At 37.9% G+C, this 142,938-nt stretch overlaps 1 protein-coding gene across 4 annotated transcripts; it reads left to right on the forward strand.

Annotated features, from left to right (window-relative positions):
- Positions 1–13,938: 13,938 nt before the first annotated feature.
- On the forward strand, positions 13,939–115,106 carry FAT1 (FAT atypical cadherin 1). Of its 4 annotated transcripts, XM_084204147.1 has the most exons (29): positions 13,939–14,447; positions 22,316–25,604; positions 50,339–50,653; positions 65,291–65,352; positions 68,134–68,463; positions 68,973–69,183; positions 73,419–73,558; positions 80,767–81,042; positions 81,246–81,456; positions 83,892–87,959; positions 88,549–88,745; positions 90,080–90,233; positions 91,670–91,903; positions 93,142–93,531; positions 94,739–94,953; positions 95,353–95,490; positions 95,784–95,927; positions 98,215–98,412; positions 102,473–103,274; positions 104,204–104,335; positions 104,443–104,606; positions 105,146–105,608; positions 106,126–106,279; positions 106,513–106,623; positions 106,834–107,465; positions 107,713–107,850; positions 109,921–109,980; positions 112,715–112,750; positions 113,640–115,106. In XM_084204147.1, exons 2-29 carry the CDS (start codon positions 22,337–22,339, stop codon positions 114,260–114,262), a joined length of 13,866 nt encoding a protein of 4,621 aa, XP_084060273.1. In that variant the 5' UTR covers positions 13,939–14,447; positions 22,316–22,336; the 3' UTR covers positions 114,263–115,106. The 4 variants fall into 4 exon arrangements, with proteins under 4 accessions (XP_084060273.1, XP_084060270.1, XP_084060272.1 ...); XM_084204144.1 differs by lacking the exon at positions 109,921–109,980; XM_084204145.1 differs by lacking the exons at positions 13,939–14,447; positions 109,921–109,980 and adding an exon at positions 16,200–16,283.
- Positions 115,107–142,938: the final 27,832 nt, after the last annotated feature.

Raw genomic sequence — 142,938 nt, forward strand, 5'->3', positions numbered from 1 at the left:
AGCTGCTTGTTCCTTCTGATGTATTATTTTTATAATATATTTTTAAATGTTCTGTCTTTTCTTTTTATGCCATCAAAGACTAATAGAATGGTATGTGACATGTGATCATAGATGTTCACACTGTTTCAATACAACACATGCAGAGGTTGAAGCTAAATAAGAAATTTTGTACTAATTTATTCCTTATGTAATTTACAGAAAATTCTGGTAAAGAAGGTCATTCAGAAGAACATAATTTTATTTCTATGAACTTAGCTTATAGGTTAGAATTTTCAAGGACATTTAAAGGACAAAAGTGCTCAGCATAAAAATTAAATAAACAACTGGATATTTATGAGATCAGGGTAGGGGTGTTGGGTTTTGTTTTTGGTGGGGAAAGGCTTGTTTTTGTTTTAGTTTGGGGATTTTTTTGGCCAGGGAATCCAAAACATCACAGCTTTATTACTTTCCCATCTTTTTAATATCAAAGAAGGGGCACATTAGTCCAAGTGGTTCTCATTATGTGTTTGGAATATGATTACAGAAAATCCCTTCCTGGCAATTCTTGCTTTGCAGGCCTTGGGGGATGTTTGGGAGGGCAGATGACCTTGGGACTATCTGATTTAAGAAGCATCTCCTTCTACCTTAGTGACCAACAGAATAATATGAGAATGACCTTAATGAATCCATCTGGCCCAGTAGTCTGTGGTCTAACTGTGAACAGTAGAGATGCCAAGGGAAGAACTGATTAGAATGAATTAAAAAAATTAATTAATAACAGGTAACAGCTGAACAGGTGGGCCCAGAGGGTTGTGAACAGCGGTTCAAAGTCCAGCTGGAGGCCAGTCAGGATATTCCTGAGAGGCTGACACTGGGGCCATTGCTCTTTAACATGTTCATTGATGACCTAGTCACTCCTCACAGGAGGAGAGGCTGAGCTGGGACTGCTCTGCCCAGAGAAGAGACAGCTCAGAGGGGGTTGTTATAAATGTGTGGAAATATCATATGAGAGGGAAAGATGATGAGGGAGCCGAGTGAAAGGACAAAAGGCAGTGGGCACAAAGGGAACACCTGAATTGCCCTCTGAAAACAAGAAATGCTTTTTTACTGTGAGAATTATCAAACACTGGGATAGATTGCCCAAAGAGCCCGTGGAACCTCCATTGTTGCAGATGTTCAAGACTCAGCTGCACACAGTGCTGGACAAGCTGTAGCTTGCCCTGCCTGGCCAGGAGGGTTAGACTAGATCCTTTCACATCCCCTTCCAACCACTCAGAGACTCTGTGTGATTCTGTGACAACAGAAATGTCTTAGGAAGAATATTGATACAAGGTAAGCACATAAAGATATTTCTCCTGACAGACTATCTTGGGAATTTCTTTAAGGCAAAAGTGATGTTCTGATATTTAATAGAACAGTCATAAATTTCATAGATTCCCAGAAAATTGTTCTCTCTCTTTCTTTCTTTCTTTCTTTCTTTCTTTCTTTCTTTCTTTCTTTCTTTCTTTCTTTCTTTCTTTCTTTCTTTCTTTCTTTCTTTCTTTCTTTCTTTCTTTCTTTCTTTCTTTCTTTCTTTCTTTCTTTTTCTTTCTTTCTTTCTTTCTTTTTCTTTCTTTTTCTTTCTTTCTTTCTTTCTTTCTTTCTTTCTTTCTTTCTTTCTTTCTTTCTTTCTTTCTTTCTTTTTCTTTCTTTCTTTCTTTCTTTTTCTTTCTTTCTTTCTTTCTTTCTTTCTTTCTTTCTTTCTTTCTTTCTTTCTTTCTTTCTTTCTTTCTTTCTTTCTTTCTTTCTTTCTTTCTTTCTTTCTTTCTTTCTTTCTTTCTTTCTTTCTTTCTTTCTTTCTTTCTTTCTTTCTTTCTTTCTTTCTTTCTTTCTTTCTTTCTTTCTTTCTTTCTTTCTTTCTTTCTTTCTTTCTTTCTTTCTTTCTTTCTTTCTTTCTTTCTTTCTTTCTTTCTTTCTTTCTTTCTTTCTTTCTTTCTTTCTTTCTTTCTTTCTTTCTTTCTTTCTTTCTTTCTTTCTTTCTTTCTTTCTTTCTTTCTCCATTCAAACAATGATTATTTAACAGTCTGAAAAGGCATTAATTTCAACCTGCCTGCAGACTTGTAAGAACCACTCATAAATTTCAGTCTAGTATTTTTAACATTATCCCTGCAATCTGTAAGTGTGTGTACAGTAGAAAACAATTTATATATGCGTATGGATGAGTTCAGAGGCAAATCACCATTTGAATTAACCTTTTGAACAAGGTAAATGCTTAACTTGCTACAGTACCTTTGGATAAGAATTCTTAATATCTTAGATAAGAGCATGCTAGAAAGCAGCACATAAGAAATCACACTGCTTGCTGACATAGCCTGTTTATTTACTACATATATTTGTGTCAAGAACACTTAATTTACTAGATCTGTTCAAGGTGTTTTATAGTAAAGCCAAGCTTTATCAACCTGCAAGACTGCAAGATTTTTTAAAGTTCTTAGTTTGAGAAAATTTTCATGGAATCTAAAATATTCCCTCGGGATTAATACAGAGCAAGTCTTGAGTAGCCACATCTTGAGGTGTAGGTGCTGAGAAGGCAAACAATGTTTGATTCTTGCTCTTCATTCTTTGCTTTTTTTTGAATTATGTCACCCTTTAAGACTCCAGCCCCCAAACCATAAACCATCAGCAATAAAGGATGTTATTACACTGCAATAGCACATTACCTTCCTAAATGATGGCTGTATGCTTTTCCAAAGCATGAGAGAAAACGTTTTTATTAGAAGTCATTCACCAACTTCACTCTTACATAAAAACATATAGAAACGTGCAGTGGCTCCAACGTTGTCTCCCATAAATGTTAATTATTGCTGTCCTGGCTTTCCTGAGTTATTTTTGGTGTCTCAATATTTCACAACTAATAATTTAGGATATGACCCTCAGGTGCCTGAATATCAATAGTATTCAGTGACATGTTGGCATTGAAGTAATTGTAATACAGGACCTGTGCATGCTAATAAAAGGTGTTCTTTGTGTTTCTCTCTCTCACAAAATGAGTATACTGAAACCTTCTAACCACAAAGTGTTATTACAAAATAAACACACTGAAATCCTGAAGTAAACAATGGTTACATGATATGTAAGATGGTAGTTACATAGACTCTTAGCACTGGATTTGGAGAGGGATCAATGATGTAGGACAGTCCCACGGTGAAAGGACTTATAATGGAAGGGTATCTTAGCTACATTTTTTACTTTTCTTCTGCAAAGGAAATGCAGAAGAAAAACTGCAAAGCTAAAGTGCCAATAGCATCAGACTCTATGCTACTGAAGAGCACTTATTTTATCTAATTATCCAATGAATTTAAAATTTACATCCTTAAATCTTGCTATTAATAGTCAGATAAAGAAAATATCCAAATTGTGAGTTCCCCTTGCCCACGTAACCTTCTATCCAACATGCTCCCTAAAAACATCCAGGAGCCATGTATCCTGCTCAGACAGTGATTTCATCTGGGTTCAGGGAACAATGAAGAAGTATATTTCATGGCCACAGATCTAGGAAAAACAATGTAATGAGAGAGAACTAAGTAAAGCAGTGGGAACTGTGCTTCTCAAGAAATTCAGGATCTTCTTGTTCAGATAGGTCACATCCAAAAAAAAATCTTGTGGAAGCAAACAGAATATATCCACCCAGATGTGATTAGAAGAGCCAAAAGGAAACTTCTTACACAGAGCAAACCATCCATTTCTTAATGGACACACCCAGGCCAATAGACACACCCAGGCTGACCATTTAATCCTTATCAATAACTACTTTTCCTATGAGGCCACTGAGCATTACAGTGAATCCTTGTCCTTGTTTCCTGCATGTTCCCTGGCATGAACAAAACCCATTTGTATTCTGGAAGTAGTTGCAAAGCTTTCCTCACTGGTGTTGTCCTCCTTTCAGTTCCACTCCTTTAAGTAATTTCTTCACCCTGATGACAGAAACATGGAGGAAACTCTTTTTAGCACTTTGGGATGAGGACCAACTGCAAATTCTATGTAATATATAGATGCTTTTACAAACACTCTCACACTGTCATCTGGAAGGCAATGCAGCACAACACAATGAAAAATATTTCAAAGGACTGATATCCCTGATATGCAGTTTCTGGGGTGGCGGGAAAATAATCAAAGCAAGCAAGGGTTTGGTTTTCTTAAAAAAAAAAAAGAATCCTGACACTTGAACTGCAAAGAGAAGCATACTTGTGTCTGCTATTGTGTCAGGATATACATTAATTAGTGAAAGGGTCATCACAGTATTAAGAAGACAAACAAAATATTTCTTTAATAACTGGATGAACTGCATACACAAATAAACTATGGAGGTCTCACTTAGACCAGACCATATCACATAGACCAGCTTAAAGAAATATTTCAAGATCTTAACCAAACATGAAAAGGAAGTTAAATAAAGCTCAGTCTTTGGCTAACTCTTTTTGTTTTTAATAATACATACTGGAAATCTTATAGATTTTGTCTTAACAAATAAATCATGGAAAGATTTTCCTTGGGCTTGTATGTGATATTTTTCCTGAATTTACTTTAATCAAGAAACATTATTGACTTTTCTATGGTTGTCATGGTTTGATCCTGGAGCAATGCCAGTGCCCCCAATGAAAAGACCTTCTCCCTGGTTTGACCACAGCCTCCCAAAAAAACCTACTGTCTCTCAAACCATGACAATGGTTTAAGAAAATAATAAACATTTTGGGCCCAATTCTGTAAATGGATTTTTCTCAGGGAGGGAACATTGTCCAGTAATATATACAGAATTTCTCCCTAAATTCAACCAGGTAACTTTAAGAAAGGATTATTGTGTGTAATGATCTGCAAACAGTCTGAAAAACTCAAGTTCTTGATGTCCAAAGCAGAGAGGCATGGCAGTACTGGCTTCACTCTATTGCTATTCCCCACTTATTTGCCTTTTTAGCAAAAATTTTAGTCTTTTGATAAAGTCTCTAGAAGTATCCCGTTTCATCTTCTGAAATGTTAAACATGTATAAGACCTTTTTTTGAATCCTAAACACACATCTACACAAAACTAGATTAATTCACAAACAAATTTCTTACAGCCAGTGATGAGCTACCAAAAGGCCAGTATATCCAGTCTCCACTGAAATGGGCCACATTCAAGCCAGTGACTTGGCTGTAAAAATTCCATTCTCACTCCCTGGAGTATCCTTCATCTCAGATGGCCTTTTTACTCTATAATTATTTTTTTCCACTAAACTCTAAACTACTGAATGATGATTGGGATGATACAGAAAATTTAACTTCTATATTTGATATTTCATCAAAATGCAGGAAAGCTCTTTCATGATCAGAGCTTTCAGTCTTCTGTGCAGTGATGTTTGCAATTAGAACACAATTGGAATAAATACAAAATAAGAAATACAGTCCACTGTGTGTGAAGATACTCTAGCAAAATATTTTAATCAAAACTGAAGAGAGAAGTCAGTGCTGCCAAATATTAAAAAGCACAAAATCTTCAGAACATATTTTGCAAATACAGTCAACATAATACAATCAAGTAGTGCTCTGTTATAGCCACTGAAATTTAATTATGTATAATCTTTTTTCAATGAGCCTGCCTGATTGAAAACATTTTCATCATACAGAAGGACAGCACCAAACAAAATTTTAATAAGTATTTTTATTTATGCAGTTAGATAGTTGTACAGCCCTTGTCACCACACAGACTAAGCAGTTTAACAATGTATTTTACTGTTCAAATCATGCAAGATGAGAAGACTTGAAGACAAGAAGGCAGCAATGCAGTTTCACATAATGTAGTTTCTGCCTGCTGCCTCTGGTAATGAAAGAAGATAGCCAGAATATTTCAAGTAGTTTGGTAAAAAACTTATCTCCTTCCAGCACAAACATAGTTACTTACTGAATAAACAAACTTTTTCCATTGCTGGGAAAGTAGCAAGTCTTTTTCCAGTCTGCATTTTACTTTCATTTTGTAAAGGACTATGAGAGCATTGTGGCAGTGATTTCTGACAAATAATCACTCAACTGCTTTTGATTTCCTGACATACTTTTACCCTGACATGAAAGTTAAGGTGATGATAAATTCTTGCATTTATTTTATATGGTTTTCTTTGAGTCACCAATTTAAAAATGCTACTATAAAAATGCTTCTAGCTACTATAAACATGCAATCCTTTGAACTGTTTCATTTGAACAGTGTCTTGATAATATAACACACAAAAATGGAAGTGATGGGCTTTACAGCTCAAAAGTGCTAAAAAAAATTCAGAATTCAGGGCATTTGCAGGAAGTTTCAAAACCAACACCTCCTGAAACAGAGAGGCCTCTTATTTATAATGAGGAAACACTTGATAAGATATTTTTCTGATCTCAGTTAGATTTTCAGAGAAAGTTCAAACGAAAGTGCAATGGAGTGCCCTATTCCTGAACACTTATGGTGGTAACAGTAATAGGAGAGAAAACTAAGCAGGAAGAAAAGTCAATAACTTGAGAGCAGAGAAGGAGTTATCATCAAAGCCAGCCTTCCATCGTGTACTCAGATTCCTATTACAGTTATAAAATGATAAGTACACAGAAAAATTGAGATGGATAGCATCAGCAGAAATATCCTTAAAACCTGTTAGAAAGGAAAGAGGGGTGGGGAAGAGAAGAGGGAAAATACAATGCCAAGCAATGAAAAACAGGTTTAGGTTTGGGTTTTCTTCAAAATCGTTTTATTTTATACAACATCTTGAAAATGCCAAATTTAAAGTAATCTTTTTCCTTATTACCCTGCTTTATTGGACTGATCTTGATTAACTGAAATATATTATTATTATTATTATTATTATTATTATTATTATTATTATTATTATTATTAATCAGCTCCTGTTGGATAAAATACATATGGAAGTACTCTTTCTTCCAGATTTTGGGCAGCACAGCAGTACTGTGATTTATTTTGAATATTGTGATAGGCCTGGTAGAGTATTTGACTCATCAGCCTTGAATAATATATCTAATATATCTGTGCTGCATCCACAGGTCTGAAAAATTCCATCTGTGCAAGATGCATGCAGATGAATGAATCACCACAGGAATTTATTACTGGTTACATCTGCTTTCAAGGTACAAATAGACCTAATTACATTGGCTAGTTGAAATATCTTCATGAAACCTGCAAAAATTCCCTGGTACAACGGCAAGTTCAAACATCTTAACTGAATGCCAGCTCTGTAGCTCACACAGCACCTTTTCTGAAAGTGGAAATATTTCCTCCTCTCTCTCTCAGGAAACTCATCTGTTGAATTCCACCCAGTCCACCTCACCCATCTACTTTCTTCTTTCTGCTCCCTATGTAAGACCCTCTTGGCAGATATATCTTTCTCTGTAGTTTGGACTAAAACAAGGACAATTTTTTCTAAACTTAAAAACACTGCTAAGTAGTTGTGTTTAGGTAGCATGTAAGTTTTATTGCACAGCTTCAGCTTCCAAGACACTAGCTTTATAAAGATTGTCAATATAAAATAATAGTACAGTAGAATTTTATTTTAAGGGCAATTCATGCCCGAAGGCATGCTCTATAACTCACTGTGGGTAAGCAATGATGTTGCAATTACAAACAGAAAAGGACACAATATATTTCTTGTGACTGACACACTTATATACACTTATGATGTGGAAATGGGATACATTGATATTGATTTTTAGTTAGATCCTATTTTGAAAGATGCATTTATTTAACAGACATTGCCCTTTATGTGATCCCATTTATATGAGGGAATTTTTCCATACATTCAAAGGGATAAAATATTGGGCTGCATGAACACTTCTATGGCATTCATTATTTGGCTAATTTAAATAGTAATAACCAATGTCATGTGCCATAAGAGTACTAAAGATAGTATAGAGTACTAGAAATAGCATAAACTAGAACTTAAATATGGCATAGCTTTATTATAGAAGATGATGTGTTATATTGATCTTAGACATTCTGTGAGGCTTTTAATGATTTAGCTATTTAAAATACAGAACTTAGGGAAAAAAAAGAGTAAAGAAGGCAGCAAATTATATTCTCTTTTTTCATTATGAAAGAGAGACAGAAAGTTAATGTGTGCTGAAAAATAAGAGAAAAAAACCCAAGTTATCAAGTCTTACTGAGTAATACAGAGCATATGAGACAATAGATAATTTTTATATGGAATATACATATTAATCCTTTTATTTAGAAATTTTGTTTTGGCAACACAATTCCTTTGCATATACCAGAAAAGAAATTACACTGCTCTATGACAAGAATTGTGATGGAAAGCCAAGTCAGGTATACTGGATAGACCAAGATCTTTTTTTTTACACAGAGCTGCCAAAAATGGATAGTAAATTACCCTCAAATACAGAAAAGTAGATTTTATTAGCTTTTAAAATAGAGTAGTTGACTTAATGGTGCCTAGGCAAGACAGAAAACAAATAAAAAGAGTTAATAAAAGATTCTTTCTCTGCCCATTGTGCTCTTGTCTCAAGGAGAGGTTCTTGTTTCACGCGCTGGATTTATTTCAGCTGGAGGAGCAATGTTTCCAGAAGTAGAGAACCGCCCCCTAGTACTCCTGAAGCCATTATTCTTTCCACGACTCACAATGGATAACTGTGTATCCTTTTGCTAAACCATCCTTACAGCAGAGACTCTCTTCTCCCCTCTATGACACTGTGCTTGAACTAGACAGCTAAAAGGAAAGGGGACTTGTCGTGCTGAGCACCTTCTTTTTATTCCTTAAATAGTCAGGCACTTCCAAGATCCAATAGCCTTTCATTGATATCAGATTATTTTCATTGATTTAAGTTGGATTTTGATTAATAACATAGAGAAGAACACCATATAAGCAAAGGAAGAATGGATTTTTCCACACATACACTCTTTCTGGACCAGACAACTCAGTCTAGAGTAGATAGGATATCATGTGGAATGGGAATGTCTAGTTGGGAGAGTCCTCTCTTACACTGGATGAACTAATACTCCCAAATAGATTGAACTTTAGAAGCTGGATACACATACACAAAGCTTAAGCAGAAATTAATCCTAATATTAGTAAAACAGGAGAAAAACTACTATAAAGACCTGGAACCTTAATCTTGATGAAATCTAAGGGCTCTTAGCTGCACATCCAGATTAATTATAGCAGAAGAATCACATATAATACTCTATTCTGTGGAAAAAACATTGACAGCAATGACAGAAAACAGCTACCTTTCTATCTAGCAGCTTTTCAAAATTCTGAAGTCATCTAGGTTTTTAACTATTTGGATTTGCAAATCCTAAACCAAACCTTAACCTACGATTAATTAAATTTGGACCAATAAGCTATCTAGTCTTAAAAAACCATGAAGTTTATGACATAGATGCTGGCACAATTAAAACCTCTTTGAGATGTACAGTAAACTGAAGTTGATTGGGTTCTGGATGTACATACTATATATGCACTATATATATAGTATAAAATACTATATATTTTAATGCTAAAGATTTATAAGCTGTAGGTCTACAGCTAGTCTATCAAAAAAGACTGATGACCAAAATAAGAGACATGATGACTTGGTCTCAGTCAAGACCTATGCCTTTCCTTTTTCTTAAAACCTGAAGGATTTTGAAGATATTCAGAGTATTACATGCCACCATTAATCATTCTGTGCTAAATTAAAGCCATCCTACCAACCAAAGAACTTTAGGTAAATCCATTGGTTATGCAGAGTCCAAAATAATTTCAGATGTTTATGAGCACCAGTCACTTTGTCCCTCTACTTTTCTCCGTAGTTCTTCATACCCTAATTTTGGATTTACGAGCAAATTTTTTAGGACCAAAATCTTTTAATTTTTTTCCTCTGTTGCATTGCTCCAGTTTTTCTTTACTACTGCATATGGGTGTATTTAACACATATCCACAAATAGTTGTAGCTTGTAGGTTTAATGATTGAGTAACCTCACTAAACTCCTCTTTAGGTTCACAGGGCACACAATAGATTGTCAAGTAGCTGAGATTGCTTAGCATTTCATTATACCAAGGCTGATATATGACTATTATTTTGACATTGCTGCCTTGGAAGTCTTGTGAAAGAATACCTAATCAAATAGTCAGTGATATTTTACGCAGTAATAATTCTCTAGGGTAAAAGAAAGTCAATAAAAATAATTAAAATATGAAAAGTTAAATATCCTTGCCCAAATTCTGTCAGATAAAGAGATGTATGCTAAGGTAATCCTAAAGATTTTCAGGAGTTTTGAAATAGTTTGGTTTATGTAAGGAAATGTCAGCACTCTCTCAAATGTGTTTTTCACAGAACTTGCCCCCTTTCCCCCCTGTAAATGGCAGATGGGGGGAAGGGGAGAGAAATGCACATTTGTAGTTCAACCCAAGTTTTCAAAGAGTAGACATGAACAGCCAGAGAGACAGAATTAGTTTTTATTGCCCAGGTCTGCATATACTAGACAGGAAACAAACTAGAGTGGTAAAGGAGGATATACCTTTGACTGCAGGCCAGGGAAAGGATAATGATGAAGTTTTGGGAAGTTGTTTTGTTTTGCTTTCCAAAGGTTACAACTAATTGAGGTCTGGGGAGTTCTTCCTGAGACCAGAAGAGGAAAAGGAGAACAACCAGACCAGAAGTGTTACCAAACAGCCTCCTCCTTGTATAAATGCAGCTCAGATAGAGTACAGGTTTTGTGCTGGCCTTTTGTACTGTACAGAATTCAGTTCTTACTGTAAAACCAATCAGGTCAGTTCATATTTAATTGACAGAGAACTCACTGGAAACTGTGTCTGACCTCTTTACTGAAAAGATGCTTTTGCCTTCTGTCACAGACAATCGATGTTTATGGCCCCTTTATTGCCCCTGAGTCACAGGCTGCTTTGTGTTCAAAAGTGCTTTTTTTATTTTTTTGAAGCTGCACTTTGTGTAGCAATTGCAAGTGGTTTACCCTCATAGAAACCAAGAGAGAGGTGTCTTCGCCTTGGCCGTCTCTGAGCCGGTGCAATTCAAAGTGCCAGTTTTGATCTTCAAAGTTCTATGCAGCTGAAGTCGCAACAACTTAAAATTGTCTTCTCTTTAACAAAATGGGAGCTGAGAAATCAGTCCAAAGTACTTCAGATATCATTCCCCAAGTGCATACCTTGGGCCGGGAGCAGGAAATTTCTCTGGAGGACACTTGAGTTCGGTATTTACTTCCGATCTCACCCAGTTAACCATCAGCTTCTCTGGTAAATTTGTAGCAAACAAGACTTGAAATCTGCTAGGTTTTGAGACATTTTAGTGAGAAGAGTGTTAGTGCCATAATGCCTAAGAAGATGGAAATGGTTATGATTATGTGGAAATACAATTTCTATTTCAGTGTTTGAAAAATTCCTAAGTTGAAGGATTCATATTTCTCTTGAAAGAAAACAGTTGAATTTAGATAACTCTTTTTTTTTTTATTTGACAGTTGAGCTCAAACTTGTTTAATCTTAGGCAATTTGATAAGAACAGACATATGTTAATACATGACAGGGAGAACCAACCATATTTTGCTACAATGGTTATAAGATTGGAAGATTTTCAGTGACATGGATGGTGCCCTACACACCTTAGTGTGATTTCAAGTATTATCTTTAGTACCTTTCCTATAGATTAGCAAAATATAAGAGAATATATGAATTTTCTTTGTGATAACATATCACAAAGATACCCTTTCACATTATAGTGAAAGTAAACTATAATTATAACAGGTTTATTGACACTATTTTTCACACTATTTCCAATAAAAAAATTAAAGGGCAGGGAAAACACAAAATGAAAATGGAATATTTAGTAAGCATCAAAATGCCTTTTTTGGTATTATTTAAGATGTTAGAAATCTGTTTTGGAAGGTAAACCTATTTATATTAAGCAGACTTATGAATACACTTGCCTGGACATCATGGCTCCATCACTTTATCTGAAGTGCTAAGCTCCATTACCCACTATTGGAAAAGGATGGCATATCCCTTTATTCTTCTTCTCAAGTTCTTACTGAGAGCATAGCATGTCTAGTAGGAGATCCAAATCAGAAGCCTCTAATTTTTTGTTGTCTTTACCAGATACTTTTCACGGATGCTCCTGTCCAACTTACAGGAGGTTGTTGCAATTCTACCACTTCTCCAGGCATTAATAATGAAAGTTTAGACAAAAATGTAAGCAATCTGTGGTCCTGACCTTTTGTTACTTAACTCAGCAATCAATCACAATATGGTAATGAACCTGAAAGGTAGGAAATTTCATACTCCAAAATTACAAAATATTTGCAACTGTAGGGAATAGAAGTGTGGTTTACATTTGTTTCTAGCCCTTAGCTATAATGGTCTAAAGTGTTTCCCTTTTTGTCCTTTTCTGGAATGCTATTTTCAATGCAGTTTATTTTATGCAACTCACTTTGAAGCAGTTTTCACAGAAGAAAAGGTCATTTGGCCCAGTGGCACTTGGATAAGGACTCAGTATAATTCCATTTAGGGTCTTTAGAAAGAAGATGAGATGCTAAATAAATCAGTCAGCTGTGTCTGTTGTGGAAATCTATATGGACAGAGAATTTTGATATTAAACTTTCCGGAGGTTTGGTCAAAGTGAACATTCCTAGACTGAAATGGCATGCATGCACTATTTGGAAATGTACTTAATATTTATATACTGCAGTTTGTATCTGCTCTTCCTATCCTAGAATCCTGCAAGATCATTTGGCTGATAGATTTTAGTGGTCTATCTTATAGGAAATAATGATCCAATGTCTTCAGAAGTCAATTTGACTTCTGGAAGAAAGCCATGACTTTAAGGTCCTTAGGGATAAATCTTTTGGAAAAAGAATATTTTACCTTGTGAGAATCTCAGAGTGCTTTACAAATTTGCTGTTACACTATGTCTCTCAGACAAATAAGTTTTAAAGCAATTTCTGTAGTTTTCCAAAAATTTCATAAACCACACCATTCAGGACCTTCTGAGGCTGCTCCTTCCAGCTGATCCCTGCCGCTAGGCAGTGCCGCATCTCCGGAACTTTGTCGAAGAAGAGTAATTGGTTGGGGCTGACATTGGATGAGGGAGAACCAGATTATAAATACAACTTGATTGCTTGTGGTGCATTATTTTAGAGACAGAGCTGCCATTCTGCACTTTTTTTGCTGTGGTTCGAGAAATACTCAAACCACAGCAAAGAGAAGAAAAGAGAAAGGAAAAATAAGAAAAGGGGGGGAAATAAAAAAGGGAGAGGAGAGGAGAGGAGAGGAGAGGAGAGGAGAGGAGAGGAGAGGAGAGGAGAGGAGAGGAGAGGAGAGGAGAGGAGAGGAGAGGAGAGGAGAGGAGAGGAGAGGAGAGGAGAGGAGAGGAGAGGAGAGGAGAGGAGAGGAGAGGAGAGGAGAGGAGAGGAGAGGAGAGGAGAGGAGAGGAGAGGAGAGGAGAGGAGAGGAGAGGAGAGGAGGAGAGAGGAGAGGAGGCTATTCTTAACGTGGCCGGGAGAGAATAGGAAATTCCCGTGCTCAGCCCGCTTGGGAGCCTCCCGGTTGAGCTCGCGGCTGTGCCCCGCCGAGAAGGAGCCGCCAGGGCTGCTGCGGGGCGCCCGCAGCGTGCGGCGGAGGCAGCGCCGTCCCGCCGAGTCGAGCGGCGTTGCGGCGGCGGAGCCAGCGGGGCCTCCAAGCGGCGGCGGCCACGGAGAGTTGCGGCGGCGGGAGGCCGGGGCGAGCCGGGCACTGCTCGACGCCTCACCTGCTGGAGGGAGAGAGCGAGGGAGGGAGGGAGGCAGGGCGGCCGCGGCCCCGGTGCGCGCCGGAGACCCCGCGCGGAGCCGTGCGGGCGCGCACAACTGCGCGCTGCTCCCTCTCGCCGCCGACTGCAGCGGCGAGGGCAGGGAGGGGGTGGTGCTGCCGTGAGCAGGGTCCGAGGGGGACGGACAGAGTGCGAAAGAAGACGGAGAGAGAGGGAGGGAAGGAGGGAGGGAGGGAGGCGGGGGAAGGAGAGAGGGAGGGAAGGAGTCGGCGATCCGGCGCAGCGTCTCCACTCACTCTCTCCGCTGCTGTAACTAAACTCTGCCCGTTCTTTGCCTGGACATGTCTTAAGAAAGTTGGATCTCTCCCTCCCTCTCGCCTTTATTTTCCTTCTTTTTCTTTTATTTTTTCTTTTTTTCTTTCTTCTTATTCTCCCACTCCCCGTGTATTTTTCCTTCCCCCCCTCGTTGAAGTTTCGAGCAGCGGATGGGTCGGAGCCGACATGCCGCGCTGTGGCGGCGGGGCCGGGCGCCGCGCTGGCTGCGCGCCGGGGCCGCGCTGAGCGCCAGGGCCACCGCGGGGTTCGCTCTCTAGAGGCGTGTGGGCACCGGAGCATTGCTCGTGCTTTCTCCAGAGGACAAAAAAGAAAGCGGGAGGTGGAAGCGTGCGGACATGAACTGAGCTGGAGCGGACTTTGTGAGAAGAGTGCCGAGTCCAGCTGGTCTGGTGAGTTCTTTGTTTAATGAGTTTATTATCAGCAGGGTGCTGAGAGGGATGATTCCCTTGAGAGTTCTAGTGCTCTAATTTGTTGCGTTACTGAAAACAGTAGGGTCTTCGATTCAACCCGTGGTTTTTAACTGTGTAGAGCGTGTATGTTTATGTATATATCAGTACGTGCATATATACCCGCACATCGACTGTATGCAAAGCTACCTGTACCTTGGAGCGGAGGGTACCCACGCTTTACCGCCTCCTTCACGGGGACAGCGAGGCTCAAGTTTCCCGACCCGGAGCCCCGCAGCCGGACCCCGGCTCGTCGCTACCGGTTGTGCTCCCTTCGGGGGAGCCGGGGCCGGAGCCGGGGCTGGCAGCAGTGCCCGCCGCCCGTGCGCTGTGGCGCGGCGCCCCCTGCCCGGCCGCCGCGGAACTGCGCCGCCGCCGCCGCGGGGCAGCCGGGGCCGGGGGCTGCAGGGCCGGCCGCGGGGAGGGGGCGCGGGCGCTACGGGGCGGAGCCGCCCGACTGCGGGTCGGTGACCCTGAGAGCCAGCGCTTTCTGACGGGGTTAGTTCCTTTTGACCTGCAGCCCTGGGCTGCGGTTGGGGCTCCCTCCGCCGCTGGCTGTATTTATTTATGTGGCTAATAAAAGACGTGGCGGGGCTAATGCGTGGTAAATGCGCCCCCGCTGGCGGCTCCTACCTGCAACCCGGCTTCGCCGTGAGTCCGCTGGGACATGATTCCCCAGACAAACATTTGATAGTTATTAAGTGTGATCACTTATTAATGAGCGGGGAATCCTTCACGGACTGTTTCGGAGTATTAATCTTTAACGGAGGGCTGACAGACTGCCAGATACTCTTTCAGCATGAATCCGGCCGCGCGCTTTTCCACCTGAGGGTACGGATTGGTAGCCCATACCCTCTCCGCAGGGTGGTCGCCGCTGCGCTCTCCCGGCGATATACCCGGCTTCACACTGCCTCTCGCTGCCGGTGCTTTTCCCGACGCCGGAGCAGGGCACCGTTCCTTATGGCGGTGCCGGGGTCCGCGGGAGACGCCAGTGGCTTTTGGCCTCTGCCGAGGACCTCCCTGCTCCGCCCGGCCGTTAAGCGGCGGCTCGCCCAGCGCAGCCCAGCCCAGCCGAGGCGGGGAGGCGTGAGCCCAAGCCGGCCGGCGCGGTCCGGGGGCGGCAGCCCGGCAGCCTGCGGGAAGGGCAGCGGTCGCCGCTGGGCGCTGCTGGGTACGAGCGGTGCGGGCGGGCACCACGGGACTTGTCTCGGCCACCCGCTAGTCCTCGGATAGCAGAGGACCGCGTGTTCCCGCGGACTCTGACGGTGTCCCTTGCCATCCCCGTAAGACACCCCCGGCAGCAGCTTTCCGAAGCTTCTGAGTAGCCTTTCTGGGGGAAAACTTCGCCATACTCGAAGTCGCCCCCGTCCCTGGACCGGCACTCTATTTCCTGACGCTCCCGTCGTGCAAGAGCGGGGCGAACGCGGAGGAGGTGAGGCGCTCCCCCAACCTCGGGCCACCGGGAGGAACAGCTCGTGGTTGTGGTTCGCCCTTCCCCCGCTGCTCTGTTCCGCGTTTCGTCCTTGCACGGCGGGGCCGGGCAGGGGTGCGAGGGCTGCCGCCGCTCCAGCCGAGCGCCGCAGAAACGAGTTCCGGAGGGGCGGCCGTCCAGCGCCGCGGAGGAATCCGGCGGCGGGGGGCGCCGCGGCCCGCAGGGGGCGGAGAGGCACCGGCGAGGCGCGCTGGTGGCCGGGGAAGAAAGGGGGAGCGGCGCGGCAGGCACCGTGCGGGGCTGGCCCCGGCCCGCGCCCTCTCCCGCAGGCAGCGAGCCGCAGAGAGGTGAGCGCTGGGCCAGCCGGAAAGTTGGGAGAAGTTTTGGCGGTGGGGGAGGGCGGGCGGACCCCTTGGGAAGTTGAGGCTCCGAGGCGAGGCCGGGACGGGGGCGAGGCTGCCCGGAGGCGCTGGGCGAGCGGCCGCCTCGTGTTGCGGGCCCGGTGGGACGGGCTGCGAGCGGCGCCGGCCCCTGCCCCGCTCCCCGCCGCGCATCGCGGGCCCCGGCGCCCCGTCCCCCCCGCGGCTGGCGGCGGCCGGCCGGGCTGTCCCGAGGCCCCTCTCTCCGGAGAGCCGGCAGGACTCTAGCGGGCAGGTTCCGCCTGAGCTGGGCAGAGGAAAAGAGCTGGCGGTGGTGCTTTTCCCTGAGGCAAGGTGTTTGAGTGCGTCTGATGGGCCATTGAAAACTTCATTCCCGGGTGAGCCGGCAGGGGCGGTTCGCGGCGGGTGAGAAGTACCTTAGGATGAATTTCTTCCTTTGTTCGCACTTCCACACCGCGTCCCTCGTTGCGTTCCTCGCCGGATTGCTCCGAAAGGTAAAGGGCAGTGCCTGCCAGGACCCGACGTTTGGCAGCGGCTCCCCGGAAGAGCCCGGCTGCACTCATCAGTCGACTTCTGATGCTTCTTTTATTCTTCTTTAGGGCAGTTGGAGCAGAACAAAGTTATGTTTGAAAGATGCACGTTTTAATCTCTCTCGTCAGTAAGTGACGCCGTGTTTTACTGCTGTTAGTGTTGAAAACTTTTCTTTTCGAAAAAGCATTAATAAGTTAAAGAAATGCTGCCTTCTAGCAGCAGGTTTTCCTGCGGTTTACATACTTGCATACAAGTTGTTCCTAGGAGTGGCATGGGAAATACTAGCTGTATTCTTTTACCACCTCTGCTGTCTTTCTGTAAAAGAAAAGAGCGTTGTATAATAGATGTGTATTTCCTATTTGCTTTTCTAACCGTCTGGAAGTAATTCTGCAGTATTTAGTGAGTAAATATCTTACTTGCATGCTGTAAACTATTTTAAAAGTTTTTGTTATTCCCTGTGAAATCCTAAAATCTCATTTAGGAGAATGAAAGGTGTGCCTTAGTAGTCATCCCAGAAGAAAGATGATCTGTTTTTTTTAATTAAGCATGCTAGAGAACTTTGTATGGCTAAGTTAACTCTGCTATCAGTTCAAATAAACAGGTGTAAAATGGCTTTAAACTTTCGAAGATTTCCTTCTTTTTTTTTTTTAAGTTTAAAACTGAATTCAAAATCAGTAGAACTATTTTTGTTACCACAAATTTTAGGGTGCCATGCTAAATTTCGATCAAACTGTTATTCACAGAGATTGGAGGTCTGCTTTTCCTTGAACAGCTGATGAGTTCATATTAGATACAGCAGTAAGTAACTGCCTTGAGATAAACATGAAATTCTCCATGTAAATATTTGTTTCATTCTGGTTTCAGAATCTTTGCCTGCTGCTGGAATATAGCTGCTGCATTTTCCTTTTAACAGTTAATATCTCGAAAGTATAAATCAAAGTATCTCATGAGATCAACTCATGATGTGGGGAATACAAACATAAAGCTTACTGGACTTTAGTCACAAGTTAAAACTGTTATGTTAATCTCTGTGACAATGTACATTTTCTGAATAACTCGCCAGCTTTACTAAAGTAACACTACCGTACATTCTCATCATGTGTTAATTTTCTGCATACCAAAACAGACAACTTCTCCCTCTGAAAAGCAAAAGACACTGTTAATTTGTTTGATTGGAAAGTCATGCATGTTGAAACAGCTAAACCTGGTATTTCTTTTTTCCCATCAGACTACATGAATAATTCCTTTTAAACAATTGAAAGGGTAGGTGTAACCACAATTAGTGCAGCTTGCAAAGTCGCAGGATCTCTCATAGACTGCTACACTAGAAATCCTGTCATGACTGTTTAGTTTCACAGTGCCTTTCTGTCAGACAGCATCAGTTGGGCGTGCTGATCAAAACTGACCTTTGTGGTAAATAAACATAGTTAATGTTTTGCTTGGTAGGTATGTTATTCTGGACTTAATTGGTAGAGCTGGCATGTAAAAAAAAGAAGAGCAATGAGACTAGAACTCACTTGGGTATATTGCCTGATTTAGGTAGTTTTTCTACCTAAAATACCAGGTTTAGCTGTTTTCTACCTGTGACTTCCATTGGCGGGGGAATAAATATCTCAGTGTATGCTCCCTATAGATACATTATGTATCTATGTATGGTAAGTTGGTTCAATGTATCTATGATAAGCAAGATAAGCTTAAGCTTGGTTTGGTCTTTTTTTTTTTTGCTTGCTTGGCATTCAAATTGCTCTTTGCTAAGTTTTGTATTTCATGCTTAAAACTTTCAAATCTCAAACTATAAACTTTGAAATCTAAATAGTGTAAACTTCCTGCTACAAGAAACAGTCTTTCTTGTGACTGCTATCTTATCCAGTCATCTTAATTTTTAAGTTATCAATTTGAGCTCTGCTCACTTCAAAATTATGCTTGGACCTTTAATGTGGAGATAGTTCATATTTCTAAGTTGCATCAATATTTTTTTCCTTGTACAAATTAATTTTTCAATGTGTTAATAGTTTTGATAATGTTCTAACTAATTAGCAAAACTGTCTTGGGTATCCCAGTGCTGAATTTGCATATAAATAAAAATGACCTGGATATGCATATAAATAAAAATTAACTGAATAATAATTTCCAGATAGGAAATCAAAGTTTGTTTTAAAGTAGCTTTTCAGAATAATACTGTGTGCACTTATGAGTTTTGGGGTATGGTGTTTTGTTAAGCAAACTGTTGCCTTGTGTATTGAACATGGATGCAGAAAATCCTAAACTGGTCGTATTCCAAAGATAATAAAAATTTAGGAGTTCAAAGTGTAGCCTTTGGCTAAAATGTTTCTGAAATTCAGTCATTTTGGCACGCTGTAATGAGCCATCTGAGTTTACATCTAACACATTATCACTTTATCTTAATGCTTTCATACTTTCTCTTAGTAGCTAATAGCTTTTATAACTGGAGCTACTTAATACTTTAGATATTTTCCAAGAATATACTATGTTGATCTTTGGATAATCTGAGTCAATGTTTTTTATTTTTTAGTAGCTGTGTGAATTGTGACAAGATGGAAATAGTGTTGTGTAAAAGAAATTGCTAACTTTTTATCTGACTGAGAACTTTTTATCTGACGAGGTTAACTGTTCACTTGAGAGATACTTTTACATTCTTGTTTGTAACTCAACAAGTCATAGGGGTTACTGCTGGGAAGTAGATTCTCTTACTGGTGGTTGTGTTATTGTTTGTAATGGGCTGCCTGTTGCTGGTTCTGAGCAGACTTGAAGTTGCCACAGAAGAGCAACAAAAAGTGCTCAGTGTATTATGGCACAGAAAAATATTTGCAGTAATAGTAAAACCTACATGTGTTCAACTTGGAATATTAATGAGAAGTTTGGATATCTTAATGTATCTTAGTGTGGTACATGTCCAGTCTAATGTGCCTGAGATGTGAGAAGCAAAGAATAAAAGGTACAAGCAGATACACTGTTCTACATTATAAATCCACCGCTTCAAATAGCCTGTTGCCAAACATAAGCATAGGCAGTGAGTTAGGTGCTACAGCATCAGAAGTAAAGCTGGGTTTTGGACTTCAGTATAAATTAAAAATAATAATGATATAAATCCTTTTGTAACTGAGGGAGAAAACAGGGAAGCATCTGATCAGATCAACATAAAATTTCATCATTGAATAATAGATCACTGGTGATAGATGGCTTCCAAAATTCCAGCAAGATGGAGGAAAAGCTGGGTTTGTTGATTGCTTAAAAATTTTTTTAAGCAATCTTCTTAACATTGCCTTTTAAGCCAGTCTAGTGGCATTTTAAAGATATCAGAGTTTTGGAATTAGTCATACCAATTATTGTTGCGAAGACTTGGTTGTGTGTAAGAGTTTGTTTTGTTTGGTTGGGGTTTGTTTGTTTGTTTGTTTGTTTTTTGGTTTTAAGCAAATATTTGTGAACTTGGCAGTATGCTGGGACATAAGGCCTTGGAGACCCAAGTGCCTCTGTATTCCCAGGACATATCATAGCCTGGGAAGGAAAGTAGACAGGGGAGGAATAATATTGTTAAGCCACTGAAATGGTGACTGTTCCAACCTCACTCATTTGCCCTCCCAACCTTTTCTTCATTCAGTGTTAAGACCTTGTGAGTTTTGTTTCCAGCTAGTGACTAACTTCAGAGACCTTTAATGCTTTTTATTATTTGGTTATTCACTTTTTGTTTGCTGTGTTTATAGTTTTAATTGCACAACTTAATGCCTAGATTTGGAAGACAGACACACTTTTTTTTTCTTCTTCTGAAAGGATATTCTTTTTCATTACTCCTCTACAATACTTTCTATGGTTTGTGTGAATCTGAGTCTTTAATTCCTGTGAAAGTCATTGAGTTAGGAATATCTGTGACTGAATTCCTTCCGAGGTTTTAAGGAGAACTGTTGACACAAGCAGATTAATTTGCTCTGATGTTTGCTAGTGGGCAGAGTCAGTCCATGGAATGTCAGCCAGTGTGATCTTTCGCATATCTACCTGAGCAGGTGGGAAGTAGGGAAGAGAAAAATTGCTGTAAGAGAAAACATGAGTGGAGAAAGGAGACAACGCGATATTATTTTAGAGGAGGTAAACAGAACTAGCGTGAAGATAGGTGCTTTGAAATTGACATCCAAAGAATAGGATGAGAGCAGACTAGGGCTAAAATGTGGGGAGAAAAAGGTCAGGAACAATAAAAGAACAACATAGTGAGTAATTAGTTTGATTTGTATAGTAGATTGGCCAGGGAAGAAAACTCAGAAGGAGAGGTAAGGGAAAAATTTTAAGATAATAGAGAAAGGAGAAATAAATGAATGTCTACTACTTAATCAAGAAAAAGTAATCAAGAAAATGTTGGATTGTTTTCTACTTGCTGGAAAGAAATGTTGCCCCCAGGATCTTGTTGAAAGCTTGGGCTTGTCAAAGGAGCCTTCTGAGGCTTTGATTTGTTGTACTGTGGGATTTGAAGGGGTAAAGACTGTTGCTGTAAACCCAGATGAAGAAGGTGGTCCCAGATGTCTTGTTCCTGAGCTTTCTGCCTTTCTTCCTACTGCAGTCTTGCCTAGATTTAGGTAGTAAAAATACTATACTAACTTCAAAAGGCAAATCCAGTGAAGGTGTGCCTTTATGAATGTCTTGCTGTTCCAGGCTCTTTCTCTGTCATTTCTAGAGTGTGTTGGAGAAACTCAACTGAAATGTTCCTCCAGTAATTTGGATAGATTCTTATAACTCTTGATACTCATTTGTTCAGATCTGTTCTGGGAGGGGAATAAAGGCATATTCTTTATGGGCTTTACACCTTAGTAGTGCTTGATTTTATTTTTATTTTTTATGATAAGCACTACTCTTATCATAAGTCAGAACTGGAGGGAATACAATACAGAATTATCCTCTGTTCTAATTATAATGTTTATAATTCTTGGAACAGGTGTACATTGGATACTGTAAAGAATTGATGGTAATATCAAGCCAACTCTTGAGGTTTACTTCCACATAATTGGACATCAGTCATTTTACAATCTAAATTAAATGAGGGAGGAGAATTTTCTACTAGACATAATTGTCATGTATGAAGTAGAGGACGGGTGTTAATGTTCATTACTCCAGATTAGTTCTGACCTAGTTTGTTTGCTCATAGCAGACAGCATTAATATTTTTCTTCTAGCATGTTGCTTCATGGGAATGTTCATTTGAACTTAGCTCTGTGTTCCTCTCGTGTTGCTTTAGTAATTCCTAGACTTTTGATGTAATGAGTTGTTGGCATTTTGTAGAAGTTTTTAATTTATCTGTGTTTCTGTTACTGCAAATAATTTTGACACTTTCTTCAAGAAAATGATATAGTCTAAATGTGTAACCTACAGGTTTTTTTCAAGTATGAATTCTGAACTAAGCATCAATGTTTATTTGATAAACATTTGAACGATCATAAGCCTTACTCCATCTCTTTCTTGTTTCAGGGTTTCTTTGTAATTGCTGCCATGGGAAGATACTTGACTATGCTGTTGCTGCTGATGCTGCTGGTGCAGCATTTTGGAAACTGTGAAGGAAATCAAAGGCCACATCATGCTCCATCAATGCAATTTACACAAATGCAGTATAATGCCACTGTGTACGAGAATTCTGCAGCCAAGACTTACGTTGGGCATCCAGTGAAAATGGGCATTTACATTACAAATCCACTGTGGGACATAAGATACAAAATTATTTCTGGTGACAGTGAGAGCTTGTTCAAAGCTGAAGAGTATGTTCTTGGAAACTTTTGCTTTTTGAGAATACGGACCAAGGGAGGAAACACAGCTATCCTTAACAGAGAGGTGAAGGACCATTATATGCTGACTGTTAAAGCAGTTGAAAAAAACACAAATGCTGAAACACGCACCAAGGTCAGGATACAGGTACTGGATACAAACGACTTGCGGCCTTTGTTTTCTCCAACATCTTACAGCGTTTCTTTACCTGAAAACACAGCAATAAGGACCAGCATTGCGAGAGTCAGCGCGACAGATGCAGATATAGGAACAAATGGAGAGTTCTACTATAGCTTTAAAGAAAGAACAGATGTGTTTGCTATACATCCAACTAGTGGAGTGATAGTTCTAACTGGTAGACTTGACTACTCGGACACTAAGCGTTATGAGATGGAAATTCTTGCAGTGGACCGTGGGCTGAAGCTGTATGGTAGCAGTGGCATAAGCAGTATGGCAAAACTGACAGTTCACATAGAGCAAGCAAATGAACATGCCCCTGTTATTACAGCTGTTCCATTGACTCCATCAGAATCAGACACAGATCCAACGTATGCAATTGTAACCGTAGAGGACAATGACCAGGGTTCGAATGGGGAAATAGCATCATTAAATATTGTTGCAGGAGATGCACTTCAACAGTTCAAAACAGTGAGGTCTGTTCCGGGTGGCAAAGAATACAGAATAAAAGCCATTGGTCCCATTGACTGGGAGAGTCACCCTTTTGGATACAACCTTACCCTTCAAGCTAAAGACAAAGGGAATCCCCCACAATTTTCTTCTGTAAAAGTTGTTCATGTGACATCACCACAATTTAGGTCTGGTCCTGTCAGATTTGAAAAAGAGATCTATAGAGCTGAAATAAGTGAATTTGCTCCTCCAAACACACCTGTGATAATGGTGAAAGCTGTGCCTAGTTACCCACATTTAAAGTACGTATTTAAAAACGCACCAGGAAAAGTAAAATTCAATTTAAACACTCACACTGGTCTTATTACCACATTAGAACCCATAAAAGCACAATATGCATCCCATTTTGAACTTGAAGTTGTGACAAGTGACAGAAGAGCTTCTGCAAAAGTATTAATTAAGGTACTAGGCATGAATAGCAATCCTCCTGAATTTACTCAGACATCCTATAAGGCCTCCTTCGATGAAAATGTGCCAATAGGTACAAGTGTCATGAGAGTGAGTGCAAAAGACCCCGATGAAGGGGAAAATGGTTATGTGACTTATAGCATTGCAAACCTAAATCCTTTGCCATTTGTGATTAACCATTTCAGTGGGATTATTAGTACCTCAGAAGACTTGGATTATGAATTGATGCCAAGGGTTTACAATTTAAGGATTCGAGCCTCTGATTGGGGTATGCCATATCGCCGAGAAGTTGAAGTTCCTGTTACTATTATTTTAAATAACTTGAATGACAATATACCTCTGTTTGAGAAAATAAATTGTGAGGGAATAATCCCCAGGGACCTTGGTGTTGGAGAACAAATAACAACTGTATCTGCTATTGATGCTGATGAGCTCCAGTTGGTGAGATACCAAATTGAATCTGGAAATGAACTGGATTTATTTAGCCTAAACCCAAATTCAGGAGTACTTTCTCTCAAACAGTCACTAATAGATGGCCTAGGTGCTAAAATGTCTTTTTACAGTTTGAAAATTACAGCTACAGATGGAGAGAACTTTGCAAAACCATTGTATATCAACATAACTGTAGCTAGTAGTCGCAAACCAGTCAACTTGCAGTGTGAAGAAACTGGTGTTGCCAAAATGCTTGCAGAGAAGCTCTTACAAGCAAATAAGTTGCACAATCGTGGAGAAGTTGAGGATGCTTTCTTTGATACACATTCTGTGAATCTGCATGCGCCTCAGTTTAGAAGTACTCTCCCCAGTAGCATTGAGATAAAAGAAGACCAACCTGTGGGCTCTAGCATAATATCTGTGAATGCTGCTGATCTTGATACTGGCTTCAATGGAAAGCTAGTGTATGTTATTTCTGGAGGTAATGAGGACAGTAGTTTCATTGTTGATATGGAAAGAGGAGTGCTGAAAATTCTATCTCCCCTTGACCGAGAACTAAAAGATAAATATACACTCAATATTACTGTCTATGATCTTGGAATACCACAGAAGTCTGCCTGGACCCTTTTAGATATTAAAATTTTGGATGCTAATGACAACCCACCGGAATTCCTCCAAGACAGCTATTTTGTTGAAGTAAGTGAAAACAAAGAGCCCAACAGTGAAATAATTCAAGTTGGAGCTACTGATAAAGATTTGGGGGCTAATGGAGAAGTGAAATACTCTCTTCTTACAGATACAGACAAGTTTACTATTAATTCTGTGACAGGAGTTGTGAAAGTTGTAGGGGTCCTGGATCGGGAGGAACAGCACATTTATTTATTGAAAATTGAGGCTAGGGACCAACCAACTGAAGAACCTCAACTATTTTCGACAGTTATTCTGAAAGTGGCTGTAGAAGATATAAATGACAATCCTCCCAAGTTTATTCCTTCAAATTATCATGTGAAAATTCGAGAAGATCTTCCTGAGGGAACTATTATTACGTGGCTAGAAGCCTACGATCCTGATTTAGGCCAGTCAAGTCAAGTACGGTACAGTCTTTTGGACAGTGGAGACGGCACCTTTGACGTTGATAAAATAAGCGGAGCAATTCGTATTGTACAAAGACTGGATTATGAAAAGAAACAACTTTATAACTTGACTGTGCGGGCCAAGGACAAAGGAAAACCCGTTTCATTGTCCTCTACGTGTTACGTTGAGGTTGAGATAGTTGATGTGAATGAAAACTTGCACCCCCCACGGTTCTCCATATTTGCAGATAAAGGCTTCGTAAAAGAAGACGCTCCTGTTGGCTCCTCAGTAATGACAGTATCTGCTTATGATGAAGATGCAGGACGAGATGGGGAGGTCAGATATTCCATCCGAGATGGATCGGGTTTAGGAGTTTTTCGAATAGATGAAGAAAAAGGTAAGGTGGCTTTCTGTTACTTTTATATACTAAACGAAATCAAATGCCAGGAAAGAGAGAAGAGAAGCAGCATTGTCACAGTTGACGTAGGTGTTTTGTTAGGACCAAAAGATGTCACCAACAATGTGTATAGTTGTGTCTGCTACTTAAGTGAAATTATTTTTATACATTTGATAAGTAATTACTCTCTAATGCTCCCACTTCTATCCAGCCTACCTAAAGCCATGCTTAAGTCTTAAAATTTATACCACCCAGAAAAAGTAAGAATACTCTTGACATAAAATGGAGGTCTGCCTTGTGTGAGTGCATACACTCTCTGTCTTTTGGACAGTGGGACTGTCATACTTTTCAGTCTTGAATAACATTATCTTTTGCTCCTTTTACTGGAGGTATGCATGGGCGTAACATTGCCATAGTGCTGGTTTAGTTAGTTACTTTCAGAGTTGACAAGTTTCAGTAAGCAGTGCCATCTTCATCAGAAGGCTTCTGCCAAAGAAAGCGTTGATGCAACCTTAGAAAAACCTCTTATGAATCAAGCAGACTGAACTGTTAACTTATTGCATAAATAATGCACACATTGATGAGCAGTGTGAGAATTTTTCCAGTGTCATGTGTTCAGAAGAAACATAATTTTATTTTCAGTAAAATTCTAGTGCTGACTTGTAACATTTTGGTTGGATGTCTATGCAGCTATCTATTCATTTATGTCTTTGATAAAGAGATAGCATTGATATTTTGCGGTTATCTAAGCATCTTGAAATAAATTGAGGAGGAATCTGGTGCAAGTTTTGTCTACAGGTTACATATAGGTAAATGATGATATATGTGATTGATGTCTTAAAGAAAAAAAAAGCTTGTAACTGAGACTAAAAGGTGGGAATTATGTCTGATTCATCCAGCAGTCATTCGGTGTGTTCTCTGTGCTTCCCATAAATGTGAATGTGGGTAATACAGAGTCATGAAGCCACTTTACTCTGTAGGGTTTGGGTGAACAAACTGTTCCTCACTATTTTTCTTCTCTAGAAAGTCTGTTATTAAATTATATGGTTTGTGGCTAAAGAACCAGCTCTACAGGTTGAAGTGTAACAATGCTTCCCTTAGCTTTGCTTTCAACAAAGCACATAATTAAGGTAGTGAAACAGACTTTGTAAAAGTGGAGACTTGAATACTTTCTTTCCAAGACCTTGTAGTTTCATTTTTGGCCATTTTGTATGTGTGCAGAATATTAAATTGTGTATCATTATGCATTTCTTTTTACACAAGTATATTAAAGTTCACGGTTTGTTATGGTATTTTAGAAGTGTCTCTAGTTGTCCTATAGAGTGAGTCTGAGTTTGGCAGTGTACATACGTGTAATAGGTATCAGTCAGTGAGAATGAACCTGTTTATGGGTATGTGGACAGGTGTGTGTGTTTTTGTGATGGTACTACCATGGCAGAATTAGTTGTCTGCATGTGTTGCCTCTCTACTTTTTTGGCACAAAGCTAGTTTACTTGGCTAACGAATTGGTGTGAGTTTAAGTAAGTTGCTTTTTATCAGCTGGGTTTACAAAGTTGGCAGAGCTTGGGGCAAAGCCAGCTTCTATTCAATAATATTGTCCAGAACAGTGGCTCTGTAATTTCAAGGCAGGGGAGAGGCATTGTCTGTATTCATATCTGATATCTAGTGTTTGCACTTCTTCGGGGATGAAAGTAGAGGGATTTGGTGGGAATGGGGTGGTGGTAGAGAGGGTTGCTAGTTTTTAATCTTATTGAACAAATTCCACTTTACAACACTGGTGTGGGGAAGAAAGTGTTTATTTCGGGTTGCTTGATGTGTTTTTTCCATCAAATGGTGAGCTAAAGGAAAGAACATTGAGTATGTACAAACTTGACAATGTAGTTTAAATTTTGGATTGACATTTTATTTTGGTGAAAAGCCATCAGAATTGTTCTTGAAGGCATTCTTTATACTGCAGTGTCTGAATATTTGTCATATTTTTCAAAATGGACTGGCCTTGATACAGGGAGCAGACTGATTATCAGCCAGCAAAGCACATTGAAGAATTTGTGAAAGAGAAATTTGTCAAGCAACTTGCTAACTTTCAGCTTGCTGAAAGGTTCTTCTGACTTTACCCATGAGCTACATGTCTCATCCTGCTGTCTTTGAAGAGCATCATACTACAATGTCAGTTCAAAGACAGATAAATCAGATTTAAGATCTTATTTCAAGTCAACATTAAACTATTCAGTGATTCAGAGGGGCTCTTTTATCCCTTGCTTATGAGAAATTAAGGACAACAATCATTTTTGCAGGTAAACTAGATGATGATAGAAGCATTGAATAGCTAGTTCCATGCACTGATTTTTGTTGACTTTTAGGTTGTCTTTCCCATGTTAAGTTTGTTTTAATTTTACAGTTCAAAAAGTAGGAAATAGTATTGGCATTTGATACTTGTACCTGTGATTCTGGTATTTTCACAATGGACTTTAATATATCTTTGCCATGACATCTTGAGTTCTGTTTTACAAAACTTACCTTTATTTTCAGTCAGCAGTTTTCATAGGTTCTATTTTCTGCAGTTGTATCCAAACCATTAGCAGTGAATGTCTTAACGGGGACCACTAAACACCAATATTTCCAAACTCAGGAGCTGCTTTGATTACTTAGTTCCCTGACTGCTCTGATGCTTTTCAAGTAGACACAGAAAAAAGATATGTTAGGGGTGAATTCGGTAATCAGTCATATTTTAGCTTTCTTAATATTCTTAAGCCTGAAAAGGCAATAGTGGTCAGAAAAGGAGGAGAACAAGATGATAAAAGTCTAGAAAATTGCAATAGTTTCTGAAGCACCTATATCACTGTCTACTTTTTGTAATGTAAAAAATAGGGCACACACAGTTAACAGGTTTTAAAGTATTCTTCCTGTCCTAAGCTAAAAGGAAGTATTTTTCACATGAAGTGTAATAATGTCATGAAACCCATTTCCTCAGGAAGTTATAGAGATTCAAAGTATGACTAAAGAAAATAAATGATACTAATGAGATTACTTTGAGGTTCAGCCTCATGCTATCTTCAGCTCATAAACTGTTAACTGGAAGCCAAGGGGGTAAGGGAGAGAGATCAGAGGTCATCGCTCAATGTATGATTCAGAAGTACAACAGTGCATTGTGCCTGATATTGTACAGAAATAAAATTTAAATGGCATGGTAAATGAAGACTTTGAGATATTATATGAGATGAAAAATGTTAAAATGAGATTTTTGTGCTGTGAACTTATGTAACAAAGCCATTTGTTTATCCTTTAGGTACGTGTTCAGGAGAACTTGTAATTTAAGATGGCTTTTTATTTGTGAGTGGAACTGAAGGCTGTAAATTGAGATGATCAATTGGCTATATAAATTGCCTGCTAAAGCAGCAGTAAAATATTTTCTCAGTTTTACAAGGAGTTGAGCACATCGGTGTGTATTAGTAAAAGAAGGCATTGTGTTGATGCAGATCTCAGTGTGCCACAAGAAAAACCCATGCACCATCAAAATCCCATTAGCACAGAACAGTAAAAGTGAGATAAATCATGTCAATACCATGCTGCTACTTCGATTGAGAAAAACTCTAAAGAATTACAGAAGCAATTGCTGTAGCAGAACTAAAGCAGGAGCTCTGTGGGACCAAGGCAATACTGAAACTTCCTTGTCCCAGTTTTTATCCCAGTGGGCAAGGAGGGAAAAAGAAGAATGTCTTCCTGTTTACTTTTTGGTTTTCAAATGCAAGAATGGAACCTTTCTGTTGGGTATTTGCACTCCTCTAAGTTTAACTGAAAGATGGAAGCTCTAGTTTGTAAAAGTGGTGTTGGGAAGAGCTCCTAGTACATCTTCCAGTTGTTTAGGCAGGTGAGCAGTGTCACTCACTGGTCTGGATGGGACATTGTCATGGGAGCACCAGCATGTGCTGAGCAAGTCTCCACACTGATTTTCAGCTGTAAAAATGAGACTGAGAAAATCCTGTAGCAGTTATCTGGCCTTCTCCAAAGAATTTCTCCAAGCATATTGCTCTTTTTCTTGAGATATCAGGACTTCTAGCTTATTACTGAGCACTGTTCTTATCATGTTTCAAGGTTGTTTTTTATGGTTTTGCTTTTCTTTCTAGTGCTCAAAATTTAGATAGCTAAGGGAGCCAGCAGACTCTGGATCTGTTGGTGCCATGGGTCATTTAGTCTAAGAAAGGTCTCATTGAAAATGTTCAGGGAAGATGGGAGCCCATCCTGGAAACTGATGTTCAGAAGTGAAGGAAGGTTTGAGTAATGAATTCCATGGTGTCTGTTATAACTAACCACTTAGTGGTTGCATTTACAATCCTTACACATGCAGATGCTGGATGTTACATATAGGCCCTGCACAGTAAGATTTCAAGCCACAGTGATTTTTATAAACTGATTATCAGAAACTTAGCAAGTAGTTCAACTTGCAAGGCTACCAGCAGGTGTTTTCTAAACTTCTGCAATTGAGGATATTTCACAGTACGTAACCTAGTTCCAGAATGGTGTGAAGGATGATGTGACAGTCTGAATCTCATACATGATAACCTTATTACTTGTGTTTACAGTGTGTTGTTACTTGTTACCAGGAATCTTAGTGCTCTTTCATCAACCTGATTTTGAGTTATTAGGCCATAAGTGTTACAGAATAACGGTAATTCTGCTTTAATGATATGGACAAAGTTTAAGGTGATTAAACTAATTTGCTGACTTAAAAAGATGCATGACTGTGGTTTTTTAAAACAAAGATCTGTCTAGCCTGAGATACTGTCTCCAGTAGCACAGTCAGGGCACAGAGATGATACTTTCCCAGTCTCTGGTTATTTTGTATTTGGGGAGTTTTCAAGTCCCCAAATTATTTGTAACATTTGCGTGCTTATCTTTCTTTGTGTAGTCTTCCCTTGGAACCATATAACTTTCAAGTGTAACCTTGCTGCTGTGATAAGGAAAAATTAATTGTTTTGGTAAAGAATATTAAAGGAACAAGTAGAAAAAAATTAGCAGCGACATATGGAAGAAAATTAATTTTATTGCGCTATCTCTGTATGCCTAAAATAGTGTCAATAAAGCTTAATGGCTATAGGACGCTATTTTTAATATTGCCAGAACTATTTCCAGCTGGGAAGGCATTCATTAAGAAGAATGAATAGTATTTTAACTGTGTAAAGCAAAGTACTGAATTATGTTCATAAAAGGAACAGAGCATGGCTAACATGTAATAAGTATGTTAACATTGCTTTGTAGTGTTCATGTAAATCCATTAACTTAAATACAGGATGTCAGTCACATTTGTACATAAGGGATGGCTTCAGGATCCATTTCTTCAGTGGTCTTTGGCATTTGAGCTTTTTGAAGACTGGCATTAGCAAAGTTTAAATGCTATGATCATCAGTGGAGCAGAACACATAAGCACCCAGTGGATAACTCTTAAACCAGCACCATTTTCTGGAACAGAAACCAACTGGCCTGCATCTACACCAACAACTCTTGTAGCTTTAGGAAGGGTGACTGTACCCAGATCATCTATTGGGAATCCTAATCCTGCAGTTCACCCCTAACTGTGCCTCCTGCTCTTTGTAAAATGGTAGATGGCACAAACCAAAAGCAATTTAACAGTACACAAGTTCAAATGCTTGGGAATGTTTTTTGTCTGCTTGTTGTAAAGATACGGTCATGAAATACTTGGACATAGGGGGAGACATTTTAAGTCAAAGCTGAGGTTAGTATGATTTGGTTTTAAGTTTATTGTAGTTAAGCAGCCTTACAAATACAGGACTTTCTTCACATTCACTTGTTTAATGCTATAGCTTGAAGTTGCTCCTTCTGTATACTTTGTTACCCTTATTGTATAAACCATGGATATAAACATCAGGATGTGCAAAAACTTAGTTTCAGTTTAAATTTTTAAAAAAGGGAAAAAAAAGACATCAAGAAGTTCTTAATAATTTCCATTCTTCTACTATACAAATTCTGTAATATATGTTGGCTTACTGTTTATTCTGAGTCTTTGAAGATCTGTCAGATTGTAGTCATTGAAAACTAGAAACAGAGAAATATGTTGAGGAAATCTTAACGTAAGAAAGCTATGAACGATTAAATTAAAAATTGTAATTGGTCAGATGATGCTGATACTAAGGAAAGAATATTCTAGGTGGGTTAATATGATTGACTAATTCTTGTAGTATCTTCACATCATAGACTAAGTTGTTTACAAACATTGTGATAATGGCATTTCTGCTTTGCTTCTGCCCACCGATGCAGTCTCATTGGCACATAGGTTTTGCGGTTAAAATTCCTTATGTGTGAGTATTTTGAGCAGCTAAAAGTGAGAACTAACTAAGAAGAAGACCCTCATAGAATGGGGTCTTCAGATAACATTTTATTCCTGCAAAGCACAGTAGCTCTTCCCAGTATGTTTGAAGAGAGAGAAGGATTAACAGGGTCTCTATTTCTGCAAAATACTGAGTGGCTGTAGCTTTTTACACAATAGAGTTTTACCATAGCTACCTCAGGTACAGTCATGAGTAAAGCTCAGAGCACAGACTAATCTTCCAGGTATCTAATTAGCTTTTTGGGCACATTTTTTTCATCCTACGCTGCATTCTGTACAACGGCAGTACATTTTACTGAAGTTAATGATTTGCCCATGTTGCTGTAGCAGTTAAATTTCTTCAGTAGTTGAGGCATACATGTCCTAGAGTAGGAATTTAGATTATTCTGATGCAGTTTGAAGAAAACCCACAAAACCAACCCAAACTAAAAAAAATCCCAAGAAACCAAACCCCAAACCTAAAACAACAACAAAAAATAACCTGAGCCACCCTCAGCATGCAAAACAGCCCAAACAAAAAAAAAAAACAAACTTCAGAATGATTACTAGTTTCTGCAAACTCCAAGCTAGAGTTAAATTCTTAAGCTTATAAATGTTAATTTGGGAGGTTAATCGTTTCAATGAGGGGCTGCATCAGCATTTCAGTTTGCAATTAAGACCTAATTCTAATGTATGCTGGAGATTTGAATGACATTCTAGTCAGCAGATGGGAGTTTTTTCTTAATCAAAGGACTTACACAGATTATTTTTGGATTCTGGAGTTGGCTGGTTAGTTGTTGCACTGACATCTGGAACAGAATTTCAGGTCAACACCTGGAATTTGAACACAAACTGTTAAACTTATTTCTTTGGAAAACAGTACAAGGGCAAGGATCTATTTGTTTGAATACTGTGCAATTAAAGCTCTTGAAAGAGTTTGAGAGATGTATTTTGGTGTCTGTCTCTGTAAAAGTGTATGTTGGGTTGGGGCTTTTTTGTGTTTTGAGAAGGTTTGGGAACATACCTGTTCAAGAAGTTTTAATTTATCTGTGATAAATAATAAAAAATACTGCTGTTCTGGAAGCATTAAGTAGTGTAGATCAGAGATGCAGAAATAATAATTTCTTTAGCCTTCCCTGTGAGGATAGTTTTGTAAAAATAACACTACTTAGAAAAAGGGGGCAGAGCAAGTAAGGATTACTTTGGTAGTTTACTGCTCTGGAAAGATATTTTAATGCTGATACGTGTTAAGGATTTTTTCTAGTGGTATATTTTGTTCTTTTTCTGGGCATTCCTTCCCTTTGGTGTTGCATTGAGAAAGATGAGCAGCATGAGAACATCTTCACTAACTCTAGACCAGGTCTGCACATTTCAGCTCTCCTGCTGATACTTTTGTGAATCCTTGGCAGAAGAGTCCTTATCAAGTTTCTCCAGAGTCACCAGAAAAAAAGGGTTTATTGTGACTATAAATAATGAGGCCACTTATGGTACCATGCCCACCCAAACACTATGACCTGTTTTTTAAAGCATTTATCCAATGTTTTTATGACCTCTGTTTCCTACCATAATTTTCAGTGGTAGTCAAGCATGCTATATATGGAGCAGAGCTTAAATTCTAGCTTAGTCTGCAAAATGGGAGAGACAGCCATATCTGTGTGGGACACTTAAATTGAGGAGGCATACTTGTGGTTGTTAATTACAGATACTAAAAACTTGGGTAGACATTTCTAAAATGGGGTATTATTTTCTGCTTTCTAATTAAGGATAACCCAGTAGGTTTGTGTTGTGCTTAGTATGATGTTGAAAAGAGAGTGAAGCTGATGCAGAAGATGGTCTGTTTCATTTTGGTTTTTTGGATTTTTCTTCAGTGGCATTAAGGCAAACTTGTGCCATCATGCAAGAAAAAATTAGTTATGTTAAAAAGAAAAGTAACTGTGCCTAAAGTGAGTAGTATTTTGAGTTTAAAAAACATTTGCTTAAAATTTCATGCAACTAAAATATATTTTCCGCCAATTTGTTATGGTTTTAAAAATGAGTTCTTTGGCACATAGATTCTCTTTGAGACAGTACAAATAGTTGCAACACCAGCTTACTAATAATGATTTTTGTACTTCTAGATCTCCTCTAGTATTAGGAGAAATCTAAGAACTTTTCTTCTAAGAGTATAGACCCAATTTAATACAATTTTTGTCTGATTAAAGAAATAAAAGACCCAGGGATTCACTATCTGTTAGACTGAGGACAAGGCCCGAATTTGCTGCTGTCCATTGAAAGCAATACAGAAAGTATTTTACCAGAGGATGACTAAATTCAGGTGTCAGACAGCCATGGTACCAGCAATCAAGCAAAGTATCGCACATCCAAAAGTTTAAGTGCAGGTTAATACTCCAGCTCAGCAGAGGTTACCTGGTTAACCTGCCAGGGACCATCTGCTTCTGACTGCAGTTTGCAGCTTTCTACTGTACTGAGGATGTGATTATGTTCATTCTAAGGTCTAGGACTAATGGTGCCACTAGGTTAAACTGTGATATGATCTTGTTGCATTTGTGTTTCTTTTTAGGCGCATAAAACTAAGCCTGGCGTTTGGAACTAATGTTGAGTTTCATTTTGGCAGGGGTTGAGGAGGCCTGGGTTTGGACTGAGGTCCTGGGCAGCCTGGAGCTAGGGAATTACTTTTCTTTCTTAGGCTTGAAGAAAACCATGTAATTTGCATTTGTGATGGTGGCAACTCCCAAAGTGCTATTAGGTTGTTAATGCAGCTTTTAGAATGTGTCTTTGGAAAAAGCTGAATTAGTTTTAGACAAACATATTCATCTTATGTTTTCTGTTGGCAGGGGCATCTTCCAAAGTAGTTTGAGTTTTCTTAGGTATCCTACTGGGTAAAACATCACCTTAGCTGCCAAATAGGGATCCCATACAAAAGCTGAGGCTCCCCTCCTCTACTGCAGGCATGCTGAAAGTAAGGGATTGTTCTGTTGTGAAAGGTGTTGATTGGGTTACAGCTTGGTTTGATGAAAACAGAGCTGCCTGGGGGCTGTGTCTCTGTAGGAGATGAACTGGGGCTGAGCCACATGTGGTCCCAAAGATTTACCTTATAAACAGCAATCAGGCAGCAGAATAGATACTAAGGGCCTATTAACTTACTTGGGTCTCTCTTTGACTTGAAAAGTACTTGTGAGCAGAGGAATAATAAAAGGGAAGGGTCGCCAAAAGCTATGGAAGGTGCATCTTGCTCTATCACTGTTGGGACATCTGTTAAATTGGGGATTTATTTCCTACCAAGCATCTGCTGAGCTTTTGAAGTACATATTAAGGTCAAAGGAGGGGAGCTTGAAATGATTGCATAATGTTTATTCTTTTCTTTGAAGATTTTAGACTTTAATCATACAGCATTTGGACATATTTAACAAAGGACAAACCTACATGAGCATTTGGCAAACTTCCAGAACTTATTACATGCAGTAGTTGCAGCTTTAGAACTTGGATTTAAAAATACTTTGGGCTCTGCTGAAGCTAGGTTTTGCAGGTCAGTTTTTTTAATCTGTATATCATTCTTACTGCATCTGTGACTTTATTACACTGGACATCTGAATGTGACCAATAATGAATTTTTAATTCATCACTCTCCATGAAGCTCAAGAAAAGAAAATCTCTAGCATTCCAGCTCCATCAGAGAGGGATTTTTGGAAAAACTGAAGCATCCAAAGAATGTAGCAACAGGAGTGCAACAAATTGTTTCCAAGTTCAGAAATGAGTTTTCCCCAAGCTCCTTGTTTTCTATCCATGATTCTAATTGCTGCTTCTTTTTAATTTAAAATTACTTGTGAACAAGGATAATCAATATGTTCGTGGTTCTTATGAGTAGTTGCATAGTTTGGATTGGCATTAGGGTCACAGAGCAAACTGCTGGGTTAGTGGATATAAATTGACTTGACCTACCAGTGGTGGTGGTCATTAATAGTTCGTTTGGCTCAGAGTTCTCTCTTTGCAAACTTGTCAGTGTGGTATTGCTGATAACAGAACTGAATATCTGCTGTATGTTGGGAAAGTTACACATAGACAATACAGTAGCTGCCTTGCTTTGTTGGCTAATCTTCTACCTAGAATAATCTTTTCTGACATGAATCATTTCCAAAATCTGCATGTATCTTAAATCAATCATTTTGGGTGTTTATAATAAAGACAGTCTTTCATTTTGCTGATGCAAAAGGCCTGATACCACCTCTATACACCAGAAAGGGAAAATTACTGAGTTTTGGTTTCGAAGTTGCTGATCATAGAGTGCTTGTTCATATTTTGTGTAGGATTTAAGGCTTAAAAGGTCATTATATTACAAATTTCAAAAATGCAAGAAGCATAATTACAGAAGAGCCTTCTAATTTTAGTGTTACTGATAAAGTACATGAGCATTACAGAATTGATAGAGTCATGTGAGTAAAAAAATGAAGATACTGGTAATATAATACGCTGAAAGTGAATAAGAGTGAATGAATAATATGCTAAAAATGAATACAGACTTCCTGTCTGTGCTGCCTGTAGTCCTGATTGTATTTGTGAGAGAGAAGGAGTTCAGTAGTTCAGCTTGAAAGACTTTCAGTGCAAAGAAGTTTATGATGGAGTTTTGGATTATGGAATTATGAATGTGATTTTTAATGTTGGTATGTTGTCTCCTCCATTTTTCTAAACCTGGGAGAGTGACCTGTATAGCTCTTTTGCAGGGAATACATCTCCATTCTACAGGGGGTTTATATTTATTTATTTTTAATCCTCCTCCCCCCTTTGCCTCTAGATTTGCCATGACAGGGTATATCCTGTCTCTATGAAAATTAGAGATTGCTGTGTAATGATAAGGGTTTAATCTGCAACGAATCAGACATGTGGAAACTTCTGTCTGTGGAATTTTCTGTTTGATCTGAGAGGAATGCCCTTGCTGTGCCCTTCCTGTAATGAAAGCAAGGTAGAGTGAATCAAAGTGATTCTAGATAAGATTGGAATGTGTGCATTGGTTATGCCTCTTATATTTGGTGTTGCAATTCTGGTGTATGTATTATTTTATTATTCAAGATATTAGCACCATAGTTCATCTTCTTCAAAGATATCTCTTTCTGTTTTAGCTAAAAGTGCTATGTTTTTATTATTAAAATTTGAGTTAATTACTTAGGTTTGAACACAGAAATTCTTGTTTACAGCAACTAATATTGTCAGCAAGATATTGAATGAGCTATGATAATACAGCATCTTTTTCTTATTGTAAATAATTTTACAGTATTCACTTCATCTTCTGTTCCTAAGATTTTGTTGGTGTACCATTGTGAGAAATAGCTAAGAGTTTCTCTCCATCATTATTTCAAAACCAGTTAATGATTAACAAATGTGCAACTGCCTGTGCAAGGAATGTTACTTACTTTGGGAGGGGGGAAGGAAAGATGATTATTTCTTCACGTAACAAGTCTGCTGTGATAGTTCACTTTGAAGGTAATTTTAAATTTTACAGGATCAATTTCAGCAGATTAATCAGAAATGGGAAAACGACCTGTGCCTTTCTTTGATGTTTGGTTATATCTATGTGCTTTCTACCTGTATTATTAGTTAGCACAGCAATATTTTGGGTTGCCTGTGTTTGTCCAGACAGGAGTTTTAAAGTAAACAACTATGTAAGAAGAGATGGCAATTTGTTAATAAGTGTATGGATATAGGCAAAACATGGCTCAAAAAAAAAAAAAGTGATAACATCTAAGCAGTTCATAGTCCAAACTATTTTACACCATTCCTAATCAAATTTCTGAGTGGGGCCTTGTCTGTTAAGTAGAGAGACCAACAGATCAGGAACTGTGCTTGTAAATATAAAAACAAAGACTGTCATAGAATTTGGGGTTTTCAGTTAGCTTTTTGATTCCTTCAGAATGGTCATAGTGAATGGTGAAATTTTGAACTGACTTGAATCTTTACAGTTAAGGTAGAGGAGGAAAGTGTGAGAAGGTTCAAAAATTTTTAGTGGAAAATGAGTTGTCAAGTTGCCATTGACTCAAATGACACATCAGTTTTAATGTGCATTGTTTAATAAGAAGTTAGGGGAGTGACAGAGTGAGAGCAAGATTACTGCTGATTATTGGAGTAAATGTTTGAGGGAATATTGATTCAGTGTGTGATGATGGGAGGAAATGGAATAAGACATACATGCCATTCTATTTCTGTAATTCCAGGGATGATAAAAAAATACTTTGGAAACTGAGTCATTCAGTCTAGTCAAACACAAGAATAACCAACATTTGAGAGTGTCTTTTTGACAACAGCTATGCACAGATACAGAGATTTGAGAAGGTCTCCTGATGCAACTCAGTCTAGTTGCTGTGTATTCTGTAAATTTCTTAAACAAGAGAATCCTCAGTGGTTAGGAACAAAATGCACTTCGTGCCTAGGTGGTCTATGACTTACCTACAGTATATCATATTGTTCTTTCATTTACAGTGTTCCAGTGTTGGCAGAGTTGATCTACTTCTGTTATGGTGTTATGACAAATTATTGGTTTATGAAAAGCAATTATTCATCACACCAATTTCCTTTGGTATTGTTATGAAGGGTGCAGTTATCTTCATCAAAAAATGTTTCTGTGGAGAATAACTAAGCGCTTTTTCAATGGAAATTCTGTCAGAGAGACTCTGTGGTCTTTATTCATCCAAATGCTTGCAGGTTTGCCTAGTAAGCAATAAAATGAATTAAATGTATAGGTTTTTATACTTTTTAACTGTAACTTGCATTAATTTCTACTACCATTAGTAATTTTTTATTCTGTAGAGTGTTGATTAAGACTGCATGTGCAGTTATCCATTGTTTATATGAGAAAGACTGAAACTATTTCCCAGCAAGCATCCAGGGCCCCCACAAATAAGTATGCTTGACATCTGATAAATAATCTCTAGTTTTCTAGTTACAAGTCTTCTTTTTAGATGTTAGGTATTGATTCTTCAATGTGCTCTAAGAATTTGCTTGCAAATGGAGGATTTCTCATTTGCTTGACACAGTAATCCTAACCAAAGAGAATAAGCATAATTTTCTTGTACCAAAACTCTTTGCCTTCAGGATTCCTCTGGCTTTAAAATTTTACTCAAAACCAGACAAGTTCAGAAATGTTTCTCTGTATGGCCTTGTGTTTAATTTGGTTCATATGCAAAGGCAAATAAGGTTAATAAAAAAATTCATTTAACAGGTACTAATCAATGTAGAATCCCCTCTGGAAACAGGAGCAGAAATAAAGTCTGAATAAATAAATGGATACTTTGTAGGTTAATACATCTGACTTTGTCAGAACAAGGATGAAAATGTCTTTTGATGTCACTGGATCCCAGATGCTTTCATTTCATGACTTTGTCAATTTGCTTTGTTCTCCTAGCATTAGCATGCCCAGAGGTATATCAGATCTTCTTTGTACACAGAAATCTGCTTGGGAGCAGCATTTCTGTTGGCAGTAATTAAGTGCTTTTGTGCATATAGGTAGCTGGTGCAGTAACATGAATGGCAGTAATAGCCTGATTTCCAGTATTCCTCAACATCCTACCTCCCTTTTGATAGATATCAGTATCTTTTCTTGCTCAGAGCTGGTCTGGAAACTGTCATTGCTAACCAGCAGTTTCTGCAACTGAAAATAATTTGGAGACTGAAAGCTTGAAGCAAAATTGCAGTAGTCCAAACCACAGCCATGCATAAATAACACACACATGTGCTAAACAACAATTTTTTTGTGGCGGGTTAGTCATGGACCGGAGTTGTTGTGGAACACATCTGTAACAGCTTCTTTCTGAAGGATAGGACTGCTCTGTTTGACTTGCTGGGCCTTCAGTGTTTTGCAGAAGAAATAAGAGGTAAGCTGCAGTTTCAAATTGCCACCAAAAAGGGAATCTGAGAGAAATGCAGTGTGTGCAAGAAAGGTATTCCTGGGATACATGGAACAATTTTCCCTTATTTAAGATGGTCACTAAACCCTGAAATTTACAGAAAAAAACCTGTAATCTGTAAAGTTTAATAGCTTCAAAGTATACTTGTTGCAGAACCGTCCAGGTTTTAATAGTTTGCAGAGGTCTAAACAGCTAGATCCTTCTGGATCAACAAACCAGTTTCTGAACAATTAAATGTGTTGCTCTTGTGCATAATTGGCTTCCCATGCGTCTCATTATTTTCCTTGTAGACTCTTCTTCTGCCTAAGGGGGACCTAGGTTAATCTGTCAACTCCAGTTAGTTTTGAAATTCCTGGGGCCATTTGCAGAGGAATTTCCCCTTCAGAGGCTCCCCATTTCCCAGCTAAATTATTAGACTTACCACACTCATTGTCAACAATTCCTTAGTAGTAAGAAGACTAATAGAGAAGTCAAGAGGGATTTTGCAGTCACTGGTGAATCCAGAGATCTAAAGAGCATACATTTTTTCATTTGTGTATTTAAGAAATTCTTATAAACTTTAACAAAGAATATAGAAATTCATTCTTTGTATTTCTCATGCAGAGGCAAGTACACATTCTTTATAAAAATTTGATTAATTAATTTCCTTCTTTAGCCTTGATGTTCATAAGTAAGCAAACAGTGGACCTGTAAAAGCCTTTGCTTGTTCATGAATCACCTACATTTTAGTTGAAATTTTCTTGGTCATGAAGTTAACTTGGCTTAAAACAGCTCAGCAATATTATCCCAAAGTGTTTTGCTCAAATGTAGTTCCTTATTCTACTTTTATAATACTGTGTAACTGAGTTTCTTGGGACATAGAAACTTGTTGTGTCTTTATCTGAAGACAACAAACTGTCCTGAATGAGGGATGGGTGGCTGGAGCAATGACTTGCCTCAGATCCTACAAACCTTGCTTGTGTAATGCACTAAAAGAAGCTGCTTTTGTGGGTTCCCAAATCCCACATGCTTGGCCCAGAACCTGCTGGCAGTTTGTCCATCCTGCTTTCTCTAGTATTTTATAAACCTGCTGTAATGTTGATGTTGAAGTGCAGTGATGTTTTTTTCAGCAAGCTTTCTCTCAAATCATGAATGACTGGTCATGTTAACAGCAAACCTTGCTTTACTTGCTGTCTCTTCAAGGCAGCGTGGATCCTGTGTGGTTGTATTGCAATAATTTTTGCTGTTGGCATAGGAGTTAACATTACATTTCCCTAATGTGGACTCATCAGGGGGTTTTTATGTCTCTCCATATCGAGCTTTAGCAGCATGGCACTGTTCCTCTGTATAGCAATTATATTGCCTGTCCGAAAGCTTGACATACAAGCCACCTAGCTGACAGAAATAAGCTGGAACTATTAAAATAACCATAAATGAGGCTGACAATGGGAGCTGTCTGCCATTGTCCCAAAAGATTTTTTGAACTGGAAGTAATCAGTTGAGTTCTAAGGCAGCACCATCGCGGATCTTCTAATTGCGAAAATTCCCCCTCGCCAACCCCCCAACTTCCTGAAAGGAAGTTCACAATCTTTGTGGACCTTAGGAGATTTATTGCTTGTAGCCCAGACTACCTAGTACCAAATCATAATTTCTGGGCATCATATTTTATGTAGACAATTTTAGGAGCATATGTAAAAATTATTTTTCTTTTATAAATGGTCTGAACATTGTGTTTTCTGTTCATTTGACTTGTTTTTTATAGAAATGTGCAGCAAGTGGCCACTTCTAGCTGAGCATGATTTCTCAGCTGGTAGTATGCAAAACACAACGTCAAATGTGTATAGCTTTCTATGTCAAAGAGCTATAAACAAAATTTAATTGCATTTCCTGGAATTTGTCCTTATACATGCTGACAGAGGACTTGTAGTTCCAATATAATACTTTCAGCTTATTTTAAGTACTTTTTTTGTAGCTTTTCCTGAGAGAAACTTTTCAGTGCATTCTATGAAGCTGAAATTGGGAAGTTTAGGTTTTTTCATTGCCTGTCTTGTAAAAAAGAAATTTATTTATGATAAAGGAGAAATGTTATATACATATAAAAATGAAATAAAAACACTGAATAGTAACTTATTGAATATTTAAAGAAAAAATGTGTAAAATCTGTAAAATATATATGACAAGCATTAACTTTTAGAACAAACTAAATAGTTTATATTGATTTTGGTATTTATATTGTATGCTAGACAGTATTATCTTGGGGTGAATGAGAAACTCGCTGGTTGGTTGGTTGATTTTTGGTGGTTTTTTTCCCCCCGTAACATTAAAATGCAATTAACCAGGATGCATGTAAAAAGTAAAGCACCAAATTATTTTTACAAAAATTCAGAATGTGTTAATTTGCATTTCAGCTTAGGCAAACCAGAAGAATTTCTGAGTGGTTGAAAAGGGAAAAATGAACTATTTCAAACTAGACTGAATAATTTGTTTTGCACATTGATATTCCTCAGACTTGTTTGCAGACAAGTCACCTCACTGAGGTATGGAAAAAACAGTATTGATGGTTTGTTGCCAGGTTACAATAATTTGCCTAATTAATGCTTCTGGAGAAGCGGTAAGTGAAAGGCAGTGAACATCTCCTGTTCATGTGTGATTCAAAGACAAGCGATAGTTGCTACAACTTTTTGCTCTCCTTCAGAGCTGCAGGAAAGGATTATTTATATTCTGAAACAGCGCAGTTTAGTCTGTGTGAATCTTCATATGCAAGAAGCCTGAGCAGCTTGCATTGTCAGCGATAAGCTTTAAATTGCTATGGAGGTGAAAAGCAAATCTTATTTCTCTGGGTGGCTTCTGCACCTTGTTCCATTGAGGCGTAACCACGCAATGCTTCCTGTTCAAAGTGCTCACACAATAAAACTAAGGAACTTTTCCAGTTCAGTTTATTTGTCGAAAATAATACTTTTCTTAAAAGAAGAGATTGTATATACTTTTAAAAGGTTCACACTGCCTGCCACAAGTCTTTAATATTTCAGGAGTTAGATTGCTGTGCCTCTCTTGGTATTCTGCTGTGTTTGTAGAGTGGATGAGCTGACATTTCACTTTTGCAAGAGGAATCTCATGCCGTTCCCTCTTTAGAGGGAGATTGTTTCATGGGCTTACCAGGATGGAGATTTTGGACTTCTCAGATGATGTTTTATGTACTGAATAGTTTGTTGACTTTGTGGCAGGACATGCATAAAATTTTCAGTGCTTAAGGATAGTTGGTTTGTGTAAAATTAGGGCTGGTGTGATATTGTGCTGTCTTTGTTTTGGTTTTACGAAGTGGTTATTTATTACACTTGAATGATCAAATACTATTAAATTTTGTTGACATTAGCATTGGCTGCTAGTTTAGAAGCATGGTAGGCTTAAGGTTTGGCTGTCTCTTACACACTGGTGCTTGATAGAGGCCTGAGTTACAGTAGCACAGTGGCCTCGGGGAAAGAATAATTTTTTTCCTTCAGAGTTCAATAGGTTACATGTTTCAAAACCTTCAAATTATTAAACATTTTATGGTATGTCGGGTTGTGACTGCTGCTTCAAGGCATTTCCCAATGTCAGATTACAGTCGTGACCAGAAGTTTCAGAAGTTATCAGAAGGAAGTTGAGAAGTTAACAGAAACACAGATAGAGGGGGTTTTTTAAATTGCTGTAAAAGTGGAAAGAATCTGAGCTATGACACTGGCCACAATTAGTATTACAGATGGGTGTAGTAATTGTAAATAGTGCACTATACTCAGCTGTAGTCTGTTTTATCTTGGGTAGATACCATAACTATTAATAAATGCACTTTTTTTTCCAAGTCACCTTCCTTCTTAGCATTTCTGACAGGGATCATAAAGTGGAGGGAAAAAAAAAAAAAACAAGTGAAAAGCCCCTCTGTGTAACACCCACGAGCACACAGGGTTGCACTTGCCAACTGTCCTGGTTTGACTGTGCCTCTGGAAGTTACTCAAGGGGAAAAGGAGGGTGAAAGAGTGTGGATGTGTTCCTCTTGAAGGCCTCTGGGGTCTGCTGAGAAGCAGACAAGCACTGTATCTTTTCCTATGCCAGATGCTCTTTCCTGGTTTCTTGTGGGTTTCAGTTTTTGAGGGGTGGGGGACTGCTTGTTTTTTGGTTTTTTAATCCTGTCTTCTCTGCTATAGCCTCTGTGTTTATACAGCTCCGGAGAATGCTAATCACATCATGATAGGTAATAATGTAAGGAAAAAAACTAGGAAAAATAGAGCATATAAAAAAGGGATGAATAGGAAGTAATGTGTGTTCATCAGTGTTTGATCTGGATATGTTTGAAGAACTGCACTGTCATTAACAAAGATATTGGCTAGAATAGATGCTATTTCAAATAAAATGAGCTGCGCAAAAAATCAAAAGTTGAAAATACGAGCTTTATAAAATGTCTTTGTTTTTCTGGCCTATTCTAGCCATGTAATTGTGGAGATTTTAGTAACAACCTGAAAACTGAATGTTTTGAATTGTATAACATTAGAAGCCAAAGTATGATAGTATTTTATTAAATGAGACTTTACTTAGGAGTGTAGCCAAACCACTAACAAGCTCTTTCTTTGTTTTAACAACAACATAAGCAAAGTTTCACCAAATGTAAAGCAGAAATTTTCTCAAAAAACTGGCATGTAAACTTCTGGGAGCTGGGATCCTTTGGACCCTTGTTCACATAGTAACTTCTGAAAAATATATGTTGCCTGTCTTGAGGTAGCAGAGATTCACATAGTAAACTGCAGTCTGTGCTGAGCAATTTTATCTCTAGTTTTTAAAAGAGTGTGCAGGCCTTAGGAGTAGTTTACACTGCAGTGACTTGCTGTTTGTTTAGAATTCAGGACAGTTGCAGTCTGGGTTGGTGTGCTGGCAGTCTAGTGCCATTGAGGACAGCATGTCTCCGTGTTTATAGCAGGCTTAATCCACTGGCTTTTGAAACTTAGATTTGAATTGGTGGTTTCTGAAGGTCATATTTGATCAAAACTTTTGTTCATGCAATTTGTAAAATACTGCTTTCCCCCTAGCCCTCTGAATGGCTTTTAAAGCAGCCGAAGAAGCTTTTTGATTTACCCGACTTATTAGAACTTAGATTAATTGAGTTTGTAATCAGATTTCAAGCATCATGTTCCAGGCCAGGGATTTCTTAGTTTGCTTCAAATGTCATTCCCGGGGCAAATTCTGCTAAACTGCATTTTCATGCTTTGCTGAGAAATGATTGCAGGTTTTGATTTCCATTATGGAATCATTAATATTGTTAATTAGAGTTCTTATGGATAAGCACACTTAAGGAGGATCATCCCTGGGAATTGGGAGTATTATAGTTTGAGCATTTGTTAATTAGATAAAATTGGCATATGTAAGAGCATCAGATTTGAGATTTATTTTATGCTTATTTCTGTTTTTAAGAGTGACTTTGTTGTAGTGAATTGTGTTTTGGGATTTAAACTGGGGGAAGTGTTGGTTCTTGTTAATAGTGGGGTTACTCTTTTATATTCTACAGTAGTGACTTAGGACTTTTGCCTTCCTTTAATGAAATTGATAAAAAAGTCCTACTGCATCAAGTGGGAACAATATCTAGTCTAAAATTTCAGACATATGAATATTGTAAGATCAGTTCTGATGTCCTCTTGCTGAGACTGAGAAACATTTCATCAGAGCTCTTTTGTGCTCCCCTCTTGTGGTTAGTGACTGAATTTAAATTTCTTTTTATCCTGACCACCTGAAAGGTTTCAAGATTGCACAGCCAGTCAAGTGAAAAATGCTTTTTGAATCCTCACTTCACCTTATGTTTTGAATAACAATGTTCTCAAGTCTTTGGGATTACCATAATGTGAAAGATTTGTTAGTAGATTTCTCAACTTGTCTTGCTACATAAAAAGCGATTGGTTTGTAAAAATCAAAGTTAGCCAGCTGCCTTAGCATAGAGGGTGGATGGGAAATCTGCTGATTAAAGATATTCTCTGAATGGGAGAAGAGTTAGAGCAGAGATGGAGCTTTTACAGCATTGAAGATACAGTAAAGGCACTTAAGGTGTATTCCTTAAATGTGCCTTGTACCACTCAAAGAGAAAAGGAAAAATTCTTTCTAGGAGCCAAAACATGCTATTGAAACTGATGATATGATCAATATCTTACTGATGCTTAATGGATCTAGATGTTTGCAAGATTAAAACAAATTACCTCTTATTAGATTGGTTTTTTATTTCTGTTTGATAGAGGAGTCCTGATCAGTTTTTTCTCTGTTACCTTGAGAAACACTGGAACTAGAAACCAGTGAATTTATAAACTCCACAAGTGCTGAGTGCTGGCTTTCAGGCAGCATGCAGTCTTATGCTGCCCTAATATGTAAAATAGGCTACTGTAGTCAATATTTGCAAAAGCAGAAAACTGATACAAGGACCAATGGTACGGTAAGGACTGGTTCTAGACTTGGGATTTGGTAGGAGAATGCTTGTTATCATTGTTAACAAAAGTAATCTGTCAATTTTTTGAGCTTCTGTTCCTTAGAAGGTGTAGTAGGCTACTGAAGTTTTCATACAATTTTACTCATTATTGTTCAATAGAAATTAAAAATGAAGCTATTAGTGTTCTCATAGGCAAAATCAGGAAAGATTTAGTATTAAACTTTCAGAAGCAGGAGCAATTTTGACTAGAGTAATGGCAATAGGATGGTGTTTTGTAATTACGGGTGTAAGATCAGATTGTTGAGGGGGCAGGGAAAAAACTGAAGTACTTCATACAGTTATGTGTGTTTAGTTTTGATTGTACTTTGTGACATAAAAGCGGATATAGAACCAAAAGAAATTCAAGTTTTGATTGTCCGAGCCTGCCCCCACCCCTAGATGTGTGCTGGATTAGTGTATCTGTTCCATTTTATTGCTGGGTTCAAACATCAGGAAGAAAGCTGAGTCATACTAATAGACCAGTCATCCCTTCCCTTGCTGTATTGCCTGCAGCTCTGAGCAATGAGCAGAGCTAGATGTGGTGGCCTTTCCTCCATAGCCCTCCATATGTGAATGCTGACGGGAAATTTTTGTTCCTTACCTTCCTGTTCCCTTTTTCATAGCTTTTGCAATGGAGGAATGTTATTTTGAGTCTTCATTTTTGATATTGTCAAAGTAATCAATCCACTTACTTGCGATGCCTGTCTCTAGTACTCATGGAATTGCAGAACCTTGAAGTTCATCTAGTTCCAACTCTGTGCCCATGGGCAGAGACACCGTTCACCAGACCAGGTTATTTAAAGACCCATCCAAGCTGGCCTTAAACACTTCCAGGGGTAGCACATCCACAAATACAAGTTTCCCAACTTGCATATTCATCATACCTTTCTATTGAATCTATTTTAAACTGTGTCTTATGTACCTTTAAAAAAAAAATTACTCAGGAATTAACCTGTTTATTAGTGTTAAACAGTTAGGTACCTGGTTTTGCATAGGTGACTGATCATAAAATTGTTTTCCTGCATGCTTTCTATTTCAGATTGGAATTATAAAGGCCACATTAAGAAAAAAATGTTCATCCTCAAATTCAGGATCAGTTTAGTGAGAAGCAAGAGAAAAATGGAAAACCAGTTAAATTTCCTGTTACTTTGACTAATGTATGATTAGAGTGTGAGTGCCCCTATAGGAAATCGGGACATTCTGAAAGCCAAAGCTATCCTACTGGGGAACCTGTGTCACATGATGCATCCAGTGGTCAGGTCATCAGACAGATTCTAAGCCTTTTTTTGAGCACTCTGCAAAGTCTATGTAAAATATACAGAAGTAATATTATATATGCAGATCTAATTTGAAATGAAAAATTAACCAAAAGACAAAGTTGCCCATGAGCGCTGTATCATTCTGCAAGATTTTACACATATTTCTTTTTGAGATATAATTTTTTGGATGTGGTACTTTTTGTTCCTCTTTATTCCATGTGATGGATGTGACTTAAGGGGATGGACATTTGAGAATTAATACACTACAAAAGCAAAATAGGTTCAGTCATCCTTTTACTTGAGGAGGGCTTTGATAACTAGGGAGGTAGAATTTGTAGATGTTAGGTGAGCACATTGCAGGGAGTGAGCTTCTTTCCACAGGAGTCTCTTTTTTCTTTCTTTAGAATCAGTCAAAGCTACGTTTAAATTATTATGCCAGTTCTGATGCAGCTACTGTTTAGAAAGTGGGATGTGTAAAATGAAAACAGTTGCTCTTTTCAGCACGAATCACAAGTAATAAAGCAGCATTGCTGGAACCCTTGATAGAAGGAAGTTAATACAATCCAGTCTTCTCTTTGGTAGGACATGAAGGGTTTACAGAACATTCCAAGCCATACATAGAGTCCATCCAGATTTAAGATAAAGTGTTTGTATGCTCCATCCAGCATTTACATTTAGAAGTGAGGCCACAGTAAGTAACAAATTTGATTACTCTCAAGCAAGTCTCCTGGCTGAGGTAAAGTCATGAAAAAAGTGTGCCGTGAGTTACAAAGTAGAATCTGGGTAACTGAGTGCTCAAGGCTGTGTCCATTATTAAGAGCAAATTTATGCAGAAACTATTCAGGAAACCAGTGCACAAATCCAGTGACTACTGGATAGCATTACCTTTTTGCTGTAATAGTAAAACTGTCATCAAACAAAATGTAAATACTGAGGCAGAAGGACCAGAAATGTGAAATACCAGTACAGAAATAACACCTGAACTTAGTTCTTGATGATGTTGTTCTGCAAAAAAATAAAAAAGGAAATGATAAAGCCAATAGTTTACTTTTAGGAAAACTTTTCTAGACTGCATGTAATGCATGCCTATTTTGAAATTGCAGTGCCCCTCCTTTTTACCCCAGTTCTGTAGCCTTTGATGCTGTATTAAACCAATTTCCACACTGACATCTGGTGGTAGTTCTGAAATGCTATGTTGCTCGAAATGATATATATGGGAGTTTGCAGGTCTAAGCATCAGTTTCAATCCCCTCCAGCCCTTCTGAAGTGATCTTATTGACATCTTAAAATTTTAGCCTGCCATCGTCAGACCAGCTTCTCACAAGGCAAAGAAAGTAATGAATAAATAAGCAGTTCCTTAATATTTTGCTCGGTCAGTATAATGTATCCAAAAAAGTGTCTGTAGTGTGTGAAGCACACATAACTTGGAGTTAATTCCTTTCCCCAAGAACTCCTTTGAAAACAGTGGCGTAGTTTTATTGAGATCCTGTTTGACTGATGGTGTGTATGTATAAGTATATAGAGATATATGTATTTGTGTGAAGTAAATGGGCTCAGTAGAAGTGCCACATCATGCATACTCACATTATGTGGCTTTATCCAGAGTCCAAGACTGGCTGTCATGGTGATAGTTTGACTCATCTTGGCTCCAGTTCTGATTAGTCCTGGTGTGTGAGTGTATAACAAACAGTAAGAGCCATGACAAAGCCCTTCAAAATTTCCACTGAAATGGCTGCAAGGGCTTACTCTGTTCCTCATCCTGACATGATTTTAAGTTCTCTTAAGAAAATATCTCAAATCAGACAGCCTGTAGGAGTGATTGGATCAGGAAAAGGAAAGTGTGAAGTTTTATTCTGCCATGACTCTATTTAATAGTCATCCCCCATCTTATGGGTTACACCATACCACATTGCCTTTTGACACATGCATAATATGGCTGTACCTCAAGAGTAAGCTGCTTGTAAAAATAAAGTTGTATTTCTTCATGCTGTGTAAATTCTTTAGTCAGTTCTGGCTTAGACAATCTCCTGTAGGCTCAGCAGACAGCTTTTTATTAAGTTTGTGAATTGTATAGTAGTTCCTTATTTGGTAATTCATTTTATGTTTGTAAAATTGAGCAGATTTTTGACCCTGTTTTTGCTGCCTTCCATTTCCACAGTAGTGGCAACCATTGCTTAGTCCTAATGTGGCAAAGGTTACTTTTGGTATAACTTTTGTTTTCTTTTCTGTGACATGTCTGTGTGAGCATAAATCAGCACATAAAGAAAGTTCAGTCAAATAATTCATTTGGGCAAAGAGATAAAAATGTTTCACATTTAAGTAGTTACTCATTAATATGAATAATAGTAAAGAGGTCAAGAGTTTGGCATCTAAACCAGATAGTTTAATGTGGTATAAAATTTACTGTAATGAGTAAAGAGGGTCATTCAAGTCCCAAAAGATTGTGAATTACATATTTAATTTAATCTTTTAGGCCAAACTGATTTTATGAATAGTGCTGACAGGTCTGATGTATTTTAAAAGATGTTGGAAAGGAGATCAAGTAATATATTGTTTTAATATATGATGCATAATTGCTGAAAACTCTTCCAGTAATTTTATTTTTAGTGGCTTCAGATTAGCCTTAGAGAGTGTGTGTGTGTGTGTGTGTGTGTGTATTAGCACACCCTGTGGAATCAATGTTGGTTATTTTGAACTTGTATTCATTTTGATTTATTAATTTACTTGCACTTGTTGCTTACTGTATTTTTACACATTTCTGCGTACTTACTGAGCATTTTCTGTTTATCTTTCTTCCTATTAAACAGGCATTATTGAGACTGCAGATCACCTGGATCGTGAGACTACTTCGCATTACTGGCTTACTGTTTATGCAACAGACCAAGGCGTTGTGCCTTTATCATCTTTCATTGAAATCTACATAGAAGTTGGGGATGTTAATGATAATGCTCCTCAGACCACAGAACCAGTCTATTACCCAGAGGTCATGGAAAACTCACCTAAAGATGTGTCTGTCATTCAGATTGAGGCATTTGATCCAGATTCGAGCTCAAGTGAAAAACTAACCTACAAGATTACGAGTGGAAATCCACAGGGATTCTTCTCAATAAACCCCAAAACTGGTAAGTGCAATACAGTGTTTTATTCTATGTATAATAAATTAACGTGTTTGCATAATTGCATAAACCAGGTGAAATCAAAACCTTTGGTTTAGTGTTGAAAACATGCTTTCACAATAGCTGGAGTTAAGCTCATGTCTTGGGCTGTGTCAGTTTTAGTGAGTTATACAAACATGTAGAAAAAGAGATACTAGAGTAGAGCACTTGGTTCCAAGTACTTGACATATCCACATCAGGCATATTTTGTGAAGGCTTACTTCTGAGTAGCTCCTCTCTAGACTGGTCAATGTCCATGCATTTTATAGTGCAGTAACTATACACTAAAAACCCATATTTTAATTTAGTTTCATCAAATTGTTTTTAGTTGTCTTCATAGTTTTTTTTTGGTCAGGCCTTTTTTAAAATTATTTTTTGGTGGCTGGGGAGAGGGTGTCGTGTTAGTCGAAGCAAAATAAGGTATTTACTCCCTGCAGACTCACTTGTCCCACAGTCAGAAGATACTTTCTTTGTAATTAACTCTTGCTGTTGCTAGAAATACATAATCTGGAGGATTATTTTCAGCTGTGGTTTTTATGCAGTGAAAATAAAGAGTCTGAGTTCACTGGTTATTTGGAATGCTTCAGAAAAAAACACTGAAGTTTTAACAGGGGAGTACAAACACAAGAACCAGGTAAACTTTTAGTAACTGAATGGCAGGTACTGAAAGGTGTGTAGGACAGACAGATGGGAAGAAAAATAATCAGTCTTAACTGAAGCTACCCAGTCATTTTGAAAATATTTTAAGGGTTGCCTACCATCCCTCCCATCCAGCACATACTGGATGTTTTTCCCACAGTTTATGCCTTGAGAAGAACTTGGGATTTTTTGCAAGGTTGTGCCCAGTTTAGCTTTTTATATGTTGTGTTTAGGTATTATTTCGCAGTAAAAATTATGAGAGATGCTTCTGAATCACTCAGCCAGTTGGTTTTTTTCTCACAATTCAGAGAATTTTAGATTAGAGGTCCTGCAGAGGTGTAGTGAGCGACTTAAATCTATTACAAACCCAGTAAGTACAAGGGAGCAGTTGAAGCTTTATTAATTTAGCTCTTGCCCATTCATGGAAGCAATTTCAGGGTACTTAAAGGAGTGAAAATGGAGTGAAAAAAAATGTTTTGAAGGCTATGGCCTTCATTTTGTTTTGTAGTTATTTCAGCTCAGAGTATGAAAGGCTTGTGTACTTTATCAATTGCAATTGCTGTGTCAGCAAAGCTCTGAGTGCAAACATAGATATGTTATTTGGGTTATTTCTGCCAATAACTTCTTTGTCAGCGTGTGCTGCATCTGTGAAAACACTGCCAAGAGGGACATATGAAATAGCTATAGCAACAGAAGATATTTAGTATAGTTAAAGCCTTCATCTAAACACTATATTTACAAAATGTTGGCTTTAGAGAAAAGGGAGCCTGAAAAGTAAAGCAAAAAAATTCAACCACAGTCTTCTAAAGTGAATGTAGAAAGTGTTTGTATGATTTATTTCTATTTGGTTTACTCTGTCTCTTTTTTTTCTTATTTTGCATGATGCAAAAGGAAAAAAAAAAATCTGCTTCTTTATCTACTTGCTTGTGCTTTCTGATTTTGAAAAAGTTCTTTTGCCTGCCACTTAGATTTTTTTTTTGTTGTTGTCTCGATATAATACTGTTAAAATGGAAATAAAATTGCCTGTGAGTTGGATGGAAAAAAGTGAGTGCAGTATTCAAATTGCAAAGGAACATAAATTCTGCCTGCATTCATTTCATCATTACTCTATAATTGGCCAGTTATTTTTGGTTATTGTTTCCTTAAATATTCCTTCAGGTCATTTTCTCTTCCTCTTTCTTCTGTTCTTTTCCTCCCCTTTCAGCCCCCTGTATCATCAGGTGGCATTTTCCAAACGCTGTTTTGAAAAAAGACACTACTGTACCTCCCTTGCTGAAGTTTTGACATAAAGAAATATCTTTATTCCTATTTAATGGGTAGAATTAGGGCATTGGGAGGTTGTGGTTTGTCTTGACAGAGTTTGCAGTTTTCTATGTCAGTAGCTTACTGTGATCTCATTTATGTTACAAAGGGACCTTGAGAGAGAGAGCTCAACGCAATAGATGGTGAAGTGATAAGGAGCACTTAATAGAAAAGGAATAAAGATTTTCTGTCAAGACAGCTTCTTACCTGCCTCTGTTGTAGCATGCATACACTAGAAGCAAGCAGTGCAATCCACAGTCCTCAGTTTGGTGTTAAAGAATAAAAAGCAAAAGGGCAACTGGAAATAATTAAATCATTATATTTCGGAACACAAGCTCTGGGAATAAAAGAATCTCCCTCTGATTTACACTCAGCAGAAGAAAATTATTTTTTTCCCCTCAATATAATTAAAGGCCTAGGCTTAGGTGTTCACCTATCATGTGCCATTCATACCATCCTTCTCTGGTGTCTATTACTGTTAAAATTGTAATGCTAGATAGACGTGCTTCTAGACAGACATCTTAAGCATAGGGAAAGGGAAAAGGTGGGCTGAGGAGAGAAGGGAAGCTTGTTCCTAGAGTGCACTCAGATAATTCAGTGGGTATTAAAAAGCTAACTCATATATATATATAGTCTTCCCATTTCATGTGCTCTGCTGGGACATACTGCCTATCTTGTACATGCCCAGTTTGAAACTGTTAGTCTGCAGTGGGCACTAACATAGGGGTTGAGTTTTGACTGAGGTTATCAAGTTCATAAGTTCTCAAGTCTCTCTTCTGTCTATTAGATATGGAATATATTTATTCTGAATAGATTTTATTTGGTGTGAAAATATTTTCAATAGCATTGACATGTTAAGGAGTTGAAAAAACACTTTAAAAGACAGTGGTAATTGTTCTAGTTATAACACAGTGCATTTTATCTTCTCCAATCAGTTAAAAGAGGGCTCAGCTGAAGAGTACATTTGACTAGAATTGGAGAGATCAAGTCTTGTCTTGTTTGCTTATGTGTGTATATTATCCTTGTTGTGCCCTGTGAAGTTATCACACTGCAAGATATTTGTCCAAGGAAGAGAACCTTCCCCAGGGCCCCAGGTTTCCTTTCCAACCACAGGGGAGATGGGGCTGGAATATTAATCAAATCTTTTTTGCTGTATCATGTTGAAACATTGAAAGTGACAGTCTGAGTTAATATCTGCTGTTGTGCTTCTCCAAAGGTGAGTTGAGGACTGTAATGGCATTCAGTTCAAGTCAACTAAAAGCTAGTGTTGGGATTCTTAAAATAGGTGGTGACTGTTAAAAAGACTGCTCAGGTGATAATGTGCTGTTATCTCTTCTCCTGGTCAAGGATCCATTGTTTCCTTTCTCTTTATAAAATTTAGTGCTATGGTACTGTGGACCATGGCTGGAATTCCCACACATAGTAGTAATACAGATTATAAATAGAAACAACCTACATGTAACATGTATCAAGTGAAACACTGCATTCTGTTCTCCTGATGTAGCTAATGCATTTCTAGAACTCTGTGGACCCCAGACTGAGATGTCTGTGTCTTAATGCAATAATCCTCAATTTTTAGAAACTCACTGGCATGGGTCTTCGTAGGATATATGTCATTATTCACAAAAAGAAGAGATTTCTTTTCATGACAAGAACTATTGGCTGACTGATTAGTTTCTCAGAAATGCTACTGCCTTAAGTAGTATCTGATGCTTCTTACTGCAATCTATTTCCAAGTACCCCCTTCAGTAAATCTTCACTGACACTTAAAAATGTCTTTTATATTTCAAGTAATTATAAAATAACTTAAGGAAACATTGCTAAGTTTCTCTTAGCATGCTATTTCATTTTTTGGAACAGGATATATAACATGGTATATTACAGGACATTTTGTAATCTTTTTTCACATATACTTGGTCTTTCACGAAAGCAAATGAAATAACATTTTATTTATCCTTGGAGTTTGCACACAAGGAAAATAAAGTGCTGTACACATGAGCTGTCCAGGTAGAATAAAAATAGTTATCATAATATTATTTGCCAGAAAGAATGAGAACAGAGACTTAATTCCACAAATTTCATGCTCAGTCTGAACACAACTGTAGACAAATCTGCAAATAATGATAAGTAATTGACAAAGTGGAAGAGATGCAACTCATGTTAGTACATTGAGGTGGAAAGAGTTGAAGTTGGACGATTTGGTGGCTGTTCTGAACACATGTCCTGGGACTCTGTGGTTAACCTCAGCACTTAACACTAGAGCTATTGCACTGAGGCTCAGAAAAGATTTGCACATTTACCAACACTCACATACAGCAGAGGATTATATAGCAGTAAATAAATTCTGAGATTTGTGCCTTGGAGCTTAAGATACATAGACAATGCTTTTATAAGCACATGTAATACATATGGTATGTATAATAGTGCTTTAGTACTATTTCTGTTTCTTGCAGGTGTGGTTTATTTGCTTGTGAGCTATTTGGGTACTTGTAGAACTGGAAAGTTTCACATATTGTAGATGTAAGCTCCATGTCTGTATTTACAAAATACAAATGATTATTTTAATCCTTGGAGTAAACTACTCAATGTTTCTATTTTACAAGAACACAGTCTTATTGAGTAGAAAAATTTCTATTTTTCTTCATCTCTGTGCCTTTCATCTTAAAATATTTTAATTTGCTTTTTTGCTTTTGAGAAGTGTTGGAAGGATGATGCTTGATAGCAGGATTGCTTTCTCAGAGAAAGTGGAACAGAGAATTAGTATGGCATCTGCAGGTAGTAGCTGATGATACCATTGAATATAAATGTACATTTATGAGTTGATGAATTATGATTTTATAATTCCTAATCTATTTCGATTTAGAAATTAAATATTTAGAAACTGATCTGTTAATGCCTCTTCAAAAGAGTTATTGTATTCATTTTACTAAAAGCTTTCAATCAAACTATGTAATTTCTTTCTGTCAGAGGAGGGTAGGACATGCATGAAGTATGAGCTTTTTGTTGCACCCAGTAAGAATGGTAAGGGTGGTTTGCAAACGAGCTCCCCAATTTAAAATGTGTGCTGACAGTTCCCCAGAATGACATTGTCAACCAAATTCTTTTCCTATCATTGTTTCCCATTTCATATTTTTCTTCTAGCTTTACTTTTTAAATTGTGGGATGGGAAACATCATGTGAAATTAGAAGAAAGGTATTAACTCTTAAATTACTAACAATAAATCAGCAAGTCATATATAAAACATGGAAATTGAAGAGCTAGGGAGAACCTCCTAAATTGCTGTAGAACTAGAGACATTAGACTGAATTATCTCTAAACAAAAAAAGTTCACTGAATTCCCTGAACTTTGTATCAGTTTCCATATGGATGAAATAGTTTTGCTATGCAATGTTTTTTTAAATATGCCTGCTGCTCAGTGTTGCAGGCTCTGTATGATGAATATCTCAAAGACTGCCGAGTTAAGGTGCCTGAAAGAACGTGATGTTGCTTTGTAAGTGCAGCATGCCCACTAGAATAGCAAAATCTGCATTTGCTTAGAGAAAGGAGTTCCAGCTCTCTCTAGTATTACTGAGCAAGAAAATTGAATCCTAACCAGGTATTTGTATAGGGTCCTTATAATCATTTGGTATTACCTTCCACATATATTCAGGCTAGAAATAATTTCTGATCTTTTTTTTGCCCAATTGGTATGCTTCTTTCCGCTTCCCCAGGACTTCTGTTATATTTGTTATGCCAGCCAGGTTTGGCTTGGGGAGGGAATCAGGGCTGGGTAGCAGAAACCACTTTCTTGAGAAGTCATGCCTTACCTCAGAAATTTAAAGCAATAATAGCAAATGTGGAAGAGAGGTGCCAAATGTTGCACCATATAACAGTTTTCATTCAGATTGGCAGAAATGCTGATCACAAAAGTATAGCTTTCGGTGCTTTTAATGAAACTTGGTAAGAAAGTGATGCATACCTCTGAAAACTAGATTTGGGTTCACAACCTGGACAGGAGTATGCCAGAACAAATTTTAAGTTGTTAATTTTTGCATACTTAGGTTTTGCAGGTGTAAAATAGAAATAATTGTATGACCTAATTACTTGGGAGTGTTGTAAAGCTATATTAATTTATATATGAAGCAGTTTGGTATTTATTATGAGAATATTATGGACGTACCTTTGAGGAAATTAGTGATCCTATGGTGTAGGAGATAGTCCATTTAGATAAGGATATTAGTTGGGGAATTCAGCAGAAGCCTTGAGTAATTGCCCATTTCAGAACATAACTGTATCCTGTGCATTTTACACAGTAACCTTTAATGGAGAGAGTGTGTGTGTGTCTGTCTGTCTGTTGGTCTGTCTGATTTGGAGACCGAAGTGAAATGGGAAATGGGTACAGCTGCAAACAACTTCCATGGGTTTCCGATAACGCTGGAGAATTACTTAGTGAGGAAATGAAGGGTCAGTGACCACAGAGTAGTGTTGGCTTCATTTTAACAAAGGAAATCTTTGTTGTTTAACTACTTGTGGGTTTTAATCCCAATTGACGTAATATTTTGGAACTTGTATAAAACCAGTGTTAGTGTATTGCATGCTTATGTGATTTAAAATAAAATAAAGATCAAAATGCTGAATTTTTTCATGTAACTTCTGTAGCTGGTAAGCAATGCCAGGCTTAATTATTGTTCACTTATGTCACACAGCTCGAAGTGTATGTAGCAGCCTCCATGTGCTCAAGTGTTTACCAGTGACATGCAGAGAAAGTAAAGTCTTTGATTATACTGTCTCTAGAACATATTTTTTTCTTTACTGAAAATGTAACCAAAATTAGCCCACGTTTTTAAAAGTAGTTTAATTCTGCAAAAAGCTACTTTGATTTGTCTTTTTAAAATCATTTGAAGTGCTAGGTCTTTTTTGTAACTGGAAAAACAAGTTAATATCTGAAATTTCTAATTATATTTTCATATCCACTCACTCTACACTATTTAGAGATATAGCATCTGCAAATATAGAAATTTTGCTATAATAGAGGCAGGTATTTTTAAAATTACTTGAAAACATTTATGTAGAGAGTACTTCTTGTAAGTGTCAGGTGGGGGTCTGGGGTTTTATTTATTTTATTTGTTCTCTTGCATCTCTTTGGAAAAAGAAAAACTGATTGTAAATCCAGGCTAAAAATAATCTAGTCAGTGACTAATTAGAGTATACAAAACTACATGGTTTACTTTTAGTTAGATACATTTGTGGAATTTTCTACCATTATATGATCAATAAAAACTTAATTTTACACTTAATTTGAAATCTTGTTGAAATTGAAGTTGTACCGTGTTTGTCATATTGGATGGCTTAGCTGTTTATGTAAATGATTTTTTCTTCCTTATGCTGTACATAAATAATCTTTGGAGGGTTGCTTGTCTTTGCTTCATGCTCAGATCACAAATATGATTAATGAGCATTCTGCTCAGCAGATTCCAGGATGCTGTTAAAATAGTTCAGGTAAGTGACTCAACTTCAGATGTTCGCCTTGCAGTTATACTTTATAGTAGCAGGATTGAGTAGTTAAATTGCCTGGTTACAGATAAACATGGTGCCTGATGCTATGAAATATTAGCCATACTTTTTGATCCTACATACAAATCTTACAGTCTGTCTTGGTAACAAGCAACAAGCTCATAAACACTGAGTTGGCCTTGATGATCCTTGTGTGTCCCTTCCAACTCAGCATATTCTTTGATATTACTGTGCTTCAGTAAATGTGCTGCACAAATACACCCTTATGGACAGGGTGTTACCTGTAGTTCTTAATGTGTTTCAGACTTTTCAGTCTGGAGTTTACTTAGGTGTCTGTACACTGTGGGAGTGTCCTGTTGGCTTTTGCTTGAATGGCTGTACATGGGAATTGAAGGGGAAAAGGCACCAAAACTGTGGAAGACTGTACTAGTTGAGTGCTGTCATGCTATACTTAACAAAAAAGGGAGCAGTGGCTTCATCAGTGTACTGCAGTAGGTTTGCATTTTAATTTTTTTAAAGCTAGGGTATTGTAACTTGTTTGTGTAATTACCCTCATCAGGAAGTTTATATATGAAGTAGAAAATAAGTCCATTAGCCCCAAAAGTGCATTTAGACTATCCAGAAAAGTCTCCTAGCCACAGGCGGTGCACTTTGCTAGGCAGAATGAATCTTTGTTCTACCTAAAGAGCTGCATAGCAAAATAGGTAAAATTCAAGAGGCCAGAGAGAACAAGCAAGCAACAGCAGAACTAAAGGAGAGTGTATATGGCTAGGAGAATGGAAAGAGGAACCCAGGCTCTCAATTCTTCTTGAAAAGTGGTGCCATTTTTGAGAACTTTGTTGAAAGAACAGTAGTGATTGCTTTTAAGTGTTGTGCTTGAGCAGAAGAGGCATTTGCAGCCATTTACAGTGCTTTTAAATGATAATCCTAGTTTCTCTTGGGAGTGTATATTTACAATCATATTTCAGCATTAGAAACTTAGTGATGACAATTCTGTTGCTGGTTATGATAAGAGTTATTAAGGTGCATAGAACAAGGAAAAGTTTAGGAATGAAAAGCAAGTGAAATTGCTAAGGAATTATCTTTAAGAATATGTAAGCCAAAGTTCACTTCCTTTATCATACACTTGCTCCAGTATGATAGCTTGTTAGCACTATGTTGTTTGTTTTTTAACTCAGCAGTCTGCTTTCATGGTGATGTAGGACAGTGGCAATATGTTAGACTTTGTAGCTTATAATAGTCATCATCAGTCATTACATGCCTCACAAGAGTTTATTTTTTACCAGCTGCAAAGCTGGAATCTCTTCTTCAATCCCTCTGCTACTAATTTTTATTGACCTGCTTTTATTAACCTGTTCATTTGGTTTGGTTTTGAAGATGATTTTTGGCTTACATAGAAAACAAAGTTTGACTATAGTCTTGCCAAGAAGCTTATCTGAACATCTTCAGAAAGAAAATGTGGGCCTTTTTTGAATCAGTTGAAAGAAGACTGAAAAAAAGTCATCTTCATGTGATTAAATAATAATGGATTATTGTTTTATCAGTCTTTTTGTTCATATTTTGGAAAATGCTGAGATATCGGAAGAAATTTAAAATGATCTCATAAGAGATCATTTTAACAGATAGACTTACACTCACTGTATTATGAGAGATGTCTGAGACATGATTTGATCACACCTTGAACTTCTGTGCTGATTTCTGTGAACTTTTTAGTCTGTCATACAAAAGAATGATATATGCCACTGTCTAGAAGGGAAAGCTGTCTTGAATTGGATATGATACACTACTTCTTAAATGACAAAGATTAGTAGGAAACCCTCTTGAAGTGAGACAGTATCTCTGTCACTTGAAGAGACATAATTGGTGTTCAACTTACCGAATATTTGCCATCATTTGCTCGGTGCTTTCGGGCTGTGTTATGCAGTAGTTAACATGATTGCCATTACTGCCATATGTGAATGTAAAATCCATACTTCTTTAAAATCTTAGACTGATTTACATATTAAGACCTTCTAAACAGATCTGAAAGCAGAAAAATATGTTAAAAAAAAGAGAAAACCCTTTAACATTCACTAGTAATTTGTTGGTTTGAGGGCTGAAGTGGGGGAATGAGAGCTAAAATAATAATTGACTAAGTTGTAGTAATCATGACTGAGAGTTTAAGTGATAATTGACTGATGCAATCCAGAGCAACCACTTCTGCTGGTTAGTTTTGGTTTGCATTTAACACAGAGGACAAAAGCCACCTTGACCAAATATGTCCTCCCTCATACTTAGTTTATGACCTGTATCTGTTGAAGTTAGTAATAAAAAAATTTGTAGCTGCTTCCTTAATTCTTCAGTGCCAATGCATTCAAAGATCAGAGAAACTGTATTTATTTTTGTATGCTGTAATGCAAATAGTGTTACTCTAACTCAAATCAAGCCTGTCAGTTCAAACTCATTAGAGGCAGCATAATACACTTGGCATCTGCTTTAGTCTTTTGGTTCATTGTGGGGGTTAGCCATGTCTAGCAGGCAAACTCCCTCCCATCTCCAGAATCTTCATCATCTCAATCTGAATGTGCAGTTGGAAAGTCTGCAGGTATTTGTGAAAGCACAAATGCATGGGGATGCATGATGTATGCGCAGCAAAATAAAAACTTTGAGCCTTCCTCCTCCCCTTGCAAAGATGACTTTTTCTGATGCAACTTCTGTCATGACTGTGATCATCCATGCCATAAAGATAGCTAATAGATAATTCTTAACAGAGTGCCCACCTAACATCCTATGTTTTTAAAGGATGTTGTCATTTCAGCATTGAATGAAAATTGTTCATGTGCTAGTCTTCAGGAACAGAGATAATATGATGGGAACCACTGTGAAATAAATCCCTGCTAATATCTGATCTCTGGTGCTAATTTCTATTCCAAATGCAGAATTTTATTCAGATTTACATAATTGTATGCTGGAGTTGCATTTCTGTATGTTTGTTTTGCTATTATTTAAAATAGAAACCTGAAGTAAGTTTTATCTAAATGCAGTTGTGATTCTCTTAGTTTTTGGGTAGACATCAAATAGACAGCAGGTATCCCCAGAATGTAAACTCAGATTAGGAATGAAGAGAGAATAGAGTTGTATTTGCTACTCGTGCAGGGTTTTGGTTTTTTTTGTTTGTTACTGATGTTTACAGTTAGTTTCAGTTGATTATAGTCACTCTCCAGCTAGTGAGGCAGAACAGCTATGATTTATCCAAAGACTCTCTAAATTATTAAACTGCTGTTCTGGAAATGTTTCTGATGAGGCAACTTCTTAAATATTACTAAATACAAAAATGGCACCAGTTCACTAGAGATACCATTTCCTCATCATTATCTTAGAAAGGTTTTTTATAAACTTGCATTTCTCAAGAATGCTTGACCTGTCTTGCCATAGTGACATTGATTTGAGGTGAAATAATAATCAGACTGGAGCTTATTGTTCCTGTTGGTTTTGTGAGAGGAGGGCTGATAAAAGGTATCAGAAACAGAATGTAAGAATATGACTACAAAATAGTGCTCTGAGTCAGTTTTGCTTTGAAATAGAATGGTTTGTCACAAGTGTGCTCACACATGCTGTTATTTCATTCAGCAATAAAGACATTCTCCCCACCTAATAACAAAGATTTCAAAACTGAATGTTTTAGAGACTTCTTCAGAGCTTAATTAAAACCTTTTATTTGCCCCTCCTTTGGGGATGTGGCGTGTGCAAAAATGTGGCCATGAATTTATTTTTGTAGAGGGAGGGGCACAGCAAGGATATATACAAAGTGTTACAGAAAAGAGAAGGAGCTCCATCTAAAAAAACTTAAGAACAGAGAAAAGAGGTGGGTTTTCTAGCAGGGAGCTGACTTACATTAGGTCCAAAGATTGTCCCCAACCCTCTTAACAGGCAGTTACAGTGCATAGGAACACTTGACCTTATTATCACAGCTGTAGTTCAGGAAAGCTCTTCAACAATGAATAAAATCTGCTGGTGCAGCATTAAACATTCTGTAATATAGAAAAACCTGGCAAAAATAGAAAAATTTAGTGATTGTAATAATCAAACCTTTTATAGTCTTAAGCTGAAGTGAGACACTTCACTGAAGCTAAATTTGCACTTAGGAAAGTGTCTATCAGTAAAGAGTTAAATAAAAAGAATGTCATGCATGTGTATGTGATTCTAAATCCAGAAGTGTTACATTTCCTTTGTTGGCATTAGTTTCTGCTGAATATACAGGATATATATGGTGAAGACTAAGCCCTTCTGTTACTGGTCTGAAGTGTTTTAACAGAAGTGTGGCATGCTTGGCTGAAAAGACTGGAAGTTTTAACAAATCTAAGCATGGATATTTTGTTCTTGCTGGATATTTTTCTGCTTACCCATTTGCGTTGTATTGACCAACTTCATTAGCAGGAATTTTATCTGGAGCAAGACTTCCTTTAAGAATCACTAGTGTGTAAAGTAGTGTTACATGGTAGAATTTTGTTTTGGGTGCTTGAAGTAAAAGCTTTTGAACAGTTTTTTGATTGATATTTGCTTTTCTCTGAGTATTAATTGCCATCTTTAGGAGTGGCTCCAGTCTTCATGGCTCTTGATGAAAAATAAAATGGATAGGAAGCTATTGAAATGTGTCATTTTTCTGATCTCGTGTAATTCTCTACTTGCTGCTTCTGTGAGAGATGGAGTCTTATTATTGTCAGATGATGTAGACTAACTATTGAATATTCAGGGAAATGCAAGCATCATGAGGTATTTCTGCTAGGTTGCTTTATTTTTCCTGTTTTTTGAGATTTTCCCCATTTTCAGCTCAGCTGTTCAACAGTAGTTCAACATAGCCTTTAATGGCTATGCTGCCATCTACGCTTTTCTCTGGTAACTGTGGTGAGCCTTGAGATTAATGCTTCATGGAAGGGCATGTGCTGGCTTTTTACAGAGCTACTCAGTAGAAAGAGGTTTTAGGAGAACTTGAGTTTTCTGAAGTCACCTGCAAGTCCCTTTCCTGGAAGGAAGCAGATGAGGTGGCAGCTGTGCCACTTGTTCACTTCCAATTAACAGTCCTAGTCTGTTTGTAATAGTGTCTGTGAAAAGAAAATGTGTCATCCAGACTTGGGCAGAAAAGTAAAGCTTTTTAGAATATGTGACAATAAATATTTTCAGTTGTCATTGTTCACAGCTCTGTAATATCCACGTGAAAGTATTACCTCAAGAAGGTTAATAGACGACTGTCACATCATTTTCTCTTTCTTCCCCTGCCCCTTCCTAAATTCACAGTAATAATGCAGCTTTTTTTCCTTGTTGTTTGTTTGGTTTGTTTGTTTTGGGGTTTTGTATGTTTTCATTTTCATTCCCCCTTTCTTTGTAACTAAGGACAATTACTTCATAATACCAAAAGATATATCCTAACAGTAGCAAATGTATCTTCTATGTGCTGTAAAAGCATGAAAATGTAAAGCAGGAGAACATGACATATCATTGTCAAGAATACTAGATAAATAATGGATTTGATATGATGGCAAACAAAATTGCAGGAAAAACAAGGGCAGATTTGACCATAATTGGAACAGCTGTTATTTGCACTATCTGTTTTTTGCAGAATAGTTGTTTGAACATTTGACAGCTGTAATATCACCTTATATCGGTTTTGTTCATATTATTTAGTGCAGGCTGTTTGGTTGGTGTAAGTAGACTACAGCTGTTTTTGTCAGAAGCACTGAGTAGCTATGCACCTGTGTATACAATCCTGTTTCTCTTGGCCTTTCTCTTTTAAGTGAAATTGAAGTCTTGATTGCTTTTCTTCCATACTCTGCTTTTTATCAGCTGAGAGAAAATTGAAGGCTTTTTTATTGTAGCAGACAAGCTTTGAAAACTTTATAAGTGGATTTTAATTTTCCTTATATAAGGTCATATTTATAAAAAATTACTCTGTAGTTAGAAAATGGAACATGAAGTATGCCACCTGTATTTTGATCTCTATTTCATCCTTCATTGGGTAATTGCTTCCCTGTTTTCCAGTTTGACAATTAAGGATCAAGGTGGCAATGCTTTCCTTTCTCTGTCAAAAGCTGGGATAGTTGGATAAAATGTCTTCTGACATTGCATTTTCCTCTGGGTTGCTGCTTCAGAGAACATGGGATAGTTTGCTCAATAGTTGCTTAAGCTGGGCAAATCCAAACCTTAGTGTTTGCTTCATGAAAAGGCCAGGTTGGGTCTAGCAAGATTTACTAGCACAGGCTCAGTCCCATGTGAACTCGGCAATGGTGTTTGTAGGGCCAACTTGTACCTGTGAAAAGGTTAATGTCTTGTCTTTGCTTTGTGCAGCAAAGAAACTGCACATGTGGCTGCATCTGTGGCACAGTTTACTCACACAATAGCAAATCATTCTGCAATAATTGAGAGTTGAGCAAGTTTACTTTTCATCAAACTCAATAGTTAAAATTCTGAACTAACTGTTAGGGAGAATGAATTCAAATAAGATCCCTCTGTATTAGATTTCACTGTCTTTTTGTTACTTCTTACTCTTTGACCTCCTTCATTTAAAGCAAAACCCATCATGCCTTCCTAATCTTGCATCAGGAGTGTATCAAAGTCTTGTGATAAAATATAATATCATGCATCAAAAACTTGTGGTTCTTCTCTACTATTGTCAACAGCAACTGTTTGACCGCTTTTCATTGTGAAATTAGGTGAACACAGACATATTGCTCTGCTTTTTCTATTTTTTTATTATTGTAACTCTTCAGGTTATCCTTCTTTTGCCTTTATCACTAGTATTACAAATAGGCGTTTTTCCAGAAGAGATAGGTAATTAATTCAGATAAGGTCTGTCACCACCCTTTGAAAAAGGCATATGAAAACAAGATTTCGTGTGGGAGAATTGCATTCATTACTCTGTCAGAAACATAACACGCACAGATGTGTTGGAACACTGGACTGTGTTTAAGTGTTACGACGGCTTAGTTTTCAGATTGTAAAGAATATTTTCACAGCTTTTAAGTATCAGAAACTCCTCATCCCTTCCCTTAATGAAAGCATAAATTCTACAAAAATGGAAGTGGCCACCTAAGAAGAAATTAATATAGAGGATAGCAGTAACTGCTGATTTAACCTAACCTTCATTCAGATGATTTTCTTGGGGGATCTGATTAATTATTCTCTTATGTTTGCAGGGCTAATTACAACCACATCCAGAAAACTAGATCGAGAGCAGCAGGGAGAGCACATACTGGAGGTAAATTATTTATTTAGATTGCTGAAAAACAGTGACTGTAAATTCATTGCTCTTTTACAGAGAATTAAGTTTGCCAGGCTTGATTACTCTATGAAGAATTTAAAAAACTGGATTTCAGAAGGAATTTCCTTCTGTGTTCATTATGTTGTAATGCAGATAACCACCTATCTTATAAAAACTGTGTGTTGAGGCTTTTTTTGCTAAAAATGAGTAAAGGTACATATTGAATGCAATTTTTTTTTCTATATCTCAAAACAAAGATTTACATTCAAATGGTACAAAGGCATGATTGTTAAAAGGAGTGTGATTCCTCTTTTTATCTTCCAGTGTAATTATTGGAATAGCTATTTCAGCCTAACTTTTGCTGAGTATAGGCTTCTGCAAAAAAAGTGCAGAACGTTTTTGTAATACAGAGAATACAAAAGGATGGTATGTGAGTAGCCTTATTTTCTGCATAACATGTTTACCAGTCACATCAGTTGCAAGACATGCATTGTAAAGCCCGAATCCAAGAGCATGAAACTTGTGACATAATGCTTTTATTTAACTACGCTTAATTAATTGCCTGGAGTTTATTTAAGAGCTTTTGTCATTCTCTGTCAGACAAGCTGAAAGGAGAGAAGCAGACATAGAGAACCCTAAGTCATCCAGTTTCACAGTGTTCAAGCAGTGTAATGGTGTGGTACTTCTCCTGTAGTGAAGACTTAATATTCACAATGATCCTTATGTCCTAAGATTTATCTGGAATGTTTATTGTGCCTCTTGTCCTGGATGACAGATAAAAGACTGCAATGGGAGTTGGCCAAATTAATGTTAAGGACAGAGAAGCACCCCTAGACTTACTCAAAACTCATGAAAGGAGCTCTGTAGAAAGGTGTTCCAATAGGAGTGCAATAACTGCAGAGACGTGGAGATGAATGTATTAATTCCCTGGTAGCACAAACTATCCTTTTGCATAATTGCAGTATATGTGCAGTCTTCCTGGGCCTTTTGTATCCCTTTGGTGTATTTTGAGCTGGATTAATGCAGCCGTGGGACCAATTTTTTTATCATTATTTAAAATTCTGTATCAGCTCTGAAAAGAATGCTTTGTACCTAAGTAGCAATGGGGCAGAATTTCTTCTGCAGTGTGTTTCTAGAAGAAATAGTAACAAAATTAATTAAATGGCAAATCTGATTTGGTACTAGACATAACATTCCTGTAAATGTAAATCCTCTTTTCAAATTGCCTCCTCAGATCAGGTTGTCTCAGTTTCCCAAAGCGCTTCATGTCCATTATGTCTTATCTCTTGACCACTGCTATGTATATTGGTTGTAAAATGGGTAAATCATGATTTTTACTTCTCTGTATATTATACTGGATTTTTAAAATGAGATTTATACAGTAAATAAAAGGAGCTGTGGATTGTTTTCTGATCCTGAGGTGGCATGGCCCATATGGCTTTGATTGCTTACAACTTATCCTTGGAACAGGGGGACCACATGTTGAAAATTGTGTCTGAATTGTGTGAATTCTCAGGCTGCAGCTAAACAACGTGTGTGTGTGCTGCTTGTTCTGGGCCAAAACTTATGCCAGAAGTCACACTCATGGTGTAATGTTATGGTCAGTTGTCTGCTAGCAGTCATGCTAATTTAAGCTTAACTTTATAACCTTAAGCTAACATGTACAGAACTCAGAAAGTTTATTTTTAGGATTACAATGTCACGTAGTGGTACATAAATCCTCCTGCTTTCATCCTTCTGTATAAAATAGCAGTTTAAGCTCATTGCTCTTTAGTTTGGAACATTGTTTATTGCCTGCTGGTGTAATTTATAATTCTTTGTTCATTTTGAATCCCAACTGGTTGTTAAAGTTTTAACTAAAAGTCTGTGAAGTATGTGATAGAAGAACTCTTAACTACAGAGCAATACGGACAGACAGACTGGCCTAAAGTAGCAGTTTTCCCATGTGTTAGTTTTGTCTTTACAACTCTGATAATAGGCTAGAAAGAAACCCAGAAATGCACAGAATGGTGGACAGACCCAATGCTGAGCTAATTAATTGAGCATTGATATGTTGACCAGATGGGTTGGTGGATTTATTCCTTTTTACTATTAAATTTGATCTTTGATTGCACTTCTGCTTATGTAATAGTAACTAATATGCCCCATTTTTTTTATTCCCAGTTTGTGTTTTCTGAGTTCCAATTCACGCTTTCTTATGCAGTTATTTTAGATTAGCTTCATGTTATTCTCTCATATCTTAGTGTACTCTTGATTATGTCAGTAATGCCTTCAAAACTGATGTTGCATTCAAATCAAATAGATGTTTCTCAAATTTGCCTTTGTTATTTGCTTGGTTCAGGGCAATGCTAATTTTATGTAAATTGACATATTATCCCATTCCCCTTGTAATTTCCTCATTTGGGATATGCTTTGATTTTCTCATTGGGTGTGGTTGAGTTTTTTTGTGAACTGAAAGGTATGTGGTGGTGTTCCATTACAAGTACTAAAGGGAACTGATATTCAAATATGTGGAAATCATACCATCTGTTAGAGATGAGCGTGAATATTTGCATTTCATGTTGCATTTAATGTGTCAAAATATTAAGATAATAGCAGAATATATTTTTGAGTACCTTTTGTAAATACTCACCTAATAGCTTTAGGCAAGTGATTTAACTGAAGTTAGGGGATAACTGTACAGTTGTTTTGGCAGTTGTAGGAAAACCTCATTTAGGGAGGAGCATTGTTGGAAGGACCAAGTTTGAGCTCTAACTTTACCCTTGTTAATAAAAACAGGTGACAGTAACAGACAACGGTACTCCTGCAAAATCAACAATTGCACGGGTGATTGTGAAGGTCTTAGATGAGAATGACAACAAGCCTCAATTCTTGCAAAAATTCTACAAAATTCGGCTTCCGGAGCGGGGTAAGCCCGAGCGAGAGAGAGCTGCTAGGAGAGAGCCGATCTATCGAGTTATTGCTGCAGATAAAGATGAGGGCCCCAATGCAGAGATCTCCTACAGCATTGAAGATGGTGATGAACATGGCAAATTCTTTATTGAACCAAAAACTGGAGTGGTTTCATCAAAGAAGTTTTCTGCAGCAAGGGACTACGATATCCTTTCAGTGAGTGAAAATCCTGTATATCATGAATATGTAATGTCTTCTTTTATCTGTTCATTTCTTATTCAGTAGCTGACAGGTGAGTGACTGCAGTATCTGAAGGAAGAAAGCTTTAGCAAATCCAGAAGTATTGTTTTGTGTGTTTGTTTGGTTTTTATTAAGGGATGATTTGAGATGTTTGTATTGTGTATTAAGAACTGCTGTTCTTTCCCAGAACTTGGCAGATAATTTATGTGATGAGGGAACATAAACAATCACTTTGACTCACCTCCAGGAAGAAAGCAAAATAAAAGTGAATTTATGGTAACAGTTTGTGCTGCTATCAGGTGCTGCATACTTTTTCTCCATTTGCTGCCCAGATAATGAAGGGCAAGTGGCACTTTGAGAGACACTTAACCTTTTTGGAAATATCTCACACGAGCAAACATGCTTGGAGCTTATTACTGCTTTCTATTTATGTGACATAATGATTTATGTGATCCTGTAGCCTAAAAGATGTGTCTGTTTCACAGATTAAAGCTGTAGATAATGGTCGCCCACAAAAATCTTCGACTACACGGCTTCACATAGAATGGATTCCAAAGCCTGTCCCACCCACAGAGCCTATTTATTTTGAGGAATCATTTTTTTCTTTTACGGTGATGGAAAGTGACCCAGTTGCTCACATGATTGGTGTAATAGCTGTTGAACCTCTTGGAACACCACTTTGGTTTGACATAACGGGTAAGGATGCCTTAAGGGCCTTTATTATTAGAAACAAATGCATGGAGTCTGAGATACTGGAGGGCTCATTGCAGCTTGGTTTTAATCACTCTTCTAAATAATGCAAGGTTTTGACATTATTTAAATGCAGATGCGTGTTTTATAAGTCAAAAATATTTAATTTTTATCAATGCCACTCTGTATCAAAGATTAAAATTAAGTTGCAAAATATCTGCTGTGTTGCAGTTTTAAAATTGATTTCTGACTATTGTGTCACTGAAATGAAAACTAATGAAGTCAGTCTCACAGACTGTATGACAGGAAAGGAAATAGGAAGCTAGTTTTCTGCAAAGCAGGATTGTACGCTCAAAAAGAGATTTTACTGTTCACATGGATTTCTTCTCCTCTGGGCTGCTTCTCAGTTTGCTGTCCTTTGATTCAGTACTAAAAGGAAAGCTTGCAATGTTCCTAACCCCAGCAATCTTCTTCCTGTACATATTCTTTCTACTAAATTGTATCTTAACAACCTCTTGTATAGAAAGGGTATTTCTAACCAGTAATATGACTATATGTTGATGTGGTAACAAAATTAATAGTACTTTTTTGAAGTTTAGACTTAGTCACTAGACTCTGAGCACTGATGAGCAGTAATACACAGAGTGTTCACTGCATAGCTGATAGTAAAACCAAGTTCTGTTGTGTGTTAAATCTATTAGAATCAAGGGGAATGGCATAGCTTTGTTCAGGAGAGGTGCCTTGTAGTGAACTGCTCCTAGTCTAAAGTGAACTCTTTCGGTCAGTCTACCAGATTTATGATAGATTTGTGATTTTTCTACTACATTTGCAAGAAAAGGCTCTTTTTCGTCTTGGTTACCACTGAAAACTTTAGCCATGATTATGATGTTAAGTTGCTGGGAAGAGCATATTTTAAATTATTTTAATTTATTTATTACTTTAATTTATTTCTCAATAATTTAAGTATTATAAACATCTGTTTTGCTGGTATGTATTTCCTGAAGTGTACTGAGAACAGCAACAGTTAAAAATAAAGTTTATGAAACTAACACAAGTAGCAGGAATATATAAATGCCAAATACTTAAGTTTGGTTTCAAAAAATTTTCAAGCACATGCAAACAGATACAATTCTTCCCTAAAATCATGCTTCATGCATGAACAATCTGTGATGATAATGATAATCATTGCTAATGCATTAAATACTTACACAGAATTTTTTATAATGGTTCTTTTTAATGTATTCTTGAAAAAAAAAAAAGTTCCTGTCCAAATAGATTATAATTGATAAAAAATGTTGGTGTTTAGACAAACCTAGGGATTACAGATCTGTCCAACTCTCTAGAGGGACTAAAAAGTTGAGGATGCTTTCTTGCATTCTCATAGGAGCAAAGTTCTGCATTTGAGATATTTTGGAACCGAGGCTGCTCTTTCACTGTTCTCCCAAGCACACTCAAGGATATGGGAGTAGAAGAGCAGAAAGTATAAAAATAAGTGAGTAGGAAAAATGAGAAGGTATAGTGTGCTCCAGTTCAAATTAGGGTTATCCATCCACAGCAAACAAATATCTGTAGACTGAAATGAGTCCATTAAAGGAAAGGTTAAGGAAGTGACATTGTCAGGGAAAGGTGAGCAGTTCATGGCGATGAAAGAGAGTAGATAGAATAGGCCTTACAGGTTTTTTGGAGTCTGAACACAGTACAGCAGTGATTTTTTTTCTGGGGCCTTTTATTAGCAAAATCTGTTAATTAAATTGGGGATGTACTTTCCTATTGTTCTTAGCGTGGTTCAATTGCTATGCACTGTGAACAGTGTGTACATCTGAATAGAATTCTGATTGATAGTATTATTTTGATCTGCTCCTTCTAAGTATGCAGCACAGTTGGACATTCACATATTTTTATTGTATGCCTAATGCAGAAAATGAATTCTCTTTTCCTGCTCTTTGTAGAAAGACATATACAGAAAACTCCATTGGGAAAGAGCATAACTTGTCCAAACATTGTAAAATAAACCATTTTATTTTGACGGTTTTCTTAGTAAAAGTGTTTTGGAAAATTTGATATATGATCATGTTGTAAAGTTATGGGCTACTATTGCAGGTGGTCACTTTACCACCCTCTTTTACTGTTTCTAATAGCATGAATGAATTTGATTGACAGCTTTCCTTTGTGTTCTGTGCTTGCTTTCCATGCTTTCTTTCTTTTTGGCTGAGCCAGGAGACAAGCTTGCTAGTGAAGTATTTTACATCTTACAGATGGCTTGTGACCTGAACTGTACAGCAGAAGGTATCTGCTGAGATCACATAATTTATTACCAGATTATGAGATCTGAAATGAAAGCGTACATTTATAAACTATTTATTTTATTAACCCTTCGGAAATCAAAGTGCTCACGGTTGCATTTGTGACAGGTTCGTTTTTGTTTTGTTTTGTCATCATTACATTTATACAGCATCAATTCTGAGCATCCAGTTTTGGCTTTGGCCAAAATTGTTGCTGTTACACTTCCAGTGTACTAGATGCAGAAGTTTGGGTTGAGTTCTGCTTCAGCGGATCACCAGATATCACTACTACTACCACAAATATGGGCAAGGCCCTGGTGATTTTCTTGGTAAGGAAGGGGAAGATGTTGGTTAGAGAGCTTGTCCTTGTGTCAGGAAAACTGAACCAGTTCATGCTCATTCACTTTACTCTTCCCTTAAAATGTAGAGAACTTCATTGAGACATCTGAGAAAATGGTTTTGCCTGCCATCTATAAAAGGAAAAACTAGATTCACCTTCTAAAACTGACATACTGCACAAAGCCCATTAAAAATATTCTGTTAAGAAAAAAGCTGCTGCCTTTCATGATGTCCAGTTTCTATCCATTTGAGTGATTCAGAAACTGCTGCTGGGCCAGTAAGAGGAGTTGGCTTTCAATTGAACTAGAAAAATTATGTGATGTTGGTCATTATCAAATATCTCAAATCCAGTGAAGCAGAATCCAGCCCATCTTTCCTAAACTGATATGTTTGTCATGCAGTGGAATCTTCTAAAGGTGAAATCCTTTTTACATGTGAATGGGGGCTCATTTCAGTATTTACTGTTTTTTTCTTGGACTAAGTTCAAATTTGCAACCTTTGGAACTTCACCCTCTCACTTCTAACCGTGGCTTTTCATAAAATGCATTTAGTGATTTGCAAAGCTTAGCATGCATAATCTTGTTAAAGGAAAAAAAAGCACTCAGATGATATCTGAATGCTATCTGCTAGCCTTGTAAAATACAATTACAAAAACACATGCCCATAATTAGGAAAAATTGGTTTGCCATATCTAGCACTGGCTTGACCAAAATAAGAATTGATTCTTCCATTTTAGGCAGTTTATTGAGAGGTCTAAAGCAATTGTACTTAAATGGCAGTATTCATCATCACTAATAGTATTTGGACTTAATGGACATTGCATTCTCAGGACAGTCTGCTCCATATGGCAGGATAATGATCAATTAAATGTTTAAGCAACTGAGTGTAGCTATTGATCTACACAGTTATTTAACTATATTTCAAAGTGTAATTTGAAAGTTTCACAAGGGAAATTAAGATAATTTGCTTCAGAAAAAGAACTTGGCTGTATTTAAACATTGGGCATTTAAACATTTAACACTATTCTGAATCCTGTCTATCTCAGTAAAACTGAGATAGTAAATTCCTTAGATACTCAACGTTAAGATGCTAATCCTTTGGCGGTACTGCAGCATTTTCAGCTTTATCTATAGTCATATATGAATATAATAATATGTACTCTGCTCCAAAAGACAAAAATTTGACTGTATGTCAAATGGGATTTTAATGTATTTTGATAAAAAGTATGTTTTTCACTTACTAGCTGATAATCTGCCCAAAAGGAACTATTGCATTTGATGCAGTAATTCTCAATTTCCTGCTGTATGGAATCATTAAATTCCATGGATTTTTTTTTTCTTTTAAGTAGAGAATCTTGCTAATAAGAATGTCCCTGCTGACTTTCCATGAGTTGGGCAAGTCAGCTTTGTCCAAAAACTACTCAGTTTTAAATATCTATTAGCAGCGTATCATGTTACCAGGAAAAAAACTTAAAGTATTTAAACTAAATGTATGTATAAATATATGTATATATATTTCCACCTTCATTAAGCATTGGAAGGCAGAACATTATCATACATAAAAATGATGATGCAATAATGCATTTTATTAACTTCTCCCTCTCACAATTTCCTGAACAAGGTGGCAACTATGACAGTCGATTTGATGTGGACAAGGGCACAGGAACTATCATTGTTGCAAGACCTCTTGATGCAGAACAGAAATCAAATTACAACTTGACAGTAGAAGCAACAGATGGAACCAGATCTATCAGCACTCAGGTAATGAACTTTCTGATGAAGCACTTAAAAAGAGCATGTAGCTGGAGGATGGGGAAGCTGTTGGGTTTTTTTCTCACCATTTTTTTAATCCTAGACAATGAACATGGTTTGTTTAAATTAGGGACTTTGTCTAAAATAGAAGTGAATTCTGATATTCACAGAGCCATGTTGTTTGGTGGCTTAGGTGTAAAGGTGGTGTGTTACTATACTGTAGTCTGAACCAACAGCTTTTAAGTTATAAGATGTTCCTGCAGCTAAATAAATGAAAACAGAAACTAAGCCCCTGCATACATGACTTTATTACAAGAAAAGTATTAATACTACTCATCTGAATTACTCCTCTTTACAAGCTCCTCCAAAATCACTACATGAAATGATTACTGTACTTGAAATTTAAAGACAACCATTTTAAAATTTTGTGGTTCCCCTCCGCCTGGAAGATCTGTGGATGACCAGTTGTACAATATCCAAGAAACTAAGCTGATTTTTCTGCATAGTATACTTATAGAAACAAGGTTTAGATTATAACATCTCTTTGTATTGCCCCAAATACTTTTATTTTAGTTTTGGTGAAAGTAGAGATTGTTTAGCAATCTCCAAAAAGCAGTAACCTTAGACAAATCAATGTTTTTAAATTACCTTTTTCCTAAGGCTCTCTGATGGTGGCAATTCTTTACAGTGGGACTAATAAGTTCACTTCAAAGTGCAGAAGCCTTTTGTGACAGTATTGTCTAATTCATAGTAAAGTAGTTTATCCCCGCCTGTTTTTCCCATCTAGTTTCTTTCCCCAGCCCAGAACCTGAATATATATGAAAGTACAGTTTAGCTGAGGTTGGTGTGAATAGAGCCATGATTATAGAGGAGCTTCCCTTTTCTTCCAGATAGAAAGGAAAGGCTTTATTTACCGATTAAAGACTGTTGGACTTGGACAGTGATGTGTCTGTATTACCAACCCTAATCATTGACCTTCCCTTCAGGCACTCAAAGAGCAATAAGTGGGTTGCTGCTGTCTTTTCTGTACATGGAGATCTGTGCTACAAATACAATTTCTTCTTGTTCAGCTTCTGTGCAGTGCATGTGTTTTTCTGTTATCTTTTCTAATGTCTTATATGTTGTCTTCTGCTTTTAGCCAGAAGAAAAGATGTTTCTTATCGATGTTAAGGATTTTAAACAGAATCTTTATTGAGCTGTCTGCATGTCTGGAGGCTTGATAGGTCAAATAGAGTAAATTTGATAGTAGAAGGACCAAGTTTAGCAGTTTCCTTTGAGAAATGCCTTTTCTTAAGAGGTGACAATTGTGAGTGATTTTTCTAGACCATGAATCTTCAAAGACAGCAACGTGTTTCCCAGAAGGAGCTTTCTGCAATCATAGCTGTGGCGCCATTGCCTCTGGTGCTGATAACCACCATAAACAGTTTGGAGAATTCTGCTGTAAATTTATTAAATTCACCTACTTGCAGTAAAAATATTGAGCAGGTTCACTTGTAGCGATTACAGAATGCTGGATAGAAGGCAGGAATTTCTTAGGACAAAAAATAGAGGAAACACAAATTCAGCTGGCATTCAAGAAGACAGCAAGAGGCTTTTCCATCCACACTTCCTCTGTCCCCCCCATCCAAAAATGCATTCAAAGATGCCATCATACAGTGTGTTGGGGTAGCCTGGGGACTAGGCAAGGCTTATTACAGGGCCTTGGTGAATGCAGATAACCTATCCAGTGCTGCTGCTGGCATAGCTGAATGTATGCAGATGTCCTGAGCTGTCATAGTTAAACCATAATCTGCTTTGTCTTTTAGAACAACCAAGAATTGGAAGGTCAGAAAATTACTTTAACCCTCACCCCTTCTTTTCCTCCGAGTTATGTGATTCATTTAGTTCTTCTTGGGAATGCACAGTGTACTTTTTGTTCCTTAAATGAATTTGTTATTGTAATATTTTGTAAAGCTAAGTGATCATTATAAACATTTACCCCACAGCAGTCTTCTCCAGAAGAACTGGCATAGTAGTCTCGCATTTGTCATTTCTGTGATTGCTGTATCTGTGATTGTTTTTCATATCTTTCTCTTCCTCTCTCTGTTAGGCTTGGCAGGATCAGAGACTGTGGTTTCTGTTACAAACAAGCACAAAGACTTCCCTTGCATTGTCTTTCTTTTGCCCTGCTCGTGGGATAAGCACAAATTATGCTGCTGTTGTTGGAGTCTCACCGTGGTGTATTAGATTGAGGAGTGTGGATTAGTTCAAACTCTGCAACTGCTGGTGCATGATCCTAATTTTTATCTCCCCCATAATTCCTGGCCCACCCAAATGCACTAATCTGGTAAAATAACCCTCAGGACTATCCCTCAAAAGATGCATTTCAGATCAGGCTTAAATTGGGGGTTAAAAATTTTGATACAAAATCAAATTTGAAGGTGTGATTTATGGCTGCCAGTGTGTAAACTCCACTCACTGCTAAAATACTGATGACTGAAGTTTAACTGCTGATGTGGCATTGGATTCTTCTAAGAGCTGATGAACAGTTAAAATGGAGTGACAGGCAAAAGAAATTCTGAATTCTGAGTGCGTACATGAGAAACAACAATATGCCATACAGAGCTTTTAGCTTACAAAGTAATTGCTATAAACACTGGATATAACCAATTTAACAGATCTTGATTAACAGCAGAGTAAGTAATTTTACATTTAATTTGAGAAAGGAAATGGCATTTGCAAGAAGTTGGGGAGGGACACACAAGAAATGAAAATCTTACTGCGTAAAAGCAGTGTATTGAATCTGACTTAAAACTGGAAGGCATTTGCTGGCCTTGGGCCATTAACATCTGTAGAGCATTTGACTCTTTCAGGACTTCAGTTAAATAGCTTTTTTGAAAAATGAAGCAATAGTAGGCGTGGAGTCTCTTAGAATTTTGCATGCATCTAAATGCCAAATGCATGAGGCAAAACAAGGACAAACAAGTGGTGTTTGACATGATGTTAGAAATTACCAGTGTCAGGCTTGGAAGGATTATAATTACAAATAAAATAAAAATACAGAAACTAAATAACTAAGTCCCACAAGTCAGCATACCTATGTACTGAAATAGAAAAGGTCATTCACACGCTCTAAGTAGTGATAAATGAACTATTGAATTAATTTTTGGGGGAAAACCAAAAGAAATGGTCCTGTTTCTAGCTATAGCCACTTACAGTCATTGCTGTATATATCAATTTTTTTCATTGAAAGTAATATTTCAGATGGTTTCCAGCTAATTGCAGCATTTTACCTATTGCTTTGCTATTGCAGAATATTTAATGTTGCTTTTTGCAAAATCCATATGGGCATAATACTTTGGAAATGAAGTATCGAATAATCTTCATTTACTACATCTTTGCATGTAATTTTGCTTGCAATTACATTGCTCTACATAGGCATTTAGAGCTGGAAGGAAGTTATATCATCTCTGGATAATACAACTTTTTATTTATGAAAATTATATAAACATGTCAATGTAACTATAATTGTGGGACAGGAGTATTTTTAAAATTCCACACAGAATCAGTAAATAAAAAATGATATTAAAGTAACCTAAAATCTAAACATTATGTTTAAATATTGTATGTTTTGTCAATGGCGCATATCACCTCTTAGTAGCGATCAGTACATCCCTATGCAAACTTAGGTTTCACCTGTCAGATTATTAATAGTTTTTAAGTCCTTCCTCAAAGTAATCCTGCTTTGTTCTCTTTATAACCAGTGTACATTGCTCAGTGGGATCTGTAGGCAGAAGGCAGCTGTGCAACACAGCCCTTGCATATTTTTGCAAAATGAGGGAAGTTTCTTTAGTTCCAGAGCATTTTGTTTCAAAGATCACGTTGTGGTCTGCTGATGTCAAGCTTTTCTATATTGTGCCTCTTTAATGTGCAACTCTTTCTTAAGAGATAATATTAGCATATTTCATTTGAATTGAATCTTGTCATTTCATTGAGAAATGTTCAAAAGCTGGTTCTATTTTATACTACATGCTGTGTTAGAATAACACAAGTTCTTCATGTGTTTTGTTCTAAAGACACACTAAACCATATTTTTCTGTATGGGTCTTTAAAACTGCGCTCACAACTGTTTCTGCAAGTGCTTTCCATTTAACTTCAAGGTCTTAACAGTTTGCATGAAAATTTGGTCCTCTTACAATTAAAATGTAATTGCACATCTAGCGCCTGTCACTTAGCCTCAGTAAGAATTCTGGAATTGAAAATAGGATTTCCTTTGTAAATTTATTTAATATTTATTTAATAGTTCACATTGGAAAGAACCCTGGAGCTCTAGTTAACACTCCTGGTCAAAGCAGAACAAACTGCAAAGTTGACCAAGTCTTTCAGTGACTCATCAGGCTCTAACTGCCTCGGTTGACTGGGCACAACACCTCTCCCTTGGACTTGCTTTTATACTGGTGTTTAACAACTCTCCTTGAAAAAATAGTTTTCTTATGTCTAGTTGTAGTTTCTCTTGGAGCTTGTGACTGTCACCTCCTGTCCTTTCACTGTGCACCTCTGAGAAGAGTCTGTCTCTCTTTCCTGCACCCCACCTGTGGACAGATTGCTTTTCAAAATCCTGATTGTGATTTTAATGACCTGTCATTTGATTTGTTTCATTTTGTCAAGGTGTCTCTCCTGTACTGCAGGAGTGGAGGTAGTGAATCTACCTTCCCACCAGTGAGTGTCAAACAGAAGGGGCTAATTCCTCCCCCCTGCCCTTATTAAAACAGCCCAGTGTGCAGAGTTAGACAAGTTACCAAAAGAGAGCCCATCAGGTCACATGATGCTTGTCCACAAGAATTTGTGTGGGCATAAAGTAATAACATCACTGAGAGAAAAATTAATCCTAGAGCATGTAGATAAAACATTTTTCACTTGAGTTTAGGATAAACTTTGGATTTTGCGTTCATTTAAAATGACTGCACTAATACATGAAGTTGTGTATTTGTAGTTGTGTTTACCAGCGTGCAGAAAAACTGCAGCCTGAGCAACTAATGTGACAAGTAATGGAATACCTGAGCTAACCATTTGTAGTGACTGAGTCACTATGTTTATTTCTTAGCAATATTTTTTTTAATAATTCATATTTAATAATGCTGTACATTTCGAGGAGCTAACTCCTTATCTGTGTAGCCCAACCCTACTTTTCGGAGGATTTCTCCTTACATGTCATTTTAATTGCTTCACTAGCTAATACCAGAGTTGATGCTAAATCCTGATTAACAACTCACTTTTCATTGGATATATGATTAGTCCTGTAGGTACTGATTCCTGGCATTTAACTTAGTCATTTGCATGGGGAGTTTTGTGGTGCTCAGTTCTAGTAATGTTGCTATTCTTTATTTGTTTTGTGTGCTTCCAACAGCACAGGTGGCCATGTCTTCTGCTCCAAAGCTTTGCTTAACAGAATTGCTCTGTAGTTGCACACCTTCTCACTTCCAATTTTAACCTAGGTTTCTGTTTCCTCATTTGGGAGTGGAAATAGACATGAACTTCAATACAACTTTAAATTCATGGCATCTTTTCACTTTTTCACCTCATCTTTTCACTTTGTTTTTCTCTTTTGAGTCTGACCTTAATAATTTCTTGGGGGTGGAAATTTAATAAAAAAGTTGGTGATGAGTTCATTTTGAAAACATAGTATCCGTTAATGAAGTGTTGTGATTGTATATGCCTTTAAAACTTTCAGTTATGCGAAAGTTTTTTTATAGTTTGATTTGTATTGAATGTTTGGGTTTTATTTTTTTTTTAATTGTTTCTTCATCTTCATTTAGTATCATTTTTAATTTTCCTGAACACAGTTGTTTGGTGAGGAGCTATTTTTACTCAAATAATTTGTGAGTGTATTAGACCTTTCTGTCTTCTTCCAAGAGGCACTAAAATGTATTTTACTTAATACAAAATTTAAAAAGAAACTAACAGCTATGCTTGTGTTGCTTTATTGCAGCCTGTTTAATCACGACAATGTAAAAAGATCACATTTTTAGCATAATACTTACTCTTCCTTTTCATTTTCCAACTTAATTTGTTAGTTAATGTATTTAAAAACTTGTCCTAATATGTATCCTGGGTCACATACCATTAATATTTCTCCCCACTGAAAGTCAATATTTAGTCCACCTCTTTGTTTCTTTTCTTTAATCTGTTTCTAATCCATGACAAAACCAAACTCCTTAGTCTCCATAGCAACATCTTGCAAGGGATTTTATCAGTGAGCCAAACGATTCAGTTTTACAGTAAGATGTTAGTTTTGCAAGGTTGACATTTCTTCTTCCTGTAGCAAGAGGTATGGCATTTCCTAATTATTTGCCACTATCAGGATTCATCTAATTTAGTTTCTACTGCCTGCAGTTTGGTACCTTGCCTAAAATTCATCTGTAGCCTCCACCAGTTACCAATGGAAAGCAGTAAGTGTCTTCAAAGAGCAATTTAACCCACTTACAGAGTTGCAAGTCCCTATTTTAAAAACCTGTTTATATATAGACCTTAACAAACGTATACAGAGCTCCTAACCTTTGGATGGATAAAAGCATGGCTGTACGTGCAGCACGTAAAGAACCTGAATTTAGCTGAGTGTTGCTGGAGCTTTGCTGTCTACTTGCCAACTCCTTTGCATTACTGTTACTTGTCTGATCTTATCACTGTTGAAGGAACAGGATGGTTGTCTGTCTTGCCCTTTTCATAAAAAACTTCGGTGCTGTGTTAAGCAAGTCGGGCTGCAGGGGTCTCTTGTGGTTCCAGTGAGCAATATTTTACAAAGACGCAGTTTGAAGCATCAGATTTAATCAAACTATAGCTTCAGAGAAATTGTCAGTGACCAGTAAGCTTTGCTAAAATTGGGCTAACTTGCTAGAGAATAGTAAACAAAACCGCCTGCAGTTCTTTGAAATAATGCACTTTTGTGGCAATTCCACCACTTTCCTATTCTTGCCTAGGCTTGCAGATGTGAGGAGCTGAAAGAGGACTGGTTTTATGTCAGGGCAAGGTGTGCACCACCTTGAAAAAGCATTGCTTAAAATTGTAAATTTGCACCCCAAAACAGAATTTTCACCCCCTCTAGGATCCATATTGTATATTTTAAATTTTTTATTCCAAAATTAACAAGGAATTTTTTTTTTGTCTTGCTTTGGGCAAATATCGTTCCCTTTAAGATGTCTTATCTAAGATGTTTTCCCCTTCCCATTGTATCATTTCAGGTGTACATCAAAGTTATAGACACAAATAATCACAGGCCTCAATTTTCTGCTTCAAAATACGAAGTTATTATACCTGAGGATACCTTACCAGAGACAGAAATTCTGCAAGTCAGTGCCACAGACAGAGATGAGAAGAATAAACTGATTTATACTATGCAGGGCAGCACTGATCCCATTAGTCTTAAAAAATTTCGTCTGGACCCTGCAACTGGCTCCCTTTATACCTCAGAAAAACTGGATCATGAGACCATGAACCAGCATATTCTCACAATAATGGTAAGTATGCATGAGATTTCTTCTGCTGTGAATTACACACAGATACTTTTTAATGTCATTTTACTTTGTCCTCATAATTCAAGCATTTATTTGTACGTTTGATTTTTGTGCGGTCTTTGTGTCTGCACCTTGAATTATTGCTGATACCTAGTGAGCTGCTGGAATTCCAGTGCTAATTCCTGGTGCTGTGCTGACTGTTGCAGGTTCGAGATCAAGATGTTCCCGTGAAGCGCAACTACGCCAGAGTGGTTGTTAATGTCAGCGACACAAACGATCACGCCCCGTGGTTCACCAGCCCTTCCTATGAAGGACGAGTCTATGAGTCAGCAGCTGTTGGGTCAGCAGTACTCCAGGTCACAGCATTAGATAAGGACAAGGGCAAAAATGCAGAAATTGTGTACTCTATCGAATCAGGTATATTCGCTTTCTTACGTTTGCAGTCCGTTGAACTCGCTGATCGTTTTTCAACTGTAGATGTGTGCAAACATCTGTGAAAAAAGGGGGGCAGTGCAGGTTTATATGCCATATTCTGAGAGATACAGACTCACAGTACTTAAAAGAAAACTGCAAATATTCATCTCTATCCTCTAGCTATTTGTGTTATCCTCTAGATACATTTGGCGTATTTTAGTAGTAGGGGAAGAAAAAGCCATCTTGAAATGCTCAATAGGAGTAATTTCTTTAGAAATTACAGAATCTGTAATTTCTGTAAGAAATCATTCCATTCAGGTTTAAAAATGCATTCTATTTTAATACTGTAGGTCTTATTTTCTTTGGCATATGCAAAGCAAGGATTTGATGAATAGAATAAGAGCCTGAGACAAGTGCTTTTGTGTTTAATATAATGCAGAAGTAAGGAGCTCAAAAATAACTTAAATATACATGTTCCAAACTCCTAATTAATCCCAGCTTTTAAGGTAAATTTTTTGATAGATGCAGCAAAGAAGGGGTTGCTTTCTGTACTTGCCTCTGATTTTAGTAGTCGGACTGCTATTCTAGCTTATTAAAATATTTGAGAAATTCCTTAAGAGTTGGTCAATTTGGCATTAAGACTCCTTCCAGATTGCAGGCCAGGAAAGAACTGCTCCTTATTTTTAACCTCAGAGCAGCTTTCTGAACTTGCCTACAGTAATGTGGTTCAAATTGTGGCAATTTTTTATATTGGAAATCAGGATGGCATTGATTGAGTTCACTTACCAGACAGAAGTGGGTTTTGATTCAGTCCATTAAATCTAAATTAATACAAGTTTGCCAATACAATTATCAAGGTCCTGAACTTTGTTGTCACCATGACTAGAACAAAAAAAGTTATTTGAATTTCATTCCTTATGTGGAATACTGCTTTCAAGGTAAAAAATAATTTCAAATAAAAATCCCAGTAACAAGCATAAGAGACTATATATTAAAGAGAACAACAGACAAAAAGTTACTCAGTTTCTGTTGAATGCAAGGTGATATGTGCTTTTTTAAATTTTACATAAATTACTGTGTAAAGGATAGGAACTATTTAGTATGAATATTTTCTTTTTCTTCCCCAAAGTGCTGGTTTCATATGAAAGTATACTTTAACACTGTATTAAAACAAAGCTGTGATTATGATACTCTGACAAGAATGAATGTTTTTGAGTGCCTCATAACTTGTTTAAACTACATGAGATTTTTCTGTCATTTCTAGAAATATGACATTTACTAAGCAGGACACCAACGTCCATGAAATTTTTCTCTCGCCTTTCCCATTTTGTTAGTGCTTGTTTTATGAATGCCAGACAATGGCAAGAAAAAATGTATGTGCCTGCAGTCTAGAATGAAGTGACATGCTGTTCTGTTCCTTTCTTCTAGCTTTTTGTAGGAGTAAATGTAAGACCTGTAAGGTTTATTTTATAGGATGGTGATCTACTGGGAGGTTAAAGCATTATAATTGATATTCTAAGCAAATGGAAGGAACATTCCTTAAATGCTTGTAATGGCTGCTTAGATTTGTAATGGGATATTCTAAGAATGCCACTGTGTTTAGAGCCTCCTCTAAAAAACCCAAAAATACCCAACCAAAAAAAAACCAACAGTCAAAAAAAAAACCAAACGAAACACAATACCTCCTTCTTGCCTACTTGTGTTCAGATGTTTTTAAAGATTTTTTTTTCATGTTGAGATCATGGCTTTAGTAATATCATTTTTTAGGTAAATAAAATGTTAGCATATTTAATACATGAGCAGGGTCTTGTATGCAGTGTAGTTCATCTGTAAATTTCAAAATTTGAAGCAAACAAGTGTTTATATTAAATAGCAGCTGGTTCTTCTCAGCAGGCATTATTTTTCTTCTAATATAGTCACAGGGAATAACTTGTCTGTGTATCAATAGGAAATTACGAGAGAGGTAACTATTTGTCCAATTTAAAAAGTTTGGTTTTGAAGCAGTCATTTAAACAATACTTGTATAATCAAATAAGATTCACAAAGGTTTGTTACAACCCTTCTTTTTTTCTTGTCCAAAACATTCCAGTTGTTTTAGATTAGAAAATGTAACTTTTATTCCACTAACGTTAACTTCTGAATATAAGTTCCTTTCAGCTACAGTCAATATTTAAGTTTGCTGAAAGTAAATTTTTGCATTTATTTTCAAGTCTTGGATGGCTTTACTAACTGTATTTTATGCAGTATTTCCACAAGTAAAGTTAGAATTCCTGCCAACTCTTGATTACAGAAAACTTTCCAGCCAGGCTAACAAATGTTCATCAAGCAAAAATAAGAATTTTTCAGCGTCTCTGTTCCATCTACTTATAGAGCTAAATAAGCAATCATCCCTTAAATTCTGTATACATCTTTCTTAATTGCTTTTTTTTTCTTCACAGGGAATATTGGAAATTCCTTCCTTATTGATCCCATTTTGGGTATGATTAAAATTGCAAAGGAATTAGATCGTAGTAACCAGGAAGAATACAACCTGATGGTAAAAGCTACAGATAAAGGACATCCTCCAATGAGTGAAGTGACCTCTGTGCATATATTTGTTACAGTTTCTGATAATGCCTCACCAAAATTCACAGCCAAAGAATATTCTACAGAAATCAGCGAAAGTGCCAACGTTGGCAGTTTTGTTGGAATGGTTACAGCGTACAGTCAGTCTTCTGTAGTTTATGAAATAAAAGATGGTAATACGGATGATGCCTTTGCTATCAATCCCAACTCAGGTGTCATTGTTACTCAGAAGATACTTGATTTTGAGACTTTGCCTTTTTATGCTCTTACTGTGCAAGGAACAAACATGGCTGGCTTGTCCAGTAATGCAACAGTTTTGGTACATCTTCGGGATGAGAATGACAATGCACCAGTTTTCACGCAGGCTGAATATACAGGACTCATCAGTGAATCAGCTTCAATTAACAGCGTGGTTCTGACTGACAAGAATATCCCATTAGTAATTCGAGCTACAGATGCTGATAAAGAATCTAATGCTTTGCTTGTTTATCAAATTGTTGAACCATCTGTCCGCCAGTATTTTGCCATTGATTCTAGCACTGGTGCCATTCGGACGGTAATGAGTCTGGACTATGAGGAGACAAATATTTTCCACTTTTCAGTACAAGTGCATGATACAGGGATCCCACGTCTATATGCGGAATATGCAGCTAATGTTACTATTTATGTGATTGACATCAATGATTGCCCTCCTGTGTTTTCAAAAGAGCTATATGAGACATCCCTTCTGGTTCCAACTTATAAAGGCGTGAAAGTCATCAGCGTAAATGCCACTGATGCAGATTCAGGCATTTTTTCCCAATTAATTTATTCCATTATTGAAGGCAACATTGGAGAAAAATTTTCAATAAACCCTAAGACTGGAGATATAACAGTACAAAACACAACTCAGTTAAGAAGCAGATATGAATTAACAGTGAGAGCATCTGATGGCAGATTTGCAAGCACTGCATCTGTAAAAATTAATGTGAAAGAAAGCAAAGCAAGCCAGCTGAAGTTCACACAGAGTTCTTACTCTGCAACAGTTCAGGAGAATTCCACAGAGGCAAAAACAATAGCTGTTGTTACTGCTATAGGGAATCAAATAAATAAGCCTTTGTTTTACCATATTCTAAATCCAGACAGCAGATTTAAGATAAGCCAAACCTCAGGAGTCCTTTCAACAACGGGAATACCATTTGATCGTGAGCAGCAAGAATCTTTTGATGTGGTTGTGGAAGTGACAGAGGAAAATAAACCATCAGTTGTTGCACACATTGTAGTTAAAGTCACAGTAGAAGATGTAAATGATAATGTTCCATTTTTTGTCAATCTTCCATATTATGCTGCTGTTAAAGTAGACTCTGAAGCAGGCCATGTTATTCAACGAGTGACAGCAGTAGATAAAGATACAGGCAAAAATGGAGAGGTGCGTTACTATCTCAAAGAACATCACGAACATTTCCAAATTGATCCCACTGGTGAAATCTCCCTGAAGAAGAAGTTTGAACCAGACACACTAAATAAGGAGTATCTGGTCACAGTAGTTGCAAAAGATGGAGGAGACCCTGCATTTTCAGCTGAAGTTACAGTCCCAATTACAGTTATGAGTAAAGCTATGCCAGTGTTCGAAAAGCCTTTCTACAGTGCAGAGATACCAGAAAACATTCAGCTCCACAGTCCTGTGGTACATGTACAAGCAAACAGCCCTGAAGGACTCAAGGTGTTTTACAGCATTACGGGTGGAGATCCTTTCAATCAGTTCACTATCAACTTCAACACTGGAGTTATAAATGTTGTTGCCCCTCTTGACTTTGAGTCTCATCCAGCCTATAAACTGAGTGTTCGAGCAACTGACTCCCTAAATGGGGCGCATGCAGATGTGTTTGTAGACATAATAGTGGAAGACATCAATGATAATCCTCCTGTGTTTGCAGAGCAGTCTTACATTGCAACACTTTCTGAAGCATCTGTGGTTGGAACATCTGTTGCACAAGTGAGCGCTACAGATGCTGATTCTGGAACCAACAGGGGAATTTCCTATCACTTGGTTGAGGATAATAGTGAAAGTCATGACTACTTTCACATAGATAGCAGCACTGGACTCATTCTCATAGCAAAAACCTTGGACTATGAACAAATTAAGCAACACAAGTTACTAATAAGGGCCATAGATGGTGGCATGCTGCCCTTGAGCAGTGATACTATTGTAACTGTGGATGTAACTGATCTCAATGATAACCCCCCTCTTTTTAGCCAATTGCTTTATGAAGCCAAAATTAGTGAACTGGCTCCTCGAGGACATTTTGTGACATGTGTGCACGCCTCAGACGCAGACAGTTCAGATGTTGACAAGCTGGAATATTCCATTCTGACAGGCAATGATCAGAAGAATTTCGTGATTGATAGTAAAACTGGCATTATCACCATCTCAAACCTACGCAGACAGACGCTGAAGTCACATTATAATCTTAATGTGTCGGTTTCTGATGGTGTCTTCAGGAGCTCAGCCCAAGTCCATATAAGTGTAATCAGTGCCAACATGCACAGTCCTGTTTTCAGCCAGAATGAGTATGAGGTTGAACTAGCTGAAAATGCTCCACTGCATACTTTGGTTACTGAAGTTAAAGCAACGGATGAAGACTCTGGTACACATGGCCACATCACTTACCACATTGTAAATGACTTTGCCAAAGACAGATTTTATACAAATGAGAGAGGGCAGATATTTACCTCTGAAAAGCTTGACCGTGAAACACAAGCAGAAAAGGTAATTGCCATTAGTTTAATGGCCAAAGATTCAGGAGGGAAAGTTGCTTTCTGTACTGTTAATGTAATACTTACAGATGACAATGATAATGCTCCTCAATTCCGAGCAACAGAGTACGAAGTGAATATCGGGACTGATGTTCCACGGGGTACTTCGGTCATTAAAGTCTGGGCATCTGATGCTGATGAAGGTACAAATGCAGACATCACATATTCTATTGAAGCAGAGTCTGAAAACGTAGAAGAGAATTTAGAAATTGATTCATTGTCTGGTATAATTACTACGAAAGAAAGCTTAATTGGTTTGGAAAATGAGTTTCTTACATTCCTTGTTAGAGCAATTGATGGTGGATCCCCCCAGAAAGAGTCAGTTGTTCCTGTCTATGCTAGAATACTCCCACCAGAAGTGCCTACTCCAAAATTTTCAGAACCATTTTATTCTTATACCGTCTCTGAGGACATTCCAATTGGAACTGTGATAGATGTTATCAAAGCAGAGCATAATCAGACTTTAGTATATAGCCTGATTAAAGGGAACACTCCTGAAAGCAACAAAGATGACTTTTTTGTGATTGACCGACAGACTGGAGAGTTGAAACTTGAGAAGAATCTTGATCATGAAACAACTAAGTGGTACCAGTTCTCAGTTCAAGCACAGTATGCAAATGAAGATTATAATGTTGTTTCCTCAGTAGAGGTTAGCATTCAAGTAAAAGATGCAAATGATAACAAACCCATTTTGGAGTCCAACCCATATGAAGCATTCATTGTAGAAAACACACCAGCTGGAACAAGAGTCATACAGGTTAAAGGAACTGACTTAGATTCAGGACTCAATGGGCAGGTTACTTACAGCTTGGATCCTTCTCAAGAGCTAGACATCATAGAGTCTTTTGCCATAAACATGGAAACTGGCTGGATTACCACTCTGAAAGAACTTGATCACGAGAAACGAGACAAATACAAGATCACAGTGGTTGCATCTGACCGGGGTGAAAAAATTCAACTTTCTTCAATGGCTGTGGTTGAAGTTACTGTCACAGACGTGAATGACAATCCTCCACGGTTCACTGCAGAGATATATAAAGGAACAGTCAGTGAGGATGATCCTCCTGGTGGGGTAATTGCCATCCTGAGTACCACAGATGCTGATACAGAAGAAACCAATAGACAAGTCTTCTATTACATCACAGGTAAGTAGTCTTCTTGGGTAATGTCAGATAACTGCTTGAGTGGTGCTGGAATGATGGGAGATACAGCTTAATCTTTGAAGAGATTGGAAAGTGTTCGAAACCATAGAGCTATAAAGACAGAATGTGTGTGTCTTAATACAAATATTAAAAACTGCAGTGGAAAAATGAATTTTAGTTGGCTTTGTTTCATGTGTGCCTTGCTTAAGATGCCTTTCTCTGTACGTTATTTATATATCAAATTTTATTTAAAAAACTATGCTTAGATTAGTGATGCAGTTTAAGAACAAATGAAAGGTATTTTGCAAAATAATAGGCTGTTAATTTCCAGTGGAGTATTTTATTGTTTCTATTTAGTGTATGTGGTGATATGATGTCTTCTATAATGCTACATGAATTTGTAAGGTAATTTTTATGGATTCTGTTGGCCACAGTTGAATTGGTTGTGTGAGCATCTGCTGACAACTTCTACCTCCAAAATGAAGCTGTTTCCTCATAAAGCCTCAGACAGTGCCTGCTTTTTTTCTTTTTTTTTTTTTTTTTTCTATACCTTGATTTTGATAGAGTAATAGTATTTCTTTTCATATTTCAGGAGGTGATCCTTTGGGACAGTTTGCTATTGAAAATTTACAGAATGAATGGAAGGTCTATGTCAAAAAGCCTCTGGACAGGGAAGAAAAGGATAATTATCTTCTAAATATTACAGCTACTGATGGGACCTTTGCAGCAAAAGCTGTGGTGGAGGTTAAAGTCCTTGATGCTAATGATAATAGCCCTGTTTGTGAAAAGGTAGGCAGAGTCTTGTATCTTCCATTACCAGCTGCTTTCATATATAAAATTTACATTTTCTCTGAAATTGCTTCTCAGGAGACTGACAAATAGCAGTTCCTTTTAAACCAGTAACAAAAATTTGGACTACTAAGATAGCATGCTGTCAAATAAAAGATGCTTCACAGGCAGACTTTTTAAAAATCCAAAAACAATTCATTGCCACTCAGTGGGTATTTGAGAGATATAAGGAGAATTGTAGTACATTTCTCCTGTGTTAATTCTTTTCCAAAAAGAATTATTTTAAGCTGCAGCCATCATTGCTTATGTGCTCTATTTTATGAAAGAAGCAAAGTTTTAAAGAAAGCTGAATCCCATTGCTTAGTTGAAATATGTGTGTATTTCCTGTGATAAAAGAGTTTAAAAGAGGGAACATTACTCTGCAATTGCAGTCAATGGCACCAAAAATCTGTAAGCCATAAATGTTTTCTTGTTACAAAGCTGTCTGCCTTACCAGATTTTTATAGACTGCAAAAAATAAGGACATGAAAAATAAGGAATGGAAAATCTCAGGAAGATAGCCTCTGCAAAATATGTTACTGCCTCTTTTGGACTTTTCACAGTTTAACACAGATTTCATATTACTAGGTTGAAACCTTCCCATATCCTAGGAAGGACAAGTATACAGTGAACATAGGATTCTTTTTCTTAGTTGATGTTTATGTTGGTTACTTCTGTGTAAATGGTTGCAGTTATACATAGACTGGAAAGTCAGTATTTTTAGCTTTTTTTCCCTTTTATTTTTCCCTTCGTTGATATTGTTGTTACAAGGCTTAGTGCTTCTAATGTAATGCACATTCCTGATATGGTTGGGCTGTAAGAGTGCTTAGTGCCAATAAATTCTGAATCTTTTTCCTTATTTTTAATTTAATTTAGAGGTTTTTGTGTCAGTAAAAGGGCAGATATCAATTTCTTGTAGATTGATAGAGACCTAGAAAAGATGATCCACCAAAAGAGAAAAATTAAATTAGCAAAAATTTATACCTGCTATTTTGGGAACACATTTTATTATTAGTTAATCAGTTACAAGTGTTTCAAGTTCTGAGCAATGCACTAATGTTCAAAAATCCCAACAACTGCAGTATTAAATACCTTTCTGAATAAATGTGAAGTAATTAATTAGAAAATCATAAGTTCTTTTAATTTTCAGTTATTTCATCCTCTGGTTCACATGATATGTTACCAGACATTCAAACGGAATATTATTTCTTCTATTATTCCTTCTTCCCCTGCCCTTTCCAAGCTCTGCTTACTTCATGTGTTTAGTTTTTCAATGTAACTTTGAAATCTTGCAGACTTTATATGCTGATTCAGTTCCTGAAGATGCCCTTCCTGGCAAGCTGATTATGCAGGTGTCTGCTACAGATGCAGATATTCGTTCCAATGCAGAAATTACTTACACACTGCATGGCCCAGGAGCAGAAAAATTCAGACTTGCTCCAGACACAGGTAATAATACTTTATACATTATACAAGACTACATTATACAAGACTCCAGTCACCCCATTTTATAAAATACTTTGCTATTACATTAAGACATAAATGTCTCGTTAAAACTTTCCACTAAGGGTTGGTTTAATGTACATCAGTTTAGAATGTGAGTTTCTGTTTACACAAATACTAGTAATATATTGAATAAAGTCAGGCAAAAGGCGAGTATTTTAATTTATGAGAAATTAAAGTGTAAACAGGGTAATTGCCCTGAAGCCAGAAACTTCCGTGCTGAAGTGACTGGAATAAAAGTATGCCATAAATTTTGCTTTTTTATACTCACTGTAGTAGCAGCAATAATGGTTTGTAACTGTGAAATATCTTCATTCGGATTCTCTTTGCATCTTTTGTTTTGGAAAATTAAATGAGATGAGATTAGATGGAGCAACAAATTTCCTTTCCATAGCAAACTTCAGAAGTGCCCCCCGTTTTATTGGAATGAGATTAACTCAAAAGTATTAATGAAGTCAAGTTTTAACTTGCTTCACTTTGGTCTTCATGGCATTTGTGTGTTTTGTGTTACACTATTGCCAAAATCCTATACTGGGCAGGCTGCAGTAGACAAGCAGTAGGAAGGTAAACAGTGTAGAAAAAATGGAATAAGATAAATACAAAAATGTAATGCAAGCAGAAGAGATTAGAAAAACTTCAGTGACAAAATAAATGAGAAGGACCTTACTTCATGGGTTTGCGTGGTATTTTTGAGTTTGAATGTCACCTGTGTGATGTGCTACTGTGTTGTTACATAAATTGAGACTTGGTAGGGCTAGAATGCTCACAAAAAGTGTTTCATAATACTTTTTTGAACTGTTTATAAGGCAACAATGACTACACATATAAAGTAGCCTCTCATGTTTCTATCACTTTAGAAAGAAAGTATATGTTAGAGGTCTACAGGTTTGTCTGTAGTAGCACTTAGGACCTCATTGTGAATAGCTGTGTTTATTCATGGAATGTTAGAGGAGGAAATATCAATATCTGTGAAAGGAATACAACTAAATAGCCAGGAAAAACTGGGCATGGATTTAACCTTGAATTTTCTTTATAGGCAAAGTTCTAATGCTTTAATTTACTTTGCACAAACGCGCATGGATTTTTGCATGTATACACATTTTCTCTCTGCACTATCAGAGAGTTTACCTTTAGCTAACTTCTGTTTCAAGAGCATTAGGAAAAAAAAAATTTAGTTCTTAATCTTTTCAAGCTGAAAAGGCAGGTCAGTGACATGCTTTGGCCAAAGTGGAGTTCATTAATACAGCTGTTGACTTAGCCACTGATAAAATTACTGTAAACAAGAAAGTTGTTGTTTAGCTACTCTGATTTTAGGGGAAAACATGTTAGGGATACTTAAGCCTTGCAGTTTGCATCAACTTAATGTGTTATGCTGTTTGTAGGTGAACTGAAAACATTAATGGCACTTGATCGTGAGCAGCAAGCAGTTTATCATCTTCAAGTGAAAGCCACAGATGGAGGAGGAAGATTCTGCCAAGCTAACATTATCCTGACTCTGGAAGATGTGAATGATAATGCCCCAGAATTTACAATTGACACTTACTCCATTACAGTGTTTGAAAACACAGAGCCTGGAACCCTTTTGACAAGAGTGCAGGCAACAGATGCAGATGCAGGTATGCATTCTTTGACTGATACTTTTGTCATGTTCTCAGACTTAACAGTATTACTTCTTTAGTTTTATGCTGAGAGGTGTCAAGTGTTTCAGTAGAGCTGACAGATGTTCAATACCATTCAGGATTAGGCTCCTGAAAGATATATTTTGGTCTACTAAATCATTTAACACCTGACTTTCATGTATGAGTAGGTTGGAAGACATCCCTATGGTGTCTTTGCAAAAAAGAGGAGAGGGGGGAGAGACAAAATGTGGGGAATTTTAACTGTCATAAGGTATTAATGCTATGATCGATTAAGTTCACCCTTTTACTCCTGGTGTAAGTAATAGGACCATCAAGCCATGTCTGTTCATGAAAATGGGCATTCATGGATTTTTGTGCTTCTCAGGCCAGCCATTGATGATCATACCGTCAGGAGAACACTGGTCAACTGTAGCTTTATGTAGATGCTGTTAAGATTGTTACTGTCTCTTTGCCTTCATTGTTCAGTTGCAAATATTTAAGTGAACATGAACTAAAAATGACATCAGAAAGAGTTTGTTCATAGGCTTTGTTGTACGCAACACAACAGCATTTAAGGTTGTGTTCTTCATCTCATCAGTTTCTTAATCAAATAGTATGAATGAAAAGTTGCCTCAGTTTTCTAAAACAGCTGACCTGCTTTGTGCTGTGGTGACGCTAGGTTGCTCATTTGAAAGGTAACAGACAGTTGTTTTCATACTTCACTAGTTTTTGAGGCTCAAGTGGACCAAAATATTTGACCCTAAAATTTATAAGGTTTTTGTTTGTTTTATAAAGAAATAGTGCTAGAAATTATGCTCCTGTTAATTTTGGGGTATGATTCTTAGATAAATGTACTGGTTTTGAGTCTAGTTAATTGATGCAAGCTAACTCTCCAATACCCTCCTCTGTTATTATAGCTAAGCAGATTCTGTTGTTCTAAAGTTATAATTACATTTATATTAACAATTGTTTCATATTAACAAGTGCTCTTACTGAAGCAGAAACATGGTTCATATTTTCTGTAGGACAGAAAATCAGTGCAGTGAAGTGTTAGCTTAATGTTTTTTGGAAGTAATTGTGCCCCTCACAAGAGACTTTAACTCTTTCTGAAATGTACTTTTAACATGAATAGTAATATGTAGCATGCATGTCTTATTTTCATAGCTATCAGATGGATTATTCTGTTGTGTATTTTAAAGGCTGCTTCATACTTGAAAATTGTTTTCAAAACGCAGGGTTGAACCGTAGAATCCATTATGCACTGGTGAACTCTGCAGAGGGGCAGTTTTCTATTGATGAATTCTCTGGAATCATTCGTTTGGAGAAGCCTTTGGATCGGGAATTACAAGCTGTGTACACGTTAACTTTGAAGGCTACAGATGAAGGCTTACCTAGAAGACTGTCTTCAACAAGTAGTCTTATAGTTTCTGTTTTGGATATTAATGATAATCCACCCGTGTTTGAGCATAGGGAGTATAGTGCAAGTGTATCAGAGGACATTTTGGTTGGAACTGAAGTTCTCCAGATCTATGCTGCAAGCAGAGACATTGAAGCCAACGCTGAAATCACATACTCAATAGTGAGTGGGAATGAACATGGAAAATTCAGCATCGATTCAACAACAGGTAACAACTGTGACTGTTACTTCAGGCCAAGCAAGCACCATGCCATACTGACTTCCTCCATAGTTCAACCAGGTTGTGTACAATCTGTGTGCTTCATCCCAGCTGTAAAGTTGCTGCTGCTGTCTTTTCACCCATTATGCCAGCATGCTTACTGGAGGAGTGCAGTAAAATGTAGAATGGGAATTTATTTGTTGCTTCTATTTATTGGATTAGTACTTGGATTAGGTTCATTTCTAAAGGTTTCCTTACTGGAAATTCCCTACTCCAGGGGCAGGCAGGTGGAAAGACATAGATCTGTAATGAGAAACATCGTAGTCTTTCCTCAAAAGGTATATAATCAGAAGGAATGGCCAGGCTTGGCAAAAGAATGATTAGAAATAAAATTGGTTGGGAAGACTAGTCATTGGTCCACAAAGGCAGTAATCCTAGAGAAGTTTGTTATGGCATTAAAGAGAGCTTGGAAATGGAATATTACATTCAACCATATTTCCAGCATGACAGTGGAGATTTTAGGCTTGTATGATAGTCAGATTTAGTCTCAGAGACTATTTAGGTTATGTTGAGAATTTTTCCTTATTAATGACAATTCTTTGTTAAAAATCAATAAACACCTCAATTTTAGGTTTTTTTTTTTTTTTTACTTATATAGTTCTTTTTCTAGAGCTGATTTCTCACAAAGTTGCTTGGGTTTGGGGTTTTTTATTTTTGGTTTTGTTTTTAGTAAGATTTCTACCCAAAAGTTAATTCTAATTGACTTTTACTAGTTAGTTAAATAGTTTAATAGTTAATTGTAGTAGTGTAGTGGAAATTACAATTCCACTTTTTCAGTGGACATGCTGGTACTAAGGTTTGGAAGATAAGCTTCTTATATTTGAAAGGAGTAAAAAGGTTCCAGAACAACTCATCCAGCAAATCAATTTGTATGCTAGGGACTGCACTATCTTAACTAGTCAGTTAAAAACTCACATTACAAAATGTAAGCCAGGTTGTTTTAAACTGTGAGTCTTTTGTGGTAATGGCAGGAACTTTGCATCTCTTTACTTACATGTGTAAAGCATAATCATTTCACTGGGTAGCTGTAGCTATACAGTGACAAATCAAGCCCTGAAGAAGCTGAGTATTTGTCAGGTCAAAATAAAAAGTTGCAACACATAATACTACAGCAGTAGCAGAGTTTGTGTGAGCTTTTTTTTTTCTTCTTTCCTAGGAGCCATTTTTATCATTGAGAGTTTGGATTATGAAAGTTCTCATGAGTACTACTTGACAGTGGAAGCCACAGATGGAGGGACACCTTCATTAAGTGATGTTGTAACAGTGAATATTAATGTCACAGATATCAATGACAATTCTCCAGTGTTTAGCCAAGACACTTACACTGCAGTAATCAGTGAAGATGCTGTGCTTGAACAATCAGTTATTACAGTACGTATTGGTTTCTTACTTTGAAATACTGTCATGATAAAGATGCTTTCAGTGTTGAAGGAATAAGTACTGATTTGAAGGTTAACATCAAAGAATAGATGTTTGCCACTGAATGAATTGAAAATTTACTTTGAAAAAGTTTCAGAAGTATGGACTTCAGGTGCTGTGGGAAAGTAGACAAAATTTTGTGATAAGTTTGTTTTCCTCATGAGACCATGACTTGACTTTCAGAAGAAATTCAGGAAATCAAGTGATGTTGGTATATTCTATTGAGATAGCATTTCTCCTGTGAACTGTGAAATTTGTTAGACCAAAAGAGCTCATCTTCAGGATGAGTATATCTGAAAGGTGCTAGAGTCTATTTCAACAGGTTTTAACTGAGACTGTAATGCCCCTTAGGTTATGGCAGATGATGCTGATGGACCTTCCAACAACCGCATTCACTACACAATTATAGACGGCAATCAAGGAAATCCTTTTACAATTGACCCTACCAGGGGTGAAATAAAAGTGACTAAGCTTCTAGACAGAGAAAAGGTGAGTTTTTTTGTGGTTGTAAGGCATCTGGGATTAATTTACCTATTCATAATTGATGACCACTGTTTTCTTACTTTAAGTTACTGTTTCATGTTCCAAAATCAATATTGCTATAGTAAAGTGAAAGCATCTGTTTATATCAGTACTTTTGGGAGGAAGAGAAAGGATTAAATATATGAAGGAAAGCTTTACTGGAGGTTGTGCTAAAATAATTCTTCCATAAAACAAAATCTGAGTTTCTTACTTCTTTCCTCTTCAGTAAATGTTTTTAATTTTTTTTATTAATTTTTTAGATTTCAGGATATACCTTGACAGTTCAAGCTACAGATAATGGAAGCCCACCTAAGTTTAACACAACTACAGTAAACATTGATGTTTCTGATGTAAATGATAATCCTCCAGTGTTCTCAAAAGGAAACTACAGTGTTATCATCCAGGTAAATACAACTAGTGAAGTAGTTAAATCAGTGTTATTGGACTGCAAATTTGTCACTTGAATTTTTCTGTATTTTTAATTATTTAAGGTCACCAGTGAGACTGCTTATCAAATAAGTGTTGAGGGTTTTAAAATTCCTGTTTGCACATTATGTAGAAACTTCCATTGCGAGTTGTAAGAATCACAGAATGGGTGAGGTCGGAAGGGGACACAGTGAGTCATGTGGTCCAACCTCCCTGCTAAAGTAGGCTCATCCTAGAGCACAAGATTGAGTCCAGAATACTCTTGAATATTTACAGTGAGGGAGACTACATAACCTCTCTGGGTTCTTTTTCAGATTCCTTGTACGTGTACATGTCTGTATACTATAAATTCCTTTTATGCATAGAACAATCTTGGAATCATACAGGGATGTTAAAATACATAATAATTTTGCTATTTCTTTTTAGTCTTAAGAGTTACTGCTCAGAAAAAGATCCTTTAGGTACCTGTTACTATGAAGCTAGTGTTCTGCACCATGGCACATAGGTTAAGCCCTAATTCCCATTGTACTCCTCTGGGATCAGCAGCAGTTAGAACAAGAGTGGAATTTCATATGGCTGCATACCAATCCTTTGACGTGTCTGGCATGTACTTGCCTGATTCAGAAAACTGCTAAAGCAAAGACAGCAGAGTCAGTGTCTATACTTCTTGACTTCCTAAATCCAATAGGAAATAAATGGAAGTCAACCAAGGAATTGCATTAAGACCTTTGTAGACTAGTAATGTAAATGAGCTCAATCCCTCGTGTTCTGCTGTTTCCTGGCCTGGTGCAGTAGATCTGTGAGGATCAGACAATGTTACCGGATGCACTGTGCCATTCTAACATACCACTTGTGTTTGAGACTAGTGTGCATCATTTGTAAAGGCAGCTTTCCAAAATAGGACAAAGTGAATATATACAATATGCACACAGTATGCAAATAAGATGTTCTGGATCTTACTTTTAAGAAGACTCAACCAACCAAAAAAAAAAACAACAACCCCAAAAACTAAAAAACAAAAAGAAAAAAAAAACACAAAAAAAAACCCCCACCAAATAAAAAATAAACCCAAAACAACAGATTTATGTTTGTGTGCTGTCAAATGTATCTTCTTTTCCCCTATTATAGTCTTTCTTGAAATAAATGTTAATTAATATCTCACTTAAGCTTCAGACTATATAGCCAATGTCTGTACTATTTCCCTTACTCAATTAAAAAGGAAGACCTCTTGTTTTATAGTTCATTCATATTGGCCTGCCCTAGTTGAAGGTAGCACATAAAAAAAAGCTGGAGGAATTTCCCAAGAATGCTGCTGTGCGTTTCCTCTTGTATTGGAGATGGATATGTTTGGACACAGTAGAAAATGTGCTTAGCTTTTCGGAAAGTCAAATTACTTTGGATGTCCAACTGTAAATATTTGTATTTTAAAGCAATGGTCTTTGTTTTGCTGAAAAGGAAAAAGCTTCAGCTTTTTGCAGTATCTGATAGCTAAATTGACTTACTCTCTCAGAAACAGAGTATTGTTATCAGGAGTTTTTACATCTGTGAAAGGACAGCATTTTGTTATTGTTGTACTTCAAAATAATGTTTCTACTTTACTTGCTTTTCAAATAAGTATGTATATGGAGAAATCTGGCTGATGCAGTAGAGCACAAGTATTCTGGAGGAGGTGTCACAAGTGTCAGATATGGTTATATGTGGGCGTGTAACATGTGTGATAAGCCAACATATGTGAAACCTCAGACATCCACATGATGCAAACTTGAAGGGATTTTATGACGCAAATTTTAAAACCTGGATTTCATATGTTAAGTGCATGGTGCCTGTAGCAGCCACAGCTGTAGGCAGCTCTTAATTAGGGGCACAAGGGGTCAGATGGTGGAGTGTATTTTTCTAGTCCTCCCAACAAAGGCATTAGATTATTCTTAACAGGTGTTTTCTCTAAACTTCAAATCTTTGATGACTTGGTAATTAGGCTACAGTAATACTAATTCAGACCAGCAGTGGAAAATGTAAAGTGTCAAGGCTGAACTACCTTCAAAAATACAATACAAAGTTTAAAAAACTGCCTTTCTCCTTTTACTGTTTTTGAGTCTTAATCTCAGATGGTTGTAGCTTCCCTGAAGCAGTATTGTCATTCTGATTTCTCTTGTACTGATTAACTGGTTTGGCAGTAATTTTGGGGGGTTTCTATTGCAAGGAAGACATCAGCATCAGACCATATCCTCAATTATAACAAAACCAATGTGTATTATATATCTGTAGGAAAATAAGCCTGTTGGATTCAGTGTGCTGCAGCTAGTGGTGACAGACAGGGATTCTTCTCACAATGGCCCTCCTTTTCTCTTCACCATCCTGACTGGAAACGAAGAGAGAACTTTTCAGATCACCCAGCAGGGAGTTCTGACCACAAGTGCTGCGCTGAATCGCAAATTGAGAGATCACTATTTGCTTCATGTTAAGGTAGGATGTTTCTGTCATGTCCCTCTTACTGTTTTGCATTGTAAGTATTTGATTCACTTTTCCCACTCGTGTTCACTCCACCACTTGTCTTTCTGTTAGGAGATCCTGACATGCCAAGTAGTCATTTGAGGCATGTCCCCTGAGGTGATGTCTTCATAGACAAAATCTGTTGGTTTAAATGCTAATCTACACAGATGCAATGGGAAGTTCAGTTAAACGCACAGTTAAAAGTAAGGTGTAAGTGAAATGTTAACTGGGTGAGTGGTCTTAATAAGCCCTTTGCCTTCTGGTTGGAATGTTGAAAAACCAGCAGGGGACAGGTCCCTTGAGCCATTTTCTATTCACTGCAGAATTCCTCTTGCTGCTGTCGTTTTGACCCTTGAAGCTATGTGCTGGACTAAGCTCACATGATGAAAGCAGGGATATTGCACAACATAGCAGTAATGGAAAATTTTCCTGTAGTGCCACGTTATTTTTTCAATGGCAATTGAAAACATCTTTTTTTAAGTTTGGACCTTTTTTCATAGTATTTTCAGTAGATGTTTTTTCATTAGCATTGAAACTTGCAGTGCAATAGTTTGAGATCTCAGGATCCTGCAGTGGAAACCACAGTATAAAACTCAAAGAATGACCCTGAAGTGCTGTAATATTCACTGCATTTGCCATTGTTGTGCAAAAAGACCAGACCATGTCGAACGTTACATTGAACTAGCTAAGTTCTCTCAAATACTTTTTGTAACCTAGTATGAGAAAAGTTCACACCAATTGTTTTAATCTTATCTAGTCCTTTTAAATTCAATTATAAATTAAGCAGCTGGGAACAGAGGACTTAAAATTAGTAGGCTAAAAGTAGGTGCTCTTAATTCTTAAACTTCATTTCCAGATTTAGGTTTTAGGAAAAATTCTTACCTTCATTTTCACATGAGGAATTTCTTTTAATCTCCAAGTTATTCTTATGCATACTATTGCAGATAATTTATGAGTAAACATGCAGTTGCAGTATTTTCAAGTAATACTGTTTATAACAGTGTATGCTGAATTCTGTCCACATTGGTATAGTTGTGACATATTTACACAAAGTCTGTTTTCTTTGGGAAACAAAGAAAAAATTCACACAGATATTTTAATTTGTTGTTTGAGTCACTGAAATGTTAGTATCCAGGAGCCATCAATATAAGGACAGATATAGTTTCATTTGAGTGTAGTTTAGTTTAGAATTTAAGAATTGGGATGAAAATGGGGGCAGGTATATCATTCTCTCTCTTAGTCATTTTTTCCTCAATAGTGATATGCCAATTCCCCCAAAGTCACCTTTTTGTTTATGGGTGTTTTTCCTGTATGTGGAATCAGTGTAGTGCAAGATTCATATGTTTTCCTTTAGATCTTCTGTAACAGTAACTAATTTCTATTTTTTTATGCTTTTTAAGTGTATTCTTATAAATGCATGTACAGGTAGTTATATTTGTTCTGTACAGACTGTTACACTGACTTTGTCACATTTCATGATTTAGCTGCAGCTTTGGCCCTTCCTGATGTGCCTAGCTTTTTTTAAGTGTGAGATGCCTAACATCTTCCTCTGGGTGAAATCGTGCAATTCTTTCATTTCTAAGCCACTTTCTGGTCTCTAGGCTGCTTGTAAACAGCTTGTCAGTATTTCGCCTATCTTGTCTTCAGCACAGCAGCTGAAAAGTGCTTTTTTATTAGAGAATGAATATGGGTTATTTCAATGGCATCCAGTAGCTAAACAAGTGTCTTAAAACAAAAGTACTCATTTAGAGCAAAGACTTCTCAGAGACTGTAAATCATTAAAGCAGACTTTACTAATATGCCTCTTTTTGTCAGTATTTTGGACCTGTCTAATCAGTTGATTTCGAAGCTTCTTGACTGAATTTTTGAAATATATCACTGTCTTTTAATTTCCATTTGTCATTTTACGCTTTGCTAGCTTTTTTCAATATACATACTGCTATTATTTGCTATTCTCTTGCAATCCATGGGTATGAAGGCATCCAAGACTAAAAACAGCATTTCCCTATCACAAGGCTCCAGTTCCAGTGATACACACAAAATTATAGACATGGCTGTTGAGGAAAAATATTCTTCCTCTGTTCCTTTAAAATAGTATTTTTAAAAGTCTGTAGGAACACATTTTCTCAAGTTTGCATTATGTTTAATGTCTGCATTTTGATCTTGCAAATCACAAGTTAATGGCTGTGTATGATCTCTTGATACTCATTTTCAGTTTTTAGCTGACCTTTCCTGGTGCGCTTTTCAGTATTGACAGCTTTCACCTTAGTTGCTTTTTGAATGGATTGTTGAGGTAGTGCTGTTTTTAATTTACAGGCATACTTTCATTTGAAAAATCTCATAACTAAAAAAAACCCCACTAAAACTACACAAACTTTCCCCATATGCACTCTATGCACCCACTACCTCCAAAAGGCTTTACTTTTGTCATTTTAATAGAAATAAGGATTTTTTTCCCCCAGTGGTCACCTTATATGGGCATGCCAGTTCTATTTGCTTGTGCTCTCTCCAAAGGAAATAGATTATCCATTAACAAATGTCTCACAGCATTAGTGTGCGAAATCTTCAGCTATGAGTCATGCAGTCCTTTGTGCCACGCTCTGAAGTCTTCAGTTTAAAACCACAGCACATTTTTAAATATCTCCACTATTGAAAAACCATTTCTCCTGGGGCTCTTCTTTCCTACTTGCTGTCCATTTGTTATAATTTTGCTTGTCTGGGTTTTTTTGAGCCTTTTCTTGTTTCCCCTTGGGCATTTCTTCTGTAGCTAAACTGCCTGCCTTGTCTTGTTTCCAGGCAGAGATCTAGGCAAAACAAAACTTTGCCAACTTGAGCTAAAGCTCTCGTTATTTATTTGGGTAACTGGAGGACAAGTTTCTAGCCATGCCTGTCTTTTGGAGTTAACAGAAACAGATGAAGACATGAACTTCTAGGAGACACGCATTACCTTTTAAAAATGCCACGTTTATGTGCCCATCCACAGATAATCTTGTGCCTGGAGTTACTCCTCTTTTGCTTAAATTTGTATAAAAAAATTAAAAGCAGCCTCTTCGCATAGATCTTCCAAGTTTACTCTGTAAATATATTGCAAAATCTTTTAAACAATGTAGAATGTCTTCTGCTTTCTGTGCCCTGTATATCCCCTCTGTACCTTCACATGTCTCCAATTCTTCTTTAACTATTTCATCAGTGTCACTTTCAGTAACTGAGAGAGAGTTCTGGAAAAAGTAGATGAGAAATAATAGGTGAGAAATAGAAAGAAAAAAGTGAACCCAAGGGAGTGCTCTTAATTCACTTTTCCACTCTTTTATTTTTACTGTCCTCGTACAACAACAGTGTATGTCTTTGTCCAAATGGGGTGGAGAATAGGGTGTTCAAAAAGGCTTTAAAATTGAATTAGGCTGATACAGTTAAAGATAGTTGATAACTGTCTGAAGCAAATAGCACTACAGATACCCACGTCTTGTTTTCCTCTCTGTGACCAAAAATCATGAAAGGCAACACAATTAACTTTCTGCATGCATTTTTTTCTTTTTGACGTACAGTACATTTTCTTTTTGGCTCAGTACATTTACTTTGTCTTCCAGATTACCTCCTAATTGTAGTGAAGCATGTTGTACATTTCTAGTGCATGACTCATTTCAAGTTTGTAATGTGTTTCTGTGCTTGATATTAAAAAGCTTCAAGCACCATCTGCTGTCTGAAACCAGCTACTGTGCATTTCCTCTGTATTTGCTACCAGTGCTAATAGCTTCCTGGCATATTCAGGTAATAAGAGCACTGTAGGCTGTTAATCTTGGGAGAAGTGAAAACACGTTTGTGTGTGCCTACGTATATAAGCTTTTTAAATTTTCAGTGTTAACTTTTATTTAGGAATTGTGTTACAGAATTTATGTAAAGCATTTTCCTATGGGACTTTTTGGTGGGTTTTTTAATAGGTACAAAAATACAGCTCAACTGTATGCAGGATAAATATCTACAGTAGAATTTGAGATAAAGCAAAAATGTAAATCTGTCCTCATCTTTCCTTTAGGTGGCAGATAATGGAAAACCACCGTTGTCATCTCTGACTTACATTGATATTAGAGTTATTGAGGAAAGCATTTATTCTCCAGCAATATTGCCTCTGGAAATCTTTATCACTGCCTTTGGGGAAGAATATTCAGGTGGTGTCATTGGAAAAATTCACGCAACCGATCAAGATGTTTATGATACCCTGACATACAGTCTGGACCCCAAAATGGAATCCCTGTTCTCTGTTTCCAGTACTGGTGGCAAATTAATAGCACACAGAAGGTTAGATGTAGGACAGTACCTCCTAAATGTCACTGTTACAGATGGAAAATTTACAACTGCAGCTGATATTACTGTACACATCAGACAAATCACACAGGAGGTGTTAAATCACAGTATCGCAATACGCTTTGCAAACCTGTCCCCTGAAGAATTCATCGGTGATTACTGGCGCAATTTCCAGAGAGCACTGAGAAACATCTTGGGCGTGAGGAGAAATGACATCCAGATTGTTAGTTTGCAGCCTTCTGATCCTCCTTCCAATCTGGATGTCCTCCTGAATATTGAAAAGTCTGGTAGCTCTCACCACCCAATGAGAATTTTGCTCCACAAGATAAACTCTTCTGTGCCTGATCTAGAGGAGATTTTAGGTGTCCGGATAATTGATGTGTTTCATAAGCTCTGTGCAGGCCTAGATTGTCCTTTGAAATTTTGTGAAGAAAAAGTAACAGTGGATGAGAACATCATGTCAACCCACAGCACAGCCAGGCTGAGCTTCGTCACTCCCCGTCATCACAGAACAGCAGTTTGTCTTTGTAAAGGTAAGAAACACAGTAAGGGAAATTGTATCCTTGAAAAGATTGTTCTGGTTTTAAAAAGCAGTAGTCCACAGATGGAAATTTATATTACAGGACAAGATCAGGAATATTCTGTAGCTCTCTCCATAGTATTTGCCCAATTTTATTCATAATAAGGAGTAATTCTTTCTTATCTCATTACCTCATTTCAAGAGTTTACATAGTACAAGTTTATGGGAGCGGATATTTACTTTTTTTATTAGCTCCACCTTCATTTTCCATTTTATGAAAGAAGTTAATTTTTTGTTGTTGTCTATCCTATTTTGATGGCTGTTTTCAGTCTTGTCTGCACTAAAGTAAGTTCCTGCAAAGAACATGAATACTTCCTTGTTTCTGCTTAGAGGAGTAACCCACACAGTTTCCAAACTTGTTTGGGAATGAGAGGGTAATGTGGGAAATAAATATTCTTTAAAATATATGCAAGTATAAAGATTTCTGACAGAAGATTAATTTATCTTTATCTCTGAGGAAAACAACATTGCTTTTTTAAATCTGGACTTAATTTTGCTGGGTGAACTTGAACACATGAAGTAAATATTTAAAGCCCATTCCTTTTCTGTCTCAAATACAGACATGCTTTTCTCTGCTCTCCCCAGCCTACTCTGCCCATGTTTACAGGCATGTTGGTTTTGTGGTGAATGATTCTAATGGTAAGCCTTAAACCACAACACCAGTTTCTCAGTTTTACCAATTGAATTGAGTAATCAACATAAGGATGAGCATCAGCCACTCTGCATTCTGCTTGTCTAGTCTGCCCCATAATTGTTATTCACTTCCTTCTCTGATAGTTAGGAATATCATTTGGGGCACTTTCAGCTACTATACTTAAGACTCCCTTTTCACAAAATGCCATGACCACCAACAGAAACTAAATAATGAATTTGGTTTTACAGAAGGGAAATGCCCCCTGGTGAACAGTGTGTGTGAAGGAAACCCATGTCCTGAAGGTACTGAATGTTTAGGAGATCCAAAGGAAGGAAAATACACCTGTGTTTGCCAAGACAGCAAAGCTGGGCAATGTCCTGGTAAGGAATTGACTTTAAAAAACTCTGTGTAAAACTATATTCTTTCCAAATATAAATTGGATTCCAGTCCTGTGCTAATACTTTTTATGCTTTTCTGTGTTACTAAGCATCAGGTGGCTCTGCTGTGACATTTACTGGGAGCAGCTATGTGAAATATCGTCTCATGGAAAATGAGAACAAAGAGGAAATGAAGCTGACAATGAGACTTAGAACTTACTCTGCTCATGCAGTTGTTATGTATGCTCGAGGAACAGACTACAGTATCTTAGAGGTACATTAAAATCTCCTAGTGCATATCTCCTCCTTTCTTCCTACCATCGTCTTACTATTTTTGTGTCAGATTAAAAGATTGTGTCATAACATCTCTGTAGAATGGTTATAACTGAAAATTACTTTAAAGGTAGGGCGTGTTACACATCCAGATGACAAACTTGTACAGAAATTTTTACATGTGTAAACAAAGCTTCCTGAATTAAACAACTTTAAATTTATTTGCTTATAATAGTGAAGTTCATACAGGAAAAGTTACTTAAAGCACAAGATGAAAGGTATTGAAGAATTGTAATATTTTGATTATGATCTGTGATTGCTTTACTAGAGGAACAAAATGTACAAAGTATATGTTTCAATTAAAAGAACCATATAGAATAAATCACAGTTGCTGTGACTGGAAAACAGTGTTATTAAACTGCTTTTTATGAACACCACCATCATCCTGTCTCTCCAGCAAACATAAACTTTTATAGGCATCAATATTTTATACTCCTTAATGTGCAGAGCATTTATTTGTGTTGTGACTTTCCTCTGTAGATCCATCATGGAAGACTGCAATATAAATTTGATTGTGGCAGTGGACCCGGGATTGTCTCTGTTCAGAGCACTCAGATAAACGATGGCCAGTGGCATTCTGTATCTCTTGAGGTGGATGGAAACTATGCACGACTTGTTCTGGACAGAGTGCATACTGCATCTGGTACTGCTCCTGGTACACTGAGGACACTAAACCTAGACAATCATGTCTTTTTTGGTGGTCATATTCGTCAGCAAGGTACAAGACATGGTAGAAGTCCTCAGGTTAGCAATGGTTTCAGAGGCTGTATGGATTCCATTGTACTAAATGGACAAGAGCTGCCCCTAAACAGCAAGCCACGAAACTATGCACACATGGAAGAATCTGTAGATGTCACTCCTGGGTGCTTACTGAGTGCCACAGACGGCTGTTCAAGCAGCCCCTGTCAGAATGGAGGCATCTGCAATGCACTGTCAAATGGAGGTAAGCTGCTCTTTATTCTTCTGCTTTTGGCTTTCAAAACTGCTTTTTAACTTCTCTGCTGTGAAGGACAAAACAACTTCATGCATAATTCTTGGTTTCCCAGAGTTGTAAAAGGTCAGTTGTTGAATAGGTAGGAAGGCTGTGTGTGCCTTCTGGATTCAACTGCTTGGGGTGTGAGGTAGACAAAATCCATCTGGGAAGGTGGGGATTAAATCTTCAGTGCTGGCATCTGAGGTCCATCCTCTTAACAGCCTACTTTGGAGTCCTTCTTTAAAAATTCTGAACTCATTGGGACAACTTGTATTTTGTGGGAAAAATGTTTAAGAAAACTCTTACTGTTAGACTTTGCCTCATCTTTCAATACAAGTATTTCTATTTTTTTCCCATCCTTTCTCTCATGTAACAGCTTGGTGGGTAGGGAGGAATTTATCTTAAATCTGTAGGTGGGCAGGGAGGATTTCATCTCAAATCCAGTAAAGCCACGTGCACCTTTCAAAAAGACTGTATTTGATTTCAGGTTACTACTGCAAGTGTGCACCTTTGTTTATGGGAACTCACTGCGATGTAAGTGTCAACCCATGTGCTTCCAACCCCTGCCTGTATGGTGGGACTTGCATCCCAGTCAGTGATGATTTTATCTGCCAGTGCCGAGGACAATATACAGGTCAAAGGTATGTTTGTATGGTTCATTGTATCAATGAACCCCTTGGAAAACAGGATATAAATGTAACACTTTCTCTGTTTCTTTTTTTTATGTGTTTCCTACTTTAAGCTCAGATTTGAGACATACTGGAGCTGGCTGAAGTTAACAGCAAGCCCGTGTGTTACAGCTCTGAATGCCACATTATGAAATCGCTTGCAGTAAGATAATGTTCAGCTGGTTTTGTTTGTTTTGTCTTTGCAGATGCCAGCTGGGTCCATATTGCAAAGACAATCCTTGCAAAAACAGTGGCAAGTGTATTGACAGTTTGGATGGACCTGTTTGTGAGTGTGAAGCAGGCTTTCGTGGAGAAAGGTAGGTAGCATTCCACATACATTGAATTTTAGTAGTATCAATTAACAGATTAACAGCTCAAACTGGTTGAAATCTGTTTGATAAAACAGCGAAATGAGTGTTGGTGCACAGTACCTTATAATAAATACATGTAAAATTGTTGAGAACAAGATTACAACAAAGACTACTGATGTAAACTAAAACTAAACTGCTGTGCTCTGTTTCTGATAGGTGCCTGACTGATGTCGATGAATGTGTAGAAAACCCATGTCTCAATGGTGCCCTTTGTGAGAATACTTACGGATCATATCACTGCAACTGTAGTCATGGATTTGGAGGCAAACACTGCACAGACATTGTTCTCAATAAATATGTTTCAACATCTTGGAACATTGGCTTAGCTGAAGTGATTGGGATTATTGTTTTCGTCGCAGGAATCTTCTTGTTAGTTGTGATTTTTGTTGTTTGCCGCAAAGTGGTTGGTAGAAAGAAGAAGCACCAGCCAGAACCTGAAGACAAGCAACTGGGAGCTACAACAGCCTTCTTGCAAAGACCATGCTTTGATGCAAAATTGAATAAGAACATCTATTCTGACATCCCACCGCAGGTTCCTGTTCGTCCCATTTCATACACTCCAAGCATTCCAAGCGATTCCAGGAACAATCTTGACAGGAATTCATTTGAAGGGTCTGCTATCCCTGAGCACCCCGAGTTTAGTACTTTTAACCCAGATTCTGTTCATGGTCATCGGAAAGCTGTAGCTGTTTGCAGTGTTGCACCGAACTTGCCACCTCCACCTCCCTCCAACTCACCTTCAGACAGTGATTCAATACAGAAACCCAGCTGGGATTTTGACTATGACAGTAAGAGACATTCTTATTTTTTACTTTCCTGTTAAATGGGTATGCTGGTACAAGTTTAATACGAGTACAAAGTCTCTAGCTATACCTCTTAGAGTACAAAAGGCATTATGTCTGTACTGGGTTTTGTCTCTGATCAGCCTTCATGCCCTACTAAGTTTTGTGAAAATGTGCAGATCTCAACTTTAGGTAGTATTGATTCTTTAATCTAGAATCTATTCATTGTCTCACTTGAAACTTTTTCTTTCAGCTAAAGTAGTAGATCTTGACCCCTGCCTTTCTAAGAAGCCTCTGGATGAAAAGAACTCCCATCCTTACAGTGCAAGAGAAAGCATGTCAGAGGTCCAGTCTCTCAGCTCCTTCCAGTCTGAATCATGTGATGACAATGGTACGTAAAATGCAGTCACTCTCTACCTCTGCTGATGTTCATTTGTTCTGTCTTTGCATCTGTATCTCTTAGTAACAATAGGATTTACATATATTGAAAATATATATTAAATAGTAGCTTATTTAATATATATTTGTATTTACTTATGTTAATGCCCAAATATGTTAATTTTTTTAAAATATTTTGCCTATCTCTATGCCAACTGTTAATTACTTTACCTTAAAGTTTATATAACCATTCTGCTGTTAGAATATTACAGTGAAAATGCAGCTCAAGCTGCTCAGAGCCTTGTGTTTAAACCTTATTAGAATTTGGTAAACTTCTCTAGGTTATGCTTAGTTATCAATTATGCAAGAATACAGTGAATTGAAAAAATGGCCTCTGCACAAATATAACTTTCACTTTGCTGTTCAGCTCTCAGTAAAAAGCTTTCTGGTGTTACAGTTTCATTTGTTTCCTTCTCTTTTTCTTGCTGCGACCTCAGCTCCCATATGGATCAGATCAGTTCTGAGTGAGAGCAGAGTTTAAGGGACTGCTTGTAAGTTTGATTACTTTAGTAATGAAGGAAACTTCACAAAAAGGAATTTTGTTATAATAGAACAGTATATTTGGCTTTCACCATGATTGAAATGAATTCATAAAAACATTTCATACATTGAAAAAAGCCAATATAAAAATATAAATATTTTGATCACACCTCAAGTCCATCAAAATATAGTCAGCATACATCCTCGTGGGTTTGATTATTATTAATTGGATGTCTTTTCCATTGTGATGACAGATGCTTTTATAGTTGATATGAATGCATCTGTGTATTCAGAAATGTGTCGTACTGATTGGACAAAGCCACAGTTGTCTCATAACTTAATTTGCTAAGTTAAGGTGTGCTTTGACTCTTTATTCCACTTTCTGTTTTTGTCTCTGCCTGGTAAAAAATGACTTGAAATTCCTTTAGTTTAGGAATAAAGAACATTCTGCTTCTTAATGAAGTAGAGTGATTTGTTATTAACAGCATGAAAAAAACCTATCTGGTTTAATGATTGGTGAAAGTAAAATGGTATGCTTGCAGTCCTCATCATTTTATCAGTAGACCTGATGCCAACTGCCAACTTCTTTTCCTGTGGGTTTTAAGTGTCGTGTTGTACATGTTGGTCTCCTCTCCTCTCTGTCTCATATGTCTAGTATATTCTTTTTCCCATTTCCTGTCATGTATTGATTACTCATTAATACATCATTTTAAGAGAAATAGCTGTAGCATCATAGATACTATAGTGTTCCTTCCTTCCATTTTGGTAGACTCAGAATTTAATAGCTTGATATTTAATCCCTGAGCCCTGCAAATAAGTTGCATGTGCTTACTTCATTTTACCCAATAAGAATAAATCCTTCTCCATTCCAAAACTATCTTGAGGGAAAGGGAAGACATAAAAAATACATTTGTTTAAGTTTGGTTTTTTTTAAATAAGTACGTAACAGCCTGAATTTGGTATTCCTCCTGTGGTATCTCTACTTTTTACAAAACTTAAGTAGATCAGTAACAGAAATTTTCAGTAGGTATTTTTCATATTCTATCCTTTTAGTTCATTTCAGGGAAAATTTCTTTCCCATATCTTTCATTGGTAGGGAGGCAATATTGTTTACGTCTTTAAATGAGAAGTCTAATGCAATAATCCTTAATTTACTCAACACAAGCCTTGAGAAAAGTCTAGTTTGTTGCTATGTAGATAAATTGTGATGCAAATGAGTATATTTAGGCAACCTTTCAGAAATTCTAACACAACTTAAGCAGCCTTGTTCTCATGCAAAATGTACTTCATGAGTAGTTACAAGTACTTTTGTATGTTTAGCAAGAATATAATTGAGCTTTAGATAGGTGTTTTATGTGTTACATGCAACTACTGTCTAGACTGAAAGTGAATGTGCATGTACACTAATAATGTCGCTCTATAAAACAGAAATGAACTGCAATTTTACAGTGTTGGTGGGGGTTTTTATGTGTATCTGTCTGCTGTTTAAAGTGATACTAACTATAGGTTTGTTTTAATTTGCTCCTTTTATACCTTTTACAAGCTTCCGTAGTGACTGTAATACACCTTGTCAATGCTGTTGTTGACTCGGTGGAAAAAGAAGGTATATACATGTTTTCATATTTATTTACTGCTTTGGCAGAGTAATGCACGTTTGTCTTCTTACATTGTCTTCTAGTAATGTAGTCCTAGCCAGATGTGAGTTATAAAATATTATTTACTTAGACTTTCTGATAAGTTATAGCAAAAAATATATTTATATTGTTGATCTGTTAATATTTTCTTGAATATGCTGTAGATGCCTTGTGAACAGTTTTCAAGTGTGTTTTCTTGGGAAAAAAAGGGATTGGAATAAAAAGATCTTGGTGGTTACTCTCTTTTGAAAATATTCATACTAAAGCTGCCAGCAGAATTGAGACAACATCAAAGGCAAATACATGCAGTACTGTAACTGAAACAGCAGCAGCCTCTGCTTCCTTTTCTTCTTCCACCCACACCTATTGATACCTTGTCCAGCTGAGCAGAGTCAAAATGGTCTGGTATCAGTACTCACTTCCTTGGTCTTCAGATCAATCTGTCTCTTAAGGAGAAAAAAATTATTTTTGTCTGCAGCTGAGATATGTAGCCATATACATCCTCCTCAGTTTAAGTAGCTTGTTACTATGCAGCCTTACAACAGTGCCTAAAATGTGCATTTGGGTATATGTACATACACATAGATTTGTGTGTGTGTGTGTGTGTAGTATGTATTTGGAAGTTAGAAGAAGGCAAGGTAGGCATTTTCAATGGTATTTTATTTTATTTCTGCTAACATTTAAGAATTAACCATTCTCGGAAACACAAACTCTTTACAAAATAATAGGAGTAATAAAAGTGCCCGTGAGTCTATACAAATGCTAACTGTTGTTTTAATTGACTAAATACTGCTTTAAGATCTAGTAAAAGCAAATGAATCTCTCCATGACCATGAGTTTGCAGAGGTTTCTTCTGAAGTAACATCCAGCCCATGCTTTCTATTTATAGATATAGACTAGGAAACATAATGTTTTTTACTCAGTTCTGCTTAAAATGAAGCCACTGTAAGAACACAGCTAAAAGTTTCACTTTGGTTTGTTATCTGAAGTACATCCTTTTTAGTTTACACAGACAAACAAAAAGTAACAAATGCAAGGACTTCCAGTTACTTGATAGTATGTAATTAATGAGGGTGCCATTTCATTAATGTGTACCTATAGACAATAGCCCTCAGTGCAGAAATATTGCAATGCACAGTACTTGGGAATGGGAGAATTACCAGACTAAAAGAGGCCAGATGTACCAAGGGAAATATTTTATAACTGACTCAGATTTTATCTAAGATTTTAATTGGTAGAATCTAAAAATTATAGATGTAGTTCTCAAGTGAAAGATAAAAATATTGCTTGGCGTTTTAGTATCACCATAAGATAAATACAAACATTGTGTGCATTGCAATTGTAGAGAGATTAAATATGTCCTACTCCAGCTGCTTCTTAAAATTTGAGAGTTTCTGCTCTTAATAGGCATTTCTTCTTTCAAAGCATCTTAGGTAAGGAGTTCTGCTTTTGAGCACCCTCAGGGAGGGTGTCAGTTCAAGCAGCAGAGATCCTTACTCAAGCCTGCAGCAAGGTCATGTTCTGGGACAGATGGTCCTTACCTATAGTGTCCCCAGGTTTCTGTCCAAGGGGCATTCTGGAGGCTTGAACTGTAGCTACTCTCATCGTAGGACAATTTTAGGCCTGCATTCTCTGCACTACTCCTCAGGTTGTAGCTTGATGCAAATCAGCAATGCTGAGTGCAAGAGAAAATACAGCCCCAATCTAGCAGATTGTCACATAAAGATGGGCATGTCCAGTTCTAGTTTGTGTTTCTGCCACTTAGGTTAAAGGGTCTTTGCCTCAGAAGAAGAGGAAAACCAAGATCTCTTCATACCTTGGTCAAAGTGCTCTAAATCATAAAGCCTACTGGCTTTAGTTTTGCACCCAATTTCCCAGGAAAAATAAAGAATGTTGTCTTTCAAGCAGACTAATGATCAGAACCTTCTCCTGGAGCTGAGGCCAGAGATGTTTTAAGATCTCAGAGCTAAGACTGACTTCTCCATTAGTCAGAACAGTATTTTTCTTGTCTGGGCTAGGCAAGCTTAAAAAAACAGGAACTTCTCTCTGAAGAGTCCTCTATCCCTTCAGTCTTCCAAGAGATGAAAGTATGAATTCTTAAAAGAAGATTCTGTCATTAGGATAGGCATCACTCATCCTTAGAGACTTTAATAGGGAATATAGATTCCTGTAGAGAGAAAGTTTTAATATTTGTCAGGGCAGTTCTCGGCTGAGCGTGAGTTGTTAGAATTGCTGTACAAACGGAGGCAGGTTCCCCAGTGTTTATGTATGGAAGCCAGACACTAAAGGAAGACACTAAACCTTGATACTCAAGAGATACTTCAAGGTGTAAGTGCCAATAGGTGGATCCCTGTATCAAAACACAAGGGTAGATACAAGGAAAGAAAATACCTGTGTAGCAGAAGTCCTGTATATACTGATACAAGGATTTCAGTGAACTCCAAACTGCAGATTTTACCACAGGACAGCTATGTCCCAGATGGGCTGTACATTAATTCAGTAGCTGTCCTACAGTTCAAGTTTTAACAAACAAGGAGCCCAGGAGAAAATTTAAAAAAAAAACTTTAGTATTGCTAATGAAACTGGACAAAACCAGTGTGAATGTCATAGTGACTAGGCATTGTTTGTCTTCATAATGGTTCTACTATTTGATTCCTAACTACAGATGTTTTCTCCTTTTTCTTCTTATTCTGCCACCTAAAGAATCTTTTGCTGTTCCTGACCTCAGCAATTCAAGAGGTGACTTCTGCATGCAGTTCATTGATGTTCACCAAAATTTCTGTTAATATTTGGTTTTAACACAGACTTACTATCAGTTGCTTGCTGTGCATTTGTCTGCAGTGATTTCTCTTTACTAGATTTGCACTATATTACAACAGTGTATTTTTTTTAATTGGTGTTCAGATGAGAGAAATTACTGGGTTTTTAGTTAGTTTAGGCTTACATCTAGTTTCCAGCAAATACCAACTTATTCAAAGGGAGTTTGCAAGAGAGGATCAAGTCTAGTAATTTTTGCATGATTAAGCTTGATTTTTCCTGTTTTGTTCTTGTAGTGGAATGTGGAATGTCTTTACTAATAATGAAAGATTTTTATCAGAGGTGTTCCTGTAGAGCTAACAGCATTTTGTGAAACTAACTTTATAATGTGCTTGAGCAGCAGAGTCACTTTAAATGGTCTGAAATACAACTAGAAATTGCTTCTTTTATGTAAAAAAGTCATGGGTTATATATGCTAAATATATTCCTAAGAAAAATAGGCCATTGTTATCACCCTAACTAATTACTCAGCAACAATTAAGTATTTAGCTGCACCAGGTAGGGTGTTGATTCTTTGCTATCCACTGAACAACTGTGTATTGTGACAGCACATTCCATAGGCGACTACAGCTCTTCCCATGTTAGGTTTGATGTCTGAGAAAATGTCAAAGTTCAAGTGTGAATGATGCACTGTCTCATGCATGGCATAAAGTGAAGTTGTGTTGAATGTCTTTTATGCAACCAGGGCAAACTGCTGATTAACAAGTAGTGTCCTAATCACAGTGATTGCATTGTCTGTGTCAATTTCTCAGTTCAGACTGACTTGAATACAAGATAGTAATACTATTTTTTTATTTAATTAACTTTTCAGGTTATCACTGGGATACATCGGATTGGATGCCGAGTGTTCAGTTGCCAGGTATCCAAGAGTATCCAAATTACGAAGTGGTGGAGGAGTCAGCTCCCCTCTACACAGATCCAAATGCCATCGACACAGACTATTACCCTGGTGGTTATGACATAGAAAGTGATTTTCCACCTCCACCTGATGATTTCCCTGCACCCGATGAGCTTCCACCGTTACCACCTGAATACAGCGACCAGTTTGAGTCAATACAGCCACCCAGAGACATGCCAGCCGTAGGTAGCTTGGGTTCTTCTACAAGGAGCAGGCAGAGATTTAACCTCAATCAGTACCTTCCCCATCACTACCCCGCAGACATGTCAGAACCTCAGACCACCCCCGGCGGCGGCGGCGGCTACAGAGAGCCGTACGCTCCCTACTCACTGGGGTTCAATCCAGACTTTGAAGCACCCCCTGTAGACAACATGTCCATGTCTGTGTACGCTTCCACAGCCTCCTGCTCGGATGTGTCGGCATGCTGTGAAATGGAGTCTGAAGTCATGATGAGTGACTATGAGAGTGGAGACGACGGTCACTTCGAAGATGTGAAAATTCCTCCGCTTGATTCCCAGCAACATACAGAAGTCTGACACACTCAACAAAAGTGCCTGGACTCTAACAAACTTTATCAAATCTAGAACAATTTTCAAGAGCTTTTTTATGTTGTTTTTTTTTCCAGCCAGGATGAATGCTTTTGTTTCAGTGAGCTAAACTGGCATGGCAGCATTGGATCATGCAATTCATTTCATTAAATGAACCTCTTTCCATTTCCTGACCTACTGTATTTGGAAAGTTCTAAGATTTCCATTGGCTGTGCCATTTCTGAACATCCTTTATGTACTTACATTTTCTATGTTAAAAAAAAAATCACGTACCACTTCTCCATGTTAGCATGATGCATATATTTATATAGTTCTAATGCAATTAATTTTCTCCTATTTTTTGTAAATTTTATGTACAGTTTTGATTTTAATAGTTTTAACTAGATTTTGTAGATATTTTGTGAATTTGTTTTCCACTGAAACTAGTGGTGTTAGTGTGCCATTAAAAATGAGCACTCTGACTACTTATAATCAGGGCATCACTGTATGTATTCCCCTGAAAACTAAGGTTTGACATTTCATTGTAAAACATTCAACATATTCACACAATTTCAATTGTACATACATTAGCTCTGATATTTTTCTGGGTCAGCTATATGGAAATGTCTTAAATGGGTTGCTGTATTTTAGAACTGTAAACATTTTTTTCCCTTCTTGGAAAGTGTGTTGGGGACCCTCTGCATACCAGTTTAGAACCAAAACCACCATGACACAGTTTTTATAGTGTCTGTATATTTGTGATCCAATGGTCTTGTAAAGGTTTTTACTGAAAATTACCATTAGCCAGTCTTTCTTACTGACAATAAATTATTAATAAAATACTTTAGCTTTGCTCTGTGTATCTCTATTATATAATATACCATTGACAAAGCATTCAGTGCAGCATTTTTTAAGTCTGTATATGTTTTGTACTGTATTAAGTTACTTGCTCCAAGCAACTCCTTTTCCTCTCCTCTGAAATCAGCCTGCAGCTGTGTTAGAGATGCTCACAAGATGGCAGTGTGTGTCTGCTTAATGGTGTTTTTAAAAGTAATGGGCCAGTCTGAATAAAGATTGATGGGTATCAAACTGCAGTAGCCTTCTCAGTAGTTTGCATTTTTCTTTAAACATATAATATCAGCTATATAAGTTGCTGAATATTTTTTTCTCAAGTCACAAAAATGTATACAAAAGAAAATCCCCAAGATCTTTAGATGCAGTTTCTCCCCTCCTTTATCACCTGAATACTTACTTTCATGACTAGTTACCCCTTGATGGTGCACCTGCATGCTGCAATGGCCGTGCCATTATCCGACTTTTACTAAATAATTGGTGGTTTCCTGCAATTATATTTCAGTTGCAGTTTCTTACATTAAGTTCTCACTAGAAGTTTACCTTGAAGAAGAAAAGGTGGATTACAGTTTTCCTGTGTATTATCCAGCTGCTTTTCTGACTAGAAAAGAACAAAGCCTTTAACAGAGTTCTCTAGCATAAATTTGGCCTGATGGTAAGCTAAAGGAATAATGTAACTGTCTTCTGCCTCTTGCTTGAGGGATGCTTTTTAAGTTCAGAACAGATTTCTTGGCACATTAGTGAATTTTTAATATAGCCTGGAATCCTTTCAGCTCCACCTCCATTTTGTTCCTACTGTCATAAAGTTCTGTAGCCTAGAAATATACAATATTAGATTCTCTCCCATCATGAGAGCTGAGCCTCAGTCTTCTACCATCTAGGGAAACAGGGTACTGTATTTGGAGTGCTATTTATATACAAAATGGAACAACTCCCAGCTTGGAAGCTGTATCATGGAAATGGGGTGGATTACAGGACACAGCCAGGCACTGACATTCCTGTGTTAACTTGTCCATATGCAGGTTAAGAATCCCATGACTTATGTAAAAAGACTAAAAAATAATTTTAAACCCACATTCTGGCTGTGCACTGCAATATTCACCCTGATAACTATAAGCCTTTTTGTACATCAGACTGTTAGAATTTTCTTAATTTATAGCTTTAGAAGAATCTTAGAGAACTGTGAGCAGAGGGTGGCACACACTCTAGTAGTTCACATCACTGCCTAAGGCCCATCTTGAGCAAGGAAGGCTAAGCTTACTGGAAGTTCTGCTCAAGATTTCTTAATATCTGCTACTTGGTAGGAATGACTCTTAGGCAGCAGCAAGAGGAAGATGCTGCACAAATTTGCATCATTTCTCAGTTGATAAGGATTCCCAGAAAGGATGAAAAAGTGCCCTACAAATACACTTTATAAAGTTACTCGTTTACAGAAGGGCCTGAAGATGGATTTTTAAATTTTAAACGTGCAAAGAACAGGAATATCGACACTTAAATATACTTTTATTTGTAGTACTGTGAACTGAAGGCTGACACAGAAAATCCAAACTGAAAAGGAACAACTCTCATTATTCTGCAATGAAATTCCACATCGGTGTAAGAGAATGCTTTGTTGAAAGGATCAGAATATATATACATATATGTATGTATATGTATTTTTTTACCTTTTCACAAGAATTGTGCTGCTAGGTAACACACAACACCAAGGTTCTACTTCACAGCAGAAAACAAGGCTTCATCATAACACTCACTTATGGAAATAGCAGGAATTTTCAACTCCACAGCTTTCAACAGCTTTGCTGTTGGTGTGTAAAGCAAGGACATGTTGGACAAATGCTCTCTTTGTGGGGAGCTCTTATGCCCAATTCAGGTACAGTAAGTGCAATCAAACCTATTTTCTCCACACAGAGCTACAGCAATACACCAGATGAAGCTTGTGACATTTTAAACCCAATTAAAACTGATACAGCAGAGCTTTGCTGTTCGACTCAACAGCAGTCCAGCACATTCAAAACCATTGGCCATGTGATTTATTTTACAAGCCAAACATTTTGAAGTCAGGAATTTCAGTGAAGTCACACATTGACTATACCAGTGTTTATCTGTCCTCATGTTGTCACAGCAAGAGGTTTATGTTGACGTGTAGTTTATGTGTTTCAATTTGTGCCCATTCCGAAGGGTGCCACTGAGAAGAGCCTCTTTCTGTCTTTACAGCTTCACATCAGGTATTTATAAACATCATCAAGTTCCCCGCTGAGCCTTCTTTTTTCCCTAGATTGATCAGCCTCAGTTCTCTCAGCCTCTCATAGTTCCAGTCTCTCAATCATCTTACTAGCCCTTTGCTGAACTGTAGTTAAGTCCCCCCTGGAAGTTTTTTGGGTTTTTTTTCTATTTTAAAATACTTATGAGCTAGTAGAACTTAAAGTTTTATTGAGCAGATTTGAGTCAAGCTCATTGCTGCTTTGTCCATTCTACATTTTGAGTGAATGAAATGTCACTTACTCTTGAAGCAGAGAACAAACTCCAATTCTACCTGATTAAGAGTAACTGAGGCAGAAACAACAACAGGCAACCCTATGAAACTTCTTTTATGCAGTATTTAACACACCTGGTCTGAGAACTGCAGGATGCAGACATATATGCTTAGCAGAAGGAACATGACCAGAGTACCAGATTTGGGCCCCTTTCCCAAGGATATTTACCCAGATGATTTTGCCATTGTTCCCTTTTCTACCCATGGCCAAGTACTGTTCCAAGAAACCACAGGAGAGTTCTTGCACTGCCCAAGGGGTGAATCTACGCCTTGGTGGATCCCACAAATCTGACTGCACTCAAGCCAAAGAAGGAATGAAATCTGTCTCTAACTGCAAGCCCCATTTTGGAGTAGAGGGTAAGAAGAAATGCTCTATTTCCACCTTGAATCTACCTGTAACGCCCTTGCAGGAAGACAGCTGCAGGAATGTTGTATGATGTGTTGTATGAAGGGCTCATGACTGACCCCGGTCTGCAGACAGACCATTGCTGAGTAAGTGCTGTTCACAAAGTGCCACTCATGACTCCTGACTCAACTTTGCCCCTGGAGAAGCCACGCTGATGGCCTTGAATCATCTCTGTGTGCCTTTAGCACGGCTTCTAGGATGATCTCTTCTATGACCTTCCCAGACACAGAGGTGAGGCTGACAGGCTGGTCATTCCCAGGGTCCTTCTTCCTACCCTTTCTAAAGATGGGCACTAGTGTTTCCCTTTTTCTAGTCACCTGGGACTTCACCTGGCTGCCATGGCTTTTTAAATGTCATGGAGAGTGCCTTGGCAACTACATCAGCCAATCCCCTCAGGACTCTGGGATGAACCTCATTGGGTCCTACAGACTTTAATACATTCAGGTTCCTCAGAAGGTCATGAACTTGATCTTTGCTTACAGTTGGAGGGGTTTTGCTCCTCCAGTCCCCATCCTGCTGTCTATCCTCTTGAGAGGTGCAAGAAGACAGGCTTCCATTGAAGACTGAGGCAAAAAAGCTCTTGAGTAACTCAGCCTTTTCTTCATCCTTCTGTGCTGGACTGACTGTATCAATGGACAAGGCAAGACCTACAGCTGTCATTTATCTGGGCTTCTGTAAAGCCTTTGACAGGGTCCTCCACAAAATCTTCTTCTCTACATTGGAGAGAGATGGATTTGATAGGTGGGATAAGGAATTGGTTAGATGGTCACATGCAGAGGGTAGTGGTCAACAGCTCAGAGTCATGAAGGACATCAGAAGTGGTGTCCCTCAAGGGTCCATACTGGGACCAGTGCTATTTAATATTTAATTAATAAATAATAATGCAATACTTAACATTTAATAATACTTCATCTTTAAATAATTATTAATATTAAATATATAAAAATATATTAATTTTTATATACATTTTTTGAATTATTATTAATTTAATATCTTTAATATCCTTTCTTGGGTGAAGGGACCAAGTGCACTCTCAGCAAGCTGAATGGGGCTGTTGACCCACCTGAAGGATGGGATGTCATCCAGAGGGACCTGGACAAGCTCCAGAAGTGGGGCCATGGGAATTTCATGAGGTTTAAGAAGACCAAGTACAAAGTGCTGCACTTCGGTTGGGGCAACCCCCAGTATCAAGACAGGCTGGCTGGGGATGAAGAGATCAAAAGCAGCCCTGCCAAGAAGGACTTGGGGGTGCTGGTGGATGAGAAGCTGGATGCAGCCATCCCTGTATGCACTTGCAGCCCAGGAAGCTACACAGGTCCTGGGCTGCATCCAAAGCAGCATGGGCAAGCAGGGCAAGGGAGGGGATCTGCCCCTCTGCTGTGCTCTGGTGAGACCCTCCCTGTGGCCAGCTCTGGGGTCCAAAACACATGAAGGACCTCAACCTGTTGGAGCAAGTCCAGAGGGAGCCACTAAGTTGATCAGAGGGATGGAGCACCTCTTCTATGACAAAAGGCTGAGAGAATTTGGATTGTATAACCTGTAAAAGAGAAGGCTTTGGGGTGACCTAATTGTGGCCTTCCAGGACCTGAAGGGGGCCTACAAGGAAGATGGAAAGAGACTATTTACAAGAGCCTGTAGTGGTAGGACAAGAGGGAATGGCTTCAAGTTGAAAGAGAGCAGGCTTAGATGAATTATTAGAAAACATTATTTTTTTTCCTACTGTGAGGAGGATAACAGACTGGAAGGGGTTGCCTAGAGAAGTTGTGGATGCCCCATATCTGGATGTGTTCAAAGCCAGACTGGATGGGCTCTGAGCAACCTGGTCTAGTGGAAAGTGTCCCAGCCCATGCCAAGGGCTTGTTATGGATGATCTTTTAGGTGTCTTCCATCCCAAACCATTCTATCATTCTGTGATTCACAAGCACTGTCTGGATCACTGCTCTGCACACATCAGCTGTGAACATCCACACCAAGGTACCTGCAGGCTCCACATGTTCCACTGAAAGCTCTGCACACACTCCACACATGTTAGACAACCAAGAGGTGGGTGCCTCAGTTTCTTTTCACAGCTCTTGCCAATTTTTAGCATTAAACGGCTTTCAAGCCCACACAAGCCTTCATAAAAATACTAAAGAGGGGAACCCCCATTAAACCAAGCATGCTGAAGCAGACAAATTCTGGCAGCATTACTCATTCTTCCACAGCTGCACTGGGGTTGAATAAAAATCAGAGAAGTGTAGTGAAATATCCAGGGCAGTTGCAAAGCAGGAAAATGGGATCTTTGCTTTGATCTTACAAAGATTTAAGAGAAAGATAATTTCAATTATTTCCCGTTATGTAAGGAGGAAACTTGCTGATTAGTAAAAGCTAATTAATTACCAATGCCCAACATCCATTGCTAAACCTGGTAACAGACATCTAAAACTTCACAAAATTGCTAAACCTGGTAACACACATCTAAAACTTCACAAACAAGTTAGGCACTAGAAGCAGTCACCCAGGAGTCAAGGCTATCAGTAGGAACATGACCTCAGAACAAGAGCAAACAGTCTCATTTAGCATTATCAAAGCTGAGCCATATGCCTTTCTAGACTTTTTGCTGCAGACGGTCATTTCTCAGTTTCTTATATTCTTACATGCTTTGAGTTGAAACCTTCAATGTGAAGAAAAAGCACTGAGAAGTCCAATTATGTGAATGAGTCATTCCATCCTTAATCCCCAGGGTCCCAATTGGAAAACATGCTAAGCAAGATGAATTGCTTTCATAGCTTGAATTTAACTTTGAAGAAATACATAGAGAAAGATTATGCTGCTGCATCAAAAAAAAAAAAATTATTTTCATCTTTTTCAAGAGGACTTGAAGTACCGACAGTAATTTATAGCATAAAAGTTTAAGGGCCTCCTGTTTAAACAACTAATACTTCATGATAGCCATTTAGGTAACAGAAACTTCTGCTTTGACTTTCACTGGGGAAAAAATACCTCAAGTCACAGAAAAAAAAGCCTAAAAATATAATTAGCCTGACAGCTGGGGCCTGATTGTATGCATTGAGCTTTTTTTGGTTTAAAGCCAAACACTGTTCAGTAACACTTGTGTAAAATTTCATAGAACTCACCTCCAAAAACTTAGTCCAGCTGTTCAGAAACACCTAGAAAGTGGAAGAACAAAGTTCACTTTGGCTGCGTTGGATTAGACACTTAAAGTGTTTAAGTCCACATCTTCCACTGACTGTCCACCTCAAGAGCTGGAGGAGGCTGAGGAAGCCAGAAAGACATCTAACCTGGGCAACAGAAAAGATAAAGACAAAATGTACCTGGAGTGAAGCATGTTATTTTACCCCTGAGGTTTAGAGTATTTGTTTGGGACTCTTTGTTGGGGGGGCATTTGGCTATAATTAGTCCATTTTCTTGTGAAAAGGCAGAAATCTCTTTCCCCATATTCATATTTGCTTTAACCACTCCGCCAAAAATTTGCTCAAAATTTACCTGAATGATCTTCAGCGAAAATACTCAGAAGCATCTTATTTAGCCAACCTCTCACAAGAGGTTAGAGTCTAAAGTAAATCTTGTAGCAAACAGGTTTTGTCTCTTTTTACAGAGTTAAAGAGAAAAAGATGCTCTGAGCATGAAGGGTATATTGAACAGTTCCATCCAGGGACTGGTGTAAAAAGTTAAAAACCATTTCATTCTTACACCGTGTTTAAGTAGGCTTTGCTTCTGAAAATGGCTAGATCTGTTGATATCCATTAACAGACACACGTACAGGTTCTCAAAGATGACAAAATTTAGGAAGGAATCCTCTGAACAGAAACTTTCGGGATCATTCAAAATCCATGGTTTTATTTCTCCATATTTCCCTTGTATTGCTCATTTCCCACAAGCTTAACTCTACAGCAGCTTGCCTCAGGCTCAGCAGGGTCCCCATGGTCTCCCCTGTTCCCAGCTGTGCGGGTATTTCATGCCCACCCACACGATGTACCACACCTTTCAGCCCTGTCAGCAATTCCTTCATTGCAGAAAACACTCTGTGAGCCCCTAGGAGCCAAATCACTTTTTTGACTTGTGGCTCACAGTGCCCAGTGACTACTGACACTCACCAGGAAAAAGCATTTAACAAAAGAGTTTAAAAATGAAGCTTTGAAGGAGCATCAAAAGCCAAAACTTGCAACTGCCATGATCAAAACCATCTAAACAACACAGAAGTGAATAAACTTTTTAAAGGGAGCCAAGAGAGGCAACTCAAAAGGCAATTCTTAGAATGGAGTACAGAGTGTACAAAGATGTCATATTGGCAAGCTTGTACTATTTATTTCAGCGAAAGCTGAAAGACAAAAAGGAGAATGGCACAGTACAACCGGAAAGCAAGGAAGGCTAAGACCTCAAGGAGGTGGAAATTGTATAAAAATGAGGAAAAGAAGGAGCAAACTCTGGCAAGTAAGATAATCCAGAAGTGTTTGAGGATCAATTTGCAGACATCAAAAATTAAAGTTTATTTTAAAATACATTAAAAGCAGAAAGTTCTGCCAGAGAAACTATAAATATGAAACTAGTGGAAGATCAAGGTGTAACAGGAACCTTGAAGAATTCAGGACTAGCAGATATCTTCCCCACTGGGTCTGTATCCTCTGAGGGAAAAGTTGAGATGTTTCAGTGCTTTCCAAGTGGCTTAACAAGTTAACTCACACTATAAAAAGATATTAGTGAACAGAAGTAAACCGTATCAAAGTCAATACGACACTGGCTCAGCAATTCTAAATCACTTAAGGATCAGAGACCCAGGTGTTGCAGCATATGTTGCAGTTGAGACAGCCACAGTACACAAAATACAACCATTCAATTTCAGAAAGCCTCAACCCATGCAGAGAAACACCATACCACTTCAGAAGGCTGCAAGAACCTGCTCATGAAGAACAACATCATCCCACATCAGAAGGCTGCGAGCATCAGCCCTTCTTGTCCTTTAGCCCAACTTTGATACCTCTGATGTTCATGCATTGCACCTGTGTGCCCTCTGTTCCCTTTGGTGGTTGGTCAGTGCCCCTGGGCACTCCATGGCTCACTGCTGTCACTGCTGCTCACCTGCTGTTCACAGCTGTACCCACTGGGGACCAGGCTGGCCCCAGCCCCCCTCCCAATCACCATCAATGTGCACCTACAGCCAGGTCTTCAGAGCCACAGCCAACTAAAAATGCTTCAGTACCACATGACTAAAAACTGGCAAAGACAGGATACTGAGCAAGATGAACCCAGGAGCAGCTTCACACAGATGCATACTCTCTTAAGAAAGAATGAAAGCACTAATAGCAAAAGCGAGCAATTGAGGCAATTGAGACTGTTAAACTGAGATTGTCAAACCATCAATGTGGGCCACTGCTTGTAAAATGAGAACTGAATCATATCACATGGCACCAGTTTGGGCATTTGTGCATTCTCTGTACAATCTTTTAATGTTTTCTTTGTCCCCAAACATAAGAGACAAAAGAGCACCTGCCAACATGACCATTATCTAAAATATTCATCCAAACAAGATGAATAAGCTTGGTCTTATCTAAGGAAAAAGCAGATCTCCCATGGGCACAGTGACATTAGGAGTATAATCAACATCAGGGGACAAAAGCTATTCATTTCTGCTGTCAGCCAGACAGTTACAGAACAGGCACAGAAATTCATGTTCACGTAGAAAAAGTAGATTGGAATTACTGCCTAAACATAACCAGATTAGTATTTCCTGAAGGACAGGTTTACACAGCAGCCAGTTCTAGATTAAAAAAAAAAAAAAGGGGGGGGGGGGGGGCAGGAGGAAGTGTTCTTTATGTAAAACAGGTTTTTTACCAAGATTTCCCACAAAAAGGAAAACAATTTTAGCAATTTGGAGCAGTCAATAAAGGTGTAGAAGAGCTGTACTATTGCCTTCTCTCAATTTTTATGAATTATTTTAGTTCTGCTCCTTCACCTGCTTTATTAAATAAATGGAAAAAGATGTTTTCAAGATGGACCAAAAGTTCACTTGACCCAAGGGTGTTTTGGATTGTTTTTTTCCAGTGTTCATTTCAGCAAGATACAGGAGCTTTCATGCAGCTGCACTGAAGGAAGTTTTCAGTTTGGTGTCTGAACAAGGGAGAAGTTATTTTTACTGCCCTGTTTCTGAAACTGCTCTTCATCTTTTTTACTATATGGCAGTGCTGTCAGCTGTGTCCTACAATGAAGTTCCTTCTATGCTTTTTTAAGCAAAGGCAATCCAACACTGAAGAAATGTTATTTCCTCCAGTAGAAATCACTGCTGCTGGAGCACTCTGGCATAGTTTCCTCAATGTGTTAATTTGCACTGTCAAGTCTTAAAAGAAAGTCATGGGCAGCAAAGTATTGGTTGTAATTGAAAACCTCTGTTAGTACTTCAAGGGTCTAATCACACCTTCTGCTACCCCTCCTTTGTCTAATTTTAAATATAAAACATTACATGGGCAAAAACCAGTGAAGTTGATATCAAACTACAGCCTGAAGTTAGTAATGCAGTCTCTCAAAAGCATATGGACTATGAGGATGCATAAAATAAAACTGAATCATGTCTGCTTCCCCTTTCAGGGAACATCATGGCTGAAAGGAAGAGTTTTCCTCCTCATAATATCCCTTCTAATTATTTCTATTTCTACATAGTAGAAATTAATCCAAACTCAGTGAAGTGTCTTTTCATTGGGATTTACAGTCAAATCTACCTTCTCCTCTATACTAACAATAAATAACTACTATGTTAGATACACTTATGACTCGATAAGACCTTATCTATCAACATCTTTATATTCCAGCTCCACTTTCATTCAAAGGAATGATGTGACAAATGCAGATGAACACACAACAGCCCCACAGGGCAGTGGAGCAGCACTAACAGCACAGGTTTGGAAACCACTGCCAACCCTAATACTGGCACTCCAGATCAAAGACCTTCCCATCTTTTCAAATTCCCATTCTTTTGTGATCTATTGCTACTGCTTCCTCCTGAGTATTTTGGAAGAATCTCACACAGCACAAAACACACAGTATGTGGAAAAGTATTTATTGCACTTGGTAAGGTGTGACATTTCTCCAACACAATCTTCCTTTGATACAGAAGTGCTACAAGATACGCTACTGGACCAGCAAACCCACCGACAAAAGAGCCCAACAGGAATCTTGGAGATTTTTCAAGGGTCCAGTGCCAGGTGTGACACTAACTGTGCATGCTCCTGGAGGGGTCAGGACCCCCAACAGCCCTTGCTGCTGGCCAGTCACTGCCTTCCAAAACATTTCTCTTTATGACACTAGATAATTGTAGAAGGAGCTAAGTCTGAAGGAGGATAGATTCACACTAGATATAAGTAAGAAATTTACTGTGAGGGTGGTGATACACTGGAACAGGCTGCCCAGAGAGGCTGGAGGTGTTCAAGAACAGGCTGGATGGTGCTCTGTGTAACCTAGTCTAGTGGAAGATTTCCTGCCCATGGAAGGGAGTTTAGAACTAGATGATCATATGTCGCTCTGACTTTTTAAGATTTTCTAAGCCTGCTGATGTTTACATTCTTGTAATGAACTTTCTCACACACTTTCTGTAAATAACTTATTTTTTTGCATTCTTTTATGGAGGAGGAGAAATTTGATGGACTGTTGGTTTGTCCAGTGTCATTGGAGAGGTGGCACTGTCACCTTCCAATCCACTGTCACTTTTGGAAAACTAAAAATGTTGGAGTCAGAAAATAAACTTCCCTTTTTTCACCTTGAGAACAGAGGTGTGTGCGCTCGTGTTGTTTCGTGTCCTATAGTGACAATCTTTAAGCTCCATTCCAAACCAAACCATTCTATGACACTTATGCTCACATTTCTCCCCTCCAGAATTCCAGTCTCTCCTTTAGGTATTTCACTTCCCTAATTCTATCTCTAGGCTGCTTTCCCAGAGCAGATCAGCACGTGGGGAGCAGCTGGGGGTCTGGCATTGACATAATCCCTTCCCTTTCCACTCTGACCCATACTGCTGCCCCTAACTCGGCTGTGGGTCCTGCAAACAGCAACAAGAGCCATCTCCCGGAGCTCACCCTGCTTTCCATCCAGCAGCAGCTCGGGAGCTGCTCCCAAGGAGACCCGAGCGCCAAAAACCCTTCTGGCGGTCACAAGGGGCCGCTGTTAGCTGTTACAATCCCGACAAAAGCGTTTGGGAAGCCTTCCACGCATCAGCATCCAGCAAAACTCTCAGAGCAATGAAACCGAGCATTCCAAAATGCAGGAACAGCTCCTGAACTAGAAGACATATAGGTTCTTCCAGGCGAGAAACGTCTTTTTTTTTGCTTTTTTTGGTACGGGATTTAGATTACTGTGACTGTCGTCAGGGAGTGGAACCAGCGTACCACTGTGCTGCTTATTAAGAAGCCACAGAATTACAATACTTGAACTGACCTTTAGATAGTGCAGATGGCATGCCAGGCTGAATTAGTGAAACTGGATATTGTCATGGTTGCCCAGTATACAAATTAGTGAGGAAAACTATTCCCTGGGGAAAACAAGCACGTAAAGACTTTAAAGAAATATGCATGCAAGCTTCAGTCATAGCCAAAATATAGGATATGATGCTGAATGACATTGGACAGACAAAAGAAACCCAGGGGACTGCTGTATTTCAGATCCTAGGATGGCATCAAACTGTACAGCTGAGAAATCACCCCCCAGTCTGACACACCTAGAGCAATACTGCCCTTATGGTTGTTTGTATTTACTAAAGCAGCAAGACAGTAAGGGAACCTCAGTCTGAACCTGATTCATCATTATTCTCTGGAGCATCTAAAAAAAGTATGTATTCCTAGCTCAAATTAAAATATAAATGGATTTTAAAATTACTGCAATTTCTTTTCAGCCTGTGATCACAACACCAGCCTGGTTTCTTGTGCTTAGAGGATCTTTTCAAAAATATCTCTGCTATTCTGGTTATACTATTAACTTCAGAACTTGCCCAAATGAACTGTCAGCCTCTCAGGCTGAAGGAGCCTGCACCCAGCCTTTTGGACTACATTTCTGGTAGTGCTCACTGTTGCTTGGGTAGAAGAAACACCCCAGATGATACAAGAGCTAGGATTACAGAGCATTGTTTGGTTTGAACTTCAGTGCATGTTGCTGCTCACATACCAGTAGACTTTTGGTTTCAGCTGCAGAGAGGGGTCCCTCCTCACATTTTAGAGAACCAGGCATCAGGAAGGGTGAAACAAGTGATCACATTATTCCTCCAAGGTAACAAGGATCTAAACTGAAAATCAAATTAGTAAAGACTTGTCTTATATAAAATTGCCACACAGTCCTGACTGCTGCACAGACTGACTGGAGGTGGGCATTAGAAGGAGCAGTAGTCAGTCCAGAATCTGCATTAGTAAACAATATCTGAAAATGTGGTGAATTTTCTTCTCCAGGACAATAATAAAACCAATACAAGGAAATCACAGTGAGACCTGGACAAATATCTATTCTTTCATCGTGCTTACACACATCTTCTCCACCTCCTTTACAGGAAACTGTATTAGAATATGGAGATTTTTATCCCTTGGTCAGTCTAGCCTCTCATACAGGCTCATGCCTGTTCAAGTCAGCCCCCAAAGCAGCTCAGCTCTTGGCAGGATTCCCACTTCCCACACAGCTCCAGCCAGACATGCAGCCCTTTTGCAGCTCACCTCTGTTGGAGGCATTTGCCCCAGCAAAACTTCTCCTCTCTGCCTGTTCCCAAATGAAGGCTGTGCCCATATCCTCACCTTGATCCTGCCTCAGGTGCAATGCAGGACACTGAGGGCAGACACCCTTATTATCCCTTCGTATCAACATGCAGGACTTCATGCAAAGATTCATAGGAAGAAATTTTCAGCAAGGGTCTGAAGAAAATTCACACGACAATGTGAATGGGGGCAAGAAAGGCAAACAAGGATTTCAGGAATTTGGGGCTTCAATTCCAAAGGGAAGAAATTACAGGCCTTTTACAATTAGGATTGTGCACAAGCAGCTCAAAAACAACTGTAAGATAAAAGTGTAGCCCTTTGCTTTATTAGTCATCTAAACAGACAGAAGCTGATGTCAGAATGAGACAGACTAATTCCCTTCCAAATATATGCACTGCAGCTTGCTTAAAGCCTCTATGCATTCCCTTTAACCATGACCCCACTGCTTGAATTCCCACTCTGGCTAATCTCCAGCTTGAACACATCCTTCTTGCCACTGTGTATTTGCAGTCTTCACAGAACAATAAGCAACATCACATTATCCTTGAAGATTTACCCCCTGGTAAATCCCCTCATCTAGCTTGAAATCCCCTCATCTAGGAAGAAATTCTCTTCCTACATTAACTGCAGATAAATTTGGGTCAGCAATAACAACACTTCTTATGTACATATTTGTTTGTTTAGAATTCCTTTTCTTAAATTGTTCCCCTTTGTCCTTGCTTACTCATCACCATATATACTGGTTCTTACCATCAGGTTGAAAGTTCACAGTTTTCCAGTTCTGTCAGCCAGCAAAAAAACCTCCAAAAAATCTTAATACCAATTCTCTTGTGACTGATTCAGCTTCTAAAACATACAGTTCATTGGTTTTAACAGCACATTTTCTTTCACACCAGATATGCTGTGCAGTTGCACATGACACTAAATGCAGAACAGCTTTCCTGAAATAGTAAAATAATGGTTGTAAACAACATAGTATTTCTATAGTATGTGCTCTGAAGTTGTTGCTTTATTTAGAAGACAAAAAACACACAAAATCTTTCTGGAGGTCCTTTCTTGTCCATGCATATTTGTGTGTGTGTGCATAAGGGCATTTCTTTGGTCTGTAAATTGTTTGTTTGTCCATATCATTTGTTAAACATGCTGCATTGCTGAGTGAGAGGCACCTCAGGGTTTCATCAGCTCTTTGCTGTAATTGCTGTAATTGCTAATACTCTGTTCCACCATGAAGGATATCTGTTTACTGTATTGTAACAGCATCCTTCAGGGTGCACAGTGAATACATATTTAGAGAGAGAGAAAATTACCTTGAAAAGCAAATACAAAGATGGAGGTGGACAAAAGGCTACAGTAATAAGACAGTCCATTAAAAACACAGTTAAATCAATAGAAAAAGACAGAAAAACGGGATAAGTTTCTAGAGCACCCACCAACACTTAATAATGTGTTGTTGCAGGGGACAACTACATCAACTAGGGAAAAACATACTTTTTTTTAAGCTTTTCACTATTATGTAACTTCTTTACAGTTAAGTTGTGCCCAAAGGGCTTTGCCTGTAAGAAAGGACACAGAACTATTCTAGGAGACAGTCTTGCAAGACACATGGATGCTACATTTTCAGGGACACCTTAAAGCCAGTAAAAAAATCCCATAACTGACAAAAAACAAAAAAACAAAAAAACCAAAACCAAAACCAAAGAAACAAACACACAAACAAATAAACCAAGGGAAAAAAAACCCCAACAACAACCCAAACAAGGAAAAAGCCAACCAAAAAATCCCAAGCAACCAAATGAAAACAAAACAAGAAAAACAAACAAATAAAAAATCCAAACAAAACAAAATACCACCAAAAAAAACTAAAATAAAAACAACCTAAAAAACCCAACAAACAAACAAAAATTCCCAGTCCTGAATGTGTTCAATGTGTTCAGACAATGTAATCAAGAAGAGCAGACATGTGCAGTGGGCTGTGCTGGAGTACCAACAGTCTGTCCTGGCCAGCACTGCTGCCCTTTCCCTCACCTTCCCCTGAGAAATCCAGCTCTCCACCTCTCCACTACCTTCTGCTTGTAGAGCCTTTAGAACCAAAGCAAGGAGTCCATGTGAGACAGCAGCTGAACTTGCCCACAAAAAAACAAGTATTTCAAAGGGCTGAATGAACGAGGGTAGTTTGAGGGCCAAAAGTTAATTCCCATTTTTCTTTATGAAGAGCAATATTGTGGTTTTGGCACTCTCTAAACCAGTGAAGCATGGCTACGATTCTATAACCCACTGAGATTTTTTTACCTTTCATAAGTATTTGATCAGAAAAGACACGTTCTCTTCTCCCCCCCACATCCCCACATCTACCTTGCTTCAAGCTGTTCCAGATTGCAAGGCAAGATGTATTCTATTACCATCTGTATGGCAGTTGTCTTTTGTCAAGTGGGCAATTCTCCTTATCTCTCTCTCTGAGTGATCACAATCACTGCTCCCTCAGGAGGGGACATCTGCTGATAACAGGCTGTTGAATGTCACAGTATGGCTGATAAGAACTATAACATCCCATCGGGAGATGCTCCGCCCAGAGGGAGGAGCCAAGCATTCCTACCCAGATATAATCTGGAGGTTCTGACACACCAGCACGGCTTCCCATTGGATTCCCCAGAGGAACAGCAGCTGCCTCTTCTTCCATGGATCTGCGGAGGAGGAACACACCCTTTTTTCTACACCCTTTTTTCCCCCTGCTCCAACAGAACCACACCTGACACTCCAGGAGGACTGCAGGCACTTTTCCAACTGGACTGCTACCAACACCCTGACCCACAGGGTGTCAGGTTGACTTCTGACTCTGTCAGTGTTGTTCTAGTGTATTCCATTGCTTTATTTTATCCTTTTATTTGTTTTTCCCTTCCCTATTAAAGAACTGTTATTTCCTGCCCATATTTTTTGCCTGAGAGCCCCTTAATTTAAAATTCATAGCAATTTGGAGGGGTGGGGAGGGTTTGCATTCTCCATTTCAGGGGAGGCTCCTGCCTTCCTTAGCAGGCACCTGTCTTTCCAAACCAAGACACAAGCACTCATTCCTCCTTCTTGCTTGTGACTACTGAGAGGTCTTTGTCACACTATTCTACTGTGGAGGACGAGATCTTCTTTCTCCTTACACACAGCATCTGCAAATCATGGGTTGCTTCATGTCTGCAAGAAAGAGTGTGCCTTCTAGCACAGTTCATAATAGGGCTAAGGCTCAGTTTAAGAATTGTTCTTAAGAATTCTGTTGTGTGTATTGATCCAAGCTTTAAGGTTCATCTGGTGTACTTTAAATTTTCTTCCTTAGCCCTGGAGAAAAATGCAAAGCTAACAACATCCAGGGCAATAAGAGATGGACAATGCTCTCCTTATGATTAAATATATATTTATACTAGGGTTTAACTCCCTGATTCAGTTGTTTTCTTGGTTTAAGCAGGAAGCTATTTTCCTTGATTCATCTACTTGTTTAATTTTTCTTTCTCCAGGATTAAGAAATGCATAAATACAATAGCTGTCCAGAGTGAGATAGATAAATGCCTCTAGTATTTAAACTGCCTCTCACACAGCGCAGGATTTTCTTTTCCAACTCAGCTATCTACTTTGGTTTTCAGTTCCCAAAGCACAAGAGGGGCCTTAGAGGAGATGATTACAAGATCCATGTTCCCAATGTATCCAAATGCCTCTTTAAATCCAAATTCAATTTTAAAATTCCTTCTTTCCACTCAAAACCAGAACACAATTAGCTTACTAAAGAAGAGCCATAACAAGGCTCTCACAATGGTACCAAGAACATATTATTGCTATTAAAGCCATAAATCATCACACAGAAGATGAACTTCATGATTATTTGCTATTTGCTTCATTTGCTATTACCTAAACTAGCAGGATAGGTGTTAGGAATAATACAACAGAAAAGGCAGGAAGATCAAGGAGGATGTGACATCTATACAGGGCTTATCCTTCTTCTTCTACTTCAGTGGGTGTTTCCCTTGCAATACTGACATCAGGACAATTGACTCCCTGAACAGAGTTGTGCCAGGGTCCCCAACACCACACCTGTCCAAACAGATCCTGCTCCTTGAAGCATGACAGGAATCACATATTTTGACAGCAGATCTGCCTCCTTTCTTTCAAGAGTAAGTTCTTCCAGTAGCAGTGTATTGTAAAATCAGGGTGCCCCGACGACGGTAGGAAAATGATGCATCTGACTCCATCTTATCAGAATGGTAATTTATTACTTTATTATACTATATTATATTAAAGAATACTGTACTAAAGAATACAGAAAAGATACTTACTGAATGCTAAAAAGATAATAATGATAACGCATTACTCTTTCTAAAGTCCCAACACAGCTTGGCCCTAATTGGCCAATGAGTCAAAACAACTCACACCAGAGTCCAATCAGGCAAAAACAATCAGGACTGTTTCCTTTGGGAAAACAATCTCCAAACACATTCCACACGAGCACAACACAGGAGAAGCAAATGAGGAAAGAATTGTTTTACTTTTCTCTGAGGTCTCTCTTGCTGCCCTTTAGCTTCCCAGGAGAAAAACCCTGGGCAAAGGAATTTTTTCAGAGACTGTGAATGTCACAGCCGTGTCCACAGAAGTCACCTTAAGGTCCAGTCACCTATACCATATTACTCTATCCTTTTTGTTTAGGAATCTGCTTTTGCTGAGCATGGCTTTACACAACAGGAACATGTAGCACAGCTGGCAAGTTTGAAGAGGCTACAGTAATCAAAAAGGAGTAAAAGAAGAAAGGAAGAAAGAGCTGGATCTTGTCTAGCCAATGCAAAGACAGTTTTGTTATGTAATTGAGCACTGTCTTTTTCAAATCCATGTGAAAAGAGTATTTGTCTCCCGAAAGAAAGTTATTGTGTGTCATAATGATTCCAACACAAGGCATATGACAGAGGGGCAATGGGCTCATGAGAGAGGGAAGCTTTCCCAGATTCTTTAACCTGCCTCACCTGACAGACTTTAAAAAGCAGAAAGGACCTTAAAAAGAGAATTTACCTTGATTTGGCGCTATCCCATGTCCATGAACTCTATACATGAAATGAGAAGATTGAAGCAAAAAACTTCCAGGCTCTGGAATCTAGGTCTAGAACAGACCTTGCCTAGAACCACAAGCTAAGCATCTGGACATACTTTCACACAAAATTTCATTTAAGAACAAAACATGCACTCCTTAAGAAATCTTGACAAAACTCAGATATCCTTTCTTAGAATGGGGACACCAGCCATTGCTTCTGTGTGGGCTGAGTCACCTCTCGCAGGAGGGATAGGGTTGTGGAGTTCAGGATCTCAGAGCTCCCGTGCAATCCTACAGCCACCCTGTGAAGCTCAATTAACACTATTTTGCTCATTAACAGAGAAAAGCACCATGCTTTACACTGACCCAGCAACCCAGGGTCATCTGTGCCTTGACCCTGGTTTTATCTACATGGGACAGTAACTCCTCCTACCCTGATCTCCCACCAACACCAGGCTCCACACCCTGCTCTGCACAACCCCGGGGATCCCCTCTGTTTGCTGGTCTGTGTGTATGTCCAAATCCCAGTTACCCACTGTGTTCTTAAGGCCTAAATTCAGAATGGAATTTGTAGAAAACAAACATACACAAAACAATAACAAGCCCCTCCTCTCCCAGCCTTCTGTAGTACCCACTGCAGACAGTATGCATGCCTCCTTGGTTTTCCAGCAGGCTGGGAATGTGTCATCATCTTCATTCTTAATTCCACTGCACTGAAGTTCACCTTGCACTTCAATGACAACATGTTTTCTGGGTTGTGTCCTCCAGCTGTGCTCTGAAATAAGCCAGTGTCATGAAACTACAGCTCACAATGCATGTTATTTAAAGGCAATGCCACACATGGACCTGACCTGGTCATGCAAATGCAGGCTAACCTGAACAGTCACACAGAAAAAAGGCATTAAACAGCTCAATGGGGAAAAAAAAAAAACCAAAAACAGAAAAGGAAAAAACCCAACTTATTTTCAAGTATGGAGTTTGATCACACGTTGGAACATGTCTTACAATACTGGAAAAATACACACACTACTTCACTGGACAATCCTCTAAATTTAGGTTGTCTCTCCTATGCAGAGAATAAAATAAGGCACAGATTCTCTCTGGACTCATCAGTAGCATGTATGCCTGTGAGGAAAGCCTAACAATTTAATTTTGCCCTGTTTTCTCAAGGCTTTTCCATTTCCTGTTCCTGTGCTGCACGGTAGAAGTGTACCTTACATTCAGCGATTGCCAGTGCTGCAAAAATCACATGGGGAAGAACACAGTGGGGGAAAATGGCTCTGCTCTCTTCCTTAAGGGCCACCCATGTTTTTGCCCCACTTCTGTGATAGAGTGATCAATTCCATCAGACTTATTGGTATTTTTTATGCAGACTTCACTAGATTGGAAACAGATTACACTTAAATCAAGCTTTGAGATTCAAAAATGTTTAAATAAAAATGTTCTTCTTCTGCTATTGCCCATATTTTTATTTGCCATCAAGAAAATGCATGACAATAGAACACACCTGAAAAACAATTCTAGTAATCACTGAAAGGGGGACAATAAAATTTGGAATTTTCCTTTGAAAAAATCACATTATTGATGACAAAACCCACTGAAATAAGAAAAAACACTATGAAATCAAATGCATTTCATTTTCTTTTACTCTCAATATACCTGTTGCTTATGTGCAACAGGCATCCAACAATGAAGTAGGAAAATCCAAAACCATACAAGGATTTAATGAGTCATTTAAATTACAGATCTATTTCCACTGTTTCTTTGGTTTACTCCTTAAAATTTTTAAATATCAAAAGATCTGGCAGTCCGTACAGAAAGACAGCTCAGCACTTCCTGGTGAATTTTCTTAGCGATTCTTGAGGCTTTAGTAGCACTGACAAAAAATTCACTTACAGTGCATAAGACAAATGCACCATGAACAAAGTCTGACACTTGTTTTACTTTCAGACAGCAGAGCTATATCAAATCAAGGTAAAATAATAAATAATAGAAAAAAATCTCAGCCCATAACTTAGTGAACATTGTTGTTCTTAGTAAGAACATACATGGAAAAAAGAGTACCTTCAACCTACTATATAACTTACAAATTATTTCAGCATGTTAATCAGTAAGAGAAAAAAAAGACCATCATCTTACTAACTATGGATCTCCTCTCTGTACTGACAGTGACAGGTAGTTACAACAGATTAGAATTTTTTGTTCATTTTCTCATCTGGGATACTTTGTTACATGCAAACAAAACTCATCACAAAGCACATGCCCACGCCAAGAAATACCACTCAGACCAGGGCCCAAATGTCTGGAGAGAATCAAAGCAGGAGATACAAATATATCCTCTTGTATGAAAGGAGAGACAGTTCTTCATAACTAACAATCCACACGACAGGCAAAATGACAGATATATTTCTGTATGATAGGGCAACCTGGCAATCTGTTTTCTCATATAAGGAAAAACCTTCAGCACCTGAAAAATGACAGACAAAAATAGAAGGGATAGTTAATAGCAGTGAAAGAAGCTCATAGAGATTATATACAAAGATAAATTAATACACCATGAAAGACTTTAAAATTTTGATTTTAAATAGAAAACCCACGATAAACAAACCACCTTTTGCAAACTTCTCTCAGAAAATAAAAAATGAAAAAGAAAAAAAATCCACACAAATCACCAAATTTGTACTGGAAGGTTTTGTACCATTTATTTTGTTTATTTTTCTTTTTTCAGCAGAAAGCTTTTTTTGCTGCTTTGTATTTTGGGTCGTTTCCTCCAGATATAAAATTTAAAAATGTACTCTAATTGAACAAAACCAGTCAATAATGCTACATACATTTTGCCAAGAAAAATTGTATTGAGTTCAAATTATCCCACGTCATTTGAAAAGTAAAAAACTCAAGAGTTTGCTTTTAGATTACTTCTTCCCCATAAAATCACAAGAGTTCTTCAGTTATAATGAAATATCTGCAAGTTCAGCCATCTCAATTAAAACATTTTAAGTATTATATCTGGATTCTTTATTAGTCAGGTAGTTGTTCACCAAAGATAATTTTAAGTGGATTCAGTTTACAAATAAATTGTTGGGTCACTAGCTATAGAATAGAAAACTTCTCAACAGACTAATTAAAAATATTAATAACTACCACTCACACATGCTAGCTGCAACCTTGAGTTACACTCACAGATAAAAGAGCAAGTAATTTTCCACCTCTATTGCTTTCTTATTGTGTCAGCTGAATTTGCTACAAAATGCTAATAAAAGGAGTTTTTCTTCTTTGAACATTGCTTTGATCCATTAACTAGATGAAAAGCACTAGTTTATTTCGTATAAAACACTGCATGGTGAACATTTATCAAATAAGTCAGATAGAAGATAAGGAAAATAAGTCTTTTTAGGGAAAGATGTGTTTATATGATGTCACAGCTACTGGAGTTTTAAAAAAGTTTCAGGGTTTAATGCCACTGAGGTGTTATTTTGTATTCCTCCCCCTTTATAAATTATTAAAAAACACACAACTTTGGAAATCTTCTTTCTTATTAACAGCTCCACTGTTTCCTCCTCTCTTGAAGAAATAATAAATATGATTGGCCTCACTGGCATTTATTTCTTACAACAGGCTGCAGACCAGTTCCTCACACATAAACAGGGGAATATCACAGGAATCACAGTCAAAATTTTGGTCACCCATTTTCAGCAATGAAATGACACATTTGTTCCAAAATAAATGCAAAGGACATGTGAACCTGTCTAAGAAATCACAAGGATATAAATATAGCTGAAATCTGCTATGAAATTCTAAATCCAAAAAGCTTCTCTGAAATGGATCACTATCTCAATTTCAGTAAAAATTCTGGTAAGTTCAACAAAGCCAATGCACAGCATCAAAGCGACAGCCTTTATTCTATGTCCCAGATCACATAAAAAGTATATGACAACTTTGTATGATGTTTTACTATATTTAGATTTAAAAACAAGCCTAAAAGGAGCATGTCTTTTCATAATGGAGATCAAAGTTATATTAAGAGTTCTAGAGATTTTATCAATGGCAGAAAATTCAAACTTTAGAGACAACATACCTTCAGCAGACCTTGTAGCAAAACACTCCTGAAATGAATCACTCATGTCAACAAAGAAGATGTGGATCTAATCAACATAATTGAAACTGATGGTACTAAAAATTGCTGGCTAATATATAACTTTACCTAGCATAGTTGTCTTTTGAACACATCTGCACTTTCATATGTAGGTTATTGCTGCAGAATTTTTCACAGTTGAAGTCCCAGAAGGTAAAAAATGTAGATAAGGTGAAATTGGCAACACAAAACTGATCAAACACTTCACCCAGTACATCGCAGAATGGTTTGGGTTGGCAGGGACCTTAAAGATTCTCCAGTTCCAATTCCTCACCATGGGCAGGGACACCTTCCACTAGATCCCATCCAGCTTGGCCTTGAGCACTTCCAGGGATGGGGTATCCACAACTTCCCTGGGCATCCTGTGCCAGTGCCTCACTACCCTCATAGTGAAGAAAATTACTAAGAAATCCTCCATTAACTCTTTATTTATGTGCATGCTCTGAATTTAAGTAATTCCCTAAGTTTTTTATAATTTTGAGGTTTTCCACCAAGAGTGAAGTAACTGTTTTTCAAGAGCTGTAAAAAAACATCATTTGACCATGTCAGACTAATAGGTATTAAATCACAGGTTGCGTTACAAATATAAATTCTGATTTTATATAAAAGTTTAAAAGAACTTAGCCCAGAAGCCTGGTGCATATAAATAATTATACTCCTGTGAATAGTTTCTAGCATATTCATGACTAGAAGCTAACTGGGCACCTTTTTTTAACAAACTAGTGAGAATAAATACACTTTATGGTAACCATCACAATTCTCAAGTAGTAAAGATTTTTATATTGCTTTTGACTCTTTCATTATGCATGCTGTCTTCTCATGCAGTTTTGATTTGCATTTTGTCACTTTTCCCATTTTGTTTTAGAATTCAAACAGTTTCAGCAAAACGAGTATTTTTATTTTCAAAAATTAATCATGGATTACTGATGTCAGATTTCTAAGATTTAAATGGTATTCCCCTAGTGAGTGTGTGTACTACAAGTGGTGCTTATTCACTGATTAATCACCAGATTTATTTTATTCTGTTTTACTGTCTTCCCGTTCTTCTTCATCTTTTCTAAGAGACATGGGAAGTTTCTTGTTGAAAGAGGGGAGTAATTACCAGGAGAAAGTATGTTCTGAAAAAGTAGAGAGCACAAAACAATAAATACCTTTGTCTTACTGTCCCAAGCTGAGGATTCAAGGACAGAAGTGAAATGAAATCTGTAAGTGCAGAAATCAAATGCTAGGGTGAAACTTTCTCAGAACTGAAGAGAAATTCCGTGGCTGAGCTTGAGGATTGTGACTAAGTCAGACAAACAAACTGGATTTCTCAGCAAGAGCATGGGACGTGTAGAGTAAAATAACAAAAATACTAAAAAAAGCTGCAAGATTAGTAAGAGTTAGATAAGCACAAGCCCACACAAATATCTTGACATGAGGATGCAAAACCAGCAGATGAAATGAATACAATCAGCCCTGAATAGGACTTGTGAGGAATCACAAGACACAGGTCATGCTACCTGGAACAAGCTGGACCAAGTGACAGAATGATGTAGTGCTGACCACTGACTTCAAGAATATTTTACAGCCTCCCATCACCACTTCAGATTTTCCTGAGCAGACACAGGAATAGAGACATGTCTTACATGTTCTGAATAATATTAACCATCTCAGTATAGCAGGTGCTGTGGTTGCAGTTTCAAAAAGAAAGCAAGTTCTTCCTCTGAAGGCAGAATCGCCCTCTCACGCCTCATTGCCTCTGAAATATATATTCAGGTACAAGAGTATAGAGACGGCATTTCTATTCCCTGGATGTATTGTGCCTTTTCCACATAGAGGAAACATTTCTCAGAGCTGTTACTTGTGTCTTTGAAGAGCACTGTATTGAAAACACAAAAGTGTTTTTTGATTACTGAGCAATACTAAATGTGTCCAATCCTTTCTAAAGAACCTCTGATGTGTCACTCGTTTTGTCTTTGAGGAAAACATCAAGCTTTGAGATCCCTGAGAAGATTAAGTAACCTTTGTTGAACTCATGGTTTATTTTGTGACTAGGTTTTATATTGACACAACTCTTAACTACCCGAGGAGTTACTAATACTAATATGGATGAAGTCTAGTGTAGCACACTGAGAGGGAATTAAAAGGTTGCAGCAGAAATTGTCACAAAATCCATTTTTGTTTATTAGTGAAATGCAAAGAGTAGAAAATAAAAATAAATTAGATAAAGTATGAAATAACCTGTTGAAAGAAGTAAGGAAAATTAATATAAAGAGCTGCTGAACAGTACACAATTGCCAGCTCAGAGAAATTATTTGCTTGGCTTTTCTAGCCTTTATTTCTTCATAAACATTCTTTCCTTCTAGGATTCAAGTTTGGAAGCTGCTCACAGTGCATGTCATCTGGATGATTTAGTGGGACTTTCGTAATTTTCATAGGCAAATGGAGAAGGTAAATCACTGTCATGAACCCTATTATCATCTACAAACTGTATCCAAGCCTACCCTGGGAATACTGGAGGGGATGTCTCTATATGTGTGTGTGTGTGTGTGTGTGTGTGTGTGTGTGTGCAGGGGAAGAAGGGGGTGTTTGCAAACAGAAACAAACAAATTAAAAGGCCCCAAACCGAGAAGTTGTTATTTGTAGACTCAAGCCTGAAAAGATTTCTGGAAACACTGCAGACAAGGCAAACTGTTTAAAAATCTCTTCCTGGATTTGCTGGTGATACTCTAATTGAAGAAATTGGCTCAGCCCATATTTGCTGAATAAAAAATTAAAAGCAATTATGTTGCTGTTTCTTTTTTTTTTTTTTTTTTTTTTTTTGGTGAGATTCTATAGTAACAAAACCCTTCAATAGCTAGTACAGCATCTGAGGATTTCAATTCAGATTAAATCCTTGTGTTTTCCCATCAATTCTAATTGCAAATGATTCAACATTTCTTAAAAGGCCCATTGTGAAGTGCTCCTTAGCGTTACATTATGGAATTGTGTCAGCACTGTTTAAACCAAGTTTCATTCCACTGATTTCAGTTCATTAATAACAGTCTAAAACTAGAATATTGACTATGCACAACAATCCTATGCTGCTCCATTTTAAGCATTTTGACCTCTTCCAATCCCCCCTACCCCACCCTTGGCTCATTCTCATCTTGCTTCATGTCAAAGACTCCCAATTTCAAGACTACCAATTCCAGTTTTTCCCATTCATTTTGAACATTTTCATTGTAACTTCTCCATGCATTCTCTGAGGCTGTAAGCATTTTTCTGCTTTTCTATACTTGGTAAGAACTGCACTGGCTGGATTTTAATACTTCAGCTTTACTACAGTCAATTCTTTTTGTAGTCCCTTTCCAGTTCAGTGATTTCAATTCAAGACATGTTCCCTCTATTCCCCATATTTAAACAAAAGGAAAGCCAAAGAAAACATTCTCTCAGACTGAAAAAAGAGTCATATAAAAGAATACAAGAAGATATTGAAAGGTTTTAAAGTCACTGCCAAGGAGGAAAAAAAATAAACACACAGCGGCAGAATATTCAAAGGTAAATATAAAAATATACAACAAGAAAGTGAAAGCTATTTCTATTTTAAACCATTCTGTATGCTTTCTTAAAGGAATATGATATTTCCCTTACTGTAATAGATTCCTGTATAGAAAAAAAGTATAAAGCAAATTTAAATGTTAAGTAGACAGGCTGAATATGGTCAGCATAGTGAGAACACCAGAGAAATGGGTGGGCTGGAGTCGGTGCAGATTTCTGAGTTTGCTTAATAAAAAAAGCACTGTAACAGCATATGAAAACAGGCTACAGCCTTGCAAGAAAAGAGTACCAGCCAGCAATCTGAATGTGCAGGTACATTCTGGCTTTTGGCAGAGCTTTTATTTTATTGCAGGAATATTTAAACCTCTACAGTTAATGCAAGTGAATGGTATTTACCAGGAACTGTGGGTCTGTACTCAGAGGGCAGGGCAGAAGAGTGACATGTTGTCATGACACTATAAAATGCTAGTGCCATGGAAATTCTCATCCTTAACATTTTACATGCTGACTTGAAGGAAGCAGAAGGCAACCACAAATAACAGGGCAGTTCTGTTTCCTTGGCGCACAGAGAGTGCCCTCTCTCCATCAGCCTTGCTTGTTGCTGGACCGCTCACACTGTGGAACTATCTACGTCAATCATCTCTCAAAAGCAGTGGCTGGGGACCAATATCCTGAAGAATCACAGGACAAAGAAATGGACATGGCAAGCAAATAGACCAGAAGAACAGTGTGAGGGAAGCAACCTCACTCTGTATGTAGCAAAGCAGGTCTCTTAGTGTGATCTGCCACTAGATGCACTGATTTAGAAGTCTTGGAGCCACTAAAGACAAAGCTGAGTATTAACTCACCTATCTCAGCAGCTGTGGTGTGTGCCTGGGCTTCAAAAAGTATCAGTTTCTGATCAGGATTTATAGCCCAGAACCTTACCCACTCTCATCCCCCCAACTTCAAAATCAGCTCCAAACTAATCTTTAAAATCAAAATTATGAGGAAGCATGCTCAAAACAGTCAATTACAGCATTTCACTTTCTTCCCTAAAATAGAGATAAGCTGAGATTAGTTATCTTTTTTGCTTGCAAAGTTTCAAATATAATTTTCTAATCATCCTGGAGAATGGCTTAATAATTATATAATATGCCATTCTACAATGAGAAGCTACTTCCTTCCTTTTGAGGCCATTTAATATTGGAGGAGAAAAGAGTATTAATGCAGAGAAGAGTCCTAGGATGTAGTTTCATTTCTAAATGAAATTCCCTGTCCCAGCCATGTGGTGAATAGCATCTCACCTTAGAAACCCCAAAGCCAGAAGCAAAAGCAGACTGTGTTGCCCAAGAATTGTCATAACAGCACTCTCTGAATGCAAAAACTGTAGGCAGTGCTGAATGAAGAATTAAAGAGCTGGCACATTTCCCATCAGTCTCTTGCATCACCTGCCCAAACACGATGCTCATAGAGAGGAGGCGATTTACAGAGCTGTTTTATGACTTAAAACATGTAGGTAGGAGATGCCACAGATTGCAACTATGAAAAAAAAACTAAAATAAAAGACTTGTCAGGGAAAGAAAGCTGCACATCACAAAATAAAACATGGCAACGTTTCAGCACTCTGAATCACTCCTCTAAAAGACAGAAGGAACAACAGCCAGCTTTTTTTTGTAGTGCAGCATCACAACCAATGGTCTGATGTAATGAAGAGTAGATACCTCCCACCACGGCATGAGCTGCAACAAGCCTGCTGCCACCGCAGTTAAACTGTTAGGGAAGTGGGACTGCCCCATAGGTGTATCAGCAAGCTCTGTGTACTGAACAACAGCTGGCAAGGCAGGGTTATGGGGAGAACTAAATGACTGTGTCAGTGTGCTGGGAGAGCAGCCCAAGAGGCTGGCAAATGTAAGGGTGAAAATGTCTCCGAGCACCAGAGTGGGGAGGAGCTGTGGGTTTCCCTTCTTTCCTAGAGTGCTCAAGAACCATCAGCATCATAGCTGTTCTTCAGCATAACAGGGGAATTACGAAGATCTCAAAATAGCAAGGAACAGCACCAGACAGAATCTGCACCCACTTAATTTAATGCTAAGAATTCAAATGAGCAGCTGTTCCTACTCTCCGCACTATTGCTCACCACAGAAACACACTGCCGGTTGGCTTACCTCATTTTTTTCCACCTCAGTTCTAAGACAGCTTCAGCTTTTCACTATGGAAATACGTCTTGTGATTGAGCAGAATAGAGTCTGCATTTTTATATTTCATGCAGCTCTAGGGCTTTTCTGAAGGGCGCCAAAACATAAAGGATAGCAGGAGCTGCTGCTTCTCTGACACAGGCACCACAACTTACTTACCTCCCTGTTCCAGGACAGCCCTCCAAGGCCTTCCTCCCATATTGGTATTCAAGTCAGCCCCTTCCAAGATATCTTATCTGCCATCAGCCTCCACAGCTATTTCCTCTGATGTAAGAAAACTACACTGTACCA

The sequence above is a fragment of the Fringilla coelebs genome (genome assembly GCF_963513975.1).
Source record: "Fringilla coelebs genome assembly, chromosome: 4".
NCBI classification, from domain to species: Eukaryota; Metazoa; Chordata; class Aves; order Passeriformes; family Fringillidae; genus Fringilla; species Fringilla coelebs.

Bases quoted from the DNA above. Each gene is read 5' to 3' on its own strand.
- FAT1 (XM_084204147.1), top strand. From the start codon at position 22,337: ATGGGAAGATACTTGACTATGCTGTTGCTGCTGATGCTGCTGGTGCAG. The intron at 50,654-65,290 runs GTAAGTGCAATA...TTATGTTTGCAG, and splicing joins CTCAATAAACCCCAAAACTG to GGCTAATTACAACCACATCC. The intron at 107,851-109,920 runs GTACGTAAAATG...ACCTTTTACAAG, and splicing joins TGAATCATGTGATGACAATG to CTTCCGTAGTGACTGTAATA.